This window comes from Symphalangus syndactylus, chromosome 11 (genome assembly GCF_028878055.3).
Source record: "Symphalangus syndactylus isolate Jambi chromosome 11, NHGRI_mSymSyn1-v2.1_pri, whole genome shotgun sequence".
NCBI lineage: Eukaryota > Metazoa > Chordata > Mammalia > Primates > Hylobatidae > Symphalangus > Symphalangus syndactylus.
In genome coordinates this window covers 50,601,595-50,745,773 of record NC_072433.2, presented here as the reverse complement: position 1 = coordinate 50,745,773, position 144,179 = coordinate 50,601,595, and the positions used below count along the sequence as shown (strand labels likewise).

Here is a 144,179-nt window from a genome sequence, read left to right as displayed (position 1 = left end):
TTTGTAAGCTGAGCTGCAATAATCTCAGTCAAATTACTAGCTCATAAGATAATGAAACAGAGACTTTTATTCCATACACAACAAAGAATACAGTATTTACAAAAATATCTTTGAAAAGTCATCAAATATAAATAGTCATGAGAAACAAAAATCCAAAGGATTAAAAATATGATTTCAAAGTTACCATATTATAATATCAAAATGTAGTTTTCAAAACAGCAAAACACAAGGCAGGCAAAAAAAATAACTCATTAACAACATAACAAAATAAAAGAAACAGTCCTAAAAATATCCTAGACATTGAAAGACACTAAAAAGTCTTTAAATCAATGGACTTAAATATGCTGAAAAAGAGAGTAAACCATAAGAAAGAAAGAAAAATTGGGAAAATGATGTTTCATCAAATAGAAAGTATCAACAGAGATAACAATTATAAAATAAAGAAAAAATTCTGAATTCAAAAATTAAAATCACTGAAAGAAAAACATTTACCAGAAAGCCTCTCCAGCAGATATGAGTAGAAATAAAAAAAGGAAAGAATTAGCAAAGTTTAGTCTGTTAAATTTTAATGATTTAGACTGACTAGGTGAAAGACAATTAAGAAAAATTAAAAGGCCCTAAGATACTAATGACAAATCATTACAATGCCATCACAAGGATTATGGAAAATCCAAAGAGGAGGGAGATAGTAAAATAATCAGAAAAAAAATTGAAGGAATGGTGGCTGAAAAATTTCTAAACATGATAAAACTCATGAATCTACATATCCAAAAATATAACTGAGCTCAAAATTGTATACCCTCAAAGACCTCCACCAAAGACACATTACAATCAAATTTTGAAAAATTACAGACAAAAAAAATCTTAAAAATAGTGATAGAGAAAAGACCCATCATATAAAAAGATTTCATAGTAAAATTACCAGCTAATTTCTTACTAGAAAAAAGTCATGAGAGAGCAGGATGACATATTTAAAGTGATAAAATAAAAAAAAAACAAAGAAGTCTATTTCCAGCAAACTGTTCTTCAAAGATAAATGAGATATCAACACATTTCTATATTTTAAAAAAATATATAGAATTTCTCACTAATAGATCCACTCTGCAATACATGATAAAGACTATCTTTTTGGCTGAAATAAAAGGACACACTATAAAATAACTTAATGTCATATTAAAAGAACAAATAATACCAGTAAAAGTAAATATGTAGAAAAATTAAAATGCCACTATGAAAATATTTTTATTTCATAACTTATTTCATCTTCTAAAATTCTTTTTATATATGATTCAGAAGACTAATGCATAAAAGTAGCTATAAATCTGTGTTAATTTCAAGCAATGCATAATTATATAAGCTGGAAACACATATAGTTGCAGAAACAAATCTGTGTGGAATCAACTGTTTTAATAAAACCAAATTTCAAGTGGTATTGCTTTATTATACATGATCATACATTCATGAGAATAAAAATGTCAGTAATTGACTAAATTTGAAAAAGATATAGGACAGAAAAATAAGTAGCATAATGATAGAATAGAATCTTTTGTAAATACTTTAAATAGAAATAAACTATACAATTACAATGCAAACATTGACAGAATGGTTTAAAAAACATAAATATAATCCAACTTTGTTATCTACAAGAGACTCTCATTAGTTTTCTCTTTAGGTCATAAGTAAAAGAATTCCAAAAGATACTTTATACAAACAGTAGCCAAAAGAGCTGGGGTGGCTGCACTTCAGCAAAATAAATATTAAGACAAATGTGTTACAAGTGACAAATGAGGACATTATATATTCAAAAATGTAAACCTATCAATAAGACATAACAATTGTAAATGTATATGCACCTAACAAAGATCCCAACATATGGAATAAAAAGACAGTTAATAACAGAAGTAGAAAGTTATACAGATTTGTTGACCTAAATATACCAACTAGGCCTAACAGTCAAACACAAGCACATTGCTTCCAAAAGAAATTAATTTGGTTTTCAGATTTTGTGAATTGTTTTTCAGAAATTAATTTAGCAATATTATCCTATGGAATGCTTATTTTTTAAAAGCCATTATTTTAAACTTTGCATAATATCATACTCAATTCAATGTTTCTAGTATATTTATCATTATAAAACCATAAAAGAAAAACTTTAAACTATTTCCACTTTCATCAATAGACCATCATGAATCTACTCTCTGACTCTATTGATTTACCTTTTATGAATATTTTTTAAAAACTACACTCTTGTAGTATAATTAACATTTTCTCTCTATGCAGTGGTGCATTCGGCCATATTTCAATCTGGTTTCTTTCACCTACCATAATGTATTTGAGACAGTCTATTCTTCCTTTCATTATGTATTAGGAAACGTATTTAGGAGAGAAAAACAGAAACTACCTATGTTGCTTCATATTTCGGCCTTTTTTTCTTTTCCTTAGAAGTGTTAAGTCAACTACTAGAAAAATTCCAATTAAGCATTAAGAATTATAAGGCCAGGCACGGTGGCTCAAGCCTGTAATCCTAGCACTTTGGAAGGCTGAGGCGGGCAGATCATGAGGTCAGGAGTTCAAGACCATCCTGGTGAACACGGTGAAACCCCGTCTCTACCAAAAATACAAAAAATTAGCTGGGCATGGTGGCGGGCACCTGTAGTCCCAGCTACTCAGGAGGCTGAGGCAGGAGAATGGCATGAACCCGGGAGGCAGAGCTTGCAGTGAGCCGAGATGGCACCACTGCACTCCAGCCTGGGTGACAGAGCAAGACTCCATCTCAAAAAAAAAAAAAAAAGAATTATAAAGTTGGCCAGGAATAGTGGCTTATGCTGAGAAGCCAAGGCAGGTGTATCACTTGAGGCCAAGACTCTGAGAACAGCCTTGCCAACATAGTGAAATGCTGTTTCTACTAAAAATACAAAAATTAGCTGGCATGGTAGTGTGTGCCTGTAATCCCAGCTACTCATAAGGATGATGCACGAGAATCTTTCAAACACAGGAGGTACAGGTTGCAATGAGTCAAGATCATAGTACTACGCTCCAGCCTGGGTGAGAGAGTAAAACTGTCTCAAAAACAAACAAACAAACAAAAAAAAAAACAGTTGAAAAAATGAGATCTAGCATTTCGTAACACAATAGAGTCAACAGTTAACAATAATTCATTGTATGTTTCAAGATAGCTAAAAGAGAAAATTTGGAATAAATATTTGAGCTGATGAATATCCCAATTACTAAGCTTTATTACCCATTGTATGCTCATATGAAAATATTACATGTACCCTGCATATATGTACAATTGTTACGTATCCATCAAAATTAAAAATAGGCCAGGCACGGTGGCTCATAGGATTTGCCACATAGGATCTGCCACGGTCTTCACATTTATAGGGTTTCTCTCCAGTATGATTTCTCTTATGTTTTGTAAGGTCTGAGGACCACCTACAGGCTTTGCCACATTCTTCACATTTGTAAGGTCTCTCTCCAGTATGAATTCTCTTATATTTAGTAAGCTCTGAGAAGCTTATAAAGCTCTTCCACATTCTTCATATTTGTAGAGTTTCACTCCAGAATGAATTCTCTTGAGTAAGCTCTGAGAAGCACCTACAGATTTTGCCACATTCTTCACATTTGTAAGGTCTCTCCATAGTATGAATTCTCTTATGAGAGGCCTTTAAAGGCGCTGCCCCATTCCTCACCTTTGTAGGGTTTCTCTCCAGTATGAATTCTCTTGTGGTGTCTAATAAGGATTGAGGAGCGACTAAAGGCTTTGCCACATTCTTCACATTTGTAAGGTCTCTCTCCAGTATGAATCCTCTTATGTCTAGTAAGGTCTGAGAAGCTTCTAAAGGCTCTGCCACATTCTTCACATTTGTAGGGTTTCTCTCCAGTATAAATTCTCTTATGTTTAATAAGGTCTGAGAAGCATTTGAAGGCTCTGCAAAATTTTTCACATTTGTAGGGGTTCCCTCTAGTATGACTTCTCTTATGTATAACAAGACCTGAGACTCACCTACTGGATTTGCCACATTCTTCACATTTGCAGGGTTTTTTTCTGCTATTAATTTTCTTATTTTCAGTAAGAATTGAGCACTGCTCAAAGGCTTTGCCACATTTATTTCATTGGCATGTTCTGCTATGGGTTGCTGGTAAACATTGATGAAGGCAATTGTAACTACTTTTCTGTCCCATGCAACTATTCACACCTTGCCAGTCTTTCTTTAAGTATAAATTATCCAGGTAACAGCCTTCACATTTTCTCAGTATTATCTTTTTATGTGAATTTTCTATGTCCTGCTTTGGCAATATCTCTGCAGTGAACAAAAAAGAACCAGCTGAAAGAAAAATAACAAGTCATCTCACTTATTAGACTAAGGTGAATATACTTTACAAATATAAAATTATACAAAGCACATTAAAATGGTGAAACAGGGTTGCTTCCTAGATGACCTAATGGGAACAGCTCCGGTGTGCAGCTCCCGGTGAGATCGAAAAAGATGGGTGATTTCTGCATTTCCAACTGAGGTAGTAATTGCTTCATCTCACTGGGACTGGTTGGAGAGTGGGTGCAGCCCATGGAGGGCGAGCTGAAGCAGGGCGGGGCCTCACCTCACCCGAGAAGTGCAAGAGGTTGGGGGATTTCCCTTTCCTAGCCAAGGGAAACGGTGACAGACTGTACCTGAAGAAACAGTACACTCCTGACCAAATACTGCACTTTCCCCAAAGTCTTAGCAACCAGTAGACCAGGAGATACCCTCTTGTGCCTGGCTCAGTGGGTCCCATGCCCACGGAGCCTTGCTCACTGCTAGTGGAGCAGTCTGAGATTGATTTGCAAAGCTGCAGCCTGACAGGGGGAGGGGCATCTGCAGTTGCTGAGGCTTGAGTAGCTCACATTGTAAACAAAGAGGCCAGGAAGCACGAACTGGGCGATGCCCACCACAGCTCAGCAAGGCCTATTGCCTCTATAGATTCCATCTGTTGGGGCAGGGCATAGTAGAACAAAGGGCAACAGACAGCTTCTGCAGACTTAAACATCCCTGTCTGACAGCTCTAAAGAGAACATTGATTATCTCAGCCCAGCGTTTGAGCTCCGAAAACAAACAGACTGCCTCCTCTAGTGGGTCCCTGATCCCCGTGTAGCCTGACTGAGAAATACCTCCCAGTAGGGGCCGAAAGACACCTCAAACAGGCAGGTGCCCCTCTGGGACGAAGCTTCCAGAGGAAGGATCAGGCAGCAGTATTTGCTGTTCTGCAGCCTCCATTGGTGATACCAAGGCAAACAAGGTCTGGAGGGAACCTCCAGCAAACTCCAACAGACCTGCAGCTGAGGGGTCTATTAGAAGGAAAACTAACAGAAAGGAAAAGCATCAACATCAATAAAAAGGACATCCACACCAAAATCCCATCTGTAGGTCACCAACATCACAGACCAAAGGTAGATAAAACCACAAAGATGGAGATAAACCAGAGCAAAAAGCTGAAAATTCCAAAAAACAGGGCGCCTCTTCTCCTCCAAAGTATCGCAGCTCATTCCAAGCAAGGGAACAAAACTGGATGGAGAATGACTTTGACAAGTTGACAGAAGTAGGCTTCAGAAGGTCGGTAATAACAAACTTCCCCAAGCTAAAGGAGCATGGTCTGAAACATTGCAAAGAAGCCATAAACCTTGAAAAAAGGTTAGGTGAATGGCTAACTAGAATAAACAGTGTAGAGAAGACATTAAATGGCCTGATGGAGCTGAAAACCACAGAACGAGAATGTCGTGATGCATGCACAAACTTCAATAGCTGATTCCATCAAGTGTAAGAAAGGATATCAGTGATTGAAGATCAAATTAATGAAATAAAGCAAGAAGATTGGAGAAAAAAGAGTAAAAAAAACGAACAAAGCCTCCAAGAAATATGAGACTATGTGAAAAGACCAAATATATGTTTGACTGGTGTACCAGAGAGTGATGGGGAGAATGGAAACAAGTCAGAAAACACTCTTCAAGATATTATCCAGGAGAATTGCCCCAACCTAGCAAGGCAGGCCAACATTGAAATTCAAGAAATACAGAGAACAGCACAAAGATACTCCTCAAGAAGAGAAACCTCAAGATACGTAACTGTCAGATTCACCAAGGTTGAAATGAAGAAAAAAGTGCTAAGGGCAGCCAGAGACAAAAGTTGGGTTACCCATAAAGGGAAGCCCGTCAGAATAACAGCGGATTTCTCGTCAGAAACCCTACAAGCCAGAAGAGAGTGGGGGTCAATATTCAACATTCTTAAAGAAAAGAATTTTCAACCCAGAATTTCATATTGAGCCAAACGAAGCTTCATAAGTGAAGGAGAAATAAAATCCTTTACAGACAAGCAAATGCAGAGAGATTTTGTCACCACCAGGCCTGCCTTACAAGAGCTCCTAGAGGAAGCACTAAACATGGAAAGGAACAACTGGTACCAGCCACTGCAAAAACATGCCAAATGGTAAAGATCACTAATGCTATGAAGAAACTGCATCAATTAACAGGCAAAATAACCAGCTAACATCATAATGACAGGATCAAATTCAACCATAACAATCTTAGCCTTAAATGTAAATGGGATAAATGCCCCAATTAAAAGACACAGTCTGGCAAATTGGATAAAGAGTCAAGACCCATCAGTGTGCTGTATTCAGGAGACCCATCTCATATGCAAAGATGCACACGGGCTAAAAATAAAGGGAAGAAGGAAGATCTACGAAGCAAATGGAAAGGAAAAATAAGCAGGGGGTTGCAATCCTAGTCTCTAATAAAAGAGAGTTTAAACCAACAAAGGTCAAAATAGACAAAGAAGGCTACTACATAATGGTAAAGAGATCAATTCACCAAGAAGAGCTAACTATCCTAACTATATATGCACCCAATACAGGAGCACCCTGTATTGCTTCATAAAGCAAGTCCTTAGAGACCTACCAAGAGACTTAGACTCCAACACAATAATAATGGGAGACTTTAACACCCCACTGTCAATATTAGACAGATCAATGAGACAAAAGGTTAACAAGGATATCCAGGACTTGAACTCAGCTCTGGACCAAGCAGACCTAATAGACATCTACAGAACTCTACACACCAAATCAACAGAATATACAATCTTCTCAGCACCATGTCACACTTATTCTAAAATTGACCATATAATTGGTAACACTCCTCAGCAAATGTAAAAAAAAAGAAACCCCAACAAACTGTCTCTCAGACCACAGTGCAATCAAATTAGAACTCAGGATTAAGAATCTCACTCAAAACTACACAACTACATGGAAACTGAAAAACCTGCTCCTGAATTTACTGGGTAATACTCCTGAATTTACTGGGTAAATAACGATATGAAGGCAGAATTAAAGATGTTCTTTGAAACCAATGAGAACAAAGACACAACGTACCAGAATCTCTGGGACACAGTTAAAGTAGTGTGTAGAGGAAAATTTATAGCACTAAATGCCTACAAGAGAAAGCAGGAAAGATCTAAAATCGACACCCTAACATCAGAATTAAAAGAACTAGAGATGCAAGAGCAAACAAATTCAAAAGCTAGCAGAAGGCAAGAAATAACTAAGATCAGAGCAGAAATGAAGGAGGTAGAGACACAAAAAACCCTTCAAAAAATCAACAAATCCAGGAGCTGGATTTTCAAAAGATCAACAAAATAGATAGACCACTAGCAAGATTAATAAAGAAGAAAAGAAAGAAGAATCAGATAGACACAATAAAAGATGATAAAGGGGATATCACCACCAATCCCACAGAAATACAAACTACCATGAGAGAATACTATAAATACCTCTACATCTAATATCCAGAATCTACAAGGAACAAATTTACATACACAAAAAAACAACCCCACCAAAAAGTGGGCAAAGGATATGAACAGACACTTCTCAAAAGAAGACATTTATGCAGCCAACAAACATGAAAAAAAGCTCATCATCCCTTGTCATTAGAGAAATGAAAATCAAAACCACAATGAAATACCATCTCATGACAGAATGGTGATCATTAAAAAGTCAGGAAACAACAGATGCTGGAGAGGATGTGGAAAAATAGGAAAGTTTTTACACTGTTGGTGGGAGTGTAAATTAGTTTAACCATTGTGGAAGACAGTGTTGTGATTCCTCAAGGATCTAGAACTAGAAATACCATTTGACCCAGCCATCCCATTACTGGGTATATACCCAAAGGATTATAAATCATGCTACTATAAAGACACATGCACACGTATGTTTATTGTGGCACTATTCACAATAGCAAAGACTTGGAACCAACCCAAATGTCCATCAATGATAGGCTGGATTAAGAAAATGTGGCACATACACACCATGGAATACTATGCAGCCATTAAAAATGATGAGTTCATGTCCTTTGTAGGGACATGGAAGAAGCTGGAAACCACCATTCTAAGCAAACTATCACAAGGACAGAAAACCAAACACCGCATGTTCTAACTCATAGGTGGGAGTTGAACAACAAGAACAACACATGGACACAGGATGGGGAACATCATACACTGAGGCCTTTCAGGGGTTAAGGGGCTGGGGGAGGCATAGCATTAGGAGAAATACTTAATGTAAATGAGTTGATGGGTGCAGCAAACCAACATGGCACAAGTATACCTATGTAACAATCCTGTATGTTGTGCACATGTACCCTAGAACTGAAAGTATAAAAAAGGTGACACAATATAATACCATAGGCTGTAATTTCTTTACAGACATATAAACTTAACAAAAATATACCAAACAAAATGCTTTTTTGAGAAATATAAAAAGCAGTTAAGCATTTGCAGCACCACAAGTGAGCAAAATGCCAAGAACTATAGAGAAGTGGAAGAAAAGTATATTATATTTACCCACCACAGCCATTCTTTATCCCCAATACAATATGGTGCCTTTAAATATAAACTCCCAACTCCTGGCTTCTCTTTCCAAAAATAAATAAAATAATGCCACATGTGTCCATGCTTTTGGCTTTTTGCAGCCTTGCCAAAGACTAATTTCTATGTTCCATGACAGAGCTAAAAGAAATGGTGGTATACTTTCAATGAAAGGTTGGGTCAGCTGAGGTAAATGACTGTTAAAAGAGAAGAAAGACTTCAGTACCATAGACAGACAATGTATAGAAAGTGATTATAGGATCTCAATAAGAAACATGGGGCTCTTCTTTAACTGAAAAACAAACACACAAGCCTAGAGAAGACACATCCGTAGAACAGGTTTGAGAGACTCTAAGAATTTCTAGCCTAAAAACCTGGTGCCAGGCTGGGCACGGTGGCTCATGCCTGCAATCCCAGCCCTTTGGGAGGCTGAGGCAGGTGGATAACCAGGTCAGGAGATTGAGACCATCCTGGCTAACACAGTGAAACCCCACCTCTACTAAAAATACAAAAAATTAGCCAGGCGTGGGGGTGGGCACCTGTAGTCCCAGGTACTCAGGAGGCTGAGGCAGGAGAATGGCGTGAATGTCAGAGGCAGAGCTTGCAGTGAGCCGAGATTGCGCCATTACACTACAGCCTGGGCGACAGAGTGAGACTCCATCTCAAAAAAAAGAAAAAAAAAACACCTGGTGCCATATTACCCCAGGTCAAAGCCACTTCATAAATATTTTGACATGTGGCTTTTTTTGTACAAATCACAATCAAACATTAAAACATACACAAAACATCAGGATGAGATGGCTGAATCAAAGAAAAAAAACAAATATCCGGAAATCAATCCTAGAAAAATGGAGATGTTAAAATTACTTGAAACAATGTAAATTCAGCTAGATTTTTTGAAAGAAAAACATAAATCACCTTAAAAATTTAAATTATCATCTCAATGATGCTCATTGAGTGAAATGGGGACACAGAAAACAATATGAAATAACAAAAATGAAACTCAACAAAAAGATAAGCACAAAAAGAAATGAAAATTATGGAGCAGAAGAATAAATAAGACTGATACTCAACCGATACTTCAACATTTAAAAAAATATTTAACAAAATCAAGAAGCTCAGCAAATTTCAACTAAGATTAACACAAAGACATCCCTAAAAATATGTAATATGACAATGTTTTGAAAGTCACAGACAAGAAGAGAATCTGAAATGCAGGAAGAAAAAAGAAAGGTGTCATTTATATGCATGCTCCTGCAAGGCTACCAGCAGATTTATAAACAGAAATCTTTCACGGAAGAACAAAGTTGGATGATGTATTTAAAACACTAAAAAACAAAACAAAACAAAAATGTCTAAGCATGAACACTATATCCAGCAAAAGTATTCTTTAAAATGAAGAAAGAAACAGACTTTCCAAGATAACCAAAATGTAGGAAAGTGCGTCAACAGTAGAACTTTTCTACAGGACATGCATAGGAAGTCCCTCTTATTGAAAATAAAGTGTACTCATTTCAGATCCAATTTTAAAAATAGCCTGAAAATGGCAGGATAGAAAAAACATTCCATACAAGTGTTAACCAGATGAGAAGAGGGGCAATGATTACATTAAGTCAAAAACTGTCATATTTCATATAATTTACTTTAAGTCAAAATTCACAATAGACTATGTAAGACATTAAATTATAGGAGAGTTCAATAACTGAGAACATACAAATATACAAATATATCTGACAGTAGTTTTGCCAAACACATAAAGAAAACATTGACAGAATTGGAGCAAAAAATAGAAAGCAATGTAATAATGGTAGGATACTTCAATATCTCACTTGCAGTAATGAGTAATAAGGCGAGACAAAATATTAACAAGGGAACAAGAAACTTCAATGCACTATGAAATAATTACACCTAACAAATGCAGACAGAGAGCAGAATACATTCTTTTTAATAGCTCATGAAACATTTTTCTAGATAGACCACCTGTGACACCACGTCTTAACAAATGTTTTAAAATTAAAATTTCAGACTATTATTTATAGCCCAAATATAATGAAACTAGAAATCAGTAACAGAAGGAAAAGTGAAAAATTTACAAACTATGGAAATTAAAAATCATATTCTTGAACATGCTCTTGTTCAAGGGCTGGAAGACATAATATTGTAAAGATGTCCGTACTGCCCAAAGTGACCCACATATTCAACACAACCCTTAGTTACCAATTTTACTTTTCTGAAAATAGAAAAAAAACCCACAGAATTATATGAAATTTTAAGGGACCATGAAAAAGCCTGACAGTCTTAAAAAAGAAGAAAAATATTGGAGGCATTACACTTAATAATTTGCAAACACAAAATAAAGCTATAATAAACAAGGCACTTTAGTACTGGTATAAAGGCAGAACACCAAAGCAATGAAGCAGAATGCAGCACAGATATACACTCTTGGTGTATGGTCAAGTGAGTTATTCGCACACAGTTTATTGAAGCATGATCCACAAAAGCCAATATGTGAAAGCAATTTGAACTTCTTGTACCAAAAATATGGATAAATATAATTTAAAATATAAAGAAAATGAAATATTACTCAATATTTTAAAAGCAGTACATTTTCTAATATCTACCATAAAGACAAATTTTGAAGACATTATGCTAAATTTAATAAGCCAGCCAGACACACGAAAATACTATATGAATATACTTACATGGAATATCTAAAGTAGCTACACCCTTAAAAAGAGAAAATAGAATGATGTTTTCAAACGGCCAATGGGGAAAATAAGTAGTGGATGCATGTGTATTACATAACTTTGCAAAAATAGAAATGTTCTAGAGATGTTGCTAACAATATAATTAATACAAATAAACTATATAATTGAAAATATGAAAGATTATAAATTTTAATATGTATTTTTACAAAAAAAAACAACAATCATTGACCACCAACCAATAAAACCAAATATACAAGTCATAAAATAGGGGCAATATTTATACAGGCAAAGAAACACACAAATAATTATACTGGCAATAGATATATGGTTGATTCATATCTGACTTCTGTCCAAACATTGTCTTAATGTGTACAGAGTTGAATATTGGCATATAAAATTTTATTTAAAAAATGTATTCATAAATAAATAAAAACAAAAACACAATTAATGTGACATAGTCTGCTCTAAAATATGAAACACAGGAATGTAAAACGGCAGAATTTTTTTTTCCAGATGGAGTCTAGTCTCTGTCACCCAGGCTGCGGTGCAGTTGTGCAATCTCCACTCGCTGCAACCTCCACCTCGCGGGTTCAAGTGGTTCCTCTGCCTTAGGCTCCTGAGTAGCTGTGATTACAAGCACCTGCCACTATGCCTGGCTCATTTTTGTACTTTTAGTAGAGACAGGGTTTCACCATGTTGGCCAGGCTGGTCTTGAACTCCTGACCTCAAGTGAACCACCCGCCTCGGCCTCCCAAAGTGCTGGGATTACAGACGTGAGCCACAACGCCTGGCCCAGAACAAAATTTAACAAAAAAAAAATTGAATAAACATAGTGTACTACTAAAAAATAATTCTAGATAGCTACAATTTTCAACTATGACTGCACATTCATAAAGAGCACATATTTTGGTGTTTTGTTTCTATTTTTAAATTTCAACTTTTACTTTAGGTTCATGTGTAGGTTTGTTACATGGGTATATTATGTACTGCTAAGCTTTTGGGTACTGCAGCTACTCAGGTAGTGAGCAAAGTAACCAATAGTTAGCATTTTAGCCCTTGTCTCCTTCTCTGCCTTCCTCCTCTAGCGGTCCCCAGTGTCTATTGTTTTCATCTTTTTATTTATGTATACCCAGTATTTAGCTCTCACTTGTAAGTTAGAACATGCATTATTTGGTTTTCAGTTTCTGCATTAATTTACTTAGGATAATGGCCTCCAGCTGCATCAACATTGCTACAAAGAACATAATTTTGTCCTGTTTTTATGGCTATGTAGTATTTCATAGTGTATAAGTACCATATTTTCTTTCTTTCTTTTTTTTTTTGAGACAGAGTTCACTCTTGTTGCCCAGGCTGGAGTGCAATGGCACAATTTCGGCTCACCACAACCTCCGCTTCCCGGGTTCAAGCGCTTCTCCTGCCTCAGCCTCCTGAGTAGCTGGGATTACAGGCATGTGCCACCATACCCTACTAATTTTGTATTTTAGTAGAGACAGGGTTTCTCCATGTTGGTCAGGATGGTCTCGAACTCCCGACATCAGGTGATCCATCTGCCTAGGCCTCCCAAAGTGCTGGGATTACAGGTGTGAGCCACTGCACCCAGCCAAGTACTATATTTTCTTTTTCCAATCTACCACTAATGAGCACCTAGGTTGATTCTATGTCTTTGCTATTGAAGGCCATGAAGCTTGAATCATTAGTGTGCAATAAAAGCAATAACATTTCATAGGAAGTGCATTATTATCATTCATAAATACTTTGATGGGAAAATTTTAAGAACTTAAATAGTACTGAAGAATCTTCTTTATTATGTCGTTATTATTTTGATGCTATTTTTACACAAAATGTAAAGGCTATAATGCAACCTTTGGAAGCAAAGCAAACTTACATTTCTAAATAACATGAACAACATAAATATTGTACAATATGGTATGAAACACTAATACACAAAATGAACAATTAGAAACAAATATATATGATCATTCAGATTGCATAGTTTGAGAAAAATGAATGAAAATGCTCATAACTGTTTATATTCAGCAAATTTAAACATAAAAGATTTTAATGAATGTGGGGTGCCTATTAATTATTTAATTCACTTTTTATATAACATATATATTCAAGCACATTACCTCAGAATTTGTGAAATTAAAACAAAGTTAGCATACAGCAAATCAGAAAGTAAAAAGAAAAAATATAAGACACAGTCCTAGTAATCTTCATAATAAAGAAGATAAAATTACAGAATGATAGTTATTAAAAATAGGTAATAATTGGGAGTTTATTATATGCTGGGCAGTGTTCTAAGTAACCTATGGTATTAGTGTTTCCAAGAAATCTATGAGGTGAGTAAATAAAATCAACTATTCAATCATAGAGTTATTTGTCATACAGCATTTAAATTTCTAAGCTTACTTCCTACTAAGAAAAAAATACTTTTAAAGTGAAATAGATGTTTAGATTTTCTTGTACTGAATCAGATGCTTTGTGCTCTAATGGAAGTTCTCAGTCTCATTTTCTTTTTTTTTTTTTTTTTGAGATGGAGTCTCACTCTGTTGCCCAGGCTGGAGTGGAGCAGTCTCGGTTCACTGCAACTTCTGCCTCCTGGGTTCAAGCAATTCTCCTGCCTCAGCCTCCTGAGTAGCTGGGGTTACAGGTGCATGCCACCATGCCTGGCAAATTTTTGTATTTAGTAGAGATGGGGTTTCCAATACAAGGGTACATTGTGTCATTTTTAATGATATTTTTAAGGTTTCTGTTTTAACATAGTACTGGTAGTCCTAGGCAGAACAATTAGGCAGGAAAATTTTTGAAAAGACATCCAGCCAAGTGCAGTGGCTCGTGTCTGTAGTCCCAGCACTTTGGGAGGCTGAGATGGGAAGATTGAGCTTAGTAATTTGAGACTTGCCTGGGCAATTTAGTGAGATCCCATCTCTACAAAACTTTCATGTATTAGCCAGGTGTGGAAAATGCACACCTGTAGTGTCAGATACTTGGGAGGCTGAGGTGGGAGAAGTGCTTGAGTCCAAGGGTTAAGGCTGCAGTGAGCCACAATTACACCACTGCACGCTAGCCTGAGTGATAGAATTTGACCCTGTCTCAAAGGAAAAAATGAAAAAAAAAAAAAGGCATCCAAACTGAAAAGAAAGCAGTAAAAATGTCACTGTCTTTAGGTGGCATTATCTTATATATAGTAAATCATGAATAGTATGCCAAGACTGTTTCGGCTAATAAATACACTCAGTAAATTAGAGAAATATGAAATTAACATACAAATAATTTGTGTTTCCATACACTAACAACAAACTGTCAAATGAAAAAGAAAAAAAAATCTCATTGAAATAGCATCAAAATAATGAATTTCTTAGCAATATATATCTATATATATATATATATTTTTTTTGAGATGGAGTCTCGCTCTGTCGACCAGGCTGGAGTGCAGTGGCGCAATCTCGGCTCACTGCAAGCTCCGCCTCCCGGGTTCACGCCATTCTCCTGCCTCAGCCTCTCTGAGTAGCTGGGACTACAGGCGCCCGCAACCACACCCGGCTAATTTTTTGTATTTTTTAGTAGAGACGGGGTTTCACTGTGGTCTCGATCTCCTGACCTCGTTATCCGCCCGCCTCGGCCTCCCAAAGTGCTGGGATTACAAGCGTGAGCCACCGCGCCCGGCCTCTTAGCAATATATTTAACCAAGGTGAAAAATCTTTAATTGAAATATTTAAGATAATAATAAAATAATTGAAGATTACACAAATAAATGCAAAAACATTTCATGTTTATGGATTAAAAAATATTGTTAAAGTATCATATTATTTAAATTAATCTATAGATTCAATACATACTGTATCAAAATTCCGGTAACATTTTTTAAAGTAATAGAAAATGCAGTCCTGAAATTTATATAAAACTACAAGCTCTCTGTTTTGTCTTAAAAATAAAAACATGATGTGGAATTGAGTACGGTAAAAGGGAGAGTAAAATTGGAGAGATAAAAAGAGTCTATCCAGCTGGCCAGGAACAGCCAATAGGCTTGAGTTCCACAGAAAAAGTTATAACATCAGGAGCCAGCCAGGGTCATATAAACAATTATCTGATGGCTGAAGCTGCCTAAAGAATGCAAATTTTGAGGGTGGAAAAGGATTTATTAGAGGTGGTTAGTCCACGAGTGGCTCATTTGTATCCAGTAAATTAGGTTGGATGGGGCATTGAGGAGAATTCCATTCATATGAGGGATGTATCAGGAATCTGTAGCTTGGGGGCTTTATTTTGGATTAGCATAATGCTAGGTAAGTGTAATGGCAAATGCTTATTCCCAGAAAGGGGCCACCGGCATAATTAAAATAATACAAACATTACCTTTATGAAGATAGACTGGCATAGATGTAGGGTTTTCTCCGATGTGTAATAGTCTGGTTTAGGAAGTTGACAAGAAAAAGAGAAAGGTCATAGCAAAAAAAAAAAGCATTTAAATTGATCAAAGAAGTTTGGGAAATTTTAGATGTGTCCATGGGGAAGGGGGCACAGCACTATAGTCTGTGATGTTGTGGGAAGAAGTGACTAGCTGGGCCAGGCTTTCCAGTGGTTCTGTGGGTGAAAGTCTTGCTTAGAGATAAGAAAAAACGGGCAGAGAAAGAGCAGGAACTCCTAATTGCAGGGGCAAAAACATAAAGTTGAAGACTACAGTCAGGTGGGAAAAGTTATGCTGAAGACGGAGTTATCGTGGGCAGAAACGACTCTTGAGAAAGGAGTTGAGAAGAGCAGGAGGGTCTCCAGGCAAAAGGCAAGGATAAAACAGTAAGATGTAGGAAGGGCAATCAGAGGTGTGCCGTTCTCTGGTTCTGGGCAGAAGCTGACTGACCCTCTCGTGACATCATCTGCTTGTTCCAAGGATCTTGGGACAATTGATGCTTCTCCTTGTCATTTGCCTCTAGAGGCTAATAGAGCATTGGTTTGAGGTCTCTGGTTGGAATACTTCTTCAGTATTAATAACTGCTGCATTTCTTTAGCTGAGAAACTGGGACACAAGGTTAAACAACCTGTAATTTAACAGCAATGTTAATAATGAGTAAAATGGTATAAAGTTCCTTCCATCTAGGTTCTAGTTTTCCTGTGTTTCCAGAACACTAGATCCTGGTATTTCCAGAACACTAGATCCCCCGGTAAGCTGTGTAAGGGGCAATCAGGAAGTTCTAAAAGAAGGCAGCTTTGACACATCAATCACAGCCCTGAGTATATTCCATTACCCTCCACAGTATCTAAGAATGTCAGATGAGTCACTTAGAATCTTCTGCTAGCCAGGATGAATAAGGTATTTGCATGGGCTTTTCTGTGATAATTTATAAAGGCAGTAGCTTATGTGGAGACAGTGGGGAGGATCTGAGACTCATAGAGGAAGGGGAAGCACTGGTGACCATGGTCAGTCCAATTCTTTAAATAGTTTAGCCAGCTTGGTCTTGAGGATGCTCTTGGCTTTTCCTATGGTGCTGGGTGACTGAGGATGGCAATAAAAGTGGGGTGTTTGACTAATTTTCATTGCCTTTTAAATTTGCTGTATAATTCTGCCAAAAGCATGTGAAGCTCTGTCACAAGACATGGTATAGCTGATACCCCAGGTGAAGAAAATTTATTCTAGGAAGGCTGAGGCAACTGACCTTGCTGAGGGATTTCATCAGGGAGGGTCCGGGTTGGCAGGAGGAAGTGGAAGTTTCTTGCCTTCCTTGCTCCAACTTCACCATTTTTTCCAGGGTTATATTTCTGGTAGATGTGGTAAGTGGAAATCATGTGGTCCAAATGAAATTGAAAGAATCCAAGCAATTATTTGTCCAAAATATATCACAGTTTGTTCATTCCATGCTGAGTAATGTTGTGTGACAACACAGTGGCTCAGGCAATGACTTCAGAGCTGGCAAATGGCTGTGTTGGTGTCTCCTAGGTCTATCTGAAGCATTCTTTCGAGCCATACAGGCAAGGAGGGCATGAATACTCCTACCAGGGGTTTAGTGCCTTGAAGCAGGATCCAGGCTCATTTTCCCAAAGTTTGGAAACAGTCTGGTTGTCTTGAGCGGTTGGGAAAGAGGCTGCTAATTTTAAGCAGCCAATTTATTACCCCATGCATTGTCTGAAGATGCCTTTTCCTACTGCGTCTCTCAGTTTTAACACTAGCCATCTACCGGGATGCTAACAATACCTCTGGAAGTTCTGCTGCTAGATGTCTGCTTTTGCCTTGGGCACAAGCTGCTGTCATGACTCCTCTTCTACAACATACCCACATCATGTACTACGCCAAAGGTACAGTGGCTATGACAGTACTATAAATCCTTACCTTTATTTCCTCTGCTTATGTGCAAGACTTATGTTGAGTAAGAACAATAATGTGGCCTCCCTGGCTGATTTAACGTTTGTCAGGGCTTGATATTCAAAAAGTTTGTGTTAATCAGTGATACATATCCCTTCCAGAAGGTTCCATTCTCTCTCTAAAGAGGGAACCATAGACACAAACATTGAAGTCAACTTGGGGGATGGGTTCTCTGAGAAATCTAGCCTAGGACAATATCTGGTGTTAATGACACATTCATGGGGCATCCCATCAATGGGCAAAGAAAGCAAGGTTGGCAGGGTTAAGGTTTTGACCATGATATATGATACTTTGAGAGAGAGAGTCTAATAAACTTTCATGAGGTAAGTTGAGATGCAGAAAAGTGCCGTGCATTCTCATTAAGCAATAGGATCTGCACAGCAGGGGGAACATGTGTGTTAAGTGGGTGACTTAATACCACATCAGTAGTAGTTTGGACATGTTTGGCAATTCCAGCCTTGACTTAAAGGCAACAAGGATATACCTTAGCTAATGAGTCAAGGTACTGAGTCAAGGCCAAACTATAATATCACAGAGGTCTCTGGTATCCATTATGTTTCTAGAATAATGTTCCAGAGCACGACCTCCTCATTCATCCATGAAGAAGGGAAAAATCAAGAAGTAACTGGGGCATCCAAGCGTGGGGGAGGGTGAAAGTAGAGAGCCCTTAAGGTTTTCAAAATCATTTTTGGATAGCGGGTCTCAAACTACTGGGCTCGGGGATGCCTCCCTAGTCAGGGCATAGAGCACTGGGGCAATCACAAAGAAATTAGGTACCATATCTTACAACATCTCGCAAGGCACAAAAACTTCTCAGCATTACTTTGTTTCAAAGAAAAGAAAATATTCAATAGTAGAGGTTTTGTCTGTGGAGTTTTACAATGGCCCAGATACTGGAGGCACAGTGGGCAAGGACCACGTAATTTTGTCTCTAGCCACCCTGTGACCCTCTCTTGCTCATGCCTTAAGAAGGTGCTCAGTGACCTAACCGTCAGTACCTAGAAGGAGGTCATCCACATACTGGAGTAAAGTGGAATCAATTGGGAAGACTAAAATTGGTACCTAGAGGGTGTAAAAAGCAGGTAGAGGCCTGTGTAAATTCTTGGGGCATACTAGTCTGTGTATGTTGTTGGATATTTCAGGTAAAGGCAACCAAGTATTGGAATTCCTTATGAAGGGGTATATTGAAAAAAAGGCAGAATAAAAATTGATGACAGTGAAATATTGGGTGTTTGCAGTGACAGCATACAGGACAGTGGAAGGAGTAGGCACTCAGAGAAACCCAGGTTTGACCATTTTATTGATAGATCTTGGACTAAATGATAACCTTTCCCATTTGGGAGATGTTTTTTTTTTTTTTTCTTTTGACAGAGTTTCGCTCTTATTGCCCAGGCTGGAGTGCAATGGTACATTCTTGGGTCACTGAAACCTCTGCCTCCCAGGTTCAAGTGATTCTCCTGCTTCAGCCTCCCAAGCAGCTGGGGCCCATTTGGAATTTTAATGGCTAAGATGGGAGTATCCATAAACTACAAGTGGAGACTAGAAGTTTTTATTGAATAGACCTGGGACTATTGAGTAGAGCCCTCAAGTCCTGATGATTTTAAATGATATTGGAGAATTCTGGGGACAGGCATGGAAGGCCATTTTTGTAATTTAAGCAGTTGTTGATTCCATATAAATCCATTATCAGTGAAGTTTTGTTTTGGAGTTTTTTTTAATGCCGGTAGAGAAAAGAAATTTTTGTTTAATACTTGATTTAAGTTTTTGGTTAACTGTGTGGTAGTTTGAAGGGGCAAGTGGACTTGGAGAAGTGAGATGAAGCCGCTGGGGACAGAGGTGTAAGGTGTCACCTGAGGGCACAGTGAACTTGATACCCCAGTGGTGAGACGATCTCTTCCTAACAAGCTTAGTGGGGGGCAGAGCTGAAAAGAAAGGTATGCTTAGCTTTCAGGATCCTCATATAACTACTAAGAGATTGAAACAGAGGCAAGCCATGAAGCAAATTATAAAAAACTACCACTAGCAATTTGTGGTGGCCCCAAGGAAGGGAAGAGGAAATGAGGTTTATCCCCTTACAGGGTAGTGGCAGTTGAGGGCATTGGACATTTTCTTTCTTGGAGTGGTGTCAATCATTTCTTGGCAACGTGGGGAATCAGGATTTTCTCTCTTCTTGGTGTACTGTCAACCACAGGCCCTGTGTCCCCTTTTATGATAATGCCAGCAAGTGTCCCAGTCAGTGGGAGCCCACAGTTTCAGAGCTTGCTATTTATTACATTTTCTAGGTTTTTCTATTTTAATTGAAATGCCACAAACTTGTGCTGTTTATTTTCCTTTTTATTAAAAAAAATACTGTTTTCAGAATGCTGGACTAATGTCTGCAGTTTGGATATATTTGCTTTTACCAATTAATTTTATTCAGTGACATGTCATGCAGTTCTGGCCTCTAGCCATTTACAGTTTGTGGCCAGAACAGAAGCTGCTTGGGAAGTCAGTTCCAGCCCCAAGTATTCTTCCATGTTGTTTGTAATTGATGGTGGCGATTAACCAGAGTTTCAGCCCTTTGTGGTCCCGTTTTGAATGCATGACCAATCAATTTTAGTGAGATAGTACTGAGGGGTAATACCTAGTATTTTTTTCCTTACTTTTCTCAGTTTCTGATGGGAATCAGAGGAAGTCTGAGACCTTTAATGACTTTCAAGGGTGGTGGGACATATGGCTTTTTCAAACTAATGGGAGGCATCTTCAGGCTCCTTGAATAGGATAAGTTGAAATGAGTCAGACAGTCCGAGAGAGTATTGTCCCAGGAAACTCTTATATTGTTCCATAAATCTTTTCCTTACCTCCTGGGGGTCAGTAGAGTCTTTGGTGATAGCAAGTCATTAAGTGTTATCTCTCCTGTTAGCCTCACTTGGAAACAAGTACTGGCTGCATCCCTGGCTTCACATACAGGAAATGGGGACCTGGTGAGCCAGACAGCTCTAGGGAGCTAAAGGACTAGGGGTGAGATATGCAGGGGACAGTTTGAGAAAGAAAGATAGAGAAATGCTGGGAGGGGACTCCAGGAATGTCATGGGAAGGCTCTAGAGGGCTTACTGGGTCAGAAAATGTTTTCTAAATACCTTATTTAAGAATCTCTTCTTGTTTAAGAATTTTTAGTACAATTTGCATTATTTAGCTATTTTTCAGCTTCTTCATGTCAAGCAGATTAAGTGAATCGTGCATTTTGTTCCTTGTTGGTCTAGGTCCCTTCTAGGTGAACTAACATTGAGACAGACAAGGAGCCCCAGAGGAGCCATTGTAGGTCAAAAGGTTTTTTTTTTTTTTCAAGATGGAGTTTTGCTGTTATTATCCAGGCTTGAGTGCCGTGGTGTAATCTCAGCTCACCACAACCTCTGCCTCCGAGGCTCAAGCAATTCTCCTGCCTCAGCCTCCCAAGTACCTGGGATTACAGACATGTGCCACCATGCCTGGCAAATTTTGTATTTTTAGTAGAGATGGGGTTTCTCCATGTCGGTCAGGTTGGTCTCGAACTCCTGTCCTTAGGTGATCCACCCCCCTCGGCCTCCCAAAGTGCTGGGATTACAGGCATGAGCTACCACGCCCATCCAAGAGGGTTTTTGGTAATGGTTTTCCAGGGCGAAAGAAAGCCAGTGGTATTAAAGCCAATGGTATTACAGCCACAGTGGCAAGACATACTGTCCACAGGAGTTTGAGTAGAGGGGGTGCTGATGTTTAAATGTGTCCCCCAAACTTTATGTGTTAGAAACAATCTCCAATGTAACATTGTTGACAGGTGGGGCCTAATGTGCCATGATTAGGCCAGGAGCGATCTGTTTTTGTAAAGAGGTGAATGGCCTTATCACAGGAGTGAGCTCCTTATCAAAGGATGAATTTGGCCTCTATTTTCTCTCTCTCACCATCTCTTTGCCTTTTCAGGCAGTTGGAGCTGCTGCCCAAGCAGTAGTGAACTGGAGAGAAACAGGCCCTGGGTTTCCAGTGGTGATGCTCATCTGAAATAAAAGTCCCCACTGGGAGGCCGAGGTGGGCAGATCATGAGGTCAGGAGATCGAGACCATCCTAGCTAACATGGGTGAAATGCCATCTCTACTAAAAATACTAAAAATTAGCCAGGCATCTCCCGAGACAGGAGAATGGTGTGAACCTGGGAGGTGGAACTTGCAGTAAGCCAAGATCATGCCACGGCACTCCAGCTTGGGCGACAGAGCGAGGCTCATCTCAAAAAAAAAAAAAAAAAAAAAAAAAACAAAGTCCCCAAATGCCTCTGAAGTCTGACATCTCTGCTCAGCCCTAGGAGTCTGGTTCCTTGCCTTCAGTTGCAGCATGATGTGTTTGTGTCATTGTTGATGTCACCTCCTAAAAAGACCTTGACTTTCTCACTATAGAATATATAGAATTATATATTCTGAAATATATAAAATGTGTGTTGCCCCCCATGTACAGCCTAACAAAGTAAATGGAGATGGAAGTGCTGGGTTTCTGTGTCACTGGTTGTCAGTTCCTCATGTTGTTAAGCCTCACACAGGTGTGCTAGCATTGAATTGAAGGGTGTCACATACCTGAGTGTGAAAATCCAAGCACATTTCCAAAAAAAAAAAACCAATGAAGATGACACAGCAGGAAGACCCTCATGAGATGCTGACCCCTCAACCTTGGACTTCCCAGACTACAGAATCGTGAGCCAATAAATTTCTGTTCTTTATCAGTTCCCCAGTCTGTGATATTCTATTACAGCAGCACAACTTGGACTAGTATAATGGCTTTCAGTAGAGTGAGAAGCATGCAGTTCCTTTAAACTTAGAACAGAGAAACTTGGGACGCTATCCCAGCCTCTGCTTCTTACAGAAACTAGCCCCTTACATGCAGTGGAGCCCAGGGCTCTAATGCAGCCTCTGGTGGCCTGGGACCATAATCCAGCCTCAAATGTATACTGAGAATCCTAAGACTCTAAGTCTGACCACAGACATTTATCCAGAGCACTGAGTTTTGGAGCCAGATTCGTCACTGCAAATACAAACAAGCAAGTGGACAAGCAAGTAGACTGAAGATAAAAAGTCTCAGTGACACCCTGAGAGGTCCAGTGGTTGTATCCAAGAGTTTCATGGTGGTTCTGATCCAGAGGCTAGCTTTAGCAGCAAGAAACTGTCAAAAAGAACCAAAGTAAAACGTTAGTTAATGCAGTAAAGATAGATTTTATTCAGAAACTATTGCAACAGGGAGAAACAAGCCTCAGTGTAGAGCTGGGATAAATTCCCAATACAGTAAAGGATGCTAGAGTTTTACAGCCAAAGAGTAGGGAGAGGTCTGTGGATGGAACACTCCTAAGAGCAGGAATAAAGGTTTGGGGAGATTCTGGCTAGACCAGCTTCACAGGATTCTTGCTGAAGAAAGCTGGGGTCTCAGATTCAAGGGTAGAGAAGATTCTCTCTAAATTGACTTAGCAGGATTATTGCTAAAACCGGGCAATGCAGGTCTGGCAAGGATGGGAGCTAAGGTTGAGGCCTAGAAGAAAAGAAGCTTACTTGAGCCTGATAAAAGCTTACTCTGGAAGAGTGTCTTATTGCCACATTTTATTAGAAATTCAAACCAAACAGTGACACAAGCAAAATGTGTACATATATATGTGTGTGTGTAAATATATATATATAAAAAATGTGTGATTGTGTATACACAAACACATAGTGAAAGATTTGGAAATAAAAACCTAATTTTTTCTTGTTTTAAAATAATACTGTCTATCCAGAAAATGCAAAAGAATATACAGGCAAAGTATATACAGGCAGATTTGCTGGATAAATTAAAATATAGAAAACCAACAGCATTTTAATAGCAGTAGCTACTTAAAAGGGCAAAACCAGTAATAAAGTATCTTACCTTTTATATCAAAAAACTACTTCAATTTAAAAAATAATTTTACTTATAAAAGTGCCATTGAAGTACGTCAAAGACAAACTGAATAAAGTAGATAGTTCATTTCATGAATGAGGGAATTTAATTCTGATAAAATTAGTAGTGATAATAATAATAAAGCCAGCATTTATTGCACATATTCTATGTGCCAGGCACTTTTTCCAAGTACTTCACAAAATCATTTTACTTAATTCCTACAATATGATTTTGAATATTATAAATGATTATGCTCATTTAAAAATAGAGAAGCTAAAGGCCAATGGGTTTAAACAATGTTCACAGTGAAAGTAAGGAGCAGAGGTGGAGTGTCAGTTTCTTAATTATATATTCTAAAAATTTAATGAAAATGCAATACAATGTCTCAATAGAAAAAAGTGTTTCTGAAATTTTTATACAAGGTTTATTTTCAGATTAGACAGAAAAATTTGATTTATTAACTCATTTAATCCTTGCAATATGCCCATGAAGAATCTACTATTACCTCAGTTTTATAGATAAGAAAATTGAGGCACATAAACTTCAAGTCACAACCCTGAGGTTACATAGCTAATTCGTTGCAGACCTGGATTATCCAATTCCAATATCCATTCTCTTAATAATTACACATTACATATATCTGTATGTGTTGCAAATATGAGAAAATGGTAGCCTTAATTATTGATGAAGGATGTTTCTGTTATATAACTATAAATATCTCTATATTAGTATTTTAGTAATAAGAAATAAAGCACAGTATATTCTAAGTAGGCAGAGCTGTAAATGCAAAAGACAGCAATGTGTTTTCACTGTCACTGTCAGGTATGGGGCAAGTAAGATGTATTTGGAAATGAGACTGGAGAAATAAATAGGATCAGGTCAACATCTGTCAGGCTAATGAACCTGAGGTACATGGCTCTTTGAAGAATTTGAAGTAAGTGATGATGATTCCTGTTATACGTAATTCATCCTGGCTACAATGTGTAAGTAAAGAGGTCAAGCAAGAGACAGGCAGAGAAAACAATTAGGAGAACGCAGTAACTGTCCCAATGAGAGATGACGCTTACTTAAACATAAACAGTGCTGGTGAGGAGGCCTAAGAGAAAAATATCTGAGGCCGAGTGCAGAGTGCAGGGGACTCCTGCCTGTAATTCCAGCTACTGGGGAGGCTGAGGCAGGAGAATTGCTTGAACCCGGGAGGCGGAGGTTGCAGTGAGCCGAGATTGCGCCATTGCACTCCAGCCTGGGCAACGAGAGCGAAACTCCGTCTCAAAACAAAACAAAAGAGAGAAAGAGAAAGAGAAGTATCTAAAAAGTACAAATGGCTAGATGTGATGCTTGACGGGATACCAGATTAAATTCAATGTCTGGCTTTCATGATCAGAGTCTGAGTGGAATCATTCGACATATTAAGACAGCAAAAACCACATTGAAAAGGAAATTATTGGCTATGCTAAGCTTGATTGTAAGAAATCCAAGGTAACACTTAAGCATTTGAGTCAGAAACTCAGGAAGTGTCAATTTCAGACAGATACCTTCACATGTGCTATCAAAAGTATGCATGTATTTTACATACAAGGTTCACTACACTAACAGTTCCACCAAGATTCTCGAATTCTCAGTTGCACCTGAAATTGCACTAGAACTGCTGACGGCTGCAAATTTCCTAGATTGTTAAATAAAATAAATTATAATAAAAAGGATAGATTTGAATGAGCAGAAACCTGCAGTGGAAACAATAGCTTAATTAGACTGAGGTACAGTTAAATAAGGGCAGCAAGAACCATTGCATTTGGTGGGATGTTGATCCTCAGAGCTATTGCAGTGCAGCATTAGGTAGGATAGACTAAACGCCATGAGTTATCAAACAAGAAGGGATTGAGGTAGAGGCTGAGGATGTCTGCAATGAGCTTGGTTGGAAAAAGTGGGGCTGGGAGAGGCAAAGGCAAACAGTAGCAAGAAAGGAGGGAGAGAGATAGGGAGAGGAGATATTGCTACTGTTGTTTTTTAATGAGGTTTTTCTAGTCTCAGAGGAAAGAGCTAAAAGAGGGAGAGGTTTAAATGAAAAGATAACTCAGGAAATAAGTCTTAGAGGTGGAATCCGAGTGCATGCTGTATCAGAGTTGGATATAACCATTTAGGAATGAAGTGAGTTAGACCAGTACTGCTGAAAGGGTGGTCCACAGACCCTCAACAACAGTATTACCAGCTACACTGAATTAGAATCTCTGAGGCTGGGACCCAGGAATCTGCTTTGTAACAATAGCCCCAGGTAGTCCCTATGCACTCTGAAGTTTTAGCCATGTCATTCATGATTAGAGACTTTAAAAAGAGCACAGTAAGCCTTCTCCAGAGAAGATTTTAAAATCCGCTGTTAGACTTAATCTGAGTAAGAACTAGAGCACAAAGGAAACTAGACAGGTATTTGGTAAAATGAGATAAATGTAAAATCACCATTTTCATATAATGTAAACTGCCATCAGATCTATTGATCGTATTTTAGAATTCTAATTTGCATACTAAGTATTTATATATTTAAATGTTTGGGTATATATTTGGGTATATATATTTACATATACCCAAACTGATAAGAGAAAATTAGCTTTCTTAGAAACCAAACATCTCAAAATATTTATGGAAGCCATATCGTTACGCAGAATATAAAAAAATTAGATTGAAATGATCATAAATGAGAAGTGACTTGTTATCAAAATGCACTATGTACATAACATACTATAAAATACATATGTAGCATACATGTAAAATAATTAGTATGTGTTGACCTGTTTCTCATTGGATTTGACTCTCTGCAATGAAAAGAGACTCAGGAAGCATAGCACAGAAGGAACAGACTGTTACTGGCACCTTATTAGCCATTCCATCTTCCTGCCCTTGCTCCATCATGCCTTTTGTGGAGACTGTCCCTCTCTCCTCAGGTGCCCACCATCCTGGTGTCATCTACTTGTTGAGTTAAGCCAACAAAATTTATTTTAAAAACCCTGCCGCCTGTGATGGTGAAAGAAGGACACATTCCCAGCAAGTTCCTTTTTCTTCTAATATCGAATACAATTCCTAGGCCAGAAATTTGAGTAAATGAAAAATCATATCATTCTTTTCCCAAAGCTTTAGAAAAGTCTCAATATTTTAGTTTGCATCTCAATTTCTGCATGATAGCAAATAATTGAATCTAGTGGAAGAACTTTTAAAAGTTGTTCTATTTTAATTTCACATTTAGGAATGCCTCATTACAGTTTTTTTTCCCCCAAATGACATCTCGATGCTGGGAGTCTTATCACGGCCTCACGGAATGCATCTGGTCCACGGTCATCTTGTGGTTACACCATCCGCAAAGTTTAATGATTCCTTCTCATCCATGCTTTGTGGCACCTCACCCATCTGCAGTCCCTGAAGTGGCTGACCCTTCTCCACCTGTCTGCTGAGATGGGCATGTCTTCAAATGAATTTCAACTCACATACTCCTTGCTGTTATCTTCATCCTCTCATCAGTGCCACATTTTGGCATCAACGTTTTCCCTCAAGTAATTGCCATGTCCTTCTCAGTGGCGGTTGCTCTCCCATATTATCCTAAGGGTCAAGGAAATTTAGGTGATCCCTAACGCACTACCTTCTTTAATGAGCTTTTCTGCTTTAAGATATAATTATCTGGAAAGAGATATAATTATCTCTGATTTCACAAATGATATGTGTTGGTTCTATTATCCAGCCCTAAATGTGACAGGTAGGTGTCAGAAACAGGTCTCTCCAAGCAAGTAGCTATCACACTTACTCATCTCTACCAAATAGCACTTCCACTCTCCTAAGTAACCAGGGAGGAGACAGGGGGCCTGGTTTTTCATCTACTCCCTTTCTGCTGTTTATTGAATAAAAAACCTTATACCTTGATTCCTTCAAGGACATAGCATTTTGAAATATTGAAATTATTTTTCACTTTCAAATTTATGACAAATATAAACATATTTCATTCCTTAATTTAAAAAATTCCCACAGACTGGCAAAAACAAAAGTCCTAACTTGATGACATTTTGAACAAAAAAGACATATATTATTATATATGGAAAAGAAATATGAGTAGAGCAGGCATGGTGGCTCAGGCCTGTAATCCCAGGAGTTAGGGAGGACGAGGTGGGTGGATCACTTGAGGTCAGGAGTTGGAGACCAGCCTGGCCAACATGGTAAAACCCCATCTCTACTAAAAATACAAAAATTAGCCAGGCAGCACTTGTAATCCCAGCTACTTGGGAGGCTGAGGCAGGAGAATCACTTCAACCTGGGAGGCCGAGTTTGCATTGAGCTGAGATTGTGCCACTGCACTCTAGCCTGCGAAAAAGAGCAACACTCAGTCTGAAAAAAAAAAAGTAGAAAATTAATTACTTCAAAAAGAATTTCAAACAGAAGTAATTAAAATAAACCTAGTGAGATATTTTACATAATCATAGACATAAAGCTTAACAAAAACTGATTGCGATTCAAAATAGAGGAAAGAAAAATGAATACAATTACAGTAAGAAACTGAAACTGTACTGTTAAAAATGAGAACCTAATGAATATGCATCTCTCTCAGAAATTAACATACAGACCAAAATATGCAACAGCAGAAGATTAGAGAAACATATTTAAGAAAATTTATGAAAATAAAACTTGGACCAATGAGAACTTAGCCATATATGTTGCTAGAAAGTCAAATCGGATATCAACTTTATCAGACCCAACACATCCTTCCATTTTAGCCAATATTTCATAATATGTGTTTGGACATTGAAACTGAAACAGAACTCATTAATAATAAACTACACATTCTAAAATAATTTATAGTACCCTCATCATAATATAAGGGTCTTACAGAAAATATTTTATGAAAAAAATATTTAAAAACTAAAGTGTATTTTAAAAATGTTATTTTAAAATTTTCAAAACTATAAAAAGTATATTTTAAAACTATATTTAAAGTGTAATTTAAAACTAAAAGATATATTGAATAATCAGATGCTTATATTCATTTGTAAATTAAAATTGGATTTAAGGGAAGTAAAAATACCATATGCCATTTTGTATAAGAATTAGAAAGAAATGAAGAAGCAGATGTAGATTTTAAATAAGATGTTGGAATAAAAATTAAGATTAAGGAAGAATAAGCATTCATTTTTGCACATGACAAGAGAAACGGTAAAGAAGCATAAATTAAAGAGATAATAATCGGAACAAACTACACTGTACAAATTATAAATTTCATCTTAAGAAGAGAAAAGTACATATTCTAGCAAATGACCTGGTGCTTATTTAAAGCTTAATTCAAAATAAATTTCTATATAATAAAATGGGATTGGATAGGAACTAAATATTATAGAAAATATATTATGTGACTTATGACCTACCACATATAGACAGATGATTTAATCTTGCAGATGATATTTTTAAATAGATGATGAGGAAGAGGAGTGATGGTATATAATTTAACAGCTAACCTTGGTGGACAATATCAGAGTATCCTGAAGAACAATAAGTAACTCCAAAATAAATGAACATATATATAATATTCAATTTTCAAAACAGATTTTTAAGTTCAGCTTCAACAATTATAAGAACATATAGGTTGAAAATAACAATTTTGATTACAGTTATTAATAAAAATAAAATCCCTTTATTAATGTGATGTTAATTTAATATTAAGGGTAAATATCTTACAAGGACTTTCAAAACTCATTTTGTTGTCTCTGCATTGACTGCATAAGTGCACTGAAACCTTTTTTAAGCAAATATGTAATTTGCTTCAATAAAGAGGTATAACTTCTAGAAAGAACTGAAAAACAAGTTGTTCCTCAAGTTATATGCTCTTAATGTTACATTAAAATATAGTATGAAGCCCTAAAATATCTGAAAAGAAAAAATGGTATCTGCAATGATCCAGCTGTGACCTCTCTACTTACAAACTGTGCTTTTAGCCAATTCATTGACTTGTTTCTGAACTGTGCACATTTCTGGCAGGTAGCACTAATCACTAATCAAAACTACCTTTCAAAATTGAGGAGGGAAAGGCTTTACCACAGTGTTCAGTTCAGAAAACTGCAACTCTAGTCACTGGCTAGAACTCATATTGTAGATTGCAAAAGTATAGAACTAACATCATACTATTGAATTAAAAAAAATTCCAAAAATTTCAGGGAATCCAGAGAAGACAGAGCAGTTTCTCTGAAGTCACCACTCATATTTTGCTTTATTTTGGTAACTATTTACTATTAATTACATGTGGAGAATATAATACAATTGCCTTTTCTGGATTTTTAATGCTAATCTTGAAGTTATAAGGCTCTTGCAGGTTGAAATGAACAGGTTCTCACTGGTCCTTCAACAGAAGGTGAAAGGGTGTTGGAGTGGCCTGCAATGGTAAACACTCCAACATTTCCAGGGTGAACAATTCTGGACTCAGTTGCTGCAGTTTCCAAATTCTTGGCTCTCATGGGATATGTGTATTCACAGACTTCAAAAGATGAGAAATTTCACCCCAGAGAATTATATTTATAAAGACTTATTCACATCTAGCAATCTCAGGAGATATAAACACACCAAAGTCAACAAATACGTGTTAATTGTTAATTCTTGGGAAAAAAATTGACAATTATTTCTGAAAATATGAAAAACTTCATATAATAAAAATTAGATTCTTACATGTTAATTAGTTTCTATTATGAAGAAATTAATAAGTAATAAATTGCAAGCAATAAAAAATCATTCATTACTGTGGTACCAGTGGCCGGTTTGCACAGATTTGCAATGATTTTGGTTTCTGTCTCTCAAAAGAAAGAATCTAGCCAAGAGATGAAGAGAAAGTTTGAAGCAAAATGGGAGTTTACTGAAAGAAAGCAAAGTACACTTGAAAAGGGATCAAGGGGGTAACTTTCCAGATCATGTGCCCTGCCTGGCCCTTGGCTCTAGGTTTGTATACACTCAATTACTTTCTAGTTAGTTGGTCTCCTCCCCCGGTCCCCGGTCCCTCCTTTGGGTGGGTTATTGCCTCACTGTTGCTTGTGCAGTGCTCGCCAGTACTAGGAAAGTCGTATGCACGCTCCAGGAGTGTTCTGATGTTCTACGCTTGCTCTCTTGGAATTTTTTTTTTTTTTTTTTTACCGATTGAGCACCCCCAGAGATAGGTCATTTACTGGTTAAACTCCACTCCACTTTTTTTTTTTTTTTTTTTTGAGACAGAATTTTGCTCTGTTGCCCAGGCTGGAGTGCAGTGGTGCAATCTGAGCTCACTGTAAGATCCGCCTCCTGGGTTCATGCCATTCTCCTGAATCAGCCTCCCGAGTAGCTGGGACTACAGGCACCCACCACCACGCCTGGCTAATTTTTTGTATTTTTAGTAGAGATGGGGTTTCACAGTTAGCCAGGATGGTCTCGATCTCCTGACCTTGTGATCTGCCCACCTGGGCCTCCCAAAGTGCTGGGATTACAGGCGTGAGCCACTGTGCCCAGACTAAACTCCTCTTTTTTGCCTCTCACTGTGCATGCTTGCATAATCTTACCCAAATTTTTAGATTTTATTAAGAAATTGCTACCCATGAACTCAAGATGCTTTCTGTTTCATAGGAGGTTTCTCCCTACCTGCTGCCAGCTGAGACCACTTACCAGCTCTGAGATGACCACCTGATAATCACCTGACATTCCTGGGGCACATTCCCAGGACCTCCACCCTATCCCACTCATCACTATCTGACTACCTACTCTAACTGGCTAATCAAGGGTATTGTACTGGCTTTGAAGCTTTGGTATTTAAAACTTTTACGTGTCAATATACGCAGCCCATCAACTTTTTCAACTTTTATTGTAATATGAGCTTCATGTTATTTTGTTGATACAGAAGTTAAGATTTTGTCTTTTAAAAACTCATTAATTCCCAGCTACTTGGGAGACTGAGACATGAGAATTACTTTAACCCAGGAGGTGAAGGTTGCAGTGAGCTGAGATTATGCCATTGCACTCCAGCCCGGGCAACAGAGCGAGACTCCGTCTCAAAAACAAACAAACAAACAAAAAACAAAAAAGAAACAAAAAACACCTCATTGATTAATGGTTTAGAAAACTTATTTTTCTGACAACTCTATCTTTATTTTAGAGATAAGCCTTTTTTTAGCATATAAGTTTGGCTTCAAATATTCAACACTGAGTAATTTTGAAAGCCTCTTTATTTAAAAAAGTCAGGCTGGGCATGGTGGATTATGCCTGTAATTCCAGCACTTTGGGAGGCCGAGGTAGGGAGATCGCTTGAAGCCAGAAGTTCAAGACCAGCCTGGGCAACATGGCAAAACTCTGTCTCTACTAAAAATACAAAAATTAGTTAGGCTTCATGGCTAACTCCTGTAATCCCAGCTACTTGGGAGGCTGAGGGAAGAGAATCGCTTGAACCTGGCAGGTGGAGGCTGCAGTAAGCTGAGATAGTGCCACTGCATTCCAGCCTGGGTGACAGAGCGAGACCCTGTCTCAAAAAGAAAAAATAATAATAATCATATTGCTGTTACCTAATACATTTGTAGATGTTAGCCAGAAGTTTGGAAACTGAAAAGAAGGAGAAAAAAAAAGCAACAGGAGGGAGGTCTTGTCTTTATAAATGACTACATATGCCCTCAAAAAGGTGTTTATTTAAAAATTATAGGCAGTGGCAGAAGTAGTGGGTAAAGGTGTGGCGTGCAGCCTCTGGTCATTCAAACACTGTCTCTGCTGAGCCTGTGGCAGCCCAGGCCTGTGTGCAGCCCTCACCCTGCACAATGATACCGCATGCCACCTGCTGACATGGGCACTGCACGTTGCACAGTCCCCAGGTGCTGGCCCTGAGCTGCTCTCCTTCTGCTCCTGCTGCTTCTTGAGCTGCTGGCCTCAGGAGTGCAGGGAGCATGGGGCCCCTGGGACATTGAGAACAGCCACTTTGGTATAGTCAGCACTTTCTGCTAGAGCATCCATAGCCTGTTGTGAGGAGACAATGTCTGCTGCTCAGAAGCTTTTGACCCAGCTGATTGAGAAGTTCATGGTGAAAGTGGGTATGTTTGTGCACACATTGTGTAGAGTTCGGTCAGAGCTATTGGATGTTCTTGGACTTGACATTTTCAGCCTGCCCCAGCATTTTAACCCAGCCTCAGTGGGAAGCAGCTAAACCCATGCCCTTCTGTTGGTCAGTGCCATCTTCTTGGCCTTCTGGTTCTTAGGCTTAACCTTCAGAGGGCTGCACCTGGTGTTCAGAACTTCCTCTGGATCATGTGGACCATCCTGTTGTTCATGTCCTGCATGCACATCCTGCACAGGCACAAGGGTGGGGAATGGCACTCCACTGTGCTTCACAGTGGTGCCTGCATATCACCTGGCCCATGGGCTTGTACAGGCATGGCAGCTCCAGTGTGAATGAGGAGCTGGAGCACCTAAGAAGCAAGTCAGACTGCTTAAACTACCTTCACAGGGGCTAAAATCCTCCACTGCTCCAAAACAAATGAAGGTCAGCCAGCCAGCACTGCCAAATTTTACCAGTGCACTGTCTTAAAAAAACAAAATGGAGAGAAAAGAACAAACACCAGACCCCAAACAATAAACATGGCTAAGCAAGGAGAGGCAAATTGCAAGGGTATTTTTACCTTTCCATTAGCTCTTAGGACAAAACTTTATGTAGAACTACACATGAAGTGTCATTAGTAGAAAAGAATGTGTTTTTAAACAAAGTATATAACCATATTTAGCAGTACAGTAAGAGAAATTTTTGCATAGAGCATAAAGTTAACTTTTCCCAGCATTTAAATATATTTTTGAAAGCATATTAGGCTGGCTGCAGTGGCTCATGCCTGTAATCCCAGCACTTTGGGAGGCTGAGGCAGGCAGATCACCTGAGGTCGGGAGTTCAAGACCAACCTGACCAACATGGTGAAACCCCGTCTCTACTAAAAATACAAAAACTAGCCAGGCATGGTGGCGGGCACCTGTAATTTCAGCTACCTGGGAGGCTGAGGCAGGAGAATTGCTTGAGCTCAGGAGGCAGAGGTTGCAGTGAGTCGAGATCGCATGCCATTGCACTCCAGCCTGGGCAACAAGAGTGAAACTCCATCTCAAGAAAAGGCTGGGAGCAGTGGCTTATGCCTGTAATCTCAGAACTTTTGGAGGCCGAGGTGGGTAGATCATGAGGTCAGGAGATGGAGACCATCCTGGCCAACATGGTGAAACCCCATCTCTACTAAAACACTAAAAAAAAAAAAAATTAGCCAGGTGTGGTGGTGCACACCTGTTGTCCCAGCTACTCTGGAGGCTGAGGCAGGAGAATCCCTTGAACCCGGGAGGTGGAGGTTGCAGTGAGCCGAGATTGTGCCATTGCACTCCAGCCTGGTGACAGAGCGAGACTCCATCTCAAAAAAAAAAAAAAAAAAAAAAAAAGGAAATGATATATGTAATACAGGTAGATTAGATAAAACCTATTAGAACTTTACATTGAGGGGAAGAACATGCTAATCTGATACTGTAGAAAAGTTTAGATGCCAGTGTTTTTTTTGCAGCTTAGTGATTCGTGGGTAAGATCTATATGCATTATTGTCATATTCCAAAACTGTGAGCTTTTATGTTATTTTGGGGGGATGTTAACTTAGTTCATGAATATTGTCACCTCTAAATGTGGATAGTTGGGCTGGAGGATAAAACTTAACCTTTTCTGGATTCTGGTGACCCCCTGCCAACCGCCCCCCCATCATTCAGATTTGTAAATGAAGAATTCGTTATTTCTAAAAGACCTAAGATTGTTTTCCTCCTGTACTTTGATTTATTTTAACCTCAACACTGTAAATGGGAAAAGGCAAGGAAGAAAGAAGAAATGTCTTTGCAGTTTGATGCCAAGAGCTACATGGGTAGGCATTGAAGATTACTCAAGAATTGCTTTGCTATCCGAAGTTCACTGTTACCCCGCTGGGCCTATACACAAGAGCTATAATCTTGAGTTTTTTTGTTGGTTTCATTTTGGTTTTGGTTGACTTAGGACCTTAGAAGGAAAACAAATAGTAGTAGCCAATATGACTCTCGAGTCAGTTGCTGCTTAAAAAGCATCCTCACAAACAATAAACAGCAACAAATATGCCACGAATAAAATCTGAATAGCTTTTCCTGAAATGTTTATAATAGATGTGTTAGGTGCTTTTCCTGAAGTCTATTGGGTCCTCATTTTAGGTAGCCTCTAGGGGCAGAGAGTGAGACATGCAGGGTGGACAGCTGTGAGAACCCTGGGCTGGAAAGCTTCAGAAGGCATGGGTCAGGAACTGGTGAAAACACTCCCCTTCTAGAACCCATTAGGAAATAAAGTTCAGCATTTGCAAATGCTTTGAAGGCATTTGGTCATCATGAATGTCTCCATGGCCCTTTCCTGCCCACCAATGTGCACCAGCAGCCACTCACACAGCCCAGCATGCAGGTTTGTAGGTAGCCCTGCCAGATCTGCTGGAACCCAGACCTTATGGTCACAGTCTCAGTTTGAAGAAAACTTACCTGTCTACAAACTCTTGTGCAGAGATTTTGTGAAATTTTATTCTGGATTGTAAGTATCTGGAAAACAGATGCAAATGTTTTGAAAATGTTTACAAAACTTCTAACTTTAAGGTAAACATAATGGGACCCGAATTTTCCTGTATTCAGCTGACTTCCTGAAACAAATACCTGTTCCCTAGAATTTCCCTTGAAAAAATCTTCATCCATGGGCCTTTGAGCACATAATTTCTGGGTGAAATCATTTCAGTTATGTAATTTGGATACTTATAGATGAGTCTGTTTTAGCACAGGTTATAAATAATTTGGAGAGTTTATCATTGTCTTCTTTCTTTTTGTTTATTTGGCTACACCACGTGTAGGTACTAAAACATAGCTTTGCTTATTTTAGCCGGGAAAAAATTGGCATTCGGTGCACAAAGCCAATGATTGCTTGTCTTGCCTCAGCTCCTCCCTTATTTGTGGTCATTGTAAGATGCCTGAGTGCTAAGTCTCAAACTGCAACTATGCTTGGTATGGTACCCACATTATTCATCCTCTCACCCTCATACCTGAAACATGAAGGGCACTGTGCTCTATTGAGAACTAGATAGAACAACCATTGTCACTTCTAGTACATTGAGGGAGGTACCTGTGTCTGGGTGCTGGTGGATTGAGACCTCAAGCATCAATTAAAAATTGCTGTAAAAATATGCAGTACTTTTTCCAACTTGGCTAAGTTTAGGCTCTAAAGGCAATTTTATAGTTTGATACACTCAAGTAAAAGATATCTTTGTATATAATTAAAAAAAAAAAACCTGCCAGGCGTGGTGGCTTACGACTGTAATCCCAATGCTTTGGGAGGCCGAGGCGGGTGGATCATGAGGTCAGGAAATCGAGACCATCCTGGCTAACACGGTGAAACCCTGTCTCTACTAAAAATATGAAAACTTAGCCAGGCGTGGTGGCAGGCACCTGCAGTCCCAGCTACTCAGGAGGCTGAGGCAGGAGAATTGCTTGAACCCAGGAGGCAGAGGTTGCAGTGAGCCGAGATCGTGCCATTTTACCCCAGCCTGGACTACACAGCCAGACTCCATTTCCAAAAACAAAAACAAACAAACAAAAAACCCTACAGTTCATTACCAAAAAAACAAACAAAAAAACTCCATTTCCAAAAAACAAAAATAGTCTATTTCCAAAAACAAACAAAAAAAAACCCTATGGTTAATTTCACTTCAGGGTGAAATATTATTTGAAATTCTGATAAAAATCTTAGATGCTGGGTTTAAAAATTTATGTATCTTTAATGCATAAATTATACTTTTATTTGGGCATATTCTTAATCCCAAATACTTGGGAATATTTTTCTTTCTCCATTCAGTGGAATCTTGTAGGGTATTAGATCTTGCCCCATCTCTTTTATCCTCTTTTTCATGTGGAAATTATACTTTTGTACCATGTTTCAGACCTTGAAAAAATCTTTTAAGTATTCTCAGAGCTATAGAATGAATTAGTGCAACACTTCACTGATTGTGATATAAACACATTCCAATAAAACTGTGAATCTCTTATAATTAAGACTCAGCTTTAAAAATATCTTAAAGTTCATTAGCGTTAATTTCCATTGCTTCAGTATTACAATAAATAATTGCTTTACTGAGAGCAGAAAAAAATCTAAGACAAAAAAAATCAACCATCTCTAAATTGCTGAATTTTGTGAATATTTTGAGGTTGATGTTTAGTGATCTCTTCCTTGACTCTCTAGCAAAGACATTTTTATTAAACTATATTTCACAAATATACCTTTCAGTACCAGTTAGCATTACCCACCTTTTGGTTAGTTCTGCTTTGGGTTTCCACCTTTATGTTATTTCTGGTAACAAAGCACAGCAACATGATTTCTTGAAATCTGGCCTCGTAAATTGTGCCTGGATCTTCATTCATAAAAGGGAAGTAATTGTAATTAAAAGGTGTTTAATACACTTCTACTAAAAACAAGAGGAACAGCAGGCCATGGCTGGGCCTCACCAAAGCTGTCTCATGCAGGGTCAGAAGGCAGAGATATCAGGGAGCTGGGACTCTGTCTTTATGACTATGATGCTTGCAGAAACCAAGTGAGGCTGTCCTCTATTAGATACAAAGTAAAATTATGCATGTTGGGGTCAGTGGTTGGGAAGATTATAACATTTGCATGTCCATAGGAGCTGCCTTCCAAGGTACATGTAAACAACAGTGATTGTTCATCTGGTCCTGTGATTCAGCAGGCTTATGTAGCAGTTAAAAATAGCAGATGTCAAATGACCAACACAGAATCTAATTACATGCCTAACACAATTTATCTTTAGTCAAAACCCAGAATTGCTTTATTTCTGCTATTCCTTTTTTTTTTTTTTTTTGAGATGGAGTCTCGCTCTGTCCCCCAGGCTGGAGTGCAGTGGCGCGATCTTGGCTCACTGCAAGCTCTGCCTCCTGGGTTCATGCCATTCTCCTGCCTCAGCCTCCCGAGTAGATGGGACTACAGGCGCCCACCACCACACCCGGCTAATTTTTTGTATTTTTAGTAGAGACGGGGTTTCACCGTGTTAGCCAGGATGGTCTCGATCTCCTGACCTCGTGATCTGCCTGCCTAGGTCTCCCAAAGGGCTGGGACTACAGGCATGAGCCATCGCACCCGGCTCCCACAGCTAGTTTTAAGAAAATAAATGCTTCAAGGCCGGGCGTGGTGGCTCACGCTTGTAATCCCAGCACTTTGGGAGGCCGAGGCGGGCGGATCACGAGGTCAAGAGATTGCGACCACGGTGAAACCCCGTCTCTACTAAAAATACAAAAAAATTAGCCGGGCACCGTGGCGGGCACCTGTAGTCCCAGCTACTCGGGAGGCTAAGGCAGGAGAATGGCGTGAACCCGGGAGGCGGAGCTTGCGGTGAGCCGAGATCGCGCCACTGCACTCCAGCCTGGGCAACAGAGCGAGACTCCGTCTCAAAAAAAAAAAAAAAAGAAAGAAAAGAAAAGAAATGCTTCAAAGTCAAATCGAATTTATTTATTTAATTTAAAAACTGCAAATGTAGTGGTGCATGACATGAAAAGTCTCTGCTTTCACAGAGTTTACACTGTAAGGTTTGAAAAATAAAAACAATTAGAGAATAAATTATTACTCATATAGTGCTTGTAGTATAATTTGGCATGACATTCTGGAAGAGGGCTTGCCAAGGCCTACACAAGCTGAAGATATAAATATATGTTAATTATATTTGTGATTATATATCTACATAATTATATAATTGAGGGTGAAGCTGCCCAAACTCCTCAAAGTGGGACAGCAAGGCAACAACCAAAGATGGACAAATGAAAAGTGAAAGAAAATTAGCAGAAATCAAAGGCAGATTCTAAAGCAGTGCAAAATGCTTCACACCACGACAGAAACGGAGTTGATGAAGGAGTCTGGAAAACGAATCTTAGTCCAGAAAGGTCAACAGTGAACATGGTAAAGTGCTGACAATTCTGGTCCACTGGATCCTACCATCCCTAGGACAGTAAATACTATCACAGTCACCACCCAGCAAGTTAACACCACATCATCTCCTGTTTGTTCTAAAATGAATAAAGTTGATTCTCAACACAAGTGCAAATAAGAAAGTCATTAGTCATTTTTTTTCAACTAAGCTGTCATGGTTTAGTTTACATTTTTTAAAGTTCTTATATTTTGAAAATGCTGTTAACAGTTGTATGGCTCATGAAGTTTTCGATACTTGAATTTTTAAAATGCAGTATATTTTAAATTAACAAGAGTAAATTGTATGTATTTGGTTTATGTATTTAAGGTGCAGACTCACAAATAATGATCCTGTTTATGATTCAAAAACTTCAAAGTTTGGTTTTCAATCTGTAGATACACAGAACAGTATATCATGCTAAAACATTTGTTTTTTAAAGTGGCCACCACAGTTCCTGTTAGTCTGGATATATTTTGAACTTTTGTATGTCAAATATGACATTAAAAAGACACTTTATTATGTTTTAGGTGATCTAAGATTGGTGTACACATACCAACTTTACAAATTACTGTAGAGTTGAGCAAACTATGTCTATAATATGACATAAATATCTCTCTACTTTTTGATGTCTAAATCTTTTTTAGAAAAGACTGGTTTCTATAAAAACATCTCCACAAATTCAGTCTTATTTTACAAAATGGCAAAATAGTAAAAAAAAAAACGGGTAGTTTTCTATGATACATGAATACTGACACTCACTTAAAATACTAAATAATGTAATCAAAATCATTTACACAGTGGATTTAAGTAATTGCTTACTTTTAACTACAGTGATACACATTCACTAATATTTCATGAATCAAACCTATTAGTATTAGGTTTTACTTAGTAGTAATATAAACATTTGATCAAAGATCTGTTTAAAATGAATATTTTTAATCAATAATTTGGTGTTTTCAAGTACTGAGCAGGCTTGTTTTAATCATATTAAGTCTGGAGCTAGTTGACTGATTTTATTTTGTGTATGGTGTGTTTAAAATTTTCTAGTTTTACTTAATATTGATTGATAATGGGTAAACCAATTTTCTTGAAATTCCACTGGCCTATTAAATTGTTGATGTTTTTTGTTGTTTTTTCTTTGTTGTTGTTGTTGTTTTGTTGGTTTTTTTTTGTGTGTGTGTGTTTTTTTTTTTGAGACAGAGTCTTCCTCTGTCGCCCAGGCTGGAGTGCAGTGGCGCGATCTCTGATCACTGCAACCTCCACCTGTCCACCTGCTGGGTTCAAGTGATCTCTTGCTTCCCAAGTAGCTGGGACTACAGGTGTGTGCCACCATGACTGGCTAATTTTTTTTTTTTGTATTTTTAGTAGAGATGGGGTTTCACCGTGTTAGCCAGGACGGTCTCCATCTCCTGACCTCGTGATCCGCCCACCTCGGCCACCCAAAGTTCTGGGATTACAGGCATGAGCCACTGCGCCCAGCTGTTGATGATGTTTTAAATAAAAAAAAAATTGTTTACAGAGAGTTATATCTACTCTAATCTGCTCAATCTGTTAATTAGTGTCAAGTGCCAGATTGCAATTCATTTTCAGTATGCCTGTATGACTTTTCTTTTCATATTCTTTGAATCAAATTCTACTACTTTCTGTTACTTTTTTGAATATTATAAAGCTCAAAAATTTAAAATAAAATCGCCGGGTGAAACAAGTTCAGACTCAGTATAAAGGAGTTGTTTACCAAGTTAGTGTTACATATACTGATGAATGTGACTCACGAAGAATTTAGACAAATAAATTAAATTGAGCTAACGTGTTTTCTTGACTCTGCCTCTAATGAGCTTGTAATTCCAGATTTTACCAAATTTATCCAGCTGCTTTCAGTACCTCTAAAGGTGGTATATCAAGAATTCATATGCTACTGTCTGAGAAAACAGATTCTACTGTTACCTAAGAAATCAAGTGGAATGCATTTCTATAACCTTCCACCAAACAAGAAAAAACTGAAATGTAGTACTAATAAATGCAAACTATAAGACATAAAATATGGTATCCAGAGGCTAGGTGCTTTTTTATTTGCTGTAATACCAGCACTTTGGGAGGCTGAAGGGGGCGGATCACCTGAGGTCAGGAGTTTGAGACCAGCCTCACCAACATGGAGAAACCCTATCTTTACTAAAAATGCAAAATTAGCTGGGTGTGGTGCTGCATGCCTATAATCCCAGCTACTCGGGAGGCTGAGGCAGGAGAATCGCTTGAACCCAGGAGGCAGAGGTTGTGGTGAGCCAAGATCACACCATTCACTGCATTCCGGCCTAGGCAACAAGAGCGAAACTCCCTCTCAAACAAACAAAAAACGGTATCCAGGATGTCACTTTGAATGTTGACATATTCGAACTTTTGATTTAAAGATAGTTGGTACAATGAAGCTTTTGGTAAGCTTCATGTACTTTACATCTGCATAGAGTAAGAAAAATATCTTTCAAAATGAAAACAAACAAAAACCTACACCAAAAAAACTAACCTCCACCAATTCGCATATATCGATCTTTGTGCTGGGAGAGCCTAAAGCAGAACATTTGGTGAACTTGATACTGTTACTTTGACCATATTGACAACTGATAAAATAGTTTATATTTAATTTGAGCGAAACATGTCCACATCTTAAAAATACTGCTTTGTACTATGAATAATAAATGTAAAGTCTTTATCCTCAAGAGGATATGCATTCTCAACCCAACATATATGGCAATACATTCCTCTGGTTCCTCCAAACTGAGGCCTTATTAAAACTCAAGTATGGAGTGAGAGGGACTCAACAACAGAGCATGCCAAGCAAGAAGGATAAGGTAGGATGGTGAGCTCTAAGGCTCAGGGATTGCCTGGGGAACCCCAACATAATGATGTCAAATATGAAGCATACTGGGTAAAAGAAAAAAAACATAAAAAGCTGAAAACACCATGGCTTGAATTTGGTGGGAAGCAGTCTCTGAAATCACAAACAGTTGTGCCAAAATGACTGAGCAAGAATGACACGTATCTAAGGATTATTAAGAGGAATGTTTACAAACATGTAAGTATTTATTCCCAATCTTATTACAGTAGCAATATCCTTTTCTGTAATGTCCAGTTTCCCAAGCTAGGGGTGTCATAGACAAACTAAGACAAGTGTCCTAATATGTTGTAAGTAGTCAGTTTCTAAATTTAACAAACTTGCAATAATTTTATGAATTTCATTGAACTCTGTTTTATTCCCAATCTTATTACAGTAGCAATATCCTTTTCTGTAATGTCCACTTCCCCAAGCTAGGGGTGTCATAGACAAACTAAGACAAGTGTCCTAATATGTTGTAAGTAGTTTCTAAATTTAACAAACTTGCAATAATTTTATGAATTTCATTGAACTCTGTTTCATGCATAAATCACACTGAAAGGCAATGTCCAGTAGCTATTTCCCTCAGTCTTTTCTGGGATTTTTCTGTTGCTTGATTCAAAACCAACCTTATTTGAATCCTAGTCATTTCTAAAGCCCCAGATGTAATAACAGAAAGAGAGCAGAAATGAAGCCAAGTTAGTCCAAGTCTATTATATTTGCTTTCACAAATGAACCAAAAACCACACAAGCTAAACAGTGCATTTAAAATTCAACCTAAATTCAATGGTAGCAGTCAAAACCATATGCAAAAGTAAGCAAAGTCATGATTTAGAAACCCCTAGTCTGTTATTCCGGAAAAAAATAATAAAATTCTTATTTTGGCATGTTTTAGAAATTATAAATACATTAAATATGACAAAATATAACCCATCAATTATAATATCTTTTAAACATGAGTGATTTTATCTTTATTCTTAAATAATTACTATATTTAGAGAAGACATTCAGTGAAAAATACTTACAGCCACCATGTATGAATTAAATCAGCTCTGGGGGAAATAGTACTTTTATTAATAATAAATGTTGAAGTTCTAAGGTTGTAAAATAATTTATTCTGGGGATACAGCTAATGACCCTAATCAAGCTCAAATATGTTTAAGAATTTTGATTTTCTCACTGTTGACAATATTGATGAAACAGTTTAATATTAGTCTCAGAGTTGATCGTCGGAAATAAATCAAGACAAGTACTATTGAGGCAGCATAGGTGGTCAAGAAAGTTACCATGTCCTCAGGATGCAGGAACCACGGTGATTTCATGGTGACTGCATATTGTCAACACAACAAGCCAAAGTATTTGCATTGTATTCCAGCTGATTTAAGCAAAGCTACGTCCAGTAGGAAAATTTCCCTGTAGAAAGCATGCAAACTTTGATTTTATCTGTCAACATACTGATCATTTACTTTTATAATAGTGTAAAACACACTCGTGGGTGGAGATTTAAGATGCTATTGAGACATGTGACATATGAACAAGCATGTACACCTACTGTATATGTGCACCAATAGGACCACCAAGAACATGCTTACTAGTAACATCTCTTCCCACCTCCTAATAAATATATGACTCCCATGGAGTCTCCATAGTTACAATTTTTGCTGTTTCATTCTTTTTTTGTGAACATTACCATTATTTATTTATTTTTTATTATACTTTAAGTTCTAGGGTACATGTGCACAACGTGAAGGTTTGTTACATATGTATACATGTGCTGCACCCATTAACTCGTCATTTACATTACGCATATCTCCTAATGCCTCCCTCCCGCCTCCCCCCACCCCACGACAGGCCCCATTGTGTGATGTTCCCCCCACTGTGTCCAAGTGTTCTCATTGTTCAGTTCCCAACTATGAGTGAGAACATGCGGTGTTTGGTTTTCTGTCCTTGCGATAGTTTGCTCAGAATGATGGCTTCCAGCTTCACCCATGTCCCTACAAAGGACAAGAACTCATCGTTTTTTATGGCTGCATAGTATTCCATGGTGTATATGTGCCACATTTTCTTAATCCAGTCTATCATTGTTGGACATTTGGGTTGGTTCCAAGTCTTTGCTATTGTGAATACTGCCGCAATAAACATACGTGTACATGTGTCTTTATAGCAGCATGATTTATAATCCTTTGGGTATATACCCACTAATGGGAAGTCTGGGTCAAAGGGTATTTCTAGTTCTAGATCCTTGGGGAATTGCCGCACTGTCTTCCACAATGGTAGAACTAGTTTACAGTCCCACCAACAGTGTAAAAGTGTTCCTATTTCTCCACATCCTCTCCAGCACCTGTTGTTTCCTGACTTTTTAATGATCGCCATTCTAACTGGTGTGAGATGGTATCTGATTGTGGTTTTGATTTGCATTTCTCTGATGCCCAGTGATGATGAACATTTTTTCATGTGTTTTTTGGCTGCATAAATGTCTTCTTTTGAGAAGTGTCTGTTCATATCCATTGCCCACTTTTTGATGGGGTTGTTTGATTTTTTTCTTGTAAATTTGTTTAAGTTCTTTGTAGATTCCGGCTATTAGCCCTTTGTCAGATTGGTAGATTGTAAAAATTTTCTCCTATTCTGTAGGTTGCCTGTTCCCTCTGATGGTCGTTTCTTTTGCTGTGCAGAAGCTCTTTAGATTAATTAGATCCCACTTGTCAATTTTGGCTTTTGTTGCCATTGCTTTGGGTGTTTTAGACATGAAGTCCTTGCCCATGCCTATGTCCTGAATGGTATTGCCTAGGTTTTCTTTTAGGGTTTTTATGGTTTTAGGTCTAACATTTAAGTCTTTAATCCATCTTGAATTAATTTCTGTATAAAGTGTAAGGAAGGGATCCAGTTTCAGCTTTCTACATATGGCTAGCCAGTTTTCCCAGCACTATTTATTAAATAGGGAATCCTTTCCCCATTGCTTGTTTTTGTCAGGTTTGTCAAAGATCAGATGATTGTAGCCCCAAATCTCGTTAAGCTGATAAGTAACTTCAGCAAAGTCTCAGGATGCAAAATGAATTGCAAAAATCACAAGCATTCTTATACACCAATAACAGACAAACAGAGAGCCAAATCATGAGTGAACTCCTATTCACAATTGCTTCAAAGAGAATAAAGTATCTACGAATCCAACTTACAAGGGATGTGAAGGACCTCTTCAAGGAGAACTACAAACCACTGCTTAATGAAATAAAAGAGGACACAAACAAATGGAAGAACATTCTATGCTCATGGATAGGAAGAATCAATATTGTGAAAATGACCATACTGACCAAGGTAATTTATAGATTCAGTGCCATCCCCATCAAGCTACCAATGACTTTCTTCACAGAATTGGAAAAACTAAAGTTCATATGGAACCAAAAAAGAGCCCACATTGCCAAGACAATCATAAGCCAAAAGAAAAAAGCTGGAGGCATCACACTACCTGACTTCAAACTATACTACAAGGCTACAGTAACCAAAACAGCATGGTACTGGTACCAAAACAGAGATACAGACCAATGGAACAGAACAGAGCCCTCAGAAATAATACCACACATCTGCTGTCTCATTCTTATAAGTAGTCCACCATGAATCCTTTTTTTCTCAGAATGTACTGGCTATTCTGCACCTAACTTTTAAAACAGTCTTTCTACTTTGCAACAAATTACTCTATGCTGCATCTGCTTTGTTGTGTGTCTCTTGTTTAAATATTTTTAACTAAGAAAAAAAAAACACCCGAGGTCTCCAATGACCATCACTATAATCATGCTTTGTTTCATATTTTTATTATTAACATTTTTTTCTCTGATATGTTAGTATTCACATTTTAAACACAACCAACTTGTACTGAAGTCTACTATATAACACTGCAAAATTGAAACTTTAAATAATCAGAAAATGATTTGTCATAAAAGCATGTATATTTCTTGAGTTTAAGCTTTATCACACTATTCAAAATTTTAAAAACATTTCTGACACAAATTCATTTATCAAATGTAATATTTAATAATTTGGGTTCAATTACAAAATGATTTATATTCAAGTTTATTGTTTTATTACTCTTAACCAAATTTGGCTTTCCAAGTGAAGGAAAACCTAAAGCATGTTTTCAAAGGTTCAAGGGACTTAAGCTTACTAGCATCAAATGCTCTGTAGTAAAATAAATAAAACCTCATCTTTTTATCAATAATATTTTAATAGCTTTATGTCTAAGCACTTGAACATCAAGGACAGGACTCTGGATGATGTTTAGTGCATATTTAAATTGATAAAGTAGAAAATGATCATCAGAGTCCAATAAGTGATGGGTACAGCAACATAATACTTAACAAAACCATTCAGGTTATGTTTGACAAACAAGAAGGTTGTATAGGATCTGCACTGCATTGCACTACTAATGTAAAGTATTCTCTCTCTCTCTCACTTTAGTCTTTATTCTCAACCTTACAATCAACATACACACAGAATAAGAACAATTAACTCGTTTTCCTGAAAGGCAGTGTTTTCTCTTTTTTTACATGTGTTCCACATTGCTGTTGAAGTGCATCCTCTTTCATCAGAAGATTACCTGTGTGAATTTGAATAGATGGACACTAAAGAGGACCAGCCCAGCACACTCACTTAACGGTCCTTTTGCTTTTCAGCCAATTAAAATGAGTTTGAAGAGTGAAAATAAAGTGCTAATTAAGCAGATAGTTTTACATGGAAAAAGGTTTGTCAATTGTTTGAAAATTACATTCCATGGACTATAACTTTTAAAATGTAAAATGCATAGCATAAGTACTGTACTACAAAATAGAATGGAAATGATGGAGTTGGCCACAAAAAACAACCAAAGCTGTTTCATAGCAATATAAAAAAAATATGTACTGTCAGAGGAAAGTAACTTGAAGTATTTGAGAGATGTTTTCTAAGAATCTAAAATTATTTTTAGTTTTAATTCCTAAAAAAATGCTTTAAAGTGATTTTAATTTCCAAAAAAATTAAATGCATGCTTTGTCAGCTTAGATTTTCTTAAGAATTTAAACAGAATAGAGTAAAACAATACATATTAAAAAATCGGCCAGGCGTGGTGGCTCACACCTGTAATCCCAGCACTTTGGGAGGCCGAGGTGGGCGGATCACCTGAGATCAGGAGTTCGAGATCAGCCTAGGTAACATGGTAAAACCCTGTCTCTACTTAAAATACAAAAAAAAATTTAGCTGGGCGTGGTGGCTCACACCTGTAATCACAGCTACCAGGGAGGCTGATGCAGGAGAATCGTTTGAACCCAGGAGGCGGAGGTTGCAGTGAGCCGAGATCGTGCCATTGCACTCCAGCCTAGGTGACAGAGCAAGACTCTATCTCAAATTAAAGAAAAAAAAGGAACTTTACTGGTATTAGATTAGTTTAATTTTCAGATCAAAAGAGTAAATTTTACAAAATTCTATGCTGACCAGTTTGATCAGAAGCCTCTTTCTCACCACTGGGAGAATGACACAAAGAGGCAGCTTTCATGTTAGGTGGAAGAGAAAATAACTACGGGGGCTAATTATTATTTCACTAATCGATGTTGATTTTCATTACCTTTTTTTCTCAAATTTTGTTACTAATGAAGTAATGGCTTTAATCCAAGTATTTTTTTAAACTTATTTTTCAATCAGTCATATTATTAACCAAAAAGAAGGCATAGAAATGAAGGTATTTAACAATTATAATTTATATTTTAAAATTAAAATATTCCTGGAAATAAAAAAGGGTAGGAATAAAGATAAACACAAATGAAAGAGAAGGAATTGGACTATTCACAATAGCTAAGATATAAAATCAAGTTAAGTATCCATCAACAGGTGAATGGATAAAGAAAATGTGATATATTTACACAATGGGATGATAGGAAATCTTGTTATTTTCCACAACACTGATGAACCTGGGAAACATTATGCTACATGAAATGAGCCAGCACAGAAAAAAAATACCATATGATCTCATTTCTATGTAGAGTATAAAAAAATTCAAACTCATAAAGGCAGAAAGTAGAATGATGACTGGGGTTGGGGGTGAAGGAGATATTGTTCAAAAGTAATGGATCTTCTCTACAACTCTTACTTCAACAAATAAGTTATTCTCCTCTCAGTTTTGATTCACCAGGGAATTAAATCATATCCTGAAGAATAAAAACTCAAGAAATAATATATTTGTTAAAGCAATGCAGGTTGTATACTAATATTTCAGAGGCTTATCAAAATAATATTTTTTTCTGCTGACATAACCGTCCCCTGCTTTTTTTTTCTGGTTAAGATGACTTCTTCATGATATTTTTGGGATATCTTCTTTCATTTTATATCTGCATCCTCCTCTTTCTTCAGCCAATAAATACAAGAGATACAGAAAAGACTCATTTACTTCTTATCCACACAATCACTTTCACTCACTATTAGTCAGTGTGGATAGAGCTGATAATAGCAGCTTCTTGGCAGAATGGACACTTCTCAGCAATAAACAACACACTGAAAAAAAACTTCACCAAAAGCTAATGTATGTTAGGCAAAATATTAATATTCATCAGTAATAAAATGCTCATGGTGAAATAAATATTCATTATTGAGCTCAGGTAATATTTGACCCAAAGTTAGCAAATATACAGGAGAAAAAGGAATAGTATCTGAAATAAGAATATTGTGAATGAAGTTATTCTGTTAATAAAGTAAAAATATAACTTCATACAAATAGTCTCATCTATAGTTCTACAACAAATGCTTATTAAAAATTGTATTCCATAGAAGCATTCAATTTATATTACCCTCCTTCACTATTTCAATGCACTCACCACTTTATGTAAGTGAAAACAGGCCAGCTGGTTCCAAGAAAGCATGTGTTGCTATTGCTACTTTAACGATGATGGTGATGAAGAGCATTTGTTTGGGTGGTACTCCTATGCCAAACACTGTTATTTGGCCCAAAGTATTGGTGTTTAATTTTTCTCTAAATTTACTAATAAAATTTTCACCTAAGACTTGATCTCATTCAAATATGTTTTATAAAATTTGGTTGACATTTTAGTGTCTCTGACTTACCTGGAATAAATTTCCACGAATTGAGCACTAAAAATAAACAATCTTTTACTAAAAGCCTTTTTGAGGAGTCATGAATTTTTTTTAATATGGAAGAAATGCATTAAACATATTCCCAGCAATCACTCTGCACACAGCATTCTCAGTTCCCAGTATTTACCCTGAGTTACCCAGGGATAATTGGTATCTCTGTAAACAAGCAGAAGAAGGTGCTAACTGGAGGTGCAGCACATTGCACATAAATGCTTTTCACTTGCACATATTGGGGATTTAATTTAATTGGGCTGTCAATTGCATGGCTAGATACTTACTGAATATAGTCATACTATTTTTTTTTTTTTTTTTTTTTTTTTTTTTTGAGACGGAGTCTAGCTCTGTCGCCCAGGCTGGAGTGCAGTGGCGCAGTCTCGGCTCACTGCAAGCTCCGCCTCCCATTTTTTTTTTGGCAGCTAATGGCCTCTGTTACCCATTAGTTTTATAGAATTATTTGCTTGACTGAAAAATAAATATTTTTACTGTATGTTGAGATACTAAATTTTCAATCTTCAATTTTCAATGTTAAAGCAAATCAGAGAAGAGAAATTTGTGTACATAGAATGCATTTTTTTTTTGGCCTATCAAAATTCTTCTTGTATTGCATTGGAAACCCTAAGAAGCCACCTAAAAAATATTCCCTTCAAATCCTTTTGGCAGTATTTTAGATTTAGAAGGTCAAAAATGTAATGATTGAGCAAAACCAAAATCTTTTCTTTGCTTTTTGTTAGTAATCTAGCCATTTTAAAAAACATGGCAATTATGCCAAGCCATTCAAAGATGTGAATTTGATTAATTTTTAAAACATCTTTAATTTGTATACAATTATAAATTACAAACATGTTTACGGTTTTTCTTATTTTTTCAAAAAATTTATTTTTAATCAACTTACTCCATTTTATTTATTTACCATCAGTTTGCTCTGACAGAAGAAATTACAAACTATTGTTTTGCTTAATCTTTTTAACCACCATGTCAGGCAAACAGGTTGGAGGATATTAGCTCCCATTTTATAGACAAGAGTGGAAACAAAGTACTCATATTTAGTGTAACACAGAGCTGGGATATAAGCCTTGGGCTTCCATGGTCACAACCGCTTCTTCCATAAGTTTGTAATACATCATTTTAAAGTAATCTGATTTCACAATGTTTTACAGTATAAGAGTAGCATCTATAGCATCTCTTCTTGGCAGGTTACCTCTGGAGAGAACCAATCTAATTATCTCATGAGTGGGCATATTTTAAGGCAGTTACACCTCTAACTTGATTTCCCAGCTGTGCTTGAGGGTCCCAGGAGCCAAAATTGCAGCCAAACTGATCCGAAAGGAGCAGGGAATAGAATGGTCAAGCATGTTTCCAAGTTTAACCTAGGCCTGGCACATCCTCACCAACTGCTCAGACGGCAAGTCGGGGGTAACTAAGTGAAGACTGTAGCAGGAAGACCCACTTGGGGTGGACACTGAAAAAAACACAAGCAGTATCAGACCCACTGTTTTCAGGATTAAAATCCCCAGCTGCCCAGTTGCTGATCTACTAGCTACTATGTCATTATCAGCAGGACAAGGGGCAATACTTCTGCAGACTAAAATATGGAAGGAAAAAATTAAGCTGCCTGCCTGTCTGGGGCCTACAAAGCCAAACAGTGCTAATTTCATTCATGCCAAACGAAGAAAATTGTTAATTCCTTCCTGATTTGCGTTTTAAGGGAGAGTGCTGATCATCAGAAAAACCAAGTAATTCTATCCTGAAGCCCAGGGGGAGAAATGGTGGGCATAGGTGGTGCAGGGAGTAACACTATCTGCCACCATGAAGGGAAAAAGCTATCTTGGTAAGCTTTGGTCTTCCACAGGACATGGAACCAGAGTAGCAAGATCAGGGTCTGCGTGACAGATCCTGATTAAGAACAGGACTTCCTCACATAAGGTACACAAGGGCTGGGTGCGGTTGCTCATGCCTCTATTCCCAGCACTTTGGGAGGCAGAGGCGGGTGGATCACTTGGGGTCAGGAGTTCAAGACTAGCCTGGCCAACATGGTGAAAACTCTGTCTCCATCTCTACTAAAAATACAAAAATTAGCCAGTCATGATGGTGCATGCCTGTAATCCCAGCTACTTGGGAGGCTGAGGCAGGAGAATCACTTCAACCCAGAAGATGGAGGCTGCAGTGAGCTTAGATCATGCCATTGCACTCCAGCCTGGGCAACAGAGTGTCTCAAAACAAAGACGAAAACAAAAAACAAAACAAACAAAACCTTAAGGTGCACAGGTATCTGAGAAGGGTCTAAACACCATAGAACTGCAAGCAACATTTTGAGTTTATACATGTTTTTCTGGTGAAGGGTTCCCCATTCTCAAATCTTGAGGTTTTAGGAAAAAGTACTAAGCCAGTTTCAGGTTAGAATACAAAAGCCACCAGATACACTTAGAGCCACTCAAGTCTGAGAGCTCTCAAAGCCATCACTGAAAAGTTGGAACATAGACTCACAGTAGAGACAAGAGAATATTTATTTTTGTGCCTTTCTTCCTATGTGTATTTCATGTCTTTTTCAAAACAAGTCCCCAGGAATCTCCAGATTCAATTACGTCCCTGTGCTTGGTTGCCTGCTGCAGGAGTCTTAGGGAGCCTTGTACAAATGCTAGAGTTACTCGTTTGCCAACATTAAACCCTAGAATAGAAGATGGAACAAAGCAGGACTCCTTCCTCCATAGAATGTGCTGCTTTCTGATGAGGTGGCAGCCGATGTAGAAAACTCTGGAAATTTTCCTTGGAACTAGACTGTAATGAGAGTTACTTTCCATGGACATAAGCTACTGTCTTTTCTTTGGCCCTTCCTTTCCTGTTTTTGAAGATAAACCAGGAAATAATCTTCTCTGAAGATACTTGATAAAAATTCTCCAAAAAACCAAAAACACCTTTCAACTTCATTGATAAAAATTCACTGCAGCTTTGGCACCTGGGTCTAGTTCAGCTGGTGGATACGCTGCTTGATGCATTCATCTTGATAGCCAGGTGTGCCAATCTCCTGGAGGAAGCCTATTCTATTTTTGGTAGCATGACAGGCCACTGAGAGGAGAAAAGGGCATAAGAACCATTAGATCTCCTGGAAATGCTTCTCTGGAAAGGCAATTTCATGACTAGTCTTCCAAGCAAATGACACCAAACTTCCCCAGATGCTCCTCAATCACTGTGTTGTATGTGAGAGGCATGGTCTTATTCTTGACCTTGGCTTGTCCACGTTTCAAAACGAGTTCCTGGATAGACTTCAGATTTGGAAATCCCCAGGTCCCATGAGGTTCCACTATATAAGCTTCCACTATAAGCAGATTTTTAGGTTCTGCAGGGTGACTTTTACAAACACACGTCTAAAAATTTTCTGTAGGTGAAGGCTTGCAATGGTTCTCTGCATCAGTAAACTCATGCCATCAATCCTTTCAATGTATACAACAAAGGCCAAGGAATGTTTATCTGGCAATTCCAAGGCATAAGGTTTCACTTCTAGTCATCTGAGACACACCTGCATTGACACAAAATAGCCTTAAATAACACGATTTTTTCAAACCAATAGATATATATATTAACATATTTAAATTAATTTTCTTAAATGTGGTATAGATACACAATGGAATACTGTTTAGTCTTAAAAAGGGGTAAATCCTATTATTTAAAACAATATAGATAAATTTGGAGGACATTATGCTAGAAGGAATAAACCTGACAAAGAAAGACAAATACTGCATGATCTCATTTATATGTAGAATCTAACAAAGTTTAACTCAAAAAGTAGAAAGTGGAATAATGGTTATTAGAGGCTGGGAGTGGTGGGAAAAAAATGAGAAGTTGTTGATCAAAGGGTACAAGGTTTCAAATAGACAGGGAAAATAGGTTTTGAGATCTATTACACAGCAGCATGACGATAGTAAACTGTAATATATTATATATTTCAAACTAACCGAGAGTAAATTTCAAATGTCTCACTACAAAAAATGATTGCTAAGTGAGCTGATAAATGTTATTTAACATGGCTTATTTCATATTATATACCTATATTAAAACATCCCATTGAATCCCATAAATGTATACATCTTTGTCAATCTAAAACACTAGTAATTAAAAAAAGAGAAAAACTTTAAGAAATTAGGTTAGAGAAAAAATGTTCTTTCATCTTAAAATTCCAGGAAACATACACACATCTATTTTTATTTCAACTGGCTTGCTCATTTCGTGATGTAGGTAAGTAAACTTTTAATATCATGAATAGTCTGAACCCAACACTCAGGAATAAAATGTTGATTTTTAATATTCAAAACAATATAATACTTTAAAAGACTCTAACGTAACTGTTTAAAATTCTCTAAATGTCTAAATAAATAATTTCCTTCACTTTTTAGAGAAGAAAAGTTATTTGAATTTATATTTTTAAACTACATTTAAATTTAACAAATGAACCTAACAAATTTATTAAATAGATGAAAAAACAATTTGCCTCCTTCTCTAATTTTAAAATTGACAAACACCCAGCATTTAAATGCCTATTTATCTAATGTTACTGGAGTGTGAATAGTACTCAATAATAAATCTTTTCATATTTATATCCATGCTGTATATGAATATATGGGAATTTGCCAAACTCTATTTTACCACAGACTGAATGATAAGAATGAAAATGAGTTAGAAACTACTAATGTGGCCACCTTGTTTTCAGGACTAGCATTTATCATGACCTAACAGAATCAACAAATAAGAGCTTATAAATTGTCCATACACTTGCTATGTGCTGAGTGGTCTTCTGGCACGTTTATCTGCATTAATTGCTTCAATTTTACCAAAACCCTAGGATTTTGGCCGTATTATCCTCAGTGTACAGCTGAGGAGTCAAGCACAGAGAGGACATAAAACTATTCAGGTCATACAGCCCACAAGTGGCTGACCTGGGATGCAATCAGGACTCAGCTGATACTTAGTTTCAATCTTAACCATTATGCCAAACACACTCTAATCCAATGCTTGTTTTCATTCCTGACCTCACATTTTGGCTTTAAGTTTTCTAATTTAGTAAAAATAAAGAGAAACTTAAATACCATTTTTTAACCCTTAGCTAGTATGTAGAACTTGATTTTCAGTTTACTTATTATTAAGTCTAAAACAACTAATTTGGTAGACTAATTCTAACAATGATATCCCTCTTCTGACTTAAAAAGGCAATAATTTTACTTTTAAAAGATACTGAATTTTTATATTAAAAGCTAAAATGAGCCTATTATTATATAGAGTATTTGTGGTCTGCACGCACATCATCATCCATTGAGTGATCTAGTTTCTGAAAGTTTCAAAAACAATAATATAAAAATACTTTTGTTGAATAGTTAAACAATATTAAGTTTTCTCAGTGACTAAAATAAAATAGATTGCAATTACTGGTCAGTCACTTACAATGTGGTTTTAAATGTTATTTACTGAACACATGAAGTTTTTTAAAAAACTCATTTTAACAACTTCTCATTGCTTTTTCACATCTATTAAAAACAAAATTTCTGTTACTTGAAATCTATAAATTTTATTCAGATATAATCATAGTGCTAATCTTAAAAGATCTGTATACTTAGGATTATGGAAAACTTGTTTTCTATTTATACTTAGAAAATAAACTACTGCTTTCAGGTAGATCCAGTGAGGCAACTGTGACTCAAAATCATACATAATTAAAATATTAATAGTATCATGCAGATGAAATTTTATGTATCTGCATGTTCAAGTTGTTTAATAATTCAGAAACTAAATTTTTATAAACTATAAAATGTAAACTAAAAATATAAAGAATTGTTTTTTCTCAGTTTTTAAATACTATCATTATTTCTAGTTGACAACACTAGATTTTAGATGCTGTCACTGTAGAAACTAGAAATGTCATGATTGACTCCGCTTTACTTTCTGCCTTCCTATTTCACACAAACAGAGCAGCACAAGAAAGGCCAGAAGTGCTACATTTTCTTTGTTGTTGTTGTTGAGATGCAGTCACTCTTGTCACCCAAGCTGGAGTGCAATGGTGCAATCTTGGCTCACTGCAACCTCTGCCTCCTGGGCTCAAGCGATTCTCCTGCCTCAGACTCTCAAGTAGATGGGGTTACAGGTGTGCATAACTATGCCAAGCTAATTTTGTATGTTTAGGAGAGACGGGGTTTCACCATGTTGGCCAGCCTGATCTCATTGGCCTCAGGTGATTCGCCCACCTTGGCCTCCCAAAGTGCAGGGATTACGTGCATGAGCCATCGCGCCTAGCCAGAAATGCTACATTTCGATTCAAACACATTAGTACCCTTCTAGGGAGAATATATGTGTGAGCATATTAACTTGAAATTCATGGCATCTTTTGTTGAAGTACAGACTTCTATATGGCAAATAATAAAAACAGAAATCTAACACCGCAATTGAATCAAAAAGTATTCTAAACCTTCTTAACCCATTGTTCCTTTTTTTACCAGAATGATTGTGATGGAGTGAGCATTTGCAGCAATGTAGGTCTTGAATAACCCACACTGTCTATTTCATCATTTTTGAGCTATGGCAGTAAGACTTTTACGCGTTTTCTAAAAATGTTTCCTTTTCCTAATTCAGCAATTTAGCATGATTTTCACAGCCTCACATTTTCAAAAATGGTTCATTCTGAAAAAAAATGGGATTAAACATACAATTTTTCCCCAAAAAGAGTAGAGTTACAAATTAACTCTATAGTCTACAGTACAGAGAATAAATGATAAAGATGTAGAGTCATATATTTTAGCTTCATACTTAGGAATATAACACTTCTCAGGTTATAGTCCAAGAGCTTTCAGATATAGTAGCTTATAGAATGCAAAGAGACCTGGTAAACAAACATTCATTCCTATGCCTTAAAGGCATAAATAATTCTTTCACCACTAATTACAACTATTAACCCAGAACTAGAGAAATCTAACATGTCATTATACCACAAAGCATTTTATTATTTTTATTTTAAATTCAGAAGGTACATATGCAGTTTTGCAACATTGGTATATTGCATGATGTTGAGGTTTGGGCACTTAATAATCCCATTTCCCAAGCAGTATATATCATATCTGATAGTTTCTCAATACTTGTCTCCCTTCTTTTTTTCTTTTTAAAATTCCCAGTGTTTCCATCTTTGTTTCCATGTGCACCCAATGTTTAGCTTCCACATATAAGTGAGAACATGTGGTATTTATTTTTCTGATTTGTATTAATTTGCTTAGAATATGGCCTTCTGCTGTACACGTTGCTGCACAAAAAATTACTTTGTTATTTTCTGTGGCTGCATAGTATTGCATGGTGTATAAGTACCTCATTATTCTTATCCAATCTAAGATTCCTAAGTACCTAGTTTAATCATATGTCTTTGCTTTTGTAAATAGTGCTGCAATAAACATGTGATTGTTTAGTGTCTTCTTGGCAAACTACTTTATTCTCCTTTGGCTATACACCCACTGATGAGGTTGGTGGGTCAAATGGCAACTTTATTTTTAGTTCTTTGAGAAATCTCCAAACTGCTTTCCACAGGAGCTGAATTAATTTGCATTCTCACCAAGTGTAAAAAGTCTCCTTTTTGGGCCAGGCGTGGCGGCTCACACTTGTAATCCCAGCACTTTGGGAGGCCGAGGCGAGCGGATCACAAGGTCAGATCGAGACCACAGTGAAACCCTGTCTCTACTAAAAATATCCAAAAAATTAGCTGGGCATGGTGGCGAGTGCCTGCAGTCCCAGCTACTCGGAGAGGCTGAGGCAGGAGAATGGTGTGAACCCGGGAGACGGAGCTTGCAGTGAGCCGAGATTGCGCCACTGCACTCCAGCCTGGGCGACAGAGTGAGACTCTGTCTCAAAAAATAATAATAATAATTTCCTTTTCTTCAAAACTACAACATCTGTTTTTTCACTTTTTAATAACAGCAACTCTAACTGGTGTAAAATGGTACCACACTGTCATTTTGATGTACATCACTCTGATGATTATGAATACTGAGCAATTTTTTGCATGTTTATTGCCAGCTCCTAGGTCTTCCTTTGAGAAGTGCCTATTTCATTTGTCTCCTTTTTTATTAAGTTTCTCTTAAATTCTGCATGTTAATCCTTTTTATATGCAGTTTACAAATATTTAATTCCATAATGCAGGTTGTCTGTTTACTTGACTAACAGTTTCTTTTGCTGTGTAGAAGCTCTTTAATTAGATGTAATTTTTTATTTTTGTGTTGCACTCACTTTTAAAATGTTAGTCATAAATTTTCCTTAGGGGCCAGTATCTAGAACAATTTCTAGGTGTTCATCTAGGATTTCTATAGCTTGAAGTCTCACAGTTATTAATCTATCTTTAGTCATGTTTTTTTATATGGTAAGAGGTAGGGGTCCAGTTTTCTTCTTCTGCACATGACTAACCAGTTTTCTCAGTACCATTTATTGAATAGGGAGTTAATTCCCATTCATCTATTTCTGTTGACTTTGTCAAAAATAAGTTGGTTGTAGAAGTGTACCTTTATTTAAGGGCTCTCTCATCTGTTCCAGGGGTCTACATGTATATTACTGTAACAGAATCGTGTTACACTGGTAACTGTAGCTTGTAGTACAGTTTGAACTCAGGTAATGGGAGGCCTCTAGGTTCTTAGTTTTGGCATAAAGTTGCCTTGGCTATTTCCATATGAACTTTAGAATAGTATTTTTTTCCTATAAAAAATGGCATTGATAGTATGATAGAAATAACACTTAATCTGTAGGTTGCTTTAGTCAGCCTAGACATTTCAATTATATTGATTATTCAATTCAATGAGCATGGAATGCTTTTCCATTAATATTTAGGTTGTCTCTAATTTCTTTCAGCAGTATTGTGTGGTTCTCCTTGTAGAGATATTTTACTTCCTTGATTTAATGTTATTTCTAGGTATTGTTTTTTGTTAGTGTCTATTGTAAATAGAACCATGTTCTTAATTTTGTTCTCAGCTTCAATGGTATTGGTGTGCAGAAATGCTATTCATTTGTCTACATTGATTTTATATTCTGAGGCTTTGCTGAAGTCATTTTTAGGCTTAGGAGTCTTTTGGTGAAATTTAGGTAGAAAATTATGTCATCAGTGAAGATAATTTGACTTTCTCTATTGTTATATAAATGCCTTTTATTTTGTCAGATTGCTCTGGCTAGGACTTCCAGAACTATGTTGATAGGAGGGTTTAGAGTAGAATTCTGGTCTTCTTTCTATTCATAAGAAGAATGCATCCACACTGGCTTGTTCCATATGATGTTGGCTGAGAATCTGGAATAGATGACTCTTACTTTTTTGAGGTATGTTTTGTCATTGCCTAGTTTGTTGAGAATATTTTCATAAATACTGGATTTTCTTGAGTGCTTTTTCTGCATCTATTTTGTTAACCATATATCTTTTTGTTATTATTTTTACAAGGTAAATTGCACTTATTGACATGCATATAATGAAACATTCTTGAATACACAGAATAAAACTCACGATTGTGGCAAAATACTTTTTTATTTGCTCATGAACTCAGCTTGCTGGTATTTCATGGAGAATTTGTTTTAATGTTCACAGGAATATTGGCCTGTGTTTTTCTTTTGTTGTTGTGTCTTCACTAGATTCTAGTATCAAGAAAATACTGATTTCATATAATGAGTTAGGGTGGAATCTCACCTTGATTTTCTTGGAATACATTCAGTAGAGTTAGTACAAGTTCATCTTTGTATATGTGGTAGAATTTGGCTGTGAATTCATCTGATCCAGGGCTTATTATTATTATTATGCTGAGACAGAGTTTCACTCTTGTTGCCCAGGCTGGAGTGCAATGGCGTGATCTCAGCTCACCACAACCTCCACCACCCGGGTTGAGGCAATTCTCCTGCCTCAGCCTCCAAAATAGTTGGGATTACAGGCATGTGCCACCACGCCTGGCTAATTTTTGTATTCTTAGTAGAGACAGGGTTTCTCCCTGTTTTTCAGGCTGGTCTTGAGCTCCCAACCTCAGGTGATCCACCTGCCTCGGCCTCTCAAAGTGTTGGGATCACAGGCATGAGCCACCACGCCCAGCCATCCAGGGCTTTTCATGATTGGTATGTTTTGTATTACTTATTCAATCTCATTATACATTTCATACATTTTTGCTCTGTTCAAGACTTCTGTTTCTTCTGGTTCAATCTTGGAGAGTTGTAGGTATTCAGAAGATTATTTATTTTCTATAATTTTTGTAATTTGCATGCAGTGATATTCATAGTAGTCTTTAAAACTTTTTTTAAAATTTATGTAGGATTAGTTATGATTTCACAACTCTGAAATTTAAATAGATGCAGAATAAAAGTTTGACATAATTTAACATCCCTTTATGATAAATCTTTGAAAAAATTAGGTATAGAAAAAATCATCTCAAGCCAATAAATCTCATGTATAGCAAAAAACACCTAAGAACATACTAAACAGGAAAAGTTGTAAGCTTTTACTCTGTGAGCTAGAACAAGGATGTCCACTTCCTTCAGTCCTCCTAAACATTGTACAAAATGCTCAAGACAGAGAAATTAGAGAATAAAATCAAAGGAATTCAGATTTAATAAAACAAGTTAAATTATCCTGTTTGAAGATGACATAATCTTATGTATAGAAAAGTTGAACACTTTACTAAAAACTATCAGAACTATTAAATTCATTAAACTTGCAGAACACAAAAGCAACATCCTAAAGTCAGTAGGACTTCCATACCCTAACAACTATCTCAAAATGAAATTTAAAAACAATTTTATCCACAATAACTGTAGCAACTATATTTTGAAATAAACTCAACCAAAAACTTGAAACATTTTACATTATACTCTAAAGAATATTAAATAATACAAAAATGGACAATATTACTCATTCATGAATTGGCATTAATATTGTTAACTATCTATATTACACAAAATGATCTACGGATATAATGCAACCTCTGTCAAAATAGCAGTAACATACTTAAAAAGGTGACAGTTTCTTAGGGAAAAGACAGTATCTTCAATAAATGGTGTTGAGAAAACTTTATACCCACATTCAAAGCAATAAAATGAGATCTTCATCTCAGAATTCAAAATAGTTACTTAAACGTAAGACTGGAAACTCTAAAACTACTATAAAAATATAGACTAAAAGGCTCACAACATTGGTCTGGGCAATGACTTTTAAAATTTAACCTCAAAATCCCAGAGAACAAAAGAAAAAATGGATAGTCAGATTATTTCAAATTTAAAACCTGCTGCACAGAATCTAATACAATTGTTACAAAACAACTAAACAATGGGAGAAAGTATTTGCAAATTATTGAGTGACAAGGAGATAATATAAAAAATATGCAAGAAACTCAAATGACTGCACAACAAAAAACAAATAACTATGAGCAAAAGGCTTAAATATTTTTCAAGAAAAGACATGGCCAAGAGATATATTAAAAAATGCTCAGTGTCAATTATTGTCAGAGAAAGGCAACAAAAAATACCTATGAGCTGTCAAATCACTCTGCTTACAATAATTCTTACAAAAATGAAAAAGAAAAAAGCATTGGTAAAGATGTAAAGAAAATTCTTGCACACTATTGGTTTGAATGTAAATGAGGACAGCCATTTAAAAAAAAGAGATTTCTGAAAAAAATTTAAAATCAATCTACCATATAATACAGTAATTGCACTTTTAGATATATATTCAAAATAGAATAAGAATGAACAAATACTTGCACTTCTATTTTGTTTGCAGCACTATTCACAATAGCCCAAATATAGAATCAACAGCTCAACATCTAATACATAAATGAATACAATATGGTATATATATAAAATGGATTTATCTTTAAAAAAATTATATTATTTTCAACAATATGGATTAATTTGGAAGAGATTAGTTGAATTAAGCTAGTCACAGAAAGACTAGTACTTCATGATTCCACTTACATATGGATTCTAAAAAACTTAATCTCTTTCAAGTACAGAGTAAAACAGTGACCACCAGGTGCCAAGGTATTTAGAAGAAAAGGGGGGCTGGAAAAATGTCTATCAAAGAATACATAACTACAGTGGCATAGGAAGAATAAGTTCAAGAGATTTATTGTACAGCATGGTGACTATAGTGCATAATAGTGTATTTGTATTTATGAAAAATATTAAGACAATGCCATGTGGTCTCACTGCAAAAATGTTAACTCTGTGAGTTAATGCATTTATTACATATGACTAAGCATTTGACGATGTATATATACTTCAAAATATCATATTTTAAAGAATAAATACCCATTTCACCTACCAAGTTAAAATATTTTGAAAACTTTATAGAAAGTTAACAGTATTTCAAATATGGTCTGCATTTGTCATAAACTTGCCTGAATAGTACTAACAATATATGGCTTTGTGCTGTTTTGTCATTTGTCAATTATAACCATAGAAATTCTGATAGTTAACATCATGTTCTGGACACAGCACAGTGCCAGGGAGAGGCCAATGTACTTTAGGGCTTTTACTTTAAGTTTGGGACTCCTGGAGTTTCTGGTGATGATAATGGAATGAAAGACAGTAAAAGTGCAGGCATTGCTGGTGGTCCTATGACTGGCCACTCTGTGAACACAGTAAACAAGTTTGCAAGCAAAATAACAGAAAATCTTTTAATTCAAAAAGTGGCATAATCTTCACGTTTTCCAGAGAAAACAGCCAAGGAGTTGGCTACAGTTTGGTGACTAAGTATAAAAACTCTATGCTAAACTTCACCCAATAAAAAAATTATACAAAATAACAGTGAAAAATTCCTTCAAACTGTACTATCAATATCAAACATTATTCAAATTTAAAATCTACACAGGTAATTTTATTATTTTGCAAATTTTAACATTCACAGTTAAATACAGAAAATTCTGCATGGAAACATAAGTTGTGCTATATCACAAAATATTAAAAATTCCTTATTAACTGTTAGAAATTTAATTTCAAAGATATGTTTTATATTTGACACACTTTGTGTAAGAATCTTTTAAAATTTTTCTTTTACAAACAAAGAAAAACAATGTTAAATGATTTAACTCTCTTCCCTGTGGATTGTGTATGCATTTATCTTTATCTGATGTCAAAGTTGTATTGATAATCAAACTCTCCAGTTAAAACCAACTTTTAGTACATTAAAAATACCAACTTTCGGGCTGTGAGCAGTAGCTCATGCCTGTAATCTCAGCACTTTGGAAGGCCGAGGTGGGCAGATAACCTGAAGTCAGTAGTTTGAGACCAGCCTGACCAACATGGAAAAACCCTGTCTCTACTAAAAATACAAAATTAGCCGAGCATGGTGGTGCATGCCTGTAATCCCAGCTACTTGGGAGGCTGAGGCAGGAGAATCACTTAAACCCAAGAGGCAGAGGTTGTGGTGACCTGAGATTGCCATTGCAGTCCAGCCTGGGCAACAAGAGTGAAACTCCATCTCAAAAAACAAAACAAAAAAAACAACTTTCTCATCATAATCTACAAAGTACTATGTGAAATGACATGGCATAAAAATAAAAGTGAGAACACTGTAGCCATAATACAGAAAAAGAAGGTCTGTGATGCATGCATAGTTTGAATACATGTAAGACAAAAAAAACTGAAGATAATCAGAAAATAAAGGCAAAGTTTATCTTCAAATTCAAGTGTCAGCTGTGCAGCCTGGTAATGTTCTCTCCACATGAAGATTCAATGTTATTTCTTCACCACTGATATTTTCCATCTCTAACTTGAACTTGCAAACTAACTCCAGCAGATATTGTGGAACATCTGTTACATGAGAAGCACTGTCATTTTTGTTTGCTACATTCAGTATATCAAAACATCCTTGCCGGGTGTGATGGCTCACACATGTAATCCCAGCACTTTGGGAGGCTGAGACTGTCAGATCACCTGAGGTCAGGAGTTCAAGACAAGCCTGGCCAACATGGTGAAACCCCATCTCCACTACAAATAGAAAAATTAGGCAGGTGTCATGGCAGGCACATGTAATCCCAGCTACTGGGAAGGCTGAGACAGGGGGACTTGTTTGAACTCAACAGGTAGGGGTTGCAGTGAGCCGAGATCATCCCACTGCACTCCAGCCTGGGTGACAGAGTGAGACTCTGTCTAAAAAAACAAAACAAAACAGACAGAAAAAAACAAAAAAGACAAACCCAAAGTCCTCATGACTCATGAAGCCTCCAAAGTAGTTACCTGAATAAATTGGCTCAACAGATAAATTTACTTCTGTCAATTTCAGAAAGTAAAAGGAACAACAACTAAAGAATAGTAGGCTTATGGAAGTTTCTCCAATTGAACACAATGAAATGCTCTAACTAAAAAAGTATAAATATAATATTTATGGAATTACATTTAAAAATTATTTCATGTGCCCTACTAAATTTTATGAAAATTAATTACTAACCAGATCACAATGAATACTTCTTATACTATAAAACAAAAAACAAATTATAAGAAACAGGAGAAGTATGAGTCCGTACAGTAATGAATTAAATAAAAAGTATAGATTTGCATTCAACATTCTTGAGGTTTTTAGTTTTCTAGTAAATTAGACACCTTATTAAAATAATTTGTTCTAATGTTTCTTTTTTCTGAAAATAAGTAAAACTCATAAACACACAAACACACTCTAAGATTCTATTACAATTAAGGTATATCATTAGACTAATGTGTATATTTAACTTTATGTGAATCAGAATTCAAAGTCTGTATGTGTTTGCAGGCAGAGTTCACATGTTCAAAGAAAAATGTATAACAAATATTTAAAAATACTTATTCAGGACTTAGAAACGTCTGGATTTTATTTATATTTTTCTATGATTTTTATTATGACCATAAAAATAAAAGATACAGCATGAAGTAATTTTTGAGTTTAATTATATCATTACTAACTTCCTAAAAAAAAAAAAACTAAGTTTTTTCAATGAAAATAGCATAATTTGAATGCAATTATAACTCTCCAATTTTCTTATTTTAAAGTTATATACAAATAATTTACTTGACAAATTTAGTTTTGGGTAATTTTCTACACTCAGTCTGATTCAGTGTAATGTCTGGAGGGTCAGTATCTTAGTTATTTCAACTGTGAAATATCTGATGTTGACATAGGCTTAATTTTGAAGTAAATGTCTTTTACTGCATTTGTAAAAATATATTTTACTATGAACTCTTGATTTTTTAGCTGTCATTTTTTAACAATTCTTCATTCAAAATCATTACATTTATTAGGTTTTTCTCCAATAGAAATTCCCCGATGTTGAACATGTTTTGAGAAACTGCTTCAGGGTTTTCCTCTAATACAAAATCTGCACAATAATATCTATGACACAAGTAATCGTACTACAACCCCCTGTATATATGTACTGTTTGTCTTCAGAATGCTCTTCTTCACTTTAATGGTTTATATTTTCTGAAAGATATTTTGACAGTAATTCCACTTACAATGCTTTTATTAAGCATGAGTTCTTGGATGTTAAGATATGGCTTTTCCAAGTTCTTTATAATTGTCCAATTTTTTCTCAAGTATAAATGCTTTCTTGTGCAATAAAATGTGAGCACTAGTTAAAAGTTTTGTCACATTCTTCACACACGTAGTTTTCTACAGTATGAATTATCTAACCTACAATCAAGAGTGACAACCATTTAAAGTCTTTGACACAGTCTTCACATTTCTGGGGTCTGGGACCATTATGATTTACATTTTCAGAAGTTTGAGGTGGGCCAGGCATGGTGGCTCATGACTGTAATCCCAGCAAGTTGGGAGGCCAAGGCAGGTGGATTATGAGGTCAGGAGATCAAGACCATCCTGGCTAACACAGTGAAACCCCGTCTCTATTAAAAAATACAAAAAATTAGCTGGGTGTGGTGGCGGGTTCCTGTAGTCCCAGCTACTCATGAGGCTGAGGCAGGAGAAAGGAGTGAACCTGGAAGGCGGAGCTTGCAGTGAGCTGAGGTCATGCTACTGCACTTCAGCCTGGGTGACAGAGCGAGACCCCATCAAAAAAAAAAAAGTTCGAGGTGTTGTTAAAAGCATTGTCCCACGTTTTAGGTTTGCAGTGTTTTTCTTCAATATAAATTATTTTATGTCTGCTATGAATTGAGGACTCGTAAAAGGCTTTGCCACATTCTTCGTGCTAGTAGGATTTCTCTCCAATATGAATTGTGTGTAATAAGTTTGAGAACTTGTTAAAATCTTTGTGACATTTTTCACATTTGTTGGAATTCTCTCCAGTATGAACTACCTTATGTTTAGTAAAGGTTAATAATACACAAAAGGCTTTGCCACATTAACATTGGTAGAGTTTCCATCCATTATGCATTATCTTATGTTTTGTAAGGCTTAAGTACCAGTTAAAAGCTTTCCCACATTCATCACAAGTGTAAGGTTTCTCTTCAGTGTGAAGTTGCTTATGGTTAGTAAGGGTTGAGGATTGGTAAAAAGCTTTCCTACATGCTTCACTATGAATTCTTTTATGTTTACTAAGGGCTGAGGATTCACAAAAGCCTTTGCCAAATTCTTCACATTTGTATAGGGTTTCTCTTTAGCATGAATTCTTACGTTAAGTAAAGGCTGAGAATACACCAAAGCCTTTCCCCACTTTTCACAGTTGTAGGGTTTCTCCGCAGTATGAATTTCCTTATGTGTAATAAGGATTAAGGACCAGTTAAAGGCTTTGCCCCATTCTTCCCATGGGTAGGGCTGCTACCCAGTATGAATTCTCCTATGGCTAGTAAGGTTTGAGAAATAGTTAAAAGATTTTCCACATTCTTCACATTTGTAAGCCTTCTCTCCAGTATGAATTCTGTTATGTATACTAAGGTTTGATGGCTGGTTAAAAGCTTTGCCACATTCCTTACATTCGATGGGTGTATCTCCACTGTGAATTCTCTTATGTTTAGTAACGGTTGATGGGTGGTTAAAAGCTTTTTCCACATTCTTCACATTTGAAGGATTTTTATCCAGTATGAATTCTCTTATGTGTTGTAAGGGATGAGGAGTCACAAAAGCCTTTGCCACATTCTTCACATTTGAAGGGTTTCTCTGCACTATGAATTATCTTATGTTTGGTAAGGGTTGATGACTGCTTAAAAGCTCTCCCACATTCTTCACATTTGTAGGGTTTCTCTCCAGTATGAATTCTCTTATGTTTACTAAGGGTTGATAGCTGGTTGAAACCTTTGCCACATTCTTCACATTTGAAGGGTTTCTCTCCAGTATGAATTCTCTTATGGTTATTAAGGTTTGAGGAAAAATTAAAAGCTTTGCCACATTCTTCACATTTGAAGGGTTTCTCTGCACTATGAATTATCTTATGTTTAGGAAGTGTTGATAGGTGGTTAAAAGCTTTGCCACATTCTTCACATTTGTAAGGTTTTTCCCCACTATGAATTATCTTATGTTTAGTAAGGGTTGATTTGTAGTTAAAAGCTTTGCCACATTCTTCACATTTGTAGGGTTTTTCCCCATTATGAATTCTCTTATGTGTAGTAAGGGATGAGGAGTTGCAAAAGCCTTTGCCACATTTCTCACATTTGTAGGGTTTTTCTGCACTATGAATTCTCTTATGTGTAGTAAGGGATGAGGAGTCACAAAACTCTTTGCCACATTCTTCACATTTGAAGGGCTTCTCTCCAGTATGAGTCCTCTTGTGTATAGTAAGGGATGAGGAGTCACAAAAGCCTTTGCCACATTCTTCACATTTGAAGAGTTTCTCTGCACTATGAATTCTCTTATGTTTGGTAAGGGATGATGACTGCTTAAAAGCTTTCCCACATTCTTCACATTTGTAGGGTTTCTCTCCAGTATGAATTCTCTTATGTTTAGTAAGGGTTGATAGCTGGTTGAGAGCTTTGCCACATTCTTCACATTTGAAGGGTTTCTTTCCAGTATGAATTCTCTTATGGTTATTAAGGTTTGAAGAGTAATTAAAAGCTTTGCCACATTCTTCACATTTGTAGGGTTTCTGTCTACTATGAATTATCTTATGTTTAGTAAGTGTTGATAGGTGGTTAAAAGCTTTGCCACATTCTTCACATTTGTAAGGTTTTTCCCCACTATGAATTATCTTATGTTTAGTAAGGGTTGATTTGTGGTTGAAAGCTTTGCCACATTCTTCACATTTGTAGGGTTTTTCCCCACTATGAATTCTCTTATGTGTAGTAAGGGATGAGGAGTTGCAAAAATCTTTGCCACATTCTTCACATTTGTAGGGTTTTTCTGCACTATGAATTCTCTTATGTGTTGTAAGGGATGAGGAGTCACAAAATTCTTTGCCACATTCTTCACATTTGAAGGGTTTCTCTCCAGTATGAGTCCTCTTGTGTGTAGTAAGGGATGAAGAGTCACAAAAGCCTTTGCCACATTCTTCACATTTGAAAGGTTTCTCTGCACTATGAATTCTCTTATGTTTCATAAGGGTTGATGACTGCTTAAAAGCTTTCCCACATTCTTCACATTTGTAGGGTTTCTCTCCAGTATGAATTCTCTTATGTTTAGTAAGGGTTGATAGCTGGTTGAAAGCTTTGCCACATTCTTCACATTTGAAGGGTTTCTCTCCAGTATGAATTCTTTTATGGTTATTAAGGTTTGAAGAGTAATTAAAAGCTTTGCCACATTCCTCACATTTGTAGGGTTTCTGTCTACTATAAATTATGTTTAGTAAGTGTTGATAGGTGGTTAAAAGCTTTGCCACATTCTTCACATTTGCAGGGTTTTTCCCCACTATGAATTATCTTATGTTTAGTAAGTGTTGATAGGTCGTTAAAAGCTTTGCCACATTCTTCACATTTGTAGGGTTTTTCCCCACTATGAATTCCCTTATGTGTAGTAAAAGATGAGGAGTTGCAAAAGCCTTTGCCACATTCTTCACATTTGAAGTGTTTCTCTCCAGTATGAATTTTCTTATGGGTAGTAAGGTGTGAGGACTGGTTAAAAGCTTTGTCACATTCTTCACATTTGTAGGGTTTCTCTCCAATATGAATGCTCTTATGTGTAGTAAGGTGTGAGGACCAGTTAAAGGTTTTGCCACATTCTTCACATTTGTATGGTTTCTCTCCAGCATGAATTATCTTATGTGTAGTAAGGTATGAGGACCAGTTAAAGGATTTGACACATTCTTCATATTTGTAGGAATTCAGTCTAGTATGAATGCTTTTATGTTGAATTAGATGTAAAACCATGCAAAATGATTTGTCACATTTGTTACATTTAAAAGGTTTCTTTTTAGTATGTCTTATCTTATATCTATTTGAATTTGAAAATTTATAAAAGACTTTTACATATTTATAACATAGAAATGTTTTGCTCTGGGTAGCTGTGAAACATTTGTTAAGTTTCTCATAAACTCTTTTGTGCATTTTACAATCGTCCACAATTTTACAGTCTTTCCTTAGTGGTAAATTCTCATCTCCACATTTTCTATATCTTCTCCATATCACTTTTTGAAATGAATTTTTTATGTTCTGCTCTGACCAAATGTCTTGGGCAAAATAAGAACACGTAACTGAAAAAAATAAAAATAACAAATTACTCCACTTGCTACACTAAGATTTGTATACTCTACATATCTAAACTATAAAATTATACAAACTACATAAGCAAGATGGCATAGAAAAGTACCACAGACTCTAATTCCTTCATAGACATATAAATTCAAAAAAACACACTGAACAAAATACATTCGTGAAAGATTTATAAATGAGTTACTTGTGTGCAGTACCCCAGGTGAGCACAATGCAAAAAAGTCACATAGAAGGAAAAGCCTGTAACATTTACCCAACAAAGCTCTTCCTGCTCCCCAAACATAATATAGTGCCTTTAGAAGTAAACTGTCAACTCCTGTTTTTTTTTTTCTATTTGTGGCTTTTCACACACTGGTTTCTGTCTCCCATAACATTAATTACTAAAGGAAGTGGTGGCTAATATGGTTTGGTTCTGCATCCCCACTTATACATCATTTTGAATTGCAGCTCCCATAATTCTCATGAGTTGTGGGAGAAACCTGGTGGGAGGTAACTGAATTATGGGGCCAGGTATTTCCTATGCTGTTCTTGTGATAGTTAACAAGTCTCACAAAATCTGACAGTTTTTATAAAGGAGAGTTCCTCTGCACATGCCCTCTCTCTGTCTGCCACCATGTAAGATGCCATTTTGATTTTCCTTTATTTTCTACCATGATTGTGAGGCCTCCCCACTTATGTGGAACAGTGAGTCCACTGAAGCTTTTTTCTTTATAAATTACCTAGTTTTGGTATGTCTTTATTAGCAGCATGAGAACAGACAATTACAGTGGTGTTCTTTAGAATGACAGCTTGAGTCAACTAAAACCAAAAGTAAATGCTACAGCAGTAGACAGACTGCAGTACCACAGAGAAAACACATGTAGAAAATGATGACTGGTCATTAAGAAGAAACGCTATCCTACAAGAAAACCTAGGCAATACCATTCAGGACATAGGCGTGGGCAAGGACTTCATGTCTAAAACACCAAAAGCAATGGCAACAAAAGCCAAAATTGACAAATGGGATCTAATTAAACTAAACAGCTTCTGCACAGCAAAAGAAACTACCATCAGAGTGAACAGGCAACCTACAGAATGGGAGAAAATTTTTGCAACCTACTCATCTGACAAAGGGCTAATATCTAGAATCTACAATGAACTCAAACAAATTTACAAGAAAAAAACAAACAACCCCATCAAAAAGTGGGCAAAGGACATGAACAGACACTTCTCAAAAAAGACATTTATGCAGACAAAAAACACATGAAAAAATGCTCATCATCACTGGCCATCAGAGAAATGCAAATCAAAACCACAATGAGATACCATCTCACACCAGTTAGAATGGCCATCATTAAAAAAGCAGGAAACAACAGGTGCTGGAGAGGGTGTGGAGAAATAGGAACACTTTTACACTGTTGGTGGGACTGTAAACTAGTTCAACCATTGTGGAAGTCAGTGTGGCGATTCCTCAGGGATCTAGAACTAGAAATACCATTTGACCCAGCCATCCCATTACTGGGTATATACTCAAAGGACTATAAATCATGCTGCTATAAAGACACATGCACACGTATGTTTATCGCGGCACTATTCACAATAGCAAAGAGTTGGAACCAACCCAAATGTCCAACAACAATAGATTGGATTAAGAAAATGTGGCACATATACACCATGGAATACTATGCAGCCATAAAAAATGATGACTTCGTGTCCTTTGTAGGGACATGGATGAAACTGGAAAACATCATTCTCAGTAAACTATCACAAGAACAAAAAACCAAACACCACATGTTCTCACTCACAGGTGGGAATCGAACAATGAGAACTCATGGACACAGGAAGGGGAACATCACACTCCGGGGACTGTTGTGGGGTGGGGGGAGGGGGGAGGGACAGCATTAGGAGATATACCTAATGCTAAATGACGAGTTAATGGGTGCAGGAAATCAACATGGCACATGGATACATATGTATCAAACCTGCACATTGTGCACATGTACCCTAAAACCTAAAGTATAATAATAAAAAAAAGAAACGCTAATAAATTTCTTTAACTAAAAAATGAACACAAAATTTCAGACAAGATACATTCTAAGAACATGTTTGAGAGATTCCCAGAATCTCTAGCTAAAACAATTGGTTTCAGGCTATGCCAGAAAGTAAGCTACATTATAAAGACTGTGACAGATAGCTCTTTTAAAATGTCCAAATCTCAATCAAAGATTACAATGCATACAAAATATTACAGCAACATAGCCCCATATAAAAATTATGAAATGCTCAGAAAGCAACCATAAAAAATGAAGATGCATAATTTAAAAATTTTTAAGTAAATTGAATAATAGTGAGTGAAACAGGAAAACAGACAACTATAAAAATGGAATAACAAAAACATTAAAATATCAAAAAATTGTACAGGCAAAAAATACAAAAAGAAATAATAACTAAAAATTCTAGAAGAGGCCAGGCGCAGTGGCTTATGCCTGTAATCTCAGTACTTTGGAATGCTGAGGCAGGTGGATCATGAGGTCAGCAGTTTGAGACCAGCCTGACCAACATGGTGAAACCCCATCTCAACTAAAACCACAAAAAGTAGCTAGGCATGGTGATGTGCACCTGTAATCCCAGCTACACAGGAGGCTGAGACAGGAGAATTGCTTGAACCCAGGAAGCAGAGGTTGCAGTGAGCTTAGATTGTGCCACTGCAGTCCAGACTGGACGATAGAGCAAGATTCTGTCAAAAAAAAAAAAATCCTAGAAGAAAAAAATGATGTAAAAATGTAGAAGCTCAACAAACAAACTAGGATATGCATAAAGATATTTATAACAAATATACATATGAACACAATTTCAAAAGTTACAGACAAAAAGAAAATCTTGGGGGCTACAAGAAAAAAATGATGTGTAATTTATAAGCACAGTCTTATGAGATAACCAGTGAATTTGCCAACAAAAAAATTTGCAGGCCAGAAGGGAACTGTGTGTTATAGTCTAAGCCCTGAAAAAAAAAAATCTGTTAAGTGAGAATAATACCAACAACAAAACTGTTCTACCAAATAAAAAGAAAAAATCTTCCAAAATAACCAAACTCTGAGAAAGCGTATTGGCACTGCATGTGCCCTACATATCAAAGATGATAAAAAGAGTTCTTTTCACTGAAAATAACATTATGCAAGAAAACAACTCCTAATTATATGAAAACATATCGTTCTGGGAAAGATATGCCCATACACAAAAATAGAATTCCATAACATTATCATAAAAGTGCAAAAAACATTGTATTGTTTAAAATTTTAAAGATAAAAGCATAGTAATTTCTATAAACATCTGTTAATGAATGTACAACAAAGAGATATAATTAGAAACATAAATAACAAGTGAGAGCAAATGTAATGAGGAGGAATATTTGTTTGCAACTGAAGTTAATTTTTTACAAGATTAAAGTATATTGTTGTATCTTAGAGGTTTTATGTAATCCCCAAGGTACCACAAAGAAAATACCTGTATAGATACATAAAAGAAAATAAGAAAGTAAAAGCATATTAATACAGAAATTAAAAAGACACAAAGAAAGGCCAGAGAGGAAATGAGGAACAAAGATACAAGAATCAAATAAAAGAATTAATAAAATAGCATTAGTCTATTTAATGATATATATATATACACACACACACACATATATATATAACTTTCCAATCAAGAGATATACTTACAATAAAGAGATTTATACAACATATTTAAAAAACAAAGACCCAACTTGCCTTTCTACAAGTCATTTCAGATTTAATGGCAGAAAAGAAAAAAAAAAACCTGAGAGCGGCAAAATAGAAGTAGATGTTCCATGCAAATATTTACAAAATGTAGAACAGGTCAAAATAACATACAAGCTATATCTTAAGTCAAAAACTATCATAGTTTATAAAATTTACTTGAAGTCCAAACTCCAAAGATATAAAGAAAGATATTAAGTGTAATAATAGATACATTCACTGAGAACCTCTGACAAAGTTTTATGTACATTTGTGTGTGTGTGTATCTCACATTATGGTTCGAAGTATATAAAGCAAATATTGGCAAAACTAAAGAATCACAGAGCATATATTAGTAGGATACTTCAATACCCCACATTCTATAATAAAAATGAAACAAGACAGGATATTAGTAAAGAAAGAGAGGACTTGAAGGCAGTATAAAACAATTATTCCTAACAGAGGTATAGAGAACACTCCTCAACAACATCAGGATACACTCATCTCAGTACCTCATACAACATTCTCCTTGATAGACCACTTCTTAGGCCAAAAAAGTCAACAAAATTTTTAAAACTCAATTTTAAAAAATTACTATCATCAAAATAGAATGAGAGTATAAAAACCATAAAACAGTGAAAAATTCAGAAATATATAGAAATTAAACAACAAACTCTTTAACATGCTGTTGTTGAAAGGCTGAAATAATTAATATTATGAAGATGTCCATACTCCTCAATGTAATCAACAAATTTAATGCAATGCTTTTGGAATTTCACATGGGATTCCTGAAGTAATGCAAATTTCTGTCACCAAAATCATTCAGTAGGTATAATTTGAAAATACTGGAATATCATTCAGTTTTCAAACACCAGAAAATATTCTAACTATAAAGATAAATTTTAATGACATTATGCAAAAAGAAATGAGCCAGCCACAAAAAGACAGAGATTGTATAAAATACATAAAGTAGCCATACTCTCAGAAACAGAAAACAGAGTGGTTTGAAAAGTGCCAAGAAATGAGAAAAATTCATGTTGCATAACGTGTATTGAGATTTGGCTTTGCAAGATAAAAACATTCTAGCAATATGTAGCATAATAATGTCAATGTAATTAACATGACCAAAATGAATATTTAATAATATTGTATTATAAATTTTGTTGTGTGTTTCTGACAAGTAAAAATGAACAATAACTAGAACAGATTCAGATATGTGATAGTTTTAAAACTATCTTCAAATCTAAGATTTTCTCCCGGTCAGGAGCAGAAGCTCACACTGATAATCCCAGCACACTGGGAGGCTGAGGCTGGTGGGTAACGAAGTCAGGAGATTGAGACCATCCTGGCCAACATGGTGAAACTCCATCTCTACTAAAATATAAAGAATTAGCTGGGCGTGGTGGTGCACACCTGTAGTTGCAGCTACTCTGAAGGCTGAGGCAGTGGAAACACTTGAACCCAGGAGGCAGAGGTTGCAGCAAGCTGGGATTGAACCACTGTATGCCAGCCTGGCGACAGAGCAAGAGTCCGTTCTCAAAAAAAAAAAAAAAAAAAAAAGATTTTCTCCCACACAAAAATAATACAGATTCACAGATAGGGGTTGAAATTAGAAAAAGTTTTATGACTACTCACTTAGGGTTAAATAGTCATCCACAATAAACCCAAACAACAAATATACTAGTCATAAAAAAAATAGAGGGATAGTATTTATCCAGGCAAAAAAAGAGATAATTATATTGGCAATAGACATATGGCTGATATATATTTGATTTTGCTCCATACTGTCTTAAATTATAAAGAGTTAAATATTGTCATACACAATTATAAACTAATCAAACCACAATTAATTGGTGTGAGGTGGCATACCCTAAAATATATAACACAAAAATATAACTGTCAAACAGAATTATAAATGGAATGTAAAACTGATTGAACACCATCAAGTAGATCAATATATTCACAAAAGGAATCTTAGAAGGCTACATGGAAAAAGTAATACAAAGGTTACTTGGAGATAAAAATGTCAAACAACTTCCCAAATTTTGATGCAATAAAAAAAATTCTTAGCACTAATTCTTGATTCTAAATTATTTTACTTCAAAAAGAAGATACAAGTAAATACTTTCCAAAATAAAAGGTAAGAGTGTTCATCATTACTGCTATAGTCCTACAAAACATGCTACATGGTGGACAGGCACAGTGACTCATGCCTGTAATCCTACAGCTTTAGGTGACCATGGCAGTGAGATCACTTGAGACCAGAAGTTCGAGATCAGCCTTAGCAACACAATGAAACTGCATATAAAAAAAGAAATGCTAAAATGAGTCAATTTGTTGAAAAATAAAATGATACTGAACAGTTTCATAAAACCACCTAAAAATTTAAAGCTCTCTACTAAGTGTAATTATAAAGACATATAGAATTCTTTACTATCATAATGGTGGTGCATAAAACTCTTAAGGTTGTACAGAATATGATAAACAAAATATAAATCTGTTACTAGGTACACAATATAAAATAATTTTAGTATCAATAATGCACTGGAAAATACAGAAGTATAGTTTTTGTATTCAGTTGAAGTTGTTATGAGATTAAAATACATTATTTTAACTTTAAGATGTGTTATGTAATCTCCATATTTTAAGATTACAAAATATTCATAAAAAACATGTAAAACAAAATTAAAAAATCAAAACCACTGCAAAATTAAAATAAAAATTAAGGCAGCAAAACAGGAAATGAGAAAACATATCTACAAAAAATACATAAATCAGTGATAATAAAACTGGTAAAAGTGACTCCATTTTTTAAGCAATTATTTAAAATATAAATTAACTAAATCCCTTAATAAAAAGAAATGTAATCTCAGGACTTTGGGAGTATGACATGGACTGAACATTTGATCCCAGGAGTCTAAGACTAGCCTGAGCAACAAGAAAAAACCCTGTCTCTACAAAAAAATACAAAACAAAACAAAAAAACTGGTTGCATGTGATGGCATATATTTGTAACCCAGCTGCCTGAGAGACTGAAATGAGAGGATAAAACTTTCAAAGATTGAGGCTGCAGTGAGCCATGATCACACCACTGCAAACCAGCCTGGTTGACAGAGTGACACCTTATCTCAAAAATAAGTGAAAAAATAAATTAATTAATTAAATTATAAAACGAAATAGGAATAAAATGCCTGAGTGTTTAAAAAAAATGCATACAATACGGTGCCTACCAGAGACTTATTTTAGCATTGAGTCAAACAGGCTGAAAGTCACAGTGGAAAAAATTTATATTTCATGCTAATAGTAAGTACAATTTTTTAGCTGGTCATAATTATATTAGACATTATATGCTTTAAGTCAAGTACTAGCATGAGACAAAGACATATAATGGCAAAATGGGTCAAGTTACTAGGAATCTATAACTATTATATTTATCTATCTATATATAACATCAGGGCTTTAAAATATATTAAGCAAATGTTAAGTGAAGAAACAACTACATAGGAGCACAATTGTAGACATCAAGATTGCATTTTCAATAATAAATAGAACATTCAGATGAAAATTCAGTAAGAAAACAGAAAACTTAGACAACATTATAGACTGCATTAATCACTTTGCATATAGAGGAATATCTGAAAGTGGATCATTTATAAAGAAAAAAGCTTCATTTGGCTGCCAAGTAAGCAGACTGTACAAGAAGTGTGGCCAGCATTGGCTTCTGGTGAGGGTCTCAGGAAGCTTACAATCATGCTGGCAGGCCACGAATAACTAGACATATCACATGATAAGAGACAGAGCACGTGTGAGTGAAGAAGCCATGTTCTTTTAGGGAAACAACTCTCACTTGAATCAATGAAGTGTAAACTTATTGATTACCAAAAGGATGGTGTCAAGCCATTCATGAGGAATTTACCCCTATGACCATGACCCAAACACCTCCCACCAGGTTCCACATCCAACATTGAGGATTATAATGCAGCACAAAGTCTGGAGAACATGAACATCCATACCATATCATAGACCAACTAGGCTTAACAGACATGTACAAAACTTTCCAGTCAAAAGCAAGAGAATACACAATATTCTTATTTGCACCTGGTATATTCTGTTAGAGTCTTATTAAATTTAAGACATACTGGTTAACATACGTCTTAGACATGATGAGTCTTATTAAATTTAAGAATACTGGTTAAGTGCAGTGGCTCATGCCTATAATCCAACACTTTGGGAGACCAATGTGAAAAGATCACTTGGGGCCAGAAGTTTGAGACCAGCCTGGGTAAACTAGTGAAACCCTGTCACTACACATAATCAAAAAATTAGCCAGACATGGTAGTGCATGTCTGTAGTCCCAGCTACTTGGGAGACTGAGGTGGGATCACTTGAGCCCAGGAGGTTGAGGCTGCAGCGAGCCAAAATCATGCCACTGCACTCTGACCTGGGCAACAGAGTAAGATGGTCTCAAAACAACAACAACAACAATGAATAAACTTAAGAAGGCTGTATTAGTCTGTTTTTACACTGCTGATAAAGACCTACCAGGAACAGGGAAGAGAAAAAGGTTTAATTGGACTTACAGTTCCACATGGCTGGAAAGGCCTCAGAATCATGGCAGGAGATGAAAGGTACTTCTTACATGGTGGCGGCAAGAGAAAATGAGGAAGATGCAAAAGCAGAAACTCCTGATAAAACCATCAGATATTGTGAGACTTAATCACTACCACGAGAACAGTACAAGGGAAACTACCCCCATGATTAAAATTATCTCCCACCAGGTGCTACCCACAATGTGGAAATTATGGGAGTATAATTCAAGATAAGATTTCAGTAAGGACAGAGAGCCAAACCATATCAAAGACGAAAATAATACACGTAAGTTTTCTGACTAAAACTGAATGAAGCTAGGAATTAATAGCAAAAGTAAAACTGGCAAATCAAAAAACATGAAATTAAAACACACTCTTCAACATATTCTTGCTCAAGAGTCAAAAACTTAATTTTTTAAAGATGTTAATGCAACCTACGGTGATAAACAAATTCAGCATCATCCCTATAAATATCCCAATAGCAGCTTTTTACAAGCATATTGGTTGAAATTTTAAAATTTGATTATGAACTACAGGCAAACACCCATGAAAAAGAACAAAAACACAGTATACTTCCTGATTTCAAAACATTAAAAGCTACAATAACAAAAACAATGTTGTATTCACACAAAGACAGATAAACAGATGAAAGAACAGAATAGAGAGCACAGAAATAAACCCTTCTATTCATGATCAAATAATCTTCCACCATGTTACCATGACCACGCAATAAAGATAAATAATAATATTTTATCAAATTTGACTAATTTGATTTTATAGTCAAAATATAATGTTAAAAACTAAAAATCTACACTGATAAATTTGGATCATTTTCTTGAGCCATATATAACCAATAGTTTAAATAAAATACTTAGACATGATAAAATAACAAATCTCTTAGAAACAAAATAACGGAAAGACATGACATTGCTCTTGGCACCATTTTCTTAGATATGACACTAAATGCTTGAGCAACAAAGAAAAGAACAGAAACATTTAACTACACTATACTTCAATATTTCTATACATCAAAGAAAACATTCAATAGAGTGACGATGCCTTTTACGAAATGAGTGAAAATATTAACAAATCACATGTGATAGGAAATAATATTTAGAATATATAAATAACTTAACATTTAAAAATAGAGTTGAATAATTAGATTTAGAAATGGACACATAACTGAATTAAACTTTAGAAAGAAGCATTTGAAAGCACATACAAAATTACTAATTTGTAGAGAAATGCATAAAAATTATAATGAAAACCAAAATCACCTCACACCAATTAGAATGGCCATTACAAATCTTTTAAGAGAAGCAAATCCATTGATGATGCAATGTAAATGAAACCCATGTTGATTGTTGGTGGAAAACAAAAATACAGCCATCATTGTAAAATGTTATGTTTCTCAAATAATTAAATATGGAAGTATCATTAAATACAGCAATGTCAATTATGAATCTATATCCAAATTAGGCAACTCAGAATCTGGAAAATATATATTTGACCATCTATGTTTATTTTTACATTTTTTTATTATACTTTAAGTATTAGGGTACATGTGCACAATGTGCAGGTTAGTCATATATGTATACATGTGCCATGTTGGTGTGCTGCAACCATTAACTCGTCATTTAACATTAGGTACATCTCCTAATGCTATCCCTCCCCTCTCCCCCAACACCACAGCAGGCCCCGGTGTGTGATGTTCCCCTTCCTGTGTCCATGTGTTCTCATTGTTCAATTCCCACCTATGAGTGAGAACATGTGGTGTTTGGTTTTTTCTCCTTGCAATAGTTTGCTGAGAATGATGGTTTTCGGCTTCAACTATGTCCCTACAAAGGACATGAATTCATCCTTTTTTATGGCTGCATAGTATTCCATGGTGTATATGTGCCACATTTTCTTAATCCAGTCTATCACTGTTGGACATTTGGGTTGGTTCCAAGTCTTTGCTATTGTGAATAGTGCCACAATAAACATACGTGTGCATGTGTCTTTATAGCAGCATGATTTATAATCCTTTGAGTATATACCCATTAATAGGATGGCTGGGTCAAATGGTATTTCTAGTGCTAGATCCCTGAGGAATCACCACACTGACTTCCATAATGGTTGAACTAGTTTACAGTCCCACTAACAGTGTAAAAGTGTTCCTGTTTCTCCACATCCTCTCCAGCACTCATTGTTTCCTGACTTTTTAAGGATTGCCATTCTAACTGGTGTGAGATGGTATCTCATTGTGGTTTTGATTTGCATTTCTCTGATGGCCAGTGATGACGAGCATTTTTTCATGTGTCTTTTGGCTGCATAAATGTCTTCTTTGTAGATTCTGGATATTAGCCCTTTGTCAGATGAGTAGATAGCAAAAATTTTCTCCTGTTCTGTAGGTTGCCTGTTCACTCTGATGGTGGTTTCTTTTGCAGTGCAGAAGCTCCTTAGTTTAATTAGATCCCATTTGTCAATTTTGGCTTTTGTTACCATTGCTTTTGGTGTTTTAGACATGAAGTCCTTGACAATGCCTATGTCCTGAATGGTATTGCCTAGGTTTTCTTCCAGGGTTTTTATGGTTTTAGGTCTAACATGTAAGTCTTTAATCCATCTTGAATTAATTTTTGTATAAGGTGTAAGGAAGGGATCCAGTTTCAGCTTTCTACATATGGCTAGCCAGTTTTCCCAGCACTATTTATTAAATAGGGAATCATTTCCCCATTTCTTGTTTTTGTCAGGTTTGTCAAAGATCAGATGGTTGTAGATATGCAGCATTATTTCTGAGGGCTCTGTTCTGTTCCATTGGTCTATATCTCTGTTTTGGTACCAGTACCATGCTGTTTTGGTTACTGTAGCCTTGTAGTATAGTTTGAAGTCAGGTAGCATGATGCCTCCAGCTTTGTTCTTTTGGCTTAGGATTGACTTGGCAATGCAGGCTCTTTTTTGGTTCCATATGAACTTTAAAGTAGTTTTTTCCAATTCTGTAAAGAAAGTCATTGGTAGCTTGCTGGGGATGTCATTGAATCTATAAATTACCTTGGGTAGTATGACCATTTTCAAGATATTGATTCTTCCTACCCATGATCATGGAATGTTCTTCCATTTGTTTGTATCCTCTTTTATTTCATTGAGCAGTGGTTTGTACCTCTCCTTGAAGAGGTCCTTCACGTCCTTTGTAAGTTTGACTCCTAGGTATTTTATTCTCTTTGAATCAATTGTGAATGGGAGTGGACTCATGATTTTGCTCTCTGTTTCTCTGTTCTTGGTGTATAAGAATGCTTGTGATTTTTCCACATTGATTTTCTATGCTGAGACTTTGCTGAAGTTGCCTATCAGATTAAGGAGATTTTGAGCTGAGATGGTGGAGTTTTCTTGATATATAATCATGTCATATGCAAACAGGGACAATTTGACTTCCTCGTTCCCTAATTGAATAACATTTATTTCCTTCTCCTGCCTGATTGCCCTGGCCAGAACTTTCAACACTGTATTGAATATGAGTGGTGAGAGAGGACATCCCTGTCTTGTGCCAGTTTTCAAAGGGAATGCTTCCAGTTTTTGCCTATTCAGTATGATACTGGCTGTGGTTTTGTCATAGATAGCTCTTATTATTTCGAGATACATCCCATCAATATCTAATTTATTGAGAGTTTTTAGCATGAAGCGTTGTTGAATTTTGTCAAAAGCCTTTTTGCATCTATTGAGATAATCATATGGTTTTTGTCGTTGGTTCTGTTTATATGCTGGATTACATTTATTGATTTTCATATGTTGAACCAGCCTTGCATCCCAGGGATGAAGCCCACTTGATCATGGTGGATAAGCTTTTTGATGTGCTGCTGGATTCGGTTTACCAGTATTTTATTGAGGATTTTTGCATTGATGTTCATCAAGGATATTGGTCTAAAATTCTCTTTTTTTGTTGTGTCTCTGCCAGGCTTTCGTATCAGGATGATGCTGGCCTCATAAAATGAATTAGGAAGAACTCCCTCTTTTCTATTGATTGGAATAGTTTCAGAAGGAATGGTACCAACTCCTCCTACCTCTGGTAGAATTTGGCTGTGAATCCATCTGGTCCTGGACTTTTTTTGGTTGGTAAGCTATTATTGCCTCAATTTCAGAGCCTGTTATTGTTCTATTCAGAGATTCAACTTCTTCTTGGTTTAGTCTTGGGAGGGTGTATGTGCTGAGGAATTTATCCATTTCTTCTAGATTTTCTAGTTTATTCATGTAGAGCTGTTTATAGTATTCTCTGATGGTAGTTTGCATTTCTGTGGGATTGGTGGTGATATCTCCTTTATCATTTTTTATTGCATCTATTTGATTCTTCTCTCTTTTCTTCTTTATTAGTCTTGCTAGCAGTCTATCAATTTTGTTGATCTTTTCAAACAACCAGCTCCTGGATTCATTTATTTTTTGAAGAGTTTTTTGTGTCTCTATTTCCTTCAGTTCTGCTCTGATCTTTGTTATTTCTTGCCTTCTGCTATCTTTTGAATGTGTTTTCTCTTGCTTCTCTAGTTCTTTTAATTGTGATGTTAGGGTGTGAATTTTAGATCTTTCCTGCTTTCTCTTGGGGGCATTTAGTGCTACAAATTTCCCACTACACATTGCTTTGAATGTGTCCCAGAGATTCTGGTATGTTGCGTCTTTGTTCTCGTTGGTTTCCAAGAACATCTTTATTTCTGCCTTCATTTCATTATGTATACAGTAGTCATTCAGGAGCAGGTTGTTCAGTTTCCATGTAGTTGAGCAGTTTTGAGTGAGTTTCTTAATCCTGAGTTCCAGTTTGACTGCACTGTGGTCTGAGAGACAGTTTGTTATAATTTCTGTTCCTTTACATTTGCTGAGGAGTGCTTTACTTCCAACTATGTGGTCAATTTTGGAATAAGTGCAGTGTGGTGCTGAGAAGAATGCATATTCTGTTGATTTGGGGTGGAGAGTTCTGTAGATGTCTATTAGGTCCACTTGGTGCAGAGCTGAGTTCAATTCCTGGATATCCTTGTTAACTTTCTGTCTTGTTGTTTCTGTCTAATGTTGACAGTGTGGTGTTAAAGTCTCCCATTATTATTGTGTGGGAGTCTACGTCTCTTTCTAGGTCTCTAAGGACTTGCTTTATGAATCCGGGTGCTCCTGTATTGGGTGCATATATATTTAGGATAGTTGGCTCTTCTTGTTGAATTGATCCCTTTATCATTATGTAATGGCCTTCTTTGTCTCTTTTGATCTTTGTTGGTTTAAAGTCTGTTTTATTAAAGACTAGGATTGCAACCCCTGCCTTTTTTGTTTTCCATTTGCTTGGTAGATCTTCCTCCATCCCTTTATTTTGAGCCTATGTGTGTCTCTGCATGTGAGATGGTTTCCTGAATACAGCACACTGATGGGTCTTGACTCCTTATCCAATTTGTCAGTCTGTGTCTTTTAATTGGCTCATTTAGCCCATTTACATTTAAGGTTAATATTAAGGAGAATTTGATCCTGTCATTATGATGTTAGCTGGTTATTTTGCTCATTAGTTGATGCAGTTTCTTTCTAGCCTTGACGGTCTTTACAATTTGGCATGTTTTTGCTGTGGCTGGGACCGGTTGTTCCTTTCCATGTTTAGTGCTTCCTTCAGGAGCTCTTTCAGGGTAGGCCTGGTGGTGACAAAATCTCTCAGCATTTACTTGTCTGTAAAGGATTTTATTTCTCCTTCACTTATGAAGCTTAGTTTGGCTGGATATGAAATTCTGGGTTGAAAATTCTTCTCTTTAAGAATGTTGAATATTGGCCCCCACGCTCTTCTTGCTTTTAGAGTTTCTGCCGAGAGATCAGCTGTTAGTCTGATGGGCTTCCCTTTGTGGGTAACCCAACCTTTCTCTCTGGCTGCCCTTAACATTTTTCCTTCATTTCAACTTTGGTGAATCTGACAATTATGTGTCTTGGAGTTGCTCTTCTTGAGAAGTATCTTTGTGGCATTCTGTGTATTTTCTGAATTTGAATGTTGGCCTGCCTTGCTAGATTGGGGAAGTTCTCCTGGATAATATCCTGCAGAGTGTTTTCCAACTTGGTTCCATTCTCCCCATCACTTTCAGGTACACCAATCAGACGTAGATTTGGTCTTTTCACATAGTCCCATATTTGTTGGAGGCTTTCTTCATTTCTTTTTACTCTTTTTTCTCTAAACTTCTCTTCTCGCTTCATTTCATTCATTTGATCTTCCATCACTGATACCCTTTCTTCCAGTTGATCGAATCGGCTACTGAGGCTTGTGCCTTCATCACGTAGTTTCGTGCCTTGGTTTTCAGCTCCATCAGGTCCTTTAAGGACTTCTCTGCATTGGTTATTCTAGTTTTAGCCATTCTTCTAATTTTTTCTCAAGGTTTTTAACTTCTTTGCCATGGGTCTGAACTTCCTCTTTTAGCTCAGAGTGGTTTGATTGTCTGAAACCTTCTTCTCTCAACTCGTCAAAGTCATTCTCCGTCAAACTTTGTTCCATTGCTAGTGGGGAGCTGCATTCCTTTGGAGGAGGAGAGGCACTCTGATTTTTAGAGATTTCAGTTTTTCTGCTCTGTTTTTTCCCCATCTTTGTGGTTTTATCTACCTTTGGTCTTTGATGATGGGGTGACGTAAAGGTGGATGTCCTTTCTGTTTGTTAGTTTTCCTTCTAACAGTCAAGACCCTCAGCTGCAGGTCTATTGGAGTTTGCTGGAGGTCCACCCCAGACCCTGTTTGCCTGGGTATTAGCAGCAGAGGCTGCAGAACAGCGGATATTGGTGAGCAGCAAATGTTGCTGCCTGATTGTTCCTCTGGAAATTTTGTCTCAGAGGAGTACCCGGCTGTGTGAGGTGTCAGTCTGCCCCTACTAGGGGGTGCCTCCCAGTTAGGCTACTCGGGGGTCAGGGACCCACGTGAGGAGGCAGTCTGTCCGTTCTCAGATCTCCAGCTGTGTGCTGGGAGAACCACTACTCTCTTCAAAGCTGTCAGACAGGGTCATTTAAGTCTGCAGAGTATTCTGCTGCCTTTGTTTGGCTATGCCCTGTCCCCAGAGGTGGCATCTACAGAGACAGGCAGGCCTCCTTGAGCTGCAGTGGGCTCCACCCAGTTTGAGCTTCCTGGCCGCTTTGTTTACCTACTCAAGCCTCGGCAATGGTGGGTGCCCCTCTCCCAGCCTTGCTGTCACCTTGCAGTTTGATCTCAGACTGCTGTGCTAGCAATGAGCGAGGCTCCATGGGCATAGGACCCTCCGAGCCAGGTGTGGGATATAATCTCCTGGAGTGCCATTTGCTAAGACCATTGGAAAAGCACAGTATTACGGTGGGAGTGACCTGATTTTCCAGGTGCCATCTGTCACCTCTTTCTTTGACTAGGAAAGGGAATTCCCTGACCCCTTGCACTTCCCGGGTGAGGCGATGCCTTGCCCTGCTTTGGCTGATGCTCAGTACACTGCACCCACTGTCCTGCACCCACTTTTGTCTCGAGGCACAGACCTACCCTTTAACACAAGTTTGTAAAGGGTTATAAAAGGTTTTTAAGAATCGCACCTCATGGTCAAACTGGTTAAGATTGGATAAAATTATCTATAAGGTTTAATTTTAAAAGTTGAGGTTGACAATAATAGCCTAATGCAAGCATGAAATCTGGCTTTCTCTCTCTTGAAAAAGATTTTTCTTTGACTTTTGAAGAAACTCTCTAAAAAAGAAGGGAAGGACAAGAAACAGACTGTTTGAAAAACTAGATCTTCCCTCTTGACGAGTGAAGGTTTTTGCTTTACAAAAAACAAACAAACAAATAAAACACAACACTTTGAGTCATTTAAACAGATGACTTATGGTAACCTGAAGTGTTTTGAGCCCTCATGGCTTCAAAATTGTCTTTTCTAATCCCTAGTTTTTGATACTACAGAGGGCCCCTGGGACATCCAGGGGAGAGGTAAACTGGATTATTTGACATGTTTACTTACATAGGATTAATCAGGCGGTGTTTGATTTTCAGATTATATTTTAATGAAAAATGTTAATGTGTGTTCCAAAAGTTGTATGGGATTCCTAGAGTTCTGATGTCTGAGTTTGTGTTATCAATCATAATTAAAGTTATGTATTAGGTTATTATAAATCACAAAAGTGACTAAATTTTTTTGTCAATCATGTTTTTCACTGTGACTATCCTAGGACATTCTAACATTCATAGATAATTGTTATTTTGATCCTCCTCAAAGAATGGATTATAACCCTTGAGTGCAGGTTTCTGATAACTTTGGAGATTGTGAACCAGAGTTGACTGGGTGAATTGGATAGAAGACTGATCCTTTTTGATTTTTTGCTTGGAACATTGCTGATCCTTAAGTTTTGTTTTTCAAAATCAAGGAAGCTTTTGAGTTATTTATACCTTTTGACAATTGTGGAAGTGAACCAACCAATGATCTCTGACTATAGCTCAGAAAAAATAAGGGATGGGCTGTTAAACTTCAAATGGTATACAAAGATAGCCTCAGTAGATAGATCTCTTTTACTGGAAACCCTTGGATAGGCCTCTGAGAGAACTACTGTTTTCCCAAAACAATACCACATGTCAGCATGAAGCAGTTAAGAATAGCCATTGTCCCTAACGCCCCTATTCTAATGGCAGTTAGATGTACCTCTTCAGAGGGGGGATTGATGGAAGTAACTACTGCCATTATGCTGGCTGCAGCAGAGAGGCACAGCTGGGGTTGCACGCTTCATGGAGCTGGTGAGATGCCACCCCTTCTGAGTTAGGGCAGGAACTCCCTGGGTGCTGCTGAAGCCTCAGGCTTTCTGCTCTACAAAGCAAACAGGAGCCCTGCCCTCTTGGGTGGGGCTGCAGCCACCCAAACTATGGCTGTGGATCTGATCCTCCTTGTGCTCATGGTGGTGGTGGTGGGGGGAACAGGGTCAGGCAGGAAAAGGCAAGATCTGCCCTCCTAGGTGCAGCTGCAGCCACCTGACCCATGGCTGCAGACCTGGGCCTCCTGCTCCAAAAGGACAAGCAAGAGCTCTGCCCTTTTCAAGTTGGTGGGGTCGGAGCTCCCTGGGTGCAGCTGCAGCTGCCCTCCCAGGCAGAAGACAGGACATCTCTGCTGCCTACATCCTTGGGGTCCTGGGAAGACCCTCCCCCATTTCTGCTGGCTTGGAGGTGTCTGCTCCTGCTGCATGGCCTCTCTTCTCTCCCAGCACCCATGCACTTGGAGCTCAGAGAAGGGTTGGAGCCAAACCCTGGGGCCATATAAATGGTGGCGGGAGGAAGACAGATTCCTTGGCAGAAGAGAGCAAGTCCCTTGTAGGGCCCAACCTTCAGTGGCCGCAGACCAGAGTGGGGACTTCTGGTGCCTCCGCTAGGCCTGACCAGGGCCACCCAATGGACAAACTGGAATGTACTTTCTCCTCTCTGAGGTCCAGAAAAGCCCCAGGCTCAGCCAGAGAGGTCAGAGGACACAGAAACAATGAGATGACCAGTCACAGAGAGGAGCTACCTTCTCTGCTGGCAGCTTCAGAGACCTGCAGAGACCTCAAAATGACCTGCCTGCACAGAGAAGCCACCCTGTCCAGGGCCTCCTCTCTGCTGAGAGCTGAACACTTGATGGGATGACCTGCCTACAGAAAGGGGCTACCCACTGTGGGTTGCCTCTGAGCTGTTCTAACACTAAATAAAGATCCTGTTTGTTTTCTTCCCCCTTCACTTGTCTGCATACCTTATTCTTCCTGGATGCAGGACAAGAACTCGGGCAAAGGTGCCACTGGCTACAGAGGTTTCCAGGAAGAAAATTGACACCTCAAAGATTCCATAACACTAATTATTTCATTTACTTCAGGCATAACATGTAAATTCTAATATATTGTCCTAAATGTCTAAATCTAATGTTGCAGACACATTTGAAATAGGAAACAGAAAGTAGAAATGTATAGAGATAGTGACATCAGTAAGACGGAAAAATAAAAGGTGCTCTATTTTCTTATTCCCCCAAAGCAAGAAAATTTGTCAGCCATCCCTGACAAAAATGTCTATATAAAAGAGCCAGACATCATGGCTCACACCTGTAATGACAGCTACGTGGTACACTGAGGTTGGAGAATTGTTGCAGGAAAGGATTTGAAGACCAGGCTGGGTTATGTGGCAAGACCCCATCTCAAAAATAAGTGCCTTTAATAGAGTTTTGAGATCCAGGAAGGAAGGTGTGAAACTCTGCCAAAGCCTAAGATTGAGGAGTGTTCTTTTCAGAAGGCAGGCCCTCATTAAGGTGGCAAACTACATGACCTCCGTTCCTGGCTAATGACCACCCAACTTGATCTCACTGAGAATTGTGAACTTACTCTGTAACCATCCCAAACTCCTCCCAGCCACAGTCTGGGAGAGGTACTGCCCTTAGAGAGGCCTGGAGGAAGATACAAATTAATAGCCACGCAGGCAGGCCTGCAGACCTTGGCCTTTACTATGATCACTGAAGCAGCTCAATGACTCAGTTTCAGCTTCCTGGACCACAGTTCATGGCCAGTTAAGCCTACATACAAACCCACACAGTGACCTAGGAAAATCCTTTTTGGTATTCTGTGAAAGCCATACTCATTCACATCCTGATATAAGGCCCACCATATGCAGACCCAACTTCAGAAACCCCACTTAGTGTCTGTTCTAAAGATCAAGGTCATGAAGGATATTCAGTCTGTCTAAATGTAAAATGGAAATTATAACTACCCAAGCTCCTTGTAACAAGCCAACTAAACGTGGACCCTAATGTAGACTCATAAGTCTTGTGACAAACCAAACTATAATCCTTCTCCACTACAAACCCGGAGAGAATCCCATCACCCTGGGGGCTCAACAAAAAAAAACTATCTTTACCTTCTGAAACCAGTTTATAAAAACTAGGAGAGGTGTTTGCTCCTTCAAATTCACAGACACCAATGCAAAACTATATTGTGCCCATTGTCAATGCTTCTATTTTAACATAGAACTGAAAGTATGTGGCAGAATAAGTAGACAAAAAGTTTTCAAAAGCCATTGAGATTGAAGACAAATAAGTAAAAAGTTGCTGTTTCTAGATATGATCTTATATATGAAAAACTATAAACAGTACATTAAAACCTGTCTAAACTAATAAATATACTCAGTAGATTAGAAAAATTAAATTAAATTACAAGTTATGGTTCCATACACTTAAAACAAACTCTTTGATATAATAGAAAAGCAATATATTTGGAAGAGTATTAAAATAATAAATTTCTGATAACAAATTCAACCAGATGTAAAAAATCTTCACAATGAAAGACATAAGATATCAATGAAAAAAATTAAAGCCACAAATAAATTTGAAATTTTTTATTTCTATGGATTCAAAGAATTATTATTTTTTTTTTTTTTGAGACAGAGTCTCACTCTGTCGCCCAGGCTGGAGTGCAGTGGCATGATCTCCACTCACTGCAAGCTCCCTTTTCGTATTTTTAGTAGAGACAGGGTTTCACCATGTTAGCCAGAATGGTCTCAATCTCCTGACCTCGTGATCCACTCGCCTCAGCCTCCCAAAGTACTGGGATTACAATCGTGAGCCACTGTGCCCAGCCAGGGATAAATATTTGTAAAGTGTCATATTATCCAAAGTAATCTATAAATTCAATAAACCTATTAAAATTTCATTGGTATTTTTCTCACAGTAATGAAAAATACAATTCTAAAATTCACATGAAACTACAATAAACTTTGAATAACCAAAGCAATCTTAAGGAAAAAGAACAGAGCAGAAGGACACCATACTTAATAATTTCAAACTGTATTTCAAGAGTATAGTAATAAAAACTGGATGGACTGTGTAGAAAAATGAACAAAAAAATGAAACATAAACCACTACTCACCTGTTTTAGATATGATGCTAAAAGAGAATACAAAAAAATATTTTAACAGAGAGGTTTCTCAAAATTATGCAGATATTTGTGTGTCCCCCAAAACAATGGAAAAGCAGTCACATTTTGCAGTCTCTTATACTTCATGAAGAGGACTCTGGCTCTCATTGTAAACTTGAAGAAAGATCACCACAGAGAAAGTCGAATCTTTAGAAAATTTAAAAACATAAGACAGAAGGTGTCCCTATGTGACAGTAAAATAAAAAAATCCTCAGGCATCCCAGAAATTCTTTCCTTTGGAACACAGCTTCCCAAACCACATTTTAAGGATTGACTTTCTCTTTGACTTTTGGACCTCTGTTCTGTTGCATTCATTCTCACATACCTAGGGGTTTGGCTACAGTCTCTTGTCTCTTCATATTCCAAGGCTCCTTTCCTTGCTCCAGATAGGTGATCAGGTCTGGCTTAGAAAAAGCAATACCTGTTTTATTAAAAATAAATAACATGAATATTGCTCATATTCTTCAATTCTCAAGCAAGTAATTTGCTCAGTAAAGATGATGTAATAGAATATTCTAGTAAATTAATCCCAAAATAGTAATTTATAACAGAAATTTCTAAATCTTTAGAAAATATTTTAAATTTGTATGTTCTTAACTTCACTATCCAGTACTACTGAATCAAAAACTGGTGGTGGAAGGCCAGGCACAGTGGCTCACACCTGTAATCCCAGCACTATGGGAGGCCGAGGCAGGCAGATCACCTGAGGTCAGGAGTTAGAGACCAGCCTGGGCAAAATGGTGAAATCCCAACTCTACTAAAAATACAAAACAAAATAGCTGGGTGTTGTGGTGTGTGCCTGTAATCCCAGCTACTTGGGAGGCTAAAGCAGGAGAATTGCTTGAACCCAGGAGGTGGAGGCTGGAGTGAGCCAAGCTTGCACCACTGCACTCCAGCATGGGGACAGCATAAGATTTCGTCTCAAAAAAAAAAAAAAAAAAAAAAAAAAAAAAAAAAAAACAAAAAACTACTGGCATTACCAATAATCTAGAGTGAAAGACACAGATCAGCTCAGGAATGTGGAAAATTCAGATCAAGATGAAACATCTTGAAGCTATTCCTCTCTACACAGACAAATCCCCCAAATCCCCAAAATTTATTTCAAAACAGGAATATGAAACTCAAAGCAAAAACTACCAAAAAAACTTTACAAAAAATAAATAAATAAAATAAAACCTTTAGAATATATTACAAAATGTGTATTGAAGTTATTCTCACCGAGAAAGACCAGGTTTCTGTAGTTCTCTAACATCACATCTCTATATAAATTCTGTTGTGCAGTGCCAGGCATTGCCACTCTTTCAGAGAAAATTCTATGGCCACATCCATAAATGTCAATGGTCCCTGAAAACACATACACACACACACACATTTACCAAGTGGCCATGGGCAGAATTTTTAATTTGACGCAAGATGAAATGACAGAGTAAAGAGAAGTGCTTGTAACTTATAAGAGTGAATGAAATTCATAAAATAATTCTCAACAGACATATTTTCTAATATATTCTCTAACTCTGTGTAAAGAGAGTGGCATAATCCACAACATCAGTGTATATTTAATAGTTTTCTGGATTATAACATATAAAATTCAGGGCATAAACACAAACATACATTTTTGAGTGCTGTATTTACATGACACAAAATGAGCTGTGTATATTTTCCAGATGGAAATGACATGCTGAGTTAGAAGGCACCTCTCAAATTTCAATGTATATAATGAACTGGAGATCTTGTCTTGCAGATTTTTTTCAGAAGACTTGAAGGCTGAGTTTCTGAATTTCTAAGAAGTTCACCAGTAATGTAACTGTTTTTGGCCTAATAAGAATATTTTGTCAAACATCCAGTAAATGAAAGAACCTGTTATTTTCCCAGGTTTTCTGGCCCATAAACACAAGTAAAGAGATTTCTGCAAATTGGCCATGTAATCCTAATTAGAAGCCTAGGCTGATAACCACTTAGCTAAGAATTACCTCGCATGTTTGAATGACCTTATAAATCTCTTGAAAATTTTGGCCCCACTCTAGGTAATGTGATTCCAAAGGTTTGCAAACGGTCCATAAATGTGTATTTTAAACAAGTCCACTGTTAATGCTGATGGTACTCCCCCTGGGCTCCTCATTAGATTAGTTAGAGAAAGTAGGCACAGCACAGAATCCCTTACACTCAGCACTCTTGTCACAACACAAATAATTTTGGTACAAATAAAGACAACCAATCTCCATCCTACAATATCATATTCTTTGCTGGCTCTTTAAAGTTTACAGAGAAAATAGGAGGCAGCAATGTCTGAATGAGTCTGCATTTGGAAAACAACATGTACACACGTACTAATGCAATGTTTATTAAGCAAGTACTATGTGATCAAGAGTATGTTACAGAGAACTGTGTTGGGAATAATATATTAAGTGATTTAATCCTCATAACACCCGGGGGTTTGTACTAAGTGTCTAATAATTCCTATTATTAAGATAAAGGGCCCACCATTTTTATTTACTTTTCTGTTTCTCAGTCATTGGTTTTTAAAAACTGTATAGAGTAAAAGCTAAATATAGACAGATGAGAGGGATACAGAAAGGAAGAGGTTAATGTAGTTCAGTGAAATTTTTATTGTATTTATATTTACTTTCTTGTGACTTGTGGAGCAACTACTGCGTCTGAAGGAATAGAAAACAAGTTGCTAAATGCAATGTCTCTGCAAGCACTGGTTTTAATAGAAACTTTAAAAATTAAGACCTTAAAGTACATACTTGATTTTTTCCATTTATCTCCTTCTGGGTTTCAGGAAATTTTGCATAACAGCTCTAGAAAGGTAGCAGGATTCACCACCCAAAACTCTGATTTTTCGTAATCAGTTCTGTGAGACAAGACTCCACGGTGGGGCCAGACATAAATAAAGCCCCCAAATAAGGTGAATCTGAACAGAACTGGGTCAGGGAGAGGACCCTATGTAGAATTCTGCTCTCTATGCCTCCAGGGGTACTTCTAGTTCTGTTTTTCCTAAGTTTACCTAAGAGAAACTTAAATGCCAGGGTTTGTGTAATTTTAATCTTTTTTAGCCACTGCCCTGTCAATTTTATAACATAAACTAACAAGTAATTTGAACAAATCTCTTTAGGTTTCCTAGGGTAATTTCAGTAGAACATAAATATGTATTCTTAGCAAGTTAATAGAAATACAAATAATAATAACAACTCTTCTGTCCCTAAATATCTCTTAAGATGGTATCAGAAGTCACAAAAATATAAAGTGGCCCAAGTAAAGCCTAAGGTTTTTTGCACACATCTATTCACTGTACCAACCATATGATGCTTAATTCAACAATGTATCCAGTTGCCACTCTAGACTAAAGATTCCTGGATGGTAAGAACCATGACTGCTTCAACTAGTTTTTGAATGGCCATAAAAAATTTAAAAAATTACTTTATCTGTTTGAGTCTCTAGATCTCGTTTTTCACCCAACTGCCAGGAAGCTGGAGAAACTCTCATCTGGCTACCAACCAAAGACATAGTTTTTATGAAGGGAGGAACAAACACAGGCTGACTCACTTCTCTTACACTGAGACTTAGCAGAATTAACCGCTCTTGTCTGACGGACACAATTCTGCTCTAGACATCCTCAAATTTCTCAGCGACACCCAGCTGATCGTGAGAGAGTTTTCAGTGAGCTTGGGCTGATGGCCCAATGGTAAGCCAGGCACGAGAAACTCAGGCTGATTCTAAATAGAAAATGGAACTGCCCTGGTGGAGCTCCAGAACCTGGATCACCTGTCCTGACTAGCTAGCTCTTAGGTAAGAGGAAGGAGAATACTGTACTCCAGAATCACATTTTACAGGTAGGTATAGTTGTGATCATGCTGTGGATACTTTGTGGTCTTGATCTCTCACTCGTAAGATGCTTGTTTACACTTGGAGATTTTCCCGTCGGATTGTTTACACCTGGAGCCTCTCACATAACTATAGCAGGTCACTGGATAAGATCTGAAAAGCTCAAAGAGCCATACTCTCAGAAAGAAACTTTAAGATGTCAATGTTGACATCTCACAATGCAGAAAATGCCTCTTGTTGGTTTTCTGTACATTTTCAATCCAAAGTCTAACCCTGTCTTGTAAGCCCAGGCAGAGGCCAGAACTTAGGTGCAGATTCTAGGTGGGATCAACCTGGCTCTACATTCTTGGGTGTTACAGCAAGTGGAGTATAATCAAAGGAAAAAGCCCCTCATATGGGCTGCCCTAGCATTCTAAGTGATATGTCTACCTAAAAGGAAAAAGCTGAAGAAACAAGAATATGAGTAGACAAGTTTATTTGGGCCAAACATGAGGACTGTAACCTGGCAGCAAAGATTCAAGTTGCCTGGTATCTACACTTTAATTAGCAGTAGTTACCAGTGGATTTGTAAAGGTAAAAAAAAAGGACAGAGAGTGGGCTGATACAAAAATTCTTATTTATTTACAGAAATAACATTAATTATTGGTTGGATATACACTGTGAAGGTTTAGGGTATGGGTTATAGTGTCCAGTGTGACATTAATAGTTTAATTTATAGCAACTAATGGCAACAGCGAACAGTATTAAGAGATGAATATGCTTTAAAGGGGAAAAAAGACACAATTGTGCTCTAATTTTATTGTCCGAGTTTGACAACTGAAAGAATTTGTATTCCTTAAATAAAAGGTTTTTTCGCCCAAATCTCAAGACCTAGATTCAGAATATGGAGCTTCAGGTTTAGGTCCTGGATTGTTGGAACAGCAACAGATGTTACCTGCACCTTTGTGGGCATAAAGAGGAAATTCATGGGCATTTTAGCAAGAGGAGGAAGGGGAAAGTGGAGAGTGTCATGTCTACATGTCATTACTCTGATTGGGTTTTTGGGCCCCATGATCTGTGAATTAGTTTCAGGTCTGAAAACACAAGAGTCACTAAAAGAGGTAAAATGATTGACTGCTGCCCTGTTAAGTTTGTAAAAATCTGATCTAGCCTCTCTAGAAGTGACTGTACAAGACTATAAATAGCAAATAGGCAGAGACAATTCTGCCTGCATATTTAGGGGACAGCATGCACTTTGCAGCACAATTATGAGTTTACTGGAAGCCTGAGGGGGAAAGTCCTGCTAGAGTAAAGCTTAGTTGGCACCTTATATATTTATATCATGTCTAGTAATTCTAGACAGCGTGTGGGAACTATTCTTAAGAGAAAAATTCCCTTCAGCCCCAGAGAAACTACACGATAACAGAAAAGAGAAAAAACTTTTATTACACAATTAAACTAGAACATGACATACATAAAAGTTAATCTGCTTAAGTGATTGCAAAGACAGAAAAACAGTCACCATAACTAGTCCACAAGTAGAAGAACGTATAGCACCATGTCACACATAGTTCATTCTAAATTCACCTGGTAATTAAGGTGGCCATCCATGTATGCTAATTGGTTATAGTCAATGACAAAATAAACTTTTCATATCTTCGTGACAGAAGGCAATTTTGCAACTTGAAGCCAGGTGCCTGCTGAAGGTAGGCTCTCACTCTCTGACATAAATGGTTGAATAGGGTGCTACCTTTTTGGCTATTTATATTTTAAAGCAATGACTCTCTATTCCCTAGGCTATAGCACTCCTGCTTGCCCACTCCTGGTGGCTAGTGTCCTCTCTTGACTCCTACCATCCAACACACGGGCACAGCTCACAGCACAGAGCTTACAGCTGGCAGCTCACATCTTACATGAACCTTAACTGCCAAAGCAGCACTCCAGTGCCACATTAGAGAGTGAAGCCTGAGCTGCAGGAGGAGAGCCTACAGGCCTCCCAGGTAGAACTGTAGCTTCAAAATAATGGGAATAGGAGCAGTGTTTCAGCCTCAGTTTCCATTTATAATGGTGTCACAGAAAAAAATACTGCTGGATTTCTAGCATGAGTCCAGATAGAGACAGATCCAAGAGCTCTCACTGTGACCACCCACCTCATTCACAGACAGCATCAACACTAATATGGCTTCTGAAAGACACACAAAGCATTAAAGAGAAAAACAGCTTTCAGTCTAAGCAAGATTACATTGAGAAAAAAAAGTTAAAAGCATCTTAAGAAAAAACTCAGATTACATATAAGATTAAGTCAGCCAGAAAGTATTTTCCTAAAAGGAATTTCTCTCTAAACACCCAAAGTGTACAGCTACTCTCAGCATGAGAAACATAAGCACTATGAAGAAACGGGTCAAATTCTCAGCAGAATTTTATAAGTTTCTCTTTTATCTCTGGTGCTCTCTCATCTCCTGACATTGAATGGGGGGGGTCTATATTGGAATACATCTGACAATTTCCACCAGCACTTTTTGATGAAGAATTGGAATTTGACTTTATTCATATAGTGGAATATATCTGAGCTTGGAACATAGCTAACTGAAGAGCTATTATAGTGTTTGAGTGGCCACATCACTTGTGTTTATTTGTCCTGTAATAGCAGCATTCAAATTTAGTGAAATAAAAGACACTAAACTTATGCTTACCTATAGTCATCCCTATTGGATAAATTAATAAGCATGTCAGACTAATAACTCCTGTAACAATTTGGTAGTAAATTTACTCTGGATACTAGATATAAATATCTAAGTATAAATAATTTTAATGTAGTAGTCATAATGTATGTAGGATTTTAATAAATTGTCTGTAACCATAATTCAATTAAGACAATTTATATTTCAAAAGTATTAATAACAATATTAAAATAACTATATAAGAAATGTATTCAGGCCAGGCATGCTGGCTCACACCTGTAATCCCAGCATTTTGGGAGGCTGAGACGGGTGGATCACCTGAGGTCAGGTGTTCGAGACCAGCCTGGCCAACATGGTGAGACCCTGTCTCTACTAAAAATACAAAAAATTAGCCGGGTGTGGTGACAGGCGCCTGTAATCCCAGCTACTCAGAAAGCTGAGGCAGAAGAATCGCTTGAACCCAGGAGGTAAAGGTTGCAGTGAGGTGAGTTCGTGCTAATGCACTCCAGCCTAGACAACAAGAGCGAAACTTGGTCTCAAAAAAAAAAAGTATTCAAAGTAAATATTGTGACCTTATATTCATACTATTGTAAAAAATACTGTTTATATAAATGCATAGTGTCTACAAACGCTACATCTAACTATGCTAATTGTTATAAAGTAATAAATAGGAGCCAAAGTACACTATTCAGTTTATATGCCGAGCTGCTTTTGCTTTTGCAGTGTAAATACTTCAGCCTGCAAATATTCAATAATTACCTTGGGTAACCAGTTTCCCATCAAACAAACTTAGTATCTTTTAGTCTTTATCATTCTGCAATGCTAAATTTAATCCTATCTTTGTGCTCAACTTTTGTGTGCTCTTACAAAGAGCTTTAATCTAAACAAATCTGTGTCTACTGTAAAAGACTAAAAACATGAAACATGGGCCAGGCATGGTGGCTCACGCCTGTAATCCCAGCACTTTGGGAGGTCAAGGCCGGAGGATCATGAGGTCAGGAGTTTGAGACCAGCCTGGCCAACATGGTGAAACCCCATCTCTACTAAAAATACAAAAATTAGCCAGGTGTGGTGGTGCACACCTGTAATCCCAGCTACTCAGGATGCTGAGACAGGAGAATCGCTTGAACCTGGGAGGCAGAGGTTGCAGTGAGCCAAGATTGTGCCACTGCACTCCAGCGTGGGCAACAGAGTGAGACTCTATTTCAAAAAAAAAAAAAAAAGAAAGAAAAAAAGAAAAGAAAAGAAACATAAACCTTTGCCAAAGCAAAAATAAAAAGCAATGAATCTGAGGTCCTAAATGAATACAATCTTGAGTCAGTAAGAATGAAAAAAGGCTTATTTAGCTGTTACAATTATTTACACATTTTTTTTAAAAAAGCACAGAAAAAACCTACATATAAACTAAATGCTTTAAGGGAGATGAAGACAATATCCTCCCTGATTTTCAGATAGGAGAATAAAGCCACTTATCTCTTATTTATATTTTCTCCTAAAGCAGCCAGGTCTCTGGACATGTTCTTGAACACTTGGACATCTGAATTTTAGTAAACACTGGATTCAGGTATCTAAGGAGTAACTCTCGGCACATAGTGCACTTGGAAGAATGTTTATGGGATAAAAGGCTGAAGAGGAAAAGTGTTAGAAAAAGTCCATGGGTGCATATGAATAAAGCAAGTTATCAGAGTCCTATAAAGAGCGTTAGATTCTGACACAATAACAGTGGTCGACTACAACACCCCACAGACACTATTAGAGATTATTGAGACAGAAAATTCACAAAGATATTAGAACCTAAACTCAACACTTGACCAAATAATCCAAATAGACATCTACAAAACTCTCCACCTAAAAACAAGATAATATACACTCTTCTCATTACCATGCGGCACATACTCTAAAATTGACCACACAATCAGAAATAAAACAATCCTCAGCAAATTCAAAAATCCCAAAATCATACTAATCACACACAGAGGCTACAGCTTGATAAAAATATAATTCAATTAAAAAAACCCACTTGGGCTGGGCATGGTGGCTCATGCCTATAATCCCAGAACTTTGGGAGGCCGAGGAGGGAGGATCACCTGAGGTCAAGAGTGCAAGACCAGCCTGGTCATCGTGGCGAAACCCCGTCTCTACTAAAAATACAAAAATTAGTTGGGTGTGGTGGCACGCACCTGTAATCCCAGGTACTCAGGAGGGTGAGGCAGGAGAATTGTTTGAACTCAGGAGGCAGAGTTTGCAGTGAGCCGAGATGGTGCCACTGCACTCCAGCCTGGGCAACAGAGGGAGACTCCATTTCAAAAAAAAAAAAAAAAACAAACAAAAAACCCACTTGATACCATACAATTACATGGAAATTAAACAGCCTGCACTTAAATGACTTTGGAGTAAATAATGACATTAAGGCAGGAATTAAGAAGTTCTTTGAAACAAATGAGAACAAATATACAACGTAACAGAATTTCTGCAACACAACTAAGACAGTGTTAGTGGGAAAATTTATACCATTAAATGTTCACATCAAAAAGGTAGAAAGACCTCAGTTTAACAACTTATATCATCAGTAAACAATGAGAGAAGCAAGAGCAAATCAATTCTTCAGCTAGCAGAAGACAAGAAGTAACAAAAATCAGATGTGAAATGAAAGAGATTTAGACAGTAAAAACTACACAAAGATTAAGAAATCTAGGAGTTAAATCCTTGAAAAAAAATTCTAAGTTAAATAAACCACTAGCTAGATTAACAAAGAAAGAAGATCCAAACTTGAAATGACAAAAGAGATATTATTACTGACCCCACAAAAATACAAATAACTATTGAAGTCTACTATGAACACCTCTATGCACACAAACTAGAAAATCTAGAAAAATGGATAAATTTCTGAACAAATATATCCTCCCAAGAGTGAACGAAAAAGATATTGAGTCCCTGAATAGACCAATAACAAGCTCCAAAACTGAATTTGTAATAAATAGCCTACCAAACAATAAAAGCCCAAGACCAGACAGATTCACAGCTGAATTCTACCAGATGTACAAAGAAAATCTGGTACCATTTCTACTATAACTATTCCAAAAATCTTGAGGAGGGACTTCTCACCAAGTAATTATATAAGAACAGCATCATTCTGATACCAAGGCCTGGCAGAGATAAAACAAAAAATAGAAAACTTGAGGCCAGTACCTTTGATAAACATTGCTGAAAAAATCCTCAACAAAATACCAGCAAACCAAATCCAGCAGCACATCAAAAAGCTAAACCACTATGTTCAAGTAGGTTTTATCCATGGGATGCAGGATTGGTTCAACATACACAAATTAATAAATGTTATTAATCACATAAACAGAACTAAAGCAAAAATCATAAGATTATCTCAATAGATGCAGAAAGAGCTTTCAATAAAATTGAACATCTTTCATGTTTAAAGCCCTCAACAAACTATGCATTGAAGGTACATACTTCAAAATAATGAGTTATCTATGACAAATCCACAGCCAACATACTGAATGGAAACAAGCTGGAAGCACTTCTCCTTGAAAACTGGAGGAAGACAAAAGTGCCTTCTCTCACCACTCTTCTTCAACATAGAATTCGAAGTTCTAGCCAGAGCAATCAGGCAAGAGAAAAAATATAAGGCATTCAAACAGAAAGAGAGGAAGTCAAACTATCCCTGTTTGCAGATGACATAATTCTATATCTAGAAAATCCTACAGTCTCAGCAGAAAAGCTCTTTAAACTGACAGGCAACTTTAGCAGAGTTTCAAAATACAAAATAAATGTACTAAAGTCAGTAGCATTCCTGTACATCAACAACAGCCAAACAAAAAGCCAAATCAAAAACAATCCCATTCACAGTATCTAGGAATACAGCTAACCAGGGAGGGTGAACATCTCTATGACAAGAATTACAAAACATTGACTAAAGAAGTCAGAGATGACTCAAACAAATGGAAAACCATTTTATACTTATAAACAGAAAAGATCAACATCCGTCATTAAAATGTCCATACTGCCCAACAAAATTTACAGATTTAATGCTATTTCTATTAAACCACTGTTAACATTTTTAACAGAAAACAAACAAACAAAAAAACTACTTTAAATCTCATATGGAACCAAAAAAAAAAAAAAAAAAAAGCCCAAATAGCCAAGGCAATCCTAAGCAAAAAGAACAAAATTGAAGGCATTACATTACTGACCTCAAACTATACTACAGGGCTACAGTAACTGAAGCAACCTGGTACTGGTACAAAAAAAAACAGACTTATAGACCAATGCAACACAGTAGAGGCCTAGAAATAATGCAACACACCTACAACCATATGACCTTTCACAAAGCTGACAAAAGGAATTTGGGAAGAAATCCCTATTTAATAAATGGTGCTGAAATACCTAGCTAGCACTATGTAGAAGATTGAAACCAGACTCCATCCTTATACCATATATAAAAAAAGACTTAAGATGAATTAAAGACTTAAATGTAAAGCTTAAAGTTGTTAAAAAATAAAAATAAAAACACTGACAGATAATCTAGGAAATACCATTCTAAACATAGAAACTGGCAAAGATTTCATGATGAAGGTACCAAAGCAATTTCAATTAAAGCAAAATTTGACAAATGGGACCTAATTAAATTAAAGAGCTTCTTCACAGAAAAGGAAACTATCAAGAGTGAACAGACAAACTACAGAATAAAAAAAAATTGCAAACTACGCTTCTGACAAAGGTCTAACATCCCGAATCTGTAAAGAACTTAAACAAATTTACAAGAAAAAAACCAAACAACCTCATTAAGAAGTAGGCAAAAAACATGCACAGATGCTTTTCAAAAGAAGATATACCTGTGGCTAACACGCATATTTTTAAATATGTTCATCACTAATTATTAGAGAAATGCAAAGAAAAACCACAATGAGATACCATTTCACACCAGTCAGAATGGCTATTATTAAAAAGTCAAAAAATAACAGATGCTGGCAAGGTTGTAAAAAAACAGGGAATGCCTATACACTGCTGGTGGGAATGTAAATTAGTTCAACCATTGTGAAAACCAGCGTAGTAATTCCTCACAGAACTAAAAACAAAATCATCACTTGACCCAGCAATTTCATAATTGCTGGGTATGTACCCAAAGAAATATATTCTGTCAAAAAGACACATGTGCATGCATGTTCATGGCAGCAATATTCAAAATAGCAAAGATATGGAATCAACCTAAATGCCAATCAATGGTAGGCTGAATAAAGAAAATGTGGTATAGACAGGCATGGTGGCTCCTACCTGTAATCCCAGCACTTTGGGAAGCCAAGGCAGGTGGATGGCCGGAGTTCAGGAGTTAAAAACCAGCCTAAACGACAAGGCAAAACCCCATCTCTATAAAAACTGCAAAACCAAAAATTAGCTGTGAATGGTTGTGTGTGCCTGTACTTATAGCTACTTGGGAGGCTGAGGTAGAAAGACTGCTTAAGCCCAGAAGTTGAGGCTGCAGTGAGCCAAGATTATGCCACTGCACTCCAGCCTGGACAAAGAGTGAGACCCTTTCTCCCGAAAAGTAAAATAACATAAAACAAGATTTAATAAAAACAAAATATGTACATAAACATTATGGAATACTATGCGGCCATAAAAAATTGCAAGATCATGTCCTTTGCAGCAACATGGATGGAGCTGGAGACCATTATCCTTAGAAAATTAATGCAGAAACAGAAAGTCAAATGCATGTTATTATTTAAAAGTAAGAGCTAAATAAGAAGAACACATGGACACATGGAAACAACAGACACTGAGGTCTAGTTGAGGGTGGAGGGTGGGAGGACAAAGAGGATCAGAAAAAAACACCTGTTTGGTTCTACAGTAACTCAGTAACAAAATAATCAACACGCCAAATCCCATGACACAATTTTACCTACATGACAAACCTGCATATGTACACCTGATCCAAAAACAGAAGTTAAAAGGAAAAGAATACATGGGCAGGGGAGAGTGCAATGTAGGTGGAAGAAATGGTTTGTGCTACAGATAGTGGCCCAGGTGGAGCTGTACTCTGGTTTATTTCTGTGTCCATACAGGCAGATGAGATTATAAACAGATGGTCCAGAACCCTAGGCTGGTGGAGAAAACAGCTTGCTGCTGCAGATTCAGTGTCTTGGGGTGGGGATATGCCAGGAGACTTGTAGATACTTTAGTAGGTTTTTGGCAAGAAACACTAGGATAAAATACGCTGGTGAAATTCCTAAGGGTGGTGTCTAGTCCTGGGAGGGGTGTAGACACATCATGTCTAGTGGGTATGTCTGTGAGTGGGTGGAAATCCCGTGGTGGCAGCTGTGGGAAAAGGGGGTCTGCTATCAAAACTCCTTTCCTCTAACTTTTCAATCTTCTCTCACCCTGGGAGGAGACATGGAATCACAGGACAATGGGGAGTGTGACAGCCTGTGTGCAGGATAGCAGAACCTACCATTCCTGGACACCCAGAGTTCCATTCCAAGTCAGGCCAGGCCTCTGTGATATCTTTTTTCTGGCATCAATTCTGTAAAGTTTGCTGAACACCAAGCAATTCTCCAACACCAACTCATTGTCTAATATTTTAATTCTGACACCACCCACAGTCAGCACAGATTCTGATTCAGGGCTCAGTCCCACAACATTGTCCTTACTGCAGATGCCAGTCACAAACCCCACGAGCCCATCTATGCTTCCGAAGTACTGTTTAAAAATTGGAGACTTTCATAATCTCCCTCAAGTTCAATAATTTGGTAGAGCTACTCACAGAACTCAGAAAAATACTGTAGTTATGTTTACCAGTTTATTAAAAAAGATACAACCCAGGACAAGTCAAATGGAAGAAATGTATAGAACAAATAAAAAGGTGGGGGGAAATGAAGCACATAGATAATCCAGGTGAATAGCTGTGATTAATAAAATTCTCCATCCTTTGTGTTCCTGCTCCAGGAACAGATCGTGGAAAGAAACATCTTCCCATTATGACTTAGATGGTGCTCTCTTTTCTTACCGTTCACATAGCCAGACACAGGCTCTCCACATTTTCTTCTTTTTCTCATAAAAAAATCAGCTGAATTTGTCTTCAGTGGTCAAAATAAAATACTCCTTAATCAAACTTTACTTAAGTTTATCTCCTTTTCACAGGCTTCTGAACTTTGAGCTACCCTCAGTCTGAGTCAATATACAAATGTATTTTATGCTCCTCCTAAGAACATGCTGACTTCAGGGTAAAACATTCTCTGACCTAAAATCTGATTATTCACCCTCCATTTGCCATTCCCCTCGCACCTTGTTTCTAATGGGCTTTGCTCTTCCCTATGATAGAAAGCCCTTGTCTGCGTAAATTTTGCAATCTTTATAGCTCTTATAGTTGGTACTTCCTCCTGTTGCAATACTCCTTTGGAATTCAATTTTTATTTTTTACTTAAATCTAACTGCTTTATTTTACAAAATCTAGAAATTGCCTCAGAACAGTAACAACTTCATCTTCAGTAAGACTTTCCCAGTTCCCTTCCATCTGCCTGTGTACCCCCAGCTTTCCAGGGCTCTGAAGCTTCTCTCAGTATAAAGCCCTCTTCCATGGCTGGGGTGAGCAGGCTGAGACACCTGCACAGGAGGCTCCCCAGAAAGAACTAATTGGGCCTTTAATAGCCTCTTTTTGCAGGCTCAATATTAGCCTTAGCTCAGAGTACATGGGCTCAAGCTTTAATTTTCATCTCAGAGTTATTCACCTGGCTTTTGAAACTGTAAAATCCAACAAAAGTACTGAAACACAGTATTCATATAAGGGAAGGAAATTTGAAGGTGTCTACATTTCATATCTCAATAAGAAAACCAAAAGTATCTATTCCTTTCAAACAATAAATGTTATTATTGAATTATTTCAATTAAAAATCATGTAGTAAACAATTAGTCACATGGGAACACTTCTAGGAGGTACCAAGTTTCATATAATAAAATTTAGCATGAAACTCAGAAATCAAGATAAAGAGATATAGAACAGAGATAGTCGCTGTCACAAATGTACGCTGCAAGAAGAGGAACTAATGTTTTCATGAATCTATGTAACTCAGTTATCTACCACATTTTCTTGTGGAAATGTATTCATTTTCTACAGCCAAAATGGAAGATTTTTTCCTGTTCTTTTCCTTCACCAAGCCATAAAAAACACACCTGAGAAAATTTCAAAACTCAACGTTGGGAAAGAAAAAGCTAAATGAGAATATTTAACAAATGGAATATATGATTAGATATTAATTTTTTTCTGAAACCCACCTCTTTTATGCCATTTGCAAAGATATATATATATACATATTTACCTTTCAAGCCCTACTAATACAATGCAACTTACAATTAAAAACTGAGGCCGAAATAAGTGAACAAATCTTTCACAGGTGATAAGCCTACAGAGTGGCAGCACTGATTAAAAAACAACTGTCCCTTACTCATGTGTCAAGTAAGGCCACTCAATCACTTGAGAGATTCTCCCACCCCATCCTGCTCAATGAAGTGCTCAATAACCATCCTCTCAGGAGACACTGCACTATGTATGCCCCAGTGAGTGCCCCAGATGCGTTTTACTTTCTAAGTTCTTGCACCATCTCACTGGGGTCAGGTTATTTTTGACTTTTGGGATGCCATAATTTTCTTTCACAAATTGTTCACTATTTTTCTTTAACTATATTTATTTCACTATTTTTCTGTCCCCTTAAAAAAATCCAGGGGGCAGAAATTATTTCTATGTTTTTCCCTCAACACCAGCATCTGATTGGCTGACCAGCAATGTGTCTCCAAGAAATGTAAGCTGGGTTGGGTAAAGACAGTTTTAATGTCTCAAGGGGTTAGCTTTTCAAAAAACTAAGTACACTAAGAGATTCCTGTCAGCCCTAGGGCATCCACCTGCTTTCTTGAGAGGCTACACTCCATACCTCCGGTTTTCCTATGAGAGAAGATAACCCAGGAGCTGATATTTACTAGACACTCTAGCAGACATAACCATGGTGGGTATCTTGATTTATCCCAAAACAATACTGAAACCCAAGACCAGGAAAAACTCAAGGATGGCTGAAAGCAAATAATCCCAAAAGTTTCCAAAGGGAAATCCTGATCCAAAAACATTCTGATAAGACCTCCGTACATGGAGAAGATAAGAGAGAGACAGAGTTTTTGTTTTTATTTTTAAACAATAGTGTCAGGGGATTATTCTTCACCTTGTTCTCAGGGGAAATATTTTTGAAACACATCTTTGTAAAAGCCCCATCCAATACTTTGTCAAAAAATGATTAATTCATGGCCATGTGCAGTAGCTCATGCCTGTAATCACAGCACTTTGGGAGGCCAAGGCAGGCAGATCATTTGAGGTCATGAGTTCAAGACCAGCCTGGCTAACAAGGTGAAATCAGGGTTCTACTAAAACTACAAAAATTAGCCAGGTGTGGTGGCACGCACCTGTGATCCCAGCTACTCAGGAGCTGAGGCACGAGAATCACTTGAACGTGGGAGGCAAAGGCTGCAGTGAGCAGAGATCCCGCCACTGCACTCCAGCCTGGGTGACAAAGTGAGACTCCATCTTAATTTTTAAAAAATGATTAATTAAAATACGGTACCTAAAATGTACACTAAAGGACAAATAGTTGATAATGTGAATTAGGGAGGGGAAATTGGCATTTGGGAATATCAAAAAGAACTGAAAATTTAGTATTTTACTGCAAGCCAGAGTTAGGAAGAAGGAATGCAGGGTGGTGGGGTGTTAACTTGAGAGGTTGCTTGGGACACATGTGAAAAAGGCAGGGAAAACCATTACCTGGTGGAGTGTGAAAATAAGTAAGTGGCAGGCAATGAGACTGATGTGGCTCTAGTTTTTGGATTTTGACTTAAAAAAAAAATTCTAACTCAGCATTTTTTTTTTTTTGTAAATTACTACATTGGGGGAAACAACATTCAGACCTAACCGACTATAAACTGCCAAGTAACCTCTGATTGCATAACCAGGCAATTTGTACCCTCAGAGTGGAAATTAAGAAACTACCTAAATGTGGCCGGGCGCAGTGGCTGACGCCTGTAATCCCAGCATTTTGGGAGGCCGAGGCGGGCGGATCACGAGGTCAGGAGATCAAGACCATGCTGGCTAACACGGTGAAACTCCCTCTCCACTAAAAATACAAAAAATTAACCGGGCGCGGTGGCGGGCGCCTGTAGTCCCAGCTATTCTGGAGGCTGAGGCAGGAGAATGGCATGAACCCGGGAGTAGAGCTTACAGTGAACCGAGATCGCACCACTGCACTCCAGCCTGGGCGACAGAGCGAGACTCCATCTCAAACAAACAAACTACCTAACTGTACCTAACCGATTAATGTGTGGGGTTTTTTTTCATCATGCACCTTATAAAAGTCTTCTCTTAAACCCTCTCCCATGGACCACAAACTACAAACCATAGCTGGGTGCTCTACAATTTTTGAACCACTGTTTGAATAAATTATTTAATATGTTTGCGGTGACTGCCATAAACTTTTCATAAGAGAAAAGAGGGACCAAAAGCTCTTCCGATTTATGAACCCCGCACCCCGAGTCAGGATTCTCCCCTGACTACCCTACCGTGGTCTCTGCACAATGCGGGAGAGATGCGGCGCGGTGGGTGCAGAGCTGCCCAGAGAGGGCTCCAGGCCGGGCACGGTCACTGCGCAGGGAAGAGACAAGACGCCCGGGGTCCCGCCTGTCCGCCCAGCCGCCACCTTACGCTGAAGGGGACTGAGGGCCGAGCTGCACCAAGGTGAACTCGGCGCCTCAGATTTTGGAGCTGACTGCTGGGAGGCCTGAGTCCCGCTACAGCCACTTCCGACAGCTTTCAACCAGCCCCTTCCCCCTCTCTGGAGATGTCGGACCCGGTACTCTCACCATTTCCAGGTTTCCTAGTGGGTCCTGGCGTCTTAGCTGTGGATCTCCCAATACTTGCAGGTCACAGAGCCACGCAGACTGGGCCTCCAGAAGCGGAGGACACCGAGCAGTGAAGACGAGACCAGAAGCTCTGGCTGCAGGAAGAGACAAAGGACCCGCCAAATCCCGGAAGCCGTCCTGTACTTTCCAGCTGCGCGTCTTACTGGACTGTTCCTAGTTTAGAGTCTCTGACTGGATAACGCTTAAGGCCCGCCCCTTCAGTCCCTGAGTGACAGAAGATTTGACCGGACACTGGGCTGAATGAAGAAAGAGTGACAACCTGGACTGCAACCTTTTCAGGCAGGGCTTCCTCCCTGAGCTGAGCTAGGACCAACTGGGAGTGTTATTTGCATTTAACCCTGTGTACAAGGGGATGTGCATTTATAAATAACATGTTATATGGCTATTCGCAAATGAAAAGAATATAATAACGATTATTTAACAATTTCAGATTTTATGAACTTCCTGGCTTCTGGTCCTTTGAGCAGGCAGCCTGAGATTTTAAAAAGGAGGCAATTTTCTGGAATAAAATGTGAGCCAAATGTAAATTTTAAAATTTCAAGTAGCCAAACTTTTTTATTTTATTTTATTATTTTATTTTATTTTATTTTACTTTATTTTATTTTATTATTTTGAGACTGAGTCTCACTCTATCACCCAGATTGAGTGCAGCGGCAATCTGAGCTCACTGCAACCTCCGGAACTCCCGGGTTCAAGCAATTCTCCCGCTTTAGCCTCCCAAGTAGCTGGGATTACAGGCACCTGCTACCACACGCGGCTAATTTTTTTTGTATTTTTAGTAAAGACAGCGTTTCACCATGTTGGCCAGGCTAGTCTCAAACTCCTGACCTCAAGTGATCTGCTCGCTTTGACATCCCAAAGTGCTGGGGTTACAGGCATGAGCCACCATGCCCAGCCATCCCTGTCAGTTTTCTAATAGTGAAAAATAATAACCATCAACAAAAGAATTATTTTTTAATTCATATTCTTATTAGTAAAAAAACATGTCCTCAGAATAATGATAATTTTGGAGTATTTTTATGGTAGCATCTTACTAAACAATATAGAACTGTTTTCCTCAATACCTATAAATAATTGTCAGTAAATAAAAGAAAAACAAGTTGGCCTAATCACTAGAATGAATAGAGAACATTTCTTTAAAATACAATTAAAATGTTATAAAAGGGCAGTGATGTGTTTCTTAAATTCACTTACATGCCATTTTACACAAGTGTAGTTTTTTTCTTTTTTAATATTCTTTTGATATTATAACAATAGGAGCATATCGCAACTCTTCCCTTGACATGTTGGAGGAATGTTCACAGTTATCTCAATCTTGAGCTAGGGCACATTTTAATGCTTAAAAAGAAAAAACCTGAGTTGTAAAAATTAAGAAATAGACCTTAAAATTTTTCACTATCCTTTTTTCTTCCAGCACATTTTCTTCCTGTTTCAAGAAAGATGGCTTTACATAGTAACTTAGGAATAATACCTAATGATTAACAAAATGACGGATGTGATGAATCACCTTTTTCTTGAGAAATAATACATCAACATATTCCTACTCATACATTTTTACTGAAACATGTAAAATATTAGCATCATATATTTATCAAGGTGTCATATACAAAAACTATTGACAAAATGTTGTCCTCAGAACCTACAGAATACATTTAAATGTTATGTTCCTTTTTTGGAAACAAAGTCATTCAAATGTAATTCACACTTTCTAAAATGTAGTAGTTTTTGAATTCTCATTTGCTCTTTTACTTTCATTTTTTCTTTTTTGAGATGGAGTCTTGCTCTGTTGCCCAGGCTGGAGTGCACTGGTGCCATCTCGGCTCACCACCACCTCTGCCTGCCGGGTTCAAGCGAATCTCCTGCCTCAGCCTCCCAAGTAGCTGGGACTAAAGGCACGTGCCACCACACCTGGCTAATTTTTGTAGTTTTAGTAGAGACGGGGTTTCACTATATTGGCTAGGCTGGTCTTGAATTCCTGAACTCGTGATCCGCTCGGTTTGGCCTCCCAAAGTGCTGGGATTACAGGTGTGAGCCACTGCACCCAACCCTCATTTACTCTTTTAATTATAAACATAAGACTAATCTCTTTGAGCACTAGCAATACTATACCTCGAGGTTAACAGTAAAATCTCCCAAACTAGAATATTTTACTCACAAAAATTTTGGCTAAACTTTAAGATTATAAAAAATAAGGCCTGGCATGGTGGCTCATGCCTGTAATCCCAGCACTTTGGGAGGGTGAGGCAGGAGCATCACCTGAGGTCAGGAGTTCGAGAGCAGCCTTACCAACATGGAGAAACCCCCGTCTCTACTAAAAATACAAAATTAGCCAGGCGTGGTGGCACATGCCTGTAATCCCAGCTACTCTAGAGGCTAAGGCAGGAGAATAGCTTGAACCTGGGAGGCGGAGGTTGCAGTGAGAGGAATTCTCTCCACTGCACTCTAGCCTGGGCAAGAGAGAAACCCCGTCTCAAAAAATAAAATAAAATAATAAAAATAAATAATAAATAAATTTAAAAAACTGAAATACTTCATAAGACCCGTGTTTGTCCTTTTCATATATATATATATATATATATGTATGTATATATATATATATATGTATATATATATATTTTTTTTTTTTCTTTTTTTGAGATGGAGTTTTGCTCTTGTTGCTCAGGCTGGAGTGCAGTGGTGAGATCTTGGATCACCACAACCTCTGCCTCACAGGTTCAAGTGATTCTCCTGCCTCAGCCTCCCAAGTAGCTGGGATTACAGGCACCCACCTCCACATCCGGCTAATTTTTGGTATTTAGTAGAGGCGGGGTTTCACCATGTTAGTCAGGCTGGTCTCAATCTTCTGACCTCAGGTGATCCACCCACCTTGGCCTCCCAAAGTGCTGAGATTACAGGCCTTTGCCACCGTGTGTGGCCTTATGCAGCACTTTTAAAATGAAACCTTCCTATGGTTTCATTTTTAGGCAGACTTGACATTGAATAGTGTTTGGATTTTTTTTGGAAGCCTCTTTGAAGTATGAATTTGTGATTGCATTAAAAGGATAGTTGGTTGCCAGTTGCACAACCAGTTTGCTTTATTTTCATTTTGGGGGTGTTTTCCCTAGAGCAGCCATAGTGTACTGCTGGAAGTGGAGCTGAGCAGTGTCCCTCCCTGGCTGTATTAATTTGCCCTTGGGCTGTGTGCAGTGCTGAGAAAACCTCGGGTCTTGTTGATTATCTACACAGTGTCTCTGGGTGCATTATTGCCCCATTGCTGCTGACTGCCTATGACTCTTGAGTTTTAACATGGTGTCCATGACATCCACAATGAAAGATTCTTTCTTATTGCTACTAAGCTCTGGGAGCCAACTGATTCAGTTTTGGAACACCACAATGTTTCCGGAGAACGTTTATTGCATATGGGGTAAAATGCTATACCAATTATAGGATTCTGTCCTGTGTCATTTTAATAACTACCTCTATAGTAAAATTCTACACACAGTTAAATTTTTATTGTCTTTAAAAAAGCCTGTGCTAGCTTTGCATATATTGTCAGCAAGAAATTTAACATGATTAATATAAAATCTTATACTTTTAAAATATTGGGCTACTGAAAAGGGTATTTGATATTAACATTAGACTTGACATGTTGCTATAACATGTATTTTAAAAACTAAATTGTAAAACATTTCCCAAGGATTACGCTGTGGTTAGCTACTATGCTAAGTATTTGTTACAGTGAATGGGGAGGATTTGGGGGGGTTAAAGTTTCTGATTGTGCTTGATTAGTATGTTTCTAATTTGCCATTGTCAAAATGTCTTTCAAGATACATTTTTACTTCTCTGTATCAAGTTACATGAAATTAAGTAAAACCTTTCATTAGTTACCTTGAAAGATTTATTTAATTGAAGCATTAATTAGTGAAAAATGGGTTTCTTTGAGTAGGTATCTTTTTGTTTTATATTGGAGGCTTCATATATTTTATTAATATTATTTTAATTTTTATTATTTACCATATATTTCCTAATCCACAATTAGCATTAATAGGGTACAATAATTTGTACCCTAAGTGTTGATGGAAATTATAGCACTTCAAAAGGAGTTCAGAGATCCTAAGAAAGAGGCTTTATTTTGTTGATAGGCTGAATAAAATGTACGTGTTTCTTAAAGACAGTTTAAATATTTTAATGTATTTTAACTACTATTACTGTAGGAAAGGCCATATAGCTCTAAAAGGGCAATCAATGCTTGTGTTGGACAGTTATACAGAAAAGATAGGTCACAAGAAAGGTTAATATCATTGTTGCTTTTTAGTAAAGTTGTGTAGAGCGTTTTCATTAGAACAAAGGTTTCTTTAGCAAACCTTACTTTCAATAAATTCAGATTTTGAGGATGATAATAGAGCTAATTTCTGCTTATTCGTATATGTTCAACTTCATGAAAATGGCTACTATGCCACTGATAGCAATATGTTCAAATGATTAGTAGCTCACCTCTTTAAAATATTTAAAATTTAAAAATGTATGTCAGTGAATTTTGCAATTTTAGAGAAGAAAAAGAAAAGGATCTTGCTTTTAAACCATCGTGTTATCAAACTACCAACACTCTTCAAAAGCATTTTGAAATACTCATTCCTTTGTTCTGGTTTATGGATTTAGTTTTCATGTTTTATCAAACTTTAGTAGGTAGATTTTATGTTTGAGGGATACATAGTTTTCTAAATGTATGCTTTTAAAAATATCAAACCATTATAAAATGAGAATTTTTATATTAAATATTTTGCAAGGATGGCTTCAGAGGGTGGGGTGGTATATAGTGCAGCCTTGGGGGCTGCCTCTGTTTGACAGATCTGTACAGAACCCTAAGCATCAAAGTTACTTCTAATTTGAATCTAGTTGTTTATCAGCTCATTTACTTTCAATTTATGTCCACTTGATGTGAATAGAACTCAATGACAGAAAACAACCAAAGGAAAGGCATTCCTCTTCTCATCCTTCCAAATTAGTGTTGTTCTTTTAAATTAAAAAATTTAATCTCCTCTCATCATTTATTATGCCAAACTTAAGATATTTTAAGACACAGGATGACAGTAGATACCACTAAACCTCTCTAAGTCTCAAGCAGAAGCCTTTGTAAAATCAAGATACATAGGCTTAGGCAGTAGTTCAGTAACGTTTAGGAAAACAAAGGTTACAAGACCCCATTTCTATAATTTTTTTCAAATTAGCTAGGTGTAATGGTGCATGCCTTTATTCCTAGCTGATGTGGGAGATAGAGAGGCTGATGTGGGAGGATCACTTGAGCCCAAGAGGTCAAGGCTGTAGTGAATCATGGTAACACCACTGTATTTCAGCCTAGGCAACAGAGCAAGACCCTGTTGGGTGTACGTAGATGAGAAACCAGCAAAAAAGACTTGAAAGGAGCAATGGGGGAGAAAAGCAAGAAGCGGGGTGGTGTCCTAGACACAGGTGAAGTTAGTCTGTACCTTTCTCTGGAACTCGCTGGAAAGACTCCATGACCATCAACACATGATTAGCTGGAATAACCAGATTGCACAATAAGAGAAAAAAATGCAAGTTGCTGGAATCATAGTTACAGATATCCTCAAATATGTTACATGTCCAGGTAACAGGCTCTTGTAGGTGCTCCAAATAAATATCCTTCCCCAGTTTGTAAACCACAGAGATCTCTGAACCAAATCTTCTCTACTTAGAACTTTACTTCTCGAGTGAAAGAACAGACAATTGAATACTTTGTAATGTTTTTAATATGAAATATTTTAAACAATTTATTTTTGACAAAAACTGGAAGGACAACCACCACCTCACAGCCGTGAGTAGAATAGGAAGGCTTGGAAAAGCACGCGAAGAGGGCAAGGACATGCTGTCAAATCTTGTAGCAGCTTCTGAGGAAGATCTCAGTCCAACAGCAAGTTCAAGTCCACAAGTGAAAAGGCCAGGATGCCCTCCTGGAAGGGAAAAGTGGCAGAGCCCTGTGAGGAGGGGAGGCATCCCTGTCACACAGCAACATCTGCATCAGCCCAGTGAGATTAGAGATGAGATGGCGAGGAACCAGAGAGCAGAGGGCAACAGACACCCAGAGAAGGGGACAGAGACCCAGGCAGAGGGACACAAGAATGAGGAAGGACAGAGTCCTAGAAAGAGGAGGAAAGACAGAGACCGAGGAGGGTCAGGGCACAGGATGGAGGTTAGACAGAAACCCAGAGAGAGTGAAGAGTGAGGGCACAGAGTCAGAGAAGGGGAAGAGGATCCTGGGATATGAATGATTCAGGGCTATGGCTTCATGTACAAATTCTGATTTCAACACTCTGTACGATGGAGAATTTCCACCCCCACAAGACAAGGATAATAACAAGAGCCCCATGAGTTTGTAGTGGGGGCTAAATGGGATCATTCCATTGAAATCTCTGGTGGAGGACGTGACCCCCAAGAAAGCTCGCCTGTTATCAGTTCTATAACTGGATGTTGAAGTAAGCCACCAGGGCATGCACATAGTCATTCTGCTTCGCCTGCAGGCAGAAGCAGGGGGTGAAGGTCCAGTCTCCCACCTTAACAGTGTAGATGTCCACCTCCTGCAGGACAGGAGAGGGAAAATTCTGGATGTGTCTCCACCCCACTTCATTTCCTCCTCCCGACCCTCACCAGCTCCTGGAGGGCCCATGACTTTGCTGTCCCCTTCCTGCTGGTCCTCACTCACTGGTGCCCCACCTGGGCTCCTCATTCATTTCTCATCCTGCCTGTCTGGCTCCCAACAAACCGCCCCAGGTTCAAGCCTGTATTCCTTGTTCCCTTCTTTCTCACACCCAAACCTGGGAGCTCCACCCTAACTCTGTCCAGTGCCAACTCCTGCCCTGCCCCCCACTTGGCCAAACTTCACTCAAATGCAGGGGCCCTGCTTTGTCCTCTTGCTGACCCCTTCTTGAAAAGTCTGCCAATGTGATGACCTCAAATGTTGACCCAAACGCTGACCTCAAACCCTGAGCCAGCTCCCTATGCTCTCAGGAGGGTGGCTTGGGTGGGGTGCCTGCTCTTCCAGCCTCCTCTCCTCTGCCACTCAACCACTTCCTCTCCCCTTCAACAACTTCCTCTGCCCCCCCATACCAAACCCCACCCCCCAGCTCCAGCTCAAAAAATACTCACTATCAGCATACTTAAAACAAAACAAAACAAAATGAAACAAAACAGAGTCTCTGAAGGAAAAAAAGAGAAAAAACAAACAAACAAACAAACACTGTTGGCCAAGCTGTAGTGTAGTGGTCGGATCACAGCTCACTGTAGCCTTGAACTCCCAGGCTCAAGCGATCCTCCCGCCTCAGCCTCCCAAGTAGCTGGGACCACAGGCACAACTCTGAGTCCAGCCTGTCCCCATGCTCTTTTACAGTGGTCCGTCTGCCTGTGCACTGGCTCATCGCCCCAGAGTCCTGCCTTCCAGTGCACATGCTGTGGGCCTTGAGCTGCTGGCTTAGGTGTGTCCCCCAGAGGATATGCCCCTGGAGCAGGGCCAGCCTGCCTCGCTCACCACTCTTCCTGGAGCCTGGCGCCAAGTACAAAGCATGGCTGTCACAAGGCAGAGCTCACGAAGATATTTAAAGGACAAAGTAGCTTTTCTGTGTCTCTAGCACCACCTCTGGCTAACAGGTCAGGCTTTGAGACCTCAGACCAACACTCTGGCCTCCAAAGTCCTGCACCAGGTCCAGGGGATGGTCTCTCTTTGGTTTCAAGCCTCCCTGCCTGCCTCTCAAGGGCGGGAGAACTTGTATGGCTTTGACATGTCTTGCATCAAAGACGTGGCCATCCAGGAGCTCCTAGTGGATGTGGTGGACCCTAAGCAGCATAAAGGTGAGGGAGCAGGCACAGCCAGTTGCCCCGGCCACTAACTAAACTTTTGCCCAAGCAATCTGCTTTTATAAATTGACCTCACAAATATATTATTAGTTTGTGTATGAAATGATATTATGTGCAGGGAATGAAAATCTCAGAACAGGCTGGATGCAGTGGCACATGCCTGTAATCCCAGCACTTTGGAAGGCCAAGGTGGGAAGATGGCTGCTGGAGCCCAGAAATTCAAGACCAGCCTGGGCCACATGGCAAAACCTCGCCTCTACAAAAAAAAAAAAAAAGGCCAGGTATGGTGGCGCATGCCTGTAGTCCCAGCTACTCGGGAGGCTGAGGTGGGAGGATGACCTGAGCATGGGAGGCAGAGATTGCAGTGAGCCATCATTGCACCACTCACTGCACTCCAGCCTGGGCAGCAGAACCAGACCCTGTCTCCAAAAAAAAAAAAAAGAGCTGGGGGATATACCTATGATGGTGGTAGCAGAAAAAAGTGCAATGCCTCAACATCCTGGAAAGTGTGAAAGAAGACAAGGGCAAGAGCCTGGTACGAAATGCTACTGGTGTGAAAATTATGCACGTAAATGTAAACGCATTTACTCATATATGTGCTTGTAGGTACAGACTTCTCTGGAAGGTAGTGTTGGTTAAACTAGAGGAGGGCAGCCGGGAATCAGAGGGGAGACTTATTGTGAGCCGCCAACCATGGGACTCCGTTACTCATTCAAGAAACTAGAAAGTGGTTCTTGCCCTAACTTTAAGACTGAGGTGCTAAGCTTAGGGCTTAGACACTCAGATTCTCAGGCTGCCAGCAGCCCAAAAGACCGTGGGAGAGGAGCTGCTGAATCTGTGGCCCATCGGTAGACCCCACAACTCTTCTGGGGGCCCTGGGGAAGCGGGGCATTTGCCCACTCCACTCCCACAAACCCATCCTCTTTCTGGGCTCACCGTGGTCTAACTTGTTGGCTTTGACGATCATCACTGCATAATCAGAGATACTGGAACACCGGATCTGAGGGCCCAGGAAGAAGGGAGGGTGAGACCCCCCCAGTCCCATCCTCAGCCCCCATCCCCCTCCATCCAATCCCTGAGCCCCAGTGGGCCCCTTTCTGTTCCCCAGGCTCGGGTCTCCTCTGCCACCCTGGAGACTCACCCTGATGACCCTTTGGCCTCTGGCCTTGGCAGCAAACGTGCAGAGGATGCCTGTGCCTGAGCCCACGTCCAGCGCCACCTTGTCCTTGAAGAAGTGCCAGTTGTGAAACATAGAGTTGCTATGTGAGGGTGCGAACCTCGTCCTTCAGCATCTCGTGCGGGAAGAGCGGCACACAGACGTCATGAGAGGCCCTACATCCTCAGCTGGAGAACAGGGTGTCCTGACAGCTCGGAGGGCCAGGGACAGCTCTAGGCCCTCTCACTTCCTTCTGTGCACCTCAGTTTCCCTATTTGTAAAAGCAGACTAGATGGACTAAACTCTCATCTAAGTCAGATGCTACCACTGCTACCTAAGAACCAGCAAACCCTGGCTTTTAAAAGTCCTCAGGTCAGGGGCGGTGGCTCACGCCTGTAATCCCAGCACTTCAAGAGGCCAGGGCGAGAGGATAGCTTGAGCCCAGAAACTTAAGACTAGCCTGGGCAACAAAGCAAGACTCTACCTCTACAAAAAAATAAGAAAATTAGCCGGGCCTGGTGGTGCACGCCTGTAATCCCAGCTACTCTGGAGGCTGAGGAGGGAAGATCACCTGAGCCTGGGAGGTCAAGGCTGCAGTGACTGCACCACTGCACTCCAGCCTGGGCGACAGAACGAGACCCTGTCTCTAAAAATAAAAAATAGTAATTTATGTATATTTTGCCACAATTTTATGAAAATGGCCTCAGGGGAAAAAGAAAATTCCTTAGTACGCCAACCCAGCTGCATTCTGGGATCTCAGTGTTTTCAGTCACAAGGGTCCAGAAACTGTCAGGCCAGGAGAGGACGGGGCGCAGTTGCACCACCGGTCTCTAGAGGGCGGCAGATACCAGCGGGCCCTGTCCGACCACCGGCTAAGGCCCCAGGCATGCATGCGCGCTCCCACCCTAGCCTTCGATGAGGGACCCCTGCGGAGCTTGAGACTAACCTCCGTCTCCAAGGCAAAGGCTTGGCGAGGCGACCCTGGGGGGTGCGCAGCAGAGGGGCACAGGGGCGGCCTGCTGCCGGGGGACGCAGTGCGCATGCCTGGGAAATTAGGGGTTCCCCCCAACATTGAACCCCCTTGAGGTTCGTCGGCCTGGGGAGCAGTCCACACTCACCTCGTGGATGCCTAAATGGGCATAGGAGTCTAAGTAGTAATCTTTGGATGTCCCGTCCTCAGCATTGGGCTCGCTGCTTTGTGCCTGGCCACAGGAAACCTGGGAAGGGGCCGATGGGAGCATGGGTCAGATCTGGGGACTCCCCACAGCCTCTTAAAACTCCAGGTCCCTACTTTTGCCTGAAGTGTAGTATAGAGCGCCCCAAAATTGTACCATGACAACCCTACAGCTCCTACCTGCCATCTTGCCCCCCCACAGAAACCCCAAAACCTAACGGTTCAATTTTTCACTTCCAGGACCCCCCAGAGCATCATCCAAGAGAGCACCCCAATACCTCAGCCACGCCTACCATCTCTCTAGTCTCTCTGCCCCCTTCTTCAGCTCAGCCCACAGCTGGGGAGCAGAGGGGAAGGAAAACAGGGGCAGACACAGGGAAGGGCAAAGAGGGGCTGGAGGTAGAGTTAGGAAAGTAGCCGCTGTACTGGGGTAGGACAGCGGGGGCCGTGAACCTGAAGGGGTGGGTCCTAAGTGTCTGGGGGCCTGGGGTAAACTGGTTTGAAGCAAGAGAGCTAGCTGGTTAGACCTCGAGAAAGGGCCAGATGCGTGACAAGATATGTTGATATGGAGGTCGGGGTCGGGAGGGGTCTCACAAAAGGACATTTACTTTTTCAAGAGGCGGCTGGAGGCTCATCCCATTAGCCAAGGTGGTTACAAAATTCTAGGAGAGAGTAACAGAGAAAAAGGATTAGCTACTGGGAGTGGCTGTGGGAGGGCTGGGCGGCGGGACCTGGGCTCTGGTGGGGGATGGGTTTCTAGCAATTCTTCTTTTCCTTGGTAGGAACTGGTGGCAAAGGGGGCAAGTAATGAGGTGGGGTGATTAAGAAAGGGATGGGGAAAGTAAGGGGAGAAGAAAGGGGGTCTCCTACCCCAGCTGTGGCTGGAGAGATGGTGGCCTGTCCCCACGTTGCCTCTCTCTGGCCAGGCAGCAGACCACGCACCTCCCCATCCAGGAAGGGGGAATTGACACCCACCACTGCCAGCTGTCGCTCCCCCTCATTACCTAATCTCCTCCAGATGAGATGACACTTCCTGGCACACATCCCTATCCTAGGGTGCCATGAATAGTGGGAGGGAGGGGGAGCTTGCAGGGTATGTCCACAGGGCATCTGCCACCTCTGCAAACCAGTCTCTTGTCTGAGAGGACTCCAGAAAAGAGGCGTGGCACACAGGCACTCCCCCAAGGCTAATACCCCAGCCTCCAGCTCCTGCCTTGGGCTCAGGAGCCCCATACAAAACTAGCTGTAACCAACCCCTTCCGTTATGACTGTCACCCTGGGAAGTTAGAGTCCCAGGGAGGATGAAAAGTTCCTGGACCCTCTAAGAATGAGAGGACTCCAGAAAGTGGTTTGGGGAGTCGCCAAGTCGTCCCCATTCGGACACCCATCCCAGACCCTGAAGACCCCCAGGTGCGGCCAATCCTGAGGCCACTTCTGGGGAAGATAATTTCCTCCACCCCTAGAGCCCTTGGTGTGCAGGAGACAGCCAAGGGGGCGGGAAGTCATTGCAGTGACCCCTGGGAGCTAACCCCCAGTGACTGGATCCTGATAGCTGAGAGCTGACCTGCACCTCCAGCCAGTGATACAAGGTAAGGGATGGAAGGATAGAGGCCCCATCCGGTTACTTCTCTTCCAGATGTGACCACTTTCCAAGGCTCCAAGAAGGGCCACATCACAGGCCTTGACCTTCTAGGCTCCAAGTACCCTCCCCTCGATTTTCCCAAGCTAGCAGGGACACCTATGAGAAGGAAAGTGGTGAGGGGGTTTCCCCATTGGGGCCCATTTCTCAATACCACGGATAACCACCAGATGACCCCAGCCCAACCGGGCTTGAAAGTCAAGACTGAAACCTCCCCCACATGGCTGCACAAGAACCAAACATCACTCAAAACCATTTCAGGCACCCAGGCTCATGAGCCCCAGGCTCAAGACCCCTACACAGCACTTCAGAAAGGGGGGTGTCATCATTCTGTATTGTTACTTTTTAAAAATCATGAGAATACCATGGAAAAATTTATAATGTTTTCAGCATAAATTTTTGTTAATTGTCTCTTCTAAAGCAACATTATTCACCAGAATGTTGTGTGATGATAAAAATACTGTGTGTATGTACTGTCCAGTGTGATAACCACTAGCCGCAAGTGTCTATTGAGACTGAGGACTTGAGTTTTTTATTAATTTTAATAAATTTAAATTCAAATACCTACATAAGGCTAGTGGCTAACATACTGGATGGCATATTTCAAATAAATGTTTTGAAAGTTAATTTCTCTCAAGCTTCTCTTGCAATATTCCTAAAAAAATGAATTATTTTATGGCTTAAAAATGATATTTTCCAATTAATTAATTAGTGCATTTTATGGTCTTTTTCCCTTTTGGTATTCAAATAAGAACTAGAAAACTCTATTCGTTTTATAATTTAAAATTCCCTTGTGATTTAAAATTCTTCTTAGGACAACTTCTACTCTGTCTCTAATTAATATGCAGTTTTTCAAAAGGTCTTGTCTAATTTGATGTATGTTGAAACTATTAATCTACTTATGAAATTAAAATAATAACTTTCTTGCCAAAGTAAAAGACTTTTTTAAGGAAGAAATTTTATCAACCAAAAATGCCAGGACTTTTGGTGCCTATTTAAGTGATTTGCAGTACTTGATTATACCATGTAGTTTTATTTGTCTCATAGAGGGAAATATTTTTTTTCTTAATAAGAATTATGCTACCTAAGCTTATCTTTTTTTTTAATAGGTACAATTCGTACTTTGGAAAGACCCAGATTATTATTTAAACCTTGAATGCTCTCTTGTGACACCCAGCCTTCATCACTTACATGGCTTAGTTTGTTTATTCTTTTTTTGTTTTGTTTTGTTTTGTTTGTGACTGAGTCTCGCTCTATCACCCAGGCTGGAGTGCAGTGGCACGATCTCAGCTCACTGCAACCTCCACCTCCAGGGGTTCAAGCAATTCTCCTGTCTCACACTCCCAAGTAGCTAGGACTACAGGTGCACGCCACCACGCCTGGCTAATTTTTGTAATTTTAGTAGAGATGGGGTTTCACTATATTGGTCAGGTTGGTCTTGAACTCCTGACCTCAGGTGATCCACCTGCCTCAGCCTCCCAAAGTGCTGGGATTAGAGGTGTGAGCCACCGTGCCCAGCCAGTGTGTTCATTCTTAAAACAGCCTTTCGGGCCGGGTGCGGTGGCTCAAGCTTGTAATCCCAGCACTTTGGGAGGCCGACGCAGGCGGATCACAAAGTCAGGAGAGTGAGACCATCCTGGCTAACATGGTGAAACCCCGTCTCTACTAAAAATACAAAAAAAAATTAGCTGGGCATGGTGGCGGGCGCCTGTAGTCCCAGCTACTTGGGAGGCTGAGGCAGGAGAATGGCGTGAACCTGGGAGGCGGAGCTTGCAGTGAGCCGAGATCGTGCCACTGCACTCCAGCCTGGGTGACAGAGCAAGACTCCGTCTCAAAAAAAAAAAAAAAAAAAAAACAGCCTTCGGATTTTAAGCTAAAATATTTACCAAGCTCCGTTTTATAGTAAGTGTCCGCTAAATGAGCAAACAAGACCATGTAAAACTAATGTCTTTTTTTTAATGGAAAGTAAACATTTCTTAAAGTGTAAACTGACTCATTACTATTTCTCTTTCTATTTTGTATTAATTTCCTTTTTTAAAAAGATTAGACCATCCTAGGTAGAAAACTGTAAACAAAACTACCGTTATGTAAAAGCACAGGGTTTGGAATTAAATCCAGGAAACCAAGGAGCACAGAGCTGCAGACCCAAGGATTCCCCTTTCATTACATGAACTGCATCTCCATTCATGGCAGGTAAACCTCTGTTTGAAACAAAGGTCTGAGGTCCTTAGGTGAGTAGCAGTGGAAGCTGCTGCCAGTGTTGTCTAGAGGGAAAGGAACCTTTCCTCGTTTTACCTGGACCAACGAGAGAATCAGAGGTGCTGAGCTGTAGAGGAAAAGCCCATTTGGAAATCCTTATGCTTTTCCATATTGCTAGTGAGAACCACCACACTCCACCTTCACATTTAATTTTAAACTTTTTTTCCACAACAGTAGGAAGTTACCTTAAAAACAAGTATCCTATAGATGAGATCTTAGGATTTCTAAGGTTTTTCTTCAAAACAATATGAGGGGAAAAAGAAGATGAATCTGGATGAAGCAAAATTATGTTACAGCTGGGTGAAGGATACACAGAAGTTCATCATAGGTACTATTCTGTCTGCTGTTGTACCCTTAGAAACTTCCATAATGATTTTAAAGTGCAAATATAAATGCTGGGTTGATGGAAATATTTCTATCACTAACAATACTTAGGAGGTAAGCTTTACTGACTCCGTAGTTATTCCATCTTACTCTCCTACCCATTGCTCCAGGTTTTTTCTCACCAGGTTCCCCTGCAGTCTCTGCATTCAGGCTACAGTCTTTTTCTTCTTCTTCTTGTTTTTTTAGTTATGCCAATCTCAGTATTTCTCTATCGCCCCAGGACTTTGCATATGCTATTTTTCCATTCATGTTTCTATTCCTTACTCACTTATTCCTAAACCCAACAACCACTTACTACTTCACTAGTACACCAATCCATATTGCTAGGTACTAGACTGATTCTCATTCTGTTCAGTTGCCGTTCAGGTTAAGTGGCTCACTCCCTGTTCTCCTGTGATTAAAATCAAGGCACATGCCTTTCTCAGCTTTGGACACATCATATGAAGATTGCAGCACCCTCTCACTTGATACTCTAGCCCTTCTCTTCATTTTTTACATATTGCAGAAACTGGTCAAATGAGATTTGGATTAATCTTGAGGGAGGTGAGGGACGATGATAAACTGGAGATTGCCTGTTCCCTGTTGGAGAGAAAAATAACTCCAAAATTGTAGACATTATGTGGACCAAACAAAACAGGCTTATGGACAACACTGAGCCTGTGGGCAGTCCATAAATATGGATAGAAGCAGGAGTGATTATAGAGTCAAAAAGAAAAAGGAATCTGTTTTTGTTGAACTCTTAGTAACTGATACCTTTATTTTAAATGTGGCTGATTAGCAACATGGACTCTCAGTAACCAATATGTTTATTTGAAATGTGGCTTATTAGCAACAGCCCAAGATACTATTTAAAATGTGAATACTAATACCGTGCTTTAAAGTGTGATTCCAGGGATCTCCAAGAAGAACAAACTATTAATGGAGACAGATGATCTGTATCTTTCAGTTCAGTTTCTCATTATGAGAAACTGTAATTTAATAAAATGTTCAGGCTGTTCATGTCTTTCAAAACATATTCTTATTATTGTTACAAATATATTTTGCCTGATTTTTAACATTTTTTATTTCTTCTTCTAATTAATCATATTAACCAATTAAAAGAGAAAACATGAGTCCCACTTAGTGTAAAGTAACTTCAAGCTCATGCTGTTTAATTATATAAGGCACTCACAATGAAGAAGAATAATTCAGCTAAGCAAATAACAACCTTCCTTTTCATTACCTATCTTAAGAAATCTGGTCCTGTATAATCACTCCTTCAGCCTAAGAATCTATTCCAAGCTAGACCTGTCAGTAGCAAAATGCATTAATGTGAATGCTTTAGAGCTGGAAAGTTAAGAGTGCTTGCCTCCTTTGTGTAATCAGCAACAGAACACAGCAACTCGGCATTTTGTGAATTTAAGTCTGTCTAGGGGAAGAAACTATGGAATATTTTTATGAGGATGAAATCATTTATGTGGAATGTTTCTTAACAAACTAAGTTTATGTCAAAAATGATAGAACTAAGGCTGGGTGCGGTGGCTCATGCCTGTAATCCCAGCACTTTGGGAGGCTGAGGTGGGCGGATCCCCTAAGGTAGGAGTTTGAGACCAGCCTAGCCAACATGGTGAAATGTCATCTCTACTAAAATACAAAAATTAGCCATCCTGGTGGCATGCACCTGTAATTCTAGCTACTGGGGAGGCTGAGTTAGGAGAATCACTTGAACCAGGGAGGCGGAGGTTGCAGTGATCCCAGATAGCACCACTGCATTCCAGCCTGGGCAACAGAGCAAGACTCCATCTCAAAAAAAAAAAAAAAAAGATAGAGCCAGTATGAAGGCAAATGTGGGATTTTGTGGGGCCTTTGCACATAGTGATTATTCTCAAAGCAGTGAACTTTCTTATGCTAATTTTACAACTAATATTAAAGTTTGGATTTTGGCCAGAAGTAGAAAATAACATATTTCTAACACTGAGCATCCTCATAGTTAACTCTGAAAAGGTCTCAGTCTTAATTAGGCATATGAAACAGAAGTTAAGATTAGGGCCACATGGAACATATGATGGTAATGGAGAACTATTCCAGGTAAAAGGTAGTAATTATTTTGAAAAACAGTGTAACGTGAACATAGTCAAATGAAGGCATGGCGAACTGTGACTTCTCTAAGCCAATCCAATCAATTCCCCAATATTTCATTGAACTAGAAGGTCAGGGATAGGATAGTCAAAAGAATCTACAGCATGCATTTGGGAAGATTCTCATTAAAAGACATGTCCCAAGTCTGGATAGTTGTTTGCCCTCATTTGGGGCTTGAATGCGAGAAGTATTAATAGGTAAACCATCTAATGTTTTCATAGCTACAATCCTGGTGTCCTTCCTGATTATTCAAACTGCAAGCTAACTCACTACTGCAATGACCTAACATTTTCTGAAATTATATACCTCCCAAACTCAAAGCTATACGGTAGTAACTTTGCAGGTAGTTGATTTGTACATTATATCTATTTTTACATATGTGACAATTAGGCTGAATGAAATAATTTGAGAGAAGAAAGGAGGTACTTAGTTGACCTCTTAAGAAGAAAAGTTTAAAAGCCAGTCAAGTTATTTTGGAAATAGATTGTTTAAATATACATCCATGAGCTTAAAAAATTCTCATAGTAAGAATTTGAAATAGAGAAAATCATTTTTTCTCAAGTTTCTACTTAATACTTAGCTCTTATCAACAAACAATTTGGGGTATGGATGCCAAGATTGACATAGTGATCACTTTTTTTCTTTTATTTTGTTTTGGAATGATGCCATGTGTTATAATGACATGGGGCTGTTTGGAAAAATTGTAAGGTTGCTGGCCACTCTTGAAGCCACATCATCCAGTACTGTGAGTTTAAATTTTTATTATCATAAAAAATGTGAGGCCATGTTTAGGGTAAATGCTCTTAAAATATTGAATCTGTATCAAAAGAAAGGCAGAGATGTATCTAATCTCCCCCTGTCTCCCAGGATAGGCCTCATCAGCTTTTAACTCTGTAAATGTTTCATTTTAAGTGGATCCCCACACAAGCCAGAGCAGGTATTGGGGCAGTGGGGACATGGGGACATAATGAGGAATACATAGTCAGAGTTTTATTACCTGTCATACCTCAAGTCTTCCGGCATTAACTCACTACATGGCCTTTTGGTCTTTTCTGGTTACTGTTTATCCCTCTGCACTGGTTCGTGGTCCCCAAGAGAGGCAGGATCTGAGATCTACATGTGGCTCTGTCCAAACGCACAGGTATCTCGCCAAAGAGGGTGAGACTGCAGATGGAGGCTGGGTGGGATTCAGGGGAAAGTAGCTGGAAGGGCCTGGGGAGGCCTTGCAGACTGACTAGCTCCCTCTCTGTTTCTCATTCCCAGATGATGACGGCTGAGGTCTTCAGTCATCCCTTCTATAAGCTCTACCAACTGGAGAAGCCTCTGAGCAGCATCTTGGACTGTGATTATATTATCCTGTGAGTGAGGGGATGGTGGGGAGATGGAGTTCCTCTGGTACTTGGTCCACTTCCTTTTGTATGGGTCTGCCTTAACCATCTTCTCTCTTCCCTTCTCTGCCTTGTTCACTGGGCACCTGCCCTGCACAGAGCTTCAGCCACGTGCCTTTCAAGGGGAGGGGGCTTGAAGTTGCCAGTGGGATGGGGCTACAGACCCTTGTACAGGGTGTCTTTGCCTGTTTTCTTCCTCATCACAGGAGGGAGGCTGCTGTTTCTTACTTCTCATTCAGCATTTATGAGGCCTCTCCTATGTACCACATTCTGAGCTGAGCTCCTTCCTTTATTGTGGGCCTCAAAAATAAAAAGGATTTTTGAAATATGGAACACTTAAGACACTTTCTAAACATAGAATTCATAAGCATTCAGGAAAATGTTTAAATCTTTGGATAACTAAAAACTAAAATAGAAAGTGCTCTGTGAATAGAAAAGTTCTTTGTAAACCAAGCAGTGGTTTCCAAAAAGAAAATGTTTTTAAATCCCTTTGTCACTAAAAATGAACCTCCTCAGCACTCTTAACACCAAAGGATTTTATGAAATAGCACATAAACAGAGTGCTGTGCAAATTATCTAACAGGTTGTAAAGCATAAGGCAATTGGTAACTCTTCAGCTCCCTTAAAAAATAACTTCAGGCTGCAGGGATGAGTGGGTGGAGCAACAGGGCAGTCAGGGAGTCTCAGGGAAGGTGGGGGTTGCTGATCAAGTGTTCCTGCTGTCCACCCTCCACAGCTATGATGTGTCAGGTCGGATTGAGGCCATTGAGGGCTCAACAGAGGACATCGTGGTTCCTGTCTACCTGTGGGAGCGCGTCCCTGCCTGTGACTACAACAACTCCTACTATGGCCTGACGCTGTTCGGGCACCCGCTCCTAGTGTCGGTGCCCTGGGACCAGTTCTCTTCGCCGGGCCTGTATAACATTCTGATGTATCGGCTCTCGTAAGTGTCCTCTTCCCGGGGGCGGGGCCCTGTGGGGTCTGAACTCAGACTTGGGTGTTTAGCTGCTTATTTGACACCTCCCCTGCAACATGAAAAAGACAGTTCAAACTTAACGTGGCCATGGAATGACTTGCAGGGATTTTTCTTTCTATAGACCTCTGGCTTTTCTACTGTCTCTCTTGAGTGCTGGTGATACAGAGGTGAACAAGACACTCAAAACACAGACAACTTCACCCTGTCTTTCGTTGCCTCCTGGGAGAGGCTTGGTTATTTGCCTTATTGCTGACAATTTTTCATTGTGCTTAAAATCTAGAGTGCTTTTGCACGTCCACTGCTGAACTCCTCCAGCGGGAACAGAGCCAAGAGATCCAGGCCCAGCCTGGCCTTGGGACCTGAGCACCTGCTGAGAGCTCCAGGGCCTGAGGTTCCTAACTTCAAAGTCTATGCTTTGACCCACTCGACGTGTTGTGTGTCCCCCCCTTCCGACTCTGCATTTCTCCATGATTCCTCACAGCCGGCCTCTACATCGGTCTTCACAGCTGGCCTCTGCTCACCCAACCCTAGGGCCATGTAAAGCATGACTGTGTTGGGTACGTGATGAAGGAGGCTCCTCTGTGGCTACAGGAGTGCATTGAGCTCTTCACCCCTGTGGAGACCCTGGAGAAAGAAAACCCCTGAGAAGGAGCCAGAGCGGGGCCTGTGGGGGTTTTGTCAGGTTGTACCACTATATTTAGCTCTCTAGATATACTTCCCTCCACTCTCCTCCACATTGAAACCCTTCCTGCCACCCTGGCCAGCAATACCCTGAGCAGACTCCTACCTCAGTGCCTCGGCCTGGGTTGTTTCTTCTCCAGGAATGTTCTTTCCCCAGTGATCTGCTGGACTTCACTCCTTATTATGCTCAGGTCTTCTACCACACATGACCTCATCAGAGATCCCTCCTCTGACTACCCTGTAAAAAATCACCCTTCCCGGCCAGGCACATTGGCCCATGCCTGTAATCCCAGCACTTTGGGAGGTTGAGGTGGGTGGATCACCTGAGGTCAGGAGTTCAAGACCAGCCTGGCCAACATGGTAAAACCCTGTCGTTTCTACTAAAAATACAAAAATTTACCTGGGTGTGGTGGCAGGCACCTGTAATCTCAGCTACTCGGGAGGCCAAGGCAGGAGAATCATTTGAACCCGGGAGGCAGAGGTTGCAGTGTGCTGAGATCATGCCACTGCTCTCCAGCCTGGGCAACAGAGCAAGACTCTGTCTAAAAAAACAAACAAACAAAAAAGCCCCACCCTTCCCCACTTCCCCTCTCCACCCCCTCTCTGTGCTCTTTTCTTCCTAGTCAAGCATTACTTTCTTTCTAGCTCAGCAATGCCACGTGATGTGAAGTCTTCTATCCCCTTTTGTGTTATTTGTCATCTTTATTAGAGTCAACTCCTTGAGGGTGAAGACTTCAGTTCACTGTGTGTTGCTTCTCCCTGTTTATAATAGTGTTGGGTATTTAGTAGATGCTGAAAAGACACTTGCAGAATAAACAAAAGGAGAGAACCAAGACCATATGGCCAGTCTGAGAAATAAGAGCAGCACCTCTGTGGAGCAGAGATGGAACAGAAATACAAAACAGTACCAGAGGGTTAAATGCCTGGTGAATGAATGAATGACTAAAATATGAAGGGATAGAAGTGGGCTCTAAAATAAGACTAGCATCTCATGGACCAGAAATCCAATAAAAATACAAAACATGGTATGAAAGCATATACAAAAGATAATCAGTAAGCAATTGACGAGTGGGTGAAAGGATTTTAACAGGAACAGAGCAAACTAGAATACCAGATGGGCTAATAGTAAAGGCAGTGTCTCTGTGGGCCAGACATGGTACATGAGAGTCAGGCAGTACAAAGAGCACACAGTAGGTGCTCAGAAAAAGTCTGTCTGCTGATTCAGGCTCTGTCTGTAGGCACCGCCCCTCCTGCAAGCAGCACCAGCTGGCCACCTAGAAGCTGGACCTGTGGATGTTGCCTGTGTTCTCGTCGTCCACCTGAAATGCTTTTCTTATACCAAGTTCTCCCGAGAGAAGCTGGACACCCTCGTGGAGGTTTCTATCCAGTCAGGGGCCAGGGGGAGGATGGCTGGGCGAAGGCAGGGAAAGGAGGGGGTGCACCAGAATTAACCCTCTCCCCACCCACAGGGACCTGGACTTCTCTGAGTTTGTCATCAAACCACGGAATGACTGGAATCTGGAGCTGTACACATATGACCTCATCACAGCTTCCAACCATCATGGGGGCATGCATGATGGACACTGGGTGAGCCAGGCTGTGGGCAGGGGCTTGCTCTGGGGGATCTGAGCTGGGGGGCAGTCAGTACCTTCTCAGTGGGTGACTGGGAATTTGAGCCAGTGGTGAAGTTATCATGGTGGGAAGAGTGACAAAGTGAATCTGGACACTTCCTAGGGGGAGGAAGGGAGGGTGAGGATAACTGTCCCTCCCTTTCAGACACAACATTTGCCTGCAACAAGGACAGTGGCCAGTGGCACTACTTTTATGACAACAGCATCTCACTTGTGCATGAGAATCAGACTGAGGTGTGACTTCCATCCTCCCTCCTCCCCTTCTTCCCTTTTGACACCACCTCCCCACCTCACACCCACCCACACAATCCACACTGACTCCTCTCCTCTCCCTACAGTCCAAGGCAGCCTTTGTTCCCTTCTATCAACACCAGGACGTGACACGAAGCCTACTGTCTCAGCCCAGCTCATCTGGCACCCCAGTCTCCCCTGCCTGCGGCTTTCTTTCCAGCTCGGAGTTTATGGATGTTAATTGACAGCCCTGGGTCCTGCCACAGAAAAGGAAGCCCTCTCTGCAGTCATTTGTTCTTGTGTCCACCCGTCTTCTCTTATTTATGTTAGGTGCCCCCGCCAGGCATTGCAGGCTTAGTCGTGGCTACTGTTCTCCTCTGTGCTGCATTTCTCTCTCCCAGGGAAGAACAGGTCCTGTCTCCCACCTGCAGTGTGCTCCCTACCGTATTTGCCCTTCCAGCAGAAACCCTCTTTCCTAGTCTTTATTTATGTTTGTGCCCTTCCCTCTCCTCTACCCAGAGTGTTCTGCATGGGTGGTGATGGGGGTTCACCTGAACAGAGTGTATTTTCTTATTGAGACCCTGTACCTTCTGCTGGGTGTGTGTATATATAAAGCACCAGTCTGCCTGTCACTCAGCAGAGTGCTTTTTTTCTCCATGTACTTCACTAAGCACCAGTTTTGTGCCTGTGCTCTGTGTGCTTATTGAAGGCCAGCTGTGTGATGGGTGCAGCTCTGAGTGCTTGGTGGACACCTGCGGTGGGCCAGGTGCAACTGTTCTAAGTACTTTTAAAACACCGTTTGTGTGCCAGGCACTATTCCAAGCACCAACGGTGTGCCCGGTTTTTTTTCAAAGCATTTTACAAATATTGATACCTAATCCTCATAACAATCTCATGCATGCATTGTTGCCTCCAGTTTTGGATGGGGACACTGAGCGAAAGAGGTCATGGAATGGCTCAGGTTCTGTCAGGAGGTCAGTATATATGTCATGCGCTACACTGAAGTCAGTTCCTGCAGGTAGTGTTTGTCTTGTCTGGACCCAGGACTGCTAATCACTCTTCGGACATGAGCTGCACCACAGCTAATGTGGAAATGGAGCACATGGAAGGGATGCATCCATGTAGGCAAATGTGTGATTTGGGGACATAAAAGGACTGCTCTCAGGCCAGGTGCCACCTGTTACCTCAACAAATTTGGAGGCCGATGCAGGAGGATCACTTGGGCCCAGGAGGTTGAGGTTTCAGTGAGACATGATCATGCCACTGCACTCCAGCCTAGGCCACAGAGAGAGACCCCAGCTCAAAAAAAAAAAAAAGGTTGCTATTCCCCAGACCACCTCACAGGTCCCCAGTAGTGTCGTTTGAGAAGATTTTATCCCCCTGAGACCTCCTGTGGAGATGATACATGCACTTGGCAGACAGGACAAATGTGCTCTGTCTGTGTGGCCCCTGTAGTCAACCCCCTCTCCTGTCATGACCCCAGCTCCCTGGCCAGGCAGCGTCCCTCCAGCCTCATCCCAGACAAGATGGAACACCTACCGCAGGAATCTGGACATGAAGGAGCCATCCAAACCTTCACACTGACGGTGGGGGAATCCTGATTGGTGGCAGCTGAGGGACCATGGCCAGGGCCTCAACACTCCCCCCAGCCTGCTTTCTATGCACTGGGTCTGGCCAGACTCACTGTGAGGGTCACTCAACCCCAGCATGGCCACCCACAAACCTCCCAGTCCCTCTGCTGGCTTAGGCAGGAATCAAGGCAGTTGCTGTGAGGAGCCCAGCTCAAACTGACAAGTAAACGTAAGAATGGAAATATTACTTTCAGGTATGACTGGATCCAGGCACTCAGAAGCTATCATTAAAGGCTCATGAAGAGACATACAACAGAAGCATTATCATTACCCCATTTTGCAGATGAGGAAGCAGGCATAAAGAGCTAAGAACGGGCTGTAAGTACGGGAATACCTCCTTACTGATAATCAGTCCTGGACCAAGCCCACTTAAAGTAAATTCATTTAAAATAACTTCCCTATCTAACCAAAGATGTCTTGAATCAAGATGTGCATGAAACTCAGGAGTAATAAGAGACAACAGACACAGTTACACAGACTCCTCATTTTAGAAAGATCAGACACCACTGTGAGACAAGCTTACTATGGTTATGGAGGTAAAAACGATTAAAAGTGAACAGGAAATTTAAAGCTTTTAAAAATGAGGCTGGACTCAGTGGCTCACACCTATAATTCCAGCACTTTTGGAGATGGAGACAGGCATATCGCTTGAGGTCAGGAGTTCAAGACCAACCTGCCAACATGGTGAAACCCATCTCTACTAAACATACAGAAATTAGCCAGTGTGGTGGCAGATGCCTGTAATCCCAGCTACTTGGGAGGCTGAGGCAGGAGAATCAAATGAACCTGGGAGGTGGAGGTTGCAGTGAGCTGAGATTGTGTCACTGCACTCCAACCTAGGCAGCAGAGTGAGATGCTGTCTCAAAAAAAAAAAAAAAAAAAGATGAAGAAAAGAAAAAAAAAAGCAAATGAGTTGAAAAAGAACCAAGTGTATAGGGGTGTATAGGGACCAGCCCTACAGGGCTTGTGGGTTTTTCTCCTGTGTGTGCAGATGAGATCATAGAAATAAAGACGCAAGGCAAAGAGAAGAAAAGACAGCTGGACGTGGGGGACCAGCAAGACACAGAGACTGGTAATGCCTGGCTGCCTGTTATTTATTTATTGGATACAAGGCAAGGAGGGGGTGGAAGGAGTGTGAGCCATCTCCAGTGATAGGTAAAGTCATGTGAGTCATGGGTCCACTGGACAGGGGGCCCTTACCTATTCGGTAGCCGAGGCTGAGAGAGAGAGGGGACAGCTGATGTCATTGTTTCTTCTATGCATTTCAAAGACTTTAGTACTTTCACTAATTCTGCTATTGCTATAGGTTCTAGAGAAGGTGGAGCCAGGTGTACAGGGCGGAACATGAAAGTGGACCAGGAATGTGACTTCTGAAGCACAGTATCACAGGGAGATGGTTAGGCCTCCAGATAGCTGTGGGCGGGCTTGACTGATGCCAGGCCTTCCACAAGAGTTGGTGGAGCAGAGCCTTCTCTAACTCCCCCGGGGAAGGAGGACTCCCTTTCCCAGTCTGCTAAGTAATAGGTGCCTTCCCAGGCACTGGCATTACTGCTAGAGCAAGGAGCCCTCTAGTGGCCCTGTCCGGGCGTGACAGAGGGCTCACAATCTTGCCTTCTGGTCACTTCTCACCGTGTCTCTTCAGCACCTACCTCTGTATGGCCTGGTTTTTCCTAGGCTATAATTGTAGAGCAGAGATTATTATAATATTGGAATAAAGAGTAATGCTACAAACTAATGATTAATAGTGTTCATATATAATCATATCTATATTCTATTTCTAGTATAACTATTCTTATTCTATATATTTTCTTTATTATACTGGAATAGCTTGTGCCCTCGGTCTCTTGCCTCGACACCTGGGTGGCTTGCCACCCACACAAGTGGAAGTGATGATAGACCTGAAATAGACAACAACACTTAAGAAGTCAGTGGTTGAGTTTAACAACACGTTAGACATAGCTGAAGAGGGAACCTGTGAACTGAAATACAGGTTGAAGTGTATTAAGGTGTGTGATATGGTTTGGATATTTGTTCTCTCCAAATCTTATGTTGACATCTTGGGAGGCTGAGGAGGGAGAATTTCTTGAGCCCAGGAGATTTGAGACCAACTTAGCATCATGGCAAAACCCCATCTTTATGGAAAAAAGAATACAAAAATTAGCTGGGTGTGGTGGCACCTGCCTGTGGTCCCAATTACTCTGGAGACTGAGGTGGGAGGATCACCTGAGCCCAGAAGGTCAAGGCTGCAGTGAGCCATTATCATGCCTGAGCAACAAAGCGAGACCATGCCTGAAAACAAAACAAATCTCATGTTGAAATGTGACCTCTAATGTTAGAGGTGAGGCCTGGTGGGAGGTGTTTGGGTCTTGGGTGTGGATCTTTCATGAATGGATTGGTGCTCTCCCCCCAGTAATGAGTGGTAATGAGTTTACAGGAGAGCTAGTTGTTTAAAAGAGCCTGGCATCTCCTCCTTTCTCTCTTGTTCCCTCTCTCCCCATGTGACATGCTGGCTCCCCTTTGCCTCTGGCCATGATTGGAAGACACTGTGCTTCCTGTATCGCCTACAGAACTCTGAGCCAAAATAAACCTCTGTTCCTTATAAATTACCTAGACTTAGGTATTCCTTTATAGCAATGCAAAACAGACGAACACACCATGCACCTGTTATTTTTTTGAGGCAGAGTCTGGCTCTGTCACCCAGGCTGGAGTGCAGTGGTAGTATCATGGCTTACTGCAGCCTTGACCTCCCAAGGCTCAAGCAATCCTCCCACCTCAGCCTCCTGAGTGGCTGAGACTACAGGTACATGCCACCACACTCAGCTAATGTTTTGTACTTTTGTAGAGATAGGGTTTCACCATGTTGCCCAGGCTGGTCTTGAACTCCTGGACTCAAGTGATGCTCCCACTTTGGCCTCCCAGAGTGCTAGGATTATAGGTGTGAGCCACAGCACCTAGTCACATTATGCATCCTCTAAAATATTTTACATCAGACTAATATTTTGGTTTTTTCATTTCTCTTTTCTTCTTTTTTCCCCTCCCCTCCCCTCCCCTCCCCTCCCCTCCCCTCCCCTCCCCTCCCTTCCCTTCCCTTCCCTTCTTTCTTTGAAACAGACTCTCACTCTGTCCCCAAGCCTGGAGTGTAGTGGCATGCTCTCGGCTCACTGCGACCTCTGCCTCCCGGGTGCAAGCGATTCTCCTGCCTCAGCCTCCTAAGTAGTTGGGATTACAGGTGCCCACCACTATGCCCAGCTAATTTTTTGTATTTTTAGTAGAGATGGGGTTTCACCATGTTGGCCAGGCTGGTCTCAAACTCCTGACCTCATTATTCGCCTGCCTTGGCCTCCCAAACTGCTGGGATTACAGGTGTGAGCCACTGCACCCAGCTCTTTTTTAATTTGAAACAGTCTTGCTCTACTGCTCAGGCTGGAGTGCAGTAGCATGATCTCGACTCACTGCAACCTCTGCCTCCTGGATTCAAGTGATTCTCCCACCTCAGCCTTCCAAGTAGCTGGGATTACAGGTGTGTGCCACCACATCTGGCTAATTTTTATATTTTTAGTAGCGATGGGGTTTCACCATGTTGGCCAGACTGGTGTCAAACTCCTGGCCTCAAGTGACCCACCCGCCTCAGCCTCTCAAAGTGCTGGGATTATAGGTGTGAGCCATGGCACCTGGCCCAGACCAATATTTTGATAAATTAATAGTTTGTTATTGAACTAAAGAACAGAAAACGTATAAGTTTCAAACAAATGAGGAGAGGAGAATGAAGAACACTAATCCAGAAGAAGGTGAGAATAAAGGAACATAGAACAGGTAGACAAATAGAAAACATGTACACAGGCCAGGTGCGGTGGCTCATGCCTGTAATCCCAGCACTATGGGAGGCTGAGGCGGGTGGATCACTAGAGGTCAAGAGTTCGAGACCAGGCTGGCCAACATGGAGAAACCTCGTCTCAACTAAAAATACAAAAAATTACCCGGACGTGGTGGCGGGCACCTGTAATCCCAGCTACTCAGGAGGCTGAGGCAGGAGAATCGCTTGAACCCGAGAGGCAGAGGTTGCAGTGAGCCAAGGTCATGCCATTGCACTCCAGCCTGGGCAACAAGAGTGAAACTCCGTCTTAAAAAACACAACAAAACAAAAGAAAAGAGAGCAAGCATGTACACAGCAATTTGTGAATAAAATCTCTGCTCCCTGCAGTTCAAGAGAGGGGACTGGAAACTAGGTGGCTGCTTTGAGGCTGACCAAGACTGCCACTCTGCCAGGCAGACAGTGGGGCAAGGGCAAGCAAAAATGCCTCAATACTCCCAGTTTGAAGATGACTTTTTCTTGATTGGGCACTCAGTTCCTGTAAACTTTTAACCAGTGTATTAGTCTGTTCTCACACTGCTGTAGAGAAATACCTGAGACCGGGTAATTTATAAAGGAAAGAGATTTAATTAGCTCATGGTTCTGCAGGCTATACAGAAAGCATGGCTGGGAAGGCCTTAGGAAACCTACAATCATGGAGGAAGGTGAAGGCGAAGCAAGCACATCTTACATGGCACGTCTTACATGTCCACACACTTCTAAACAACCAGATCCCATGAGAACTCACTATCATGAGAACAGCAAGGAAGAAATCTACCCCCATGATCCAACCACCTTCTACCAGGCCCCTCCTCCAACATCGGGGATTGCAATTTGACATGACAGTTGAGCGAGGACACAAGTTCAAACCATATCAACCGTTTTCCAGAGCTCTGACACAGTTTTTTAAATTTTTAGAGATGGGGTCCTGCTCTGCTTCCCAGGCCGGAGTCCAGTGGTGCAATCATGGCTCACTGCAGCCCTGACCTCCTGGGCTAAGTGATCCTTCCACCTCAGCCTCCCAAGTAGCTGGAACTACAGGCATGCACTATCATGCCCAGCTAATTTTTTTGAATTTTTTATAGAGATGATGTCTCACCATGTTGCCAGGGCTGGTCTCAGACTTCTGGGCTCAAGTGATTCTCCCACCTCAGCCTCCCAATGTGCTGGGATTACAGGCATGAGCCACTACATCTAGTCAACTGTTAGTTTTATTTTACTGATTGCTCTAGTGTTTATAGTATTTACCTTTTAAGTTATCCTAGTCTACCTTCAAGTGATATATACCACTTTGTATATAAGACCTTTAGTGTGCTTCCATTGATCCTTGCTCAGCCTTTATGCTATTGTATCATGCATTTTACTTTTTCATGTGTTACAAACCTGAAAATACATGCTATTTTTATTTAAATAGTCAGGTTTTTTTTTTTTTTTTTCTGAGAGAGGGTCTCTGTCACCCAGGCTGGAGTGCTGTGGTGTGATTGTGGCTCACTGATCCTTGACCTCTCTATGCTCAGGTGATCCCCCCCACCTCAGCCTACTGAGTAGCTGGGACTACAGATGCATGGCACCATGTCTGGCTAATTTTTGTGTTTTGGGGGGAGTTGGGGTTTTGCCATGTTGCCCAGGCTGGTCTCAACCTCCTGGGCTCAAGTGATCTGACTGCCTCAGCCTCCCAAAGTGCTGGGATTATAGGCATGAACCACTTCACCTGGCCTAAACAGTCAATTAGCTTTTAAAGAGACTTAAATAATAAGAAAAATAATCATATGTATTTACTCATGCAGTTACCATTTCCAGCGCTCTTCATTCCTGATTCTATCTGGCATCATTTTCTTTCTGTCTGAAAGATGTCCTTGAACATATCTTGTAGTACAGATCTACTGGTGATTAATTCTTTCAGTTTTTGTATGTCTTAAAATGTCTTTCTTTTATCTTTTTTGTTTGTTTGTTTTTAAGAGATAGAGACTCTCTCTGTCATCCAGGCTGGAGTGCAATGGCACAATCATAGCTCACTGCAGCCTTGAACTCCTGGGCTCAAACAATCCTTCCACCTCGGCCTCCCAAAGCACTAGGATTATAGGTGTGAGTCACCATGTCCAGACTCACCTTATTTTTTGAAAGATATTGTCATGGGCATAGAATTGTAGGTTGACAGTTTTTAATTTCTTTTTAGTACTTTGAAGATGTTGCTTCCCAGTCTTCTTGTTTGCATTGTTTCAGGTGAGAAATCTGATGTCATCCTTCTCTTTTTTCCTGTGTACATAGCACGTTCCATTTTTCCCACTGGCCACTTTTAAAATTTTATCTTTAGCACTGGTTTTGAGCAATTCGATTATGGTATGCCTTGGTGTAATTTTCTTCCTGTGCTTGAGGTCCTTTGAGCCCCCTGGCTCTGTAGGTTTCTGGTGTTCATCAAATACGGAAAAAAATTTGGCTGGTATTTCTTCAAATGTGTTTTATTTTCTGACTCTCTCCTCTATGTCCCTTCATGGATACAAATTATTCACAAATTAGGCTGCTTGAAGTCCCACGGCTCACTGATGCTGTTTTCATTTTTGTGGAGTTTTTTTTTCTCCTTGTGCTTTGTTTTCAATTGTTTCTATTGCTATGTCTTCAAATTGACTAATATTTTCTTCTGCAATGTCTAATATGCTATTAATTCCATTCAATGTATTTTTTATATCCTCAAAGTCTCTATTTAACTTTTTTAACATATGGCATACTCTGAACTGTTTCTCCTCAGAACACTTCTGACATCAAATGTGTGGGTTTTTTCCACATCAACAACCAGTTTTCCAACTCTCCAGACACCAACTGGGTGTCCAACAGTTCAATTCAATTCTGATACTAACTACCTGGCATTGGTGTCAGACCCCACAAGTTAAGGGCTTGGTCCCACAAAACTGCCTTCACTTGAGACACCAGTTGAAAACCCCAGACCTCCCATAATTCTGACTGATAGGCTATAAATCAGGGGTTCCCACAACCCCATCCTCAGGTTTGATAATTTATTAGAATGGCTCACAGAACTCAGGAAGATGCTTTATTTAGCATTACTGGATTATTATAAAGGATACAACTCAGGGACAGCTAAATGTAAGAGGTGTATAGGACTAGATATGGAAGGGGCACCCTCCTAGCATGCTGACGTGTTTACCAGCCCAGAAGCCCTCCAAAACCTTCATTCAGGGGTTTTTATGGACTTTTCATTACGTAGGCATGGTTGATGAAGTCATTGGCTGGAAATTGATGATTACCTCAATCTCCAAACCCTCTCCTCTTTCCAGAGGCCCAGGGTGGGGCTAGCAAACAGCCCTCATCTGAAGCTATCTAGGGGCCCACCGAGAGTCAACTCAGGGATGGTTGAAAGAGGCATACTATGAACAACAAGATGATACTCTCACCTCATCATTCAGGAAATTACAAGAGTTTTGTGCCAAGGACCAGGAACAAAGACCAAATATATACTTCTTCTATCACAGTATCACACATAAAGTTACAGTAACAGTGTTAATGTCCTTCATTGCTAATTCTAACATCCTTGTCAGTTCTGAGTCAGTTTTGATTGATTGATTATTCTCCTTATTATGGGTCCTTTTTCCCTGCAAAGGCATTTCTAGTAATCTTTGGTTGGATCTCAGACATTGTGCATTTTACTGTATTGGTTGCTGGATATTTTTGTATTCCTATAGGAAACCTGGAGATTTTGTTCTGGGATGCATTTGTTTCTCTCTTTCTTGGCTATTGTGAATAGTGCTATAGTAAACATGGGAGCGCAGATATCTCTTCAACATATTGATTTTATATCATTTAGATATATACCCAGTAGTGGGATTGCTGGATCATATGGTGGTTTTATTTTTTTAGGAACCTCCATATGTGCTCTTCCATATGTAGCCTCCATAATGGCTACACTAGTTTACATTCCCACCAACAGCCTGCAAGGGTTCCCTTTTCAACACATTTTCACCAACACTTGTTACCTTTTGCCTTTCCAATAATAGCCATTCCATCAGGTGTGAGGTGATATCTCATTGCGGTTTTGATTTGTATTTCGCTGATGATTACTAATGTTGAGCATTTTTCTCATAGACATATTGGCCATTCATATGTCTTCTTTTGAGCAATGTCTATTCAGTTCTTTGCCCCCCACCTTTTGAAATAAGGTTTCATTCTGCCACCCAGGCTGGAATGCCAGTGGCATGATTACATCATGGCTCATTGGAGTCTTGACCTCCTGGGCTCAAGTGGCCCTTCCACGGCAGCCTCCTAAGTAGCTGGGACTACAGGCATGAACCACTATGCCTGGCTATTTTTTTTTATTGTTATGTAGTGACAGAATTTCATCATGTTGCTCAGACTGGTCTAGAAGTCCTGGGCTCAAGCAATTCTCCTGCCTCTACCTTCCAAAGTGCTGGGATTACAGGCAAGAACCACTGTGGCCCCATTTTTTAATTGGATTTGCTATTGAGTTGAGTTTTCTATATATCTGGAATATTAACCCCTCAGAGATGCGTGGATTGCAAATATTTTCTCCCATTCTGTAGGTTGTCTCTTCACTCTGTGGATTATTTCCATTGCTGTGCAGACGCTTTTTAGTTTCATGTCATCTCATTTTATTTTTGCTTTCGTTGCTTCTGCCTTTAAGATCCTATGCAAAAATTCAGTGTCCAGACCACTGTCATGAAGCTTATTCCCTATGTTTTCTTCTAGTAATTCATAGTTTCAGGACATTCATGTAAGTCTTTAATCTATTTTGAGTTGACTTTTGTGTATGATGTGAGATAAAGGTATGATTTCATTCTTCTTCATGTGAATATCCAGTTTCCCCAACACCATTTTTTGAAGAAACCATCTTTTCCCTGTTGTGTGTTTTTGGCACCTTTTGTAGAAAATCAGTTGGCTGTAAATATATGGATGTATTTGTTGGCTGTCTATTCTGTTGCATTGGCCTATGTGTCTGCTTTTATGCCAGTACCATGCTGTTTGGGTTACTATAGATTTGTGATAAATTTTGAAGTGGTTTAGTGTGATACCTCCAGCTTTATTCTTTTTGCTCAAGATTTCTTGGATTTTAGGAGTCTCTTTTTTTATTGTCTTGTTCCTTAGATCCAGGGACAGACTGGATATTCTGGATCTTTTCTGATTCCATATAAGTTTCAGGTTGTTTTTTCTATTTCTGTAAAGAATGTAATTGGTATTTTATTTATTTATTTTTTTGAAGACTGAGTCTTGCTGTCTCGCCCAGGCTAGAGTTCAGTGGCACCATCTTGGCTCACTGCAACCTCCGCCTCCCAGGTTCCAGCAATTCTCCTGCCTCAGCCTCTCGAGTAACTGGGATTACAGGCACATGCCACCTTGCCCAGCTATTTTTTTTTTTTGTAGTTTTAGTAGAAATGGGGTTTCACCATGTTAACCAGAATGGTCTCAATCTCCTGACCTCTGACCTCGTGATCAACCTGCCTCGATCTCCCAAAGTGCTGAGATTACAGGTGTAAGCCACCACCCCTGGCCATATTATTTTCTTTTTAAAGACAGAGTCTCACTCTGCCACACAGGCTGGAGTGCGGTGGTACAATCTTGTCTCACTGCAATCTCTGCCACTTGGGTGGAAGTGATTCTTGTGCCTGAGCCTCCGAGTAGCTGGGACTACAGATGTGCAACACAACACCCAGAAAATTTTTGCATTTTTAGTAGAGATGGGGTTTAACCATGATGGCCAGGCTGGTCTCAGACTCTGGTCCATCCACCTCAACCTCCCAAAATGCTGGGATTACAGGCATGAGCCACCTGGCCTCCTTGGTATTTTTTGTTTTTTGAGACAGAGTCTAACTCTGTTGTCCAGGTTGGGGTGCAGTGTCATGATCATGGCTCACTGCAGCCTCGATCTCCGAGGCTCAAGTGATCTTCCTGTAACAGCCTCTCAAGTAGCTGGGACCACAGTTCTGCACCACCACACCCAGCTATTTTTTTGTTTTTTTGTTTTCTTTTTATAGAAATAGCATCTTACTATGTTGCCCTGGCTGGTCTTGAACTCCTGGGATCAAGAGATCATTCCTCTTCGGCCTCCCAAAGTGCTGAGATTATAGGCCTGAGCCACTGCACCCGGCCATCACTGGTATTTTGATAGGGATTACACTGAACCTGTAGATTGCTTTGGTTGTATGACACATTTTATTTTCTTAGAAACAGTTTGATCCTTTCAGGTCTTGTTTTCATGATTTGTTTAGTTCCCTATCCAATGACGTGTGAATTATGAACATTTCTAATTTGGCTGGCGAGATCAGCCACTGTGACCCACCCTGTGTGACTGTCCAGCACTGTTTCCTACAATCCTTTCAGGTGGTTCTTGCCCCAGCCCCAAGTAGTGTCTTCACACACGTGTGGTGATTGATAGTCTGCTGAAGACACTGGGAGGACCCTCTGCCAGTCTGTCAGCAGCTCTCTCATCTGTCACTCTCTGTCTCATGAACTCTAGCTGTGTTGGTCTCTTTGGACTCAGCTCTGTCTCCTCAACTTGGGGAGTCTGCCAGGCTCGCCTGAGTTCCCGTCCCTGAGCAGTGAGCTGGAAAACAGGTTAAAGCACAGAACCTGGAAAATCCTAGGGCTTGTTATAGTAGGTAGTCAGGCAGACATGAGCAATAGATAGTCAGGCAGACATGAGAGACTCTCCCCACTCCCAGGAATGCCAGGTGACCATCAGGTGATGCTCAGGCCATTGTTATACTGTAACAATTGGGCCACGTGTAGTGGCTCACTCCAGTAATCCCAGCACTCTGGGAGGCCAAGACAGGCAGATCACCGCAGGTCAGGAGTTCAAGACCAGCCTGGCCAACATGGTGAAACCCCGTCCCTACCAAATATACAAAAATTAGCTGGGTGTGGTTGTGCACACCTATAACCTCAGCTACTCTGGAGGCTGAGGCGGGAGAATCTCTTGAACCCAGGAGACATAGGTTGCAGTGAGCCGAGATCGCGCCACTGCACTCCAGCCTGAGTGACGGAGCAAGACTCTGTCTCAAAAAGAAAAAAAATAAAATAAAATAAAAATAAAATAACAATTGGTCTCAGTGGGCCTGGGGGAAAGGCAGTCTCCTGATAGAAACACATGAAGGTGGTGATCAGCAGCTTCCCGTTAAGATCTCAGGAGTTGGGCAAATGGGCTCAAGTAAGCAGAGTAATGGAAAATGGTAGAATCATGGGAGAAGAGATACAATCCCCCAGAAGCATGACAATGTATAAAACCCCAAGTCAAAGGTTGAATGGTGCACTTGATCTCTCAAGTTGCCCACCTGGCTTTCTTCCAAGTGTACTTTACTTCCTTTCACTTCTAATCTAAAACTTGTCTCAGTTTCTTTCTCTGCCTTATGCCCTTCAGTCAAATTCTTTATTCTGAGGAGGCAAGAATTGAGGTTGCTGCAGACCTGGCTGGAGTTGCCACTGCTAACAGGCTCACCTCATTTGTATCCACTGCCCTTCCTTTTCTGATGTTCATTGTTTTGAAAACTGTCATTGCATGTATTTTGCTTGGCTCTATTGTTTCAAGCAGGAGGTAAGTCTTGTCCTTGTTGCTCCACCTTGGCCACAAGCAGAAGTGCTTTTCCCCAACTTTTACACGTGTACTTTACTCTTCTTTTTCTCATTTCTTGAGATAGAAGCTTACTTAGCTCAGTAATTATTCAAACATTTTGCCTTGATTTTTTTTTGGAGGAGATAAACCAATTTTATTTTCTATTGTGTTTTACAAAAATCTAGACATAATGGATTTTTACAGAGAAAACAAATGATAATAAATGACAGTGCAAAAGAAATTATTTAAATTTGCTACTTTTTCCCCATGATATTAGGATAATGATTTCAAAGCACATGTGTCTGGCTTCAGAGTAGGATTCATTCACTGGCTAACGCCTGCCATAATACTACAGTTTTCAGTGTTTGTCTGCTTTCCTGGCTCTTGACAAAACTTTTGAGGTCTTCAAGAAAAGTAATGTACTCCTGTTGCTCCAGGGCTGTGCTGAGCTCCACCAACTCATCTGCAAAAGTGTCGTCCACCCCTTGGTCCACAAGGAAATCCACCAGATGGTCGTATAAGGCTCAGTCCAGGGAATATGTGTTGACTGTATTATTAGCGTCCTCCCATTCAGACTGGCCAGTGGACTGAAAGCTAACTTCTCTGAGAGAGAAAATGTCACTCTCAGGCTTCTCTTCTTGTCCAACCTCATCCTCTGGATAGTGGCAGTCCAGCACAAGGGCCTTCTTGCCATCATTCTCTATAACTTCAACCACACAATTGGGAGTTGATGTCAATTGAGGCTCCTGTTCTTCAACCTTCTGCCCTTGTGAGAGTTCCTTCTCACCGTCAAATGTTGGTGGAATGCTGTGTTAATGTTGAAAGTGACAGTAATCTTTTCCCCGGCAACTTTCCACACTAATTTAGCTTCTGTCCCATTCAATTCCAGCTCCCAACCTCCAAATATCTTAGGGAGGGTCTTATGCTTCTGGATTTTCCTTTCCTTCTTAATTTCATCACTCAGGAAATCAACAAAAACTTTGTCTCCTTTGGTGCGCAGCCACGCTGCAGCCAGAGCGGCCAGCTGCGGTCCCTGCTCACAGTCTGAGCAGCCAGAAGCGCCAGGCCCTCTGCCCAGGTGCCGCTGCAGGAACTGCTGGAAAGGCGAGTTGGGCGCGGCAGCGCAGAGGCCGGCCACGGCTGAGCGCAGCAAGCCTGGCACGCAGTGCGGCAGAGGCCGCGTCGCAGAGGGAGCTGGAAATACGTGCGGAGGCAAAGGACGACCAGGGCCTAAGCCGCCTTGATAAGTTTCTTTTTTTTTTTTAATTTTATTTTATTATTATTATACTTTAAGTTTTAGGGTACATGTGCACAATGTGCAGGTTTGTTACGTATGTATCCATGTGCCATGTTGGTGTGCTGCACCCATTGATAAGTTTCTAATCCTAGGTACTAAGCGACAGGAACACGGACTGTAAAAACTCCACATACATACATTTATTACTTTTAACACTGTTGGATTTGTATAGTTCTTTAAATCCAAAAAAAAAGGTAATCCACCATGTGAAATGCTTATAGGTTTTTTTGGTCTTGTTTGTTTGTTTTTTGTTTTTTTGCGTGTGTGCCAACATAGACCTCATCATTTAAAAAGTTTCCTTAACTGGACAAAAATGGATCTCAACATGGGTATTTATATGTTTTTAAACTTTTTCTTGTTGCACCTTTTAAAAATTGCACATTCTTTCAGTGTAATAAGGAGATGGGAGGAGAGAAATACAGAAATTAAAAAGGATGAGGGCAGATGAAAACAAGAAGGGGGAATAGAAAAGTGGTAGCTCATGGGTGACCCTTACAGAAATGGCGTGAACCCCTATTTCTGGATCTTCAGTTAGTTTCCATAGAATGCAACGCATGGCTAGTCATGGTCCACATGCATTCACCAGCCACCCCACTGATCTGATCACTGTCTGTGTTAGCTACTCTATAAAATGGTAAAGACAATATGTAACAACACCATAGAAGAAAACTTAAGTGTAAATATAGGTTTTTGGTATTGTTAAAAATGAACATGTTTGAAACCAGGGTTTCAAGAGACCATCCAGTTTTTCTCCCGTTGCCATAGAAAATCTATGTCCTAACTTCTGAACAGCTCTAGAATCTTGCTTCTTTTTACCCTAGAACCCGGCAACATTTTGGTCTTGGTTTTCTTTTTTTTTTTTTTTTTCCAAGACGGAGTCTTGCTCTGTCGCCCAGGCTGGAGTGCAGTGGTGCCATCTCAGCTCACTGCAAGCTCCGCCTCCTGGGTTCACGCCATTCTCCTGCCTCAGCCTCCCAAGTAGCTGAAACTACAGGTGCCCGCCACTGCTCCTGGCTAATTTTTTGTACTTTTAGTAGAGACAGGGTTTCACCATGTTAGCCAGGATGGTCTTGATCTCCTGACCTCATGATCCACCTGCCTCGGCCTCCCAAAGTGCTGGGATTACAGGCGTGAGCCACCGGGCCCAGCCTGGTCTTGGTTTTCTATAGCACTAACCTGGCTGAGGTTATTTTCTGCTTCTCTCTTTCCCAGGCAGTAGGCTTCTCTGTGCCCAGCTGGTAATGGGGCAGAGGTAGAGATGATTGTTCTCTTTCCAAAAGGAAATTGTTCTGAAACCAGTGAATTTTGTGTCCTTTTGGTAACACTACTGCCTTTCCTGCCCCTCTCTCCAGCTTTAACCTCATATTTTCCCCTTCCCTGCCCTTCCTTCCCCTGCCCTCCCCTCCCCTTCCCCCCTCCCCTCCCCTTCCCCCCTTACCCCCTTCCACCCTTCCCCCTCTTCCCCCTCTCCCCCTTCCCGCCTTCCCCCCTCCCCTTCCTTCTCCTCCCTTCCCTTCCCTTTCCCTCCCTTCCCCTTCCCTCCCCCTCCCCCTCCCCACCCCTCCCTTCCCCTTGACTCTTTGTTTTTTGGTAACAGGGTCTCACTCTGTGGTCCAGATTGGAGTGCAGTGGTGTGAGCAGGGCTCACTGCAGCTTCAGTCTCCCAGGATCAGGTGACCCATCCATCTCAGCCCCTTGAGTAGCTAGGACTACAGGCGTCCACCACCATGCCTGGCTAATTTTTGTATTTTTTGTAGAGACAGGATCTAACCATGTTGTCCAAGCTGGTCTGGAACTCTTGGGCTTAAGCCATCCTCCTACCTTGGTCTCCCAAAGTGCTGAGATTACAAGCATAAGTCACCAAAGCACTTTAATAATTATTAAAAACTGTGCACTGCTCTAGTCTCATAAAAGCAATAATGTATATGGGACTTCAGAAATTACAAAGGGCTTTCAGGTAGATTCTTCTTTGTCCTCTGTGATAACTCTCTGGGATGTGGTATTGATCACTCTCATGTTACAAATGATAGAGCAGCTGCTCAGGAGGCTGGGCATCTTGCCCAAGGTCATGTAGGAAGTAGGGATACCTTTAGCTAGATCTTCTTTCCAGAGCCACACCCTTTCTTCTAACATGTGCCTAAAAGCAATTTTATGTTTGCAGAAAAGAAAACTACATTTCACTTTTCAGTTCTAATGAACATGATTATACGTAAGCTTTAAAAAAAGAAAAGGAAATGTGAGCCAGGCCTGGTGGCTCATGTCTGGAATCCCAGGACTTTGGGTGGGACAGGTGGATTGCTTGAGCCCAGGAGTTAGAGATCAGCATGGGCAATATAGTGAGACCTC

At 39.2% G+C, this 144,179-nt stretch overlaps 1 protein-coding gene and 4 pseudogenes across 1 annotated transcript; 1 reads left to right on the top strand and 4 right to left on the bottom strand.

Moving 5' to 3' along the window:
- Window positions 1–49,391: 49,391 nt before the first annotated feature.
- On the bottom strand, window positions 49,392–65,768 carry LOC129492638 (large ribosomal subunit protein uL30-like 1; annotated as a pseudogene).
- On the bottom strand, window positions 64,319–89,908 carry LOC129492637 (zinc finger protein 85-like). The gene is given in 5 exon segments (XM_063612766.1): window positions 64,319–67,437; window positions 67,685–68,335; window positions 88,882–88,977; window positions 89,775–89,840; window positions 89,843–89,908. Coding segments are annotated over 5 exon segments (2,505 nt in total). The 5' UTR covers window positions 89,886–89,908; the 3' UTR covers window positions 64,319–65,788.
- A 22,544-nt stretch (window positions 89,909–112,452) lies between these two features.
- On the bottom strand, window positions 112,453–120,603 carry LOC129492636 (protein arginine N-methyltransferase 1-like; annotated as a pseudogene).
- A 2,654-nt stretch (window positions 120,604–123,257) lies between these two features.
- Window positions 123,258–127,993, top strand: LOC134731772 (ubiquitin carboxyl-terminal hydrolase 11-like; annotated as a pseudogene).
- Window positions 127,994–140,856: 12,863 nt separating this feature from the next.
- On the bottom strand, window positions 140,857–143,966 carry LOC129492635 (complement component 1 Q subcomponent-binding protein, mitochondrial-like; annotated as a pseudogene).
- Window positions 143,967–144,179: the final 213 nt, after the last annotated feature.